The sequence below is a fragment of the Tachyglossus aculeatus genome, chromosome 21, assembly GCF_015852505.1.
Source record: "Tachyglossus aculeatus isolate mTacAcu1 chromosome 21, mTacAcu1.pri, whole genome shotgun sequence".
NCBI lineage: Eukaryota > Metazoa > Chordata > Mammalia > Monotremata > Tachyglossidae > Tachyglossus > Tachyglossus aculeatus.
The window spans coordinates 14,797,482-14,938,600 of NC_052086.1; the positions used below are offsets into that span (position 1 = coordinate 14,797,482).

General features: G+C 50.0%; 5 protein-coding genes and 1 non-coding gene across 7 annotated transcripts; 2 read left to right on the forward strand and 4 right to left on the reverse strand.

Annotated features, from left to right (window-relative positions):
* Positions 1-10,693: 10,693 nt before the first annotated feature.
* Positions 10,694-21,310, reverse strand: PRSS8 (serine protease 8). The gene is made up of 6 exons (XM_038763400.1): positions 21,095-21,310; positions 15,089-15,115; positions 13,942-14,104; positions 12,315-12,586; positions 12,063-12,229; positions 10,694-11,985 (listed from the first exon to the last, which is right to left on the reverse strand). The coding sequence occupies exons 1-6, from the start codon at positions 21,165-21,167 to the stop codon at positions 11,668-11,670; spliced, it is 1,020 nt and encodes a 339-aa protein (XP_038619328.1). The 5' UTR covers positions 21,168-21,310; the 3' UTR covers positions 10,694-11,667.
* Positions 21,311-29,789: 8,479 nt separating this feature from the next.
* Positions 29,790-53,656, reverse strand: PRSS36 (serine protease 36). Its single transcript, XM_038763386.1, has 14 exons — positions 53,626-53,656; positions 53,377-53,412; positions 50,654-50,816; positions 48,340-48,620; positions 45,605-45,771; positions 45,180-45,408; positions 44,861-44,993; positions 43,396-43,643; positions 39,899-40,041; positions 36,441-36,678; positions 32,461-32,602; positions 31,130-31,389; positions 30,879-30,997; positions 29,790-30,720 (listed from the first exon to the last, which is right to left on the reverse strand). The coding sequence occupies exons 1-14, from the start codon at positions 53,654-53,656 to the stop codon at positions 30,442-30,444; spliced, it is 2,469 nt and encodes an 822-aa protein (XP_038619314.1). The 3' UTR covers positions 29,790-30,441.
* Positions 53,657-60,768: 7,112 nt separating this feature from the next.
* On the reverse strand, positions 60,769-60,840 carry TRNAA-UGC. The gene has a single exon. It is a non-coding gene; the product is annotated as a tRNA-Ala (tRNA).
* Positions 60,841-65,379: 4,539 nt separating this feature from the next.
* FUS (FUS RNA binding protein) lies at positions 65,380-86,754 on the forward strand. Of its 2 annotated transcripts, none has more exons than XM_038763389.1 (15): positions 65,380-65,454; positions 76,500-76,524; positions 76,641-76,795; positions 79,304-79,445; positions 79,611-79,825; positions 80,049-80,274; positions 82,012-82,046; positions 83,569-83,601; positions 84,074-84,177; positions 84,358-84,487; positions 84,617-84,718; positions 84,830-84,953; positions 85,256-85,356; positions 85,448-85,592; positions 86,543-86,754. In XM_038763389.1, the coding sequence occupies exons 1-15, from the start codon at positions 65,442-65,444 to the stop codon at positions 86,580-86,582; spliced, it is 1,590 nt and encodes a 529-aa protein (XP_038619317.1). In that variant the 5' UTR covers positions 65,380-65,441; the 3' UTR covers positions 86,583-86,754. The 2 variants fall into 2 exon arrangements, with proteins under 2 accessions (XP_038619317.1, XP_038619318.1); XM_038763390.1 differs by having other exon boundaries at positions 80,052-80,274.
* A 9,453-nt stretch (positions 86,755-96,207) lies between these two features.
* On the reverse strand, positions 96,208-98,377 carry LOC119942572 (apoptosis-associated speck-like protein containing a CARD). The gene is made up of 3 exons (XM_038763413.1): positions 97,883-98,377; positions 96,673-96,717; positions 96,208-96,567 (listed from the first exon to the last, which is right to left on the reverse strand). The coding sequence occupies exons 1-3, from the start codon at positions 98,151-98,153 to the stop codon at positions 96,308-96,310; spliced, it is 576 nt and encodes a 191-aa protein (XP_038619341.1). The 5' UTR covers positions 98,154-98,377; the 3' UTR covers positions 96,208-96,307.
* A 12,266-nt stretch (positions 98,378-110,643) lies between these two features.
* On the forward strand, positions 110,644-124,882 carry TRIM72 (tripartite motif containing 72). The gene is given in 9 exon segments (XM_038763392.1): positions 110,644-110,661; positions 111,661-111,715; positions 115,893-116,296; positions 120,550-120,645; positions 121,953-122,183; positions 122,588-122,610; positions 123,217-123,335; positions 124,169-124,362; positions 124,364-124,882. Coding segments are annotated over 9 exon segments (1,494 nt in total). The 5' UTR covers positions 110,644-110,658; the 3' UTR covers positions 124,733-124,882.
* The last annotated feature ends 16,237 nt before the right edge of the window (positions 124,883-141,119 follow it).

The following is a 141,119-nucleotide window of genomic DNA, read 5'->3' on the forward strand; positions in this document are numbered from 1 at the left end:
TTTATACTTGGGGAGGGGATGGGGGGCTCTATGAGGGGCGGGGCAGGGGATGGGGGGGCTCTTTTAGAGGTGGGGCCAAGGGATGGGGGGCTCTGTGAGGGGAGTGGCCTGGGGTGGGGGATCACGCTGGGGGCAGGGATTGGGGGGCTGTGAGGGGCGGGACAGGGGATGGGGGGCTCTGTGAGGGGTGGGGCCGAGGGATGGGGGGCTCTGTGAGGGGAGGGGCCAGGAGTGGGGGATCACGCTGGGGGCAGGGGTGAGGGGGTGTCTCTGTGAGGGGCGGGGCAGGGGATTGGGGGCTCTGTGAAGGACGGTGTTGGGGATGGGGGGGGTCTCCCTCAGAGGTGGGGCCGAGGGATGGGGGGCTCTGTGAGGGGAGGGGCCAGGAGTGGGGGATCACGCTGGGGGCAGGGGTTAGGGGCGGGGCAGGGGATGGGGGGGCTCTCACAGGTGGGGCCGAGGGATGGGGGGGCTCTCTCAGAGGTGGGGCCGAGGGATGGGGGGCTCTGTGAGGGGAGTGGCCTGGGGTGGGGGATCACGCTGGGGGCAGGGATTGGGGGGCTGTGAGGGGCGGGGCAGGGGATGGGGGGGCTCTCTCGGAGGTGGGGCCGAGGAATGGGGGCTCTGTGAGGGGCGTGGTCTGGGGTGGGGGGATAACGCTGGGGGCAGGGATGGGGGGGTGTCTCTGTGAGGGGCGGGGCAGGGGATGGGGGCTCTGTGAGGGGTGGGGGCTGGCACTGGGGGCAGGGGATGGGGGGCATTTTTGAGGGGTGGGGGCTCACACTGGGGGCGGAGCCTGGGATGGGGGGCTCTGTGAAGGGAGTGGCCTGGGATGGGGAATCACACTGGGGGCAGGGATGAGGGGGCTCTGTGACGGGCGAGGCAGGGGATGGGGGGCTCTGAGGGGCGGTGCCCAGGATGGGGGGCTCTCAGAGGTGGGGCCGAGAAATGGGGGGGGCTCCGTGAGGGGTGTGGCCTGGGGTGGGGGCTCACGCTGGGGGCAGGGATTGGGGGGTGTCTCTGTGAGGGGCGGGACAGGGGATGGGGGGCTGTGTGAGGGGTGGGGGCTGGCGCTGGAGGCAGAGGATGGGGAGCATTTTTGAGGGGTGGGGGCTCACACTGGGGGCGGGGCCTGGGATGGGGGGGCTCTGTGACAATTGTAGTCAGGGTAGGGGGTGGGGGTGGGGGCTCTGGGGGGGATGATGGCGGGTGCTCTGCACACAGTAAGCGCTCAATAAATACGATTGATTGATGGGGGGGGTCTGTGAAGGGTGGGAGCTCGCACTGGGGGCGGGGCCTGGGATGGGGGGGGGCTCTGTGAGGGGTGAGGCCGGGGGTGGGGGCTCCGTGTAGAGTGTTGGCCTCAGGTTGGGGGACCACTGGGGACAAGAAGCTTTTGAGGGTTCCCCCTCCCCCCCACCAGCAGCCATGGGGGGGCTTTAGGTGTGGAGGGGCACGGCTGGACCGGGCAGGAAGGGCAGAAGGGGGAGGTGGCCCTTGATGAGAGGGAGCGCCAGCCCAGAAACTGTCCCCCCGTGGGGCTCAGCCCAGCAAGAAAGAGGCCTGTATCGCTCTGTTGCACTTTCCCAAGTGCTTAGTACGGTGCTCTGCACGTAGCAAATGCTCAGCAAATACCACTGATTGATTGGAAGTGGCCCTGGGGAAAATCGGAGGGGAAGGCTGCCGGCCCATTAGTTGGACACTGACAAGATGGAGGAGTGACTTGGAGAGGTGGGATGGGGCTTTAGGGCTGGCCAAAAAGCCACAGCTCAGGGGACCCATCAGACCCCGCCCCATTTTTGATTCCTGCTCCGTCCCCATCCCGTTCTCCCCATCCCGCAGACTCAGCCGAGGTGATCCAGTCTCGAGTGAACGACCAAGAGGGACGAGAGGAGTTCTACGTGCACTACGTGGGCTGTGAGTCCTTGGGAGAGCAGGGGCCGAGCTGCCGGCCCTGGGACGGGAGGGGAAACCTCCGGCGGCCCGGGGGTCTGGAGAGGGGGCCCGGTCGGGGGAGACCTGGGGAAAGGGAGGAAGAACGGACAGAACGGCGACACGCTGGGATCCCCTCCTTCTCGGGGTCCACCGCCATCATCATCAATCGTATTTATTGATGATGATGGTGGTGCCCCGGGACGGGAGGGGAAACCTCCAGCAGCCCAGGGGTCTGGAGAGGGGGCCCGGTCGGGGGAGACCTGGGGAAAGGGAGAAAGAACGGACAGAACGGCGACATGCTGGGATCCCCTCCTTCTCGGGGTCCACTGCCATCATCATCTGTCGTATTTATTGATGATGATGGTGGTGCCCCGGGACGGGAGGGGAAACCTCCAGCAGCCCGGGGGTCTGGAGAGGGGGCCCGGTCGGGGGAGACCTGGGGAAAGGGAGGAAGAACGGACAGAACGGCGACACGGTGGGATCCCCTCCTTCTCGGGGTCCACCGCCAGCATCATCAATCGTATTTATTGATGATGATGGTGGTGCCCCGGGACGGGAGGGGAAACCTCCAGCAGCCCAGGGGTCTGGAGAGGGGGCCCGGTCGGGGGAGACCTGGGGAAAGGGAGGAAGAACGGACAGAACGGCGACACGGTGGGATCCCCTCCTTCTCGGGGTCCACCGCCAGCATCATCAATCGTATTTATTGATGATGGTGGTGGTGCCCCGGGACGGGAGGGGAAACCTCCAGCAGCCCAGGGGTCTGGAGAGGGGGCCCGGTCGGGGGAGACCTGGGGAAAGGGAGGAAGAACGGACAGAACGGCGAGACGCTGGGATCCCCTCCTTCTCGGGCTCCACCACCACCACCTCTCCCCTCAGTTAACCGGCGGCTGGACGAATGGGTAGACAAGAACCGCCTGGCGCTAACCAAGACGGTGAAGGAGGCCGTGCAGAAGAACTCGGAGAAGTACCTGAGTGAGCTGGCCGAGCAGCCCGAGCGCAAAATCACCCGCAACCAGAAACGCAAGCATGATGAAATCAACCACGTCCAGAAGGTCTCGGCTCCTCTCTTGAGTCCTCTTTTCTCCCCAGAGCCAGCCGTAGGCCAAAACTGGGGGGAAAAAAAAATAACCCATCCCCAGGAAGTGCAAGTGTTCGCCCCAGGTTCCGGGACTCGGTACGAGTCCAGCCTCATTTTTACCCTTCTCTCCCTCAGACCTATGCGGAGATGGACCCCACCACAGCGGCCCTGGAGAAAGAACACGAGGCGGTAAGTGAGGGGCTGAGGCCAGACGGGCCGGGAAGGTGCCTGCTAACTCCATCGCGGTGTGCTTTCCCAAGCGCTTAGTACAGCAGTCTGCACGCAGTAAGTGCTCAGTACCTTTTTTAAAAGTGGTATTTGAGGGCTTTGTGCCAGGCACTTACTAAGCACTGGGGTAGATACAAGCTAATCAGCTTGTGCGTGGTCCCAGTCTTAATCCAGCGTGGCTCAGTGGAAAGAGCCCGGGCTTGGGAGTCAAGAGGTCATGGGTTCAAATCCCGGCTCTGCCGCTTGTCTGCTGTGTGACTTTGGGCAAGTCGCTTCACTTCTCTGAGCTTCAGTTTCAGCTTGTAGCTTCAGCTTTTAGACTGTGAGCCCACTGTTGGGTAGGGACTGTCTCTATATGTTGCCGGCTTGTACTTCCCAAGCGCTTAGTACAGTGCTCTGCACACAATAAGCGCTCACTAAATACAACTGATTGATTGTTACCTCATCTGTAAAATGGGGATTAAGACTGTGAGCCCCCCCGTGGGACAACCTGATCACCTTGTAACCTCCCCAGTGCTTAGAACGGTGCTTTGCACATAGTAAGCGCTTAAGAAATACTATTATTATTATTATTACAAATGAGGTAACTGAGGCACAGAGAAGTGAAGCGACTTGTCCAAGGCCACAGAGCGGACAGGAGCGGAGCTGGGATTAAAACCCAGGTCCTCGGACACCCAGACCTGTGCTCTTTCCACTAGGCCATGATACTTCACCAATTAATTAAGCACAGAGAAGCAGCATGGCTTAGTGGAAGGAGCCCGGGCTTGGGAGTCAGAAGTCATGGGTTCAAATCCCGGCTCCACCAAATATCAGCCGTGTGACTTTGGGCAAGTCACTTAACTTCTCTGTGCCTGTTACCTCATCTGTAAAATGGGGATGAAGACTGTGAGCATCCCGTGGGACAACCTGATCACCTGTAACCTCCCCAGCGCTTAGAGCAGTGCTTTGCACATAATAAGTGCATAATAAATGCCATTATTATTATTATTGTTATTATTATTATGGCTTATTGGAAAGAGCGCGGGCTTGGGAGTCAGAGCCCCCCAGCTCTGCCACTTACCAGCTGTGTGACTTGGGGCACTTGACTTTTCTGTGCCTCAGTTCCCTCACTTGTAAAATGGGGATTAAGACTGTGAACCCCATGTGGGACAACCTGATCACCTTGTATCAACCCCAGTGCTTAGAACAGTGCTTCACACGCAGTAAGCGCTTAACAGTCATCATCATCATCACAGAGAGAAGGCTTTTAGAAGTAGGAGAGGGTGCCAGAGCGGAAGGGGCAACGGAAGAGAGAATTCCCAGCATCCCAAGTCCTATAATCCCATCAGCCGTCTCTAGCTTTTACGCGCTTGCACCCAGCTTCAGCCCTTACATGTGTGTTTTTATTCAGTTGTACGGTCATTTATTGCTCTGTAAGTATCCATTCATTCAGTCAGTCGTATTTACTGAGCTCCTACTGTGTGCAGAGCACTGTACTAACCGCTTGGGAAGTACTGTTGTCTCTCTTCCCCTATTAGAGTGTAACGTGTGTTTTTATTCAGTTGTACGGTCATTTATTGCTCTGTAAGTATCCATTCATTCAGTCAGTCGTATTTATTGAGCTTCTGCTGTGTGCAGAGCACTGTACTAACCGCTTGGGAAGTACTGTTGTTGTCTCTCTTCCCCTATTAGAGTGTAACGGGGCCAGATAACGCTGCCTGTTCTGTACCACCCTGTGATTAGGACAGTTGGTTGTGCCCAGGGGGCACTCAATATATGGTATTGCTACTACTATCCACAGGAAAGACAGAGACCATAATAATTGTGGTATTTAAGCACTTACGATGTGCCAGGCATCCTACTGAGCACAGGGGTGGATACAAGAGAAGCAGCGTGGCTCAGTGGAAAGAGCCCGGGCTTTGGAGTCAGAGGTCATGGGTTCAAATCCCGGCTCCACCAATCGTCAGCTGTGTGACTTTGGGCAAGTCACTTCATTCATTCAGTCGTATTTACTGAGCGCTTACTGTGTGCAGAGCACTGTACTAAGCACTTGGGAAGTCCAAGTCGGCAACATATAGAGACGGTCCCTACCCAGCAGCGGGCTCACAGTCTAGAAGGGGGAGACAGACAACAAAACAAAACATATTAACAAAATAAAATATAATAGAATAGTAAATATGTACAAGACTTCACTTCTCTGTGCCTGTTACCTCATCTGTAAAATGGGGATTAAGACTCTGAGCCCCCCCCGTGGGACAACCTGATCACCTTGTAACCTCCCCAGTGCTTAGAACAGTGCTTTGCGCATAATAAGCACTTAATAAATGCCATTATTATTATACAAATAGATCAGGCTAGACACAGTCCCCGTCCTCTGTGAGGCTTAGTCTGAATCCCCATTTTAGAGATGGGGTAACTGAGGCCCAGAGAAGTGAAGTTCTTTCATTCAGTCATATTTATTGAGCGCTTACTGTGTGCAGAGCACTGTACTAAGTGCTTGGGAAGTACAAATCGGCAACATCTAGAGACGGTCCCTACCCAACAGTGGGCTCACAGTCTAGAAGAGGGAGACAGACAAGACAAAACATCTCTATATGTTGCCAACTTGTACTTCCCAAGCGCTTAGTACAGTGCTCTGCACACAGTAAGCGCTCAAATACGATTGATGATGATATTAACAAAATAAAATAGAATAAATATGTACAAATAAAATAAATAGAGTAATAAATATGTGCAAACACATATACATATATACAGGTGCTGTGGGGAGGAGGGGGAGATGACATGACCAAGGTCACACAGCACCCAGGTGTCAGAGCAGGGATTAGAACCCACGACCTTTTGACTCTCAGGCCCATAGTCTATCCACTACGCCACGCTGCTTCTTTCTCGTGTCAGTGGGAAGGGAGCAATGGTGGAGCCAGAGTTGGGCTACCCTACCCTGGGGGCAGAGGATGGTCCTTGAGATGTGATGCTATTAAGCGCTGACTATGTGCCAAACGCTGGGATAGATACAAGGCCATCGCTTGGACACTGCCACCCTGGCCCCAGCGCTCTCCATCTTGCTTGTCAACTCCGTTCACGCCCCCCCAACTCACCTCCCGGCTCTGCCTCGCTCCTTTGGCCTAGGGGACCCTCAGCCCGACCCATCTTCAAAGCCCTCCTCAAATCCCACTCCTCCAGGAAGGCTTCCCCCTCGATATTCCCGACATCCCAAGTCGAGTCCTTCCTCTCCCCCTCGTCCCCCTCTCCATCCCCCCCATCTTACCTCCTTCCCTTCCCCACAGCACCTGTATATATGTATATATGTTTGTACGTATTTATTACTCCATTTTACCTGTACATATCTATTTTATTTATTTTATTTTGTTAGTATGTTTGGTTCTGTTCTCTGTCTCCCCCTTTTAGACTGTGAGCCCACTGTTGGGTAGGGACTGTCTCTATATGTTGCCAACTTGTACTTCCCAAGCGCTTAGTCCAGTGCTCTGCACAAAGTAAGCACTCAATAAATACGATTGATTGATTGATTGAGTCAACCCAACAGCCTCCCTTAAGTCGTACCCATCTTCAGTACTTATGTAAACATGTATAGTCAGTATTTCTGCCACTCCATTCTATTGTCGGAACTTCCACTTATTTTCCCCTAGTTCCTCCTCCTCCTAACTGTGATTTGTTAGCCTGTCCCCCACCTTCTGCGGGACTCTCCCAAGGATTTAGGACAGAATTCCCCCAGGATTGCACTTCCTTGATAGACTCCGAAAGGCAAGCTAGTGCCTCAGAGCCTGGGCAGGGACTAAGCAAGACCCCCCCAACCACTGAGACCCTGAAATTGGTTCGGGGCGGGGGGGACAGGAGGGGAGGCCACCTCTAGGAGTGGGTGGGTTCCTACTTTTTAAGGTCACACCTCCCCCCAGCTAAGGGCCCCTTTCCCCAGCTCCCTCTTCCTTTTGCGTCATCCGTGTCCTTGGATCTGTGACCTTTGGGCATTTGATAGTCACCCCATCCGCAGCCCCATAGCACTGATTTACATAGCTATAAATGATAAACTGTAAATCAGTTACAGTCACGTCTGCCTCCCCCAGTGTAAGCTCACTGTGCACAAGGAAACATATATACCAACCTTTGTATTCTCCCAAGTGCCTGGTATAGTGGTCTGTAGATGGCACCCAATAAATACCATTGATGATGATGAAGAGGAGGAAGGAGATGGGGTGGGTAGGAGAGAGTCTAATGTGGCAGATGCTACAGAGAAGCAGCGGAAAGAGCACGGGCTTGGGAGTCAGAGGTCATGGGTTCAAATCCCTGCTCCGCCAGTTGTCAGCTGTGTAGCTTTGGGCAAGTCACTTAACGTCTCTGTGCCTCAGTTACCTCACCTGGAAAATGGGGATGAAGACTGGGAGCCCCACGTGGGACAACCTGATCACCTTGTAGCCTCCCCAGTGCTTAGAACAGTGCTTGGCACATAGTAAGCGCTTAAGAAATACCAACATTATTATTATTATGTGGCGTAGCCATGTTTGGGAATGGGAGAAGAACCTGGGTTTGTTGTGGCCTGACGGAAGGGTGGCGAACCAGAGTTGGAGCTGCTATCTTTGAATGTCGATTTTCTGGCTTGGCACGATCCGGCTCCAGGGCGCTGGACCTGATGACCTGCTCTGGGGTTCCAGTATGGAGCTGGGGAGAGGGCAGTGATGTCTCTCCTTCCTCCCCTCCCTCGTCGGAACCTGCGACTAAATCCTGCTGCCCTCGCCCGGGTCAGCTGCTCCTCCGCGTTTTATCGGTGGCCGTCGTCGACAAGTCCAGAAACCAGCGTCCTCTCTCCTCAGATCACCAAGGTGAAGTACGTGGACAAGATTCACATTGGGAACTACGAAATCGATGCCTGGTATTTCTCCCCGTTCCCGGAGGATTACGGGAAGCAACCCAAACTCTGGCTCTGCGAGTACTGTCTCAAGTACATGAAGTTCGAGAAGAGCTACCGGTTCCACCTGGTGAGGCTGAAGAGACGGGAGGGGAGAGGTCCGAGGCGGTGGCTGGGGAAGTCGGCGGGCAGAGCCCGGAGGCAGCCCAGGGACCGAGCTCGGCGATCCGACGTCAGAGCTCCACTCTTCTCCCTTCCCAAACAGGGGCAGTGCCAGTGGAGACAGCCCCCCGGCAAGGAAATCTACCGCAAAAACAACATCTCTGTGTATGAGGTCGACGGCAAAGACCATAAGGTGGGGCCCAGAGTCCACCGGAGCAAGGAGGGGCTGGGGTTGAAGGGAATACTCACTCAGCGTGGGACGCCTTGCCAAGCGTGAAGCACGAGGTTGCTGTTCAGTGAGCGGGGAGGGATGTTCCCAAGCATCCTCTCTGGGGGTGACCAGCAGTGAGACCTCTGAAGCAGCTCTTCCTTTCTCACGGGACTTTTTAATCCCGGTGAGGGGGCTGCCAGGGAGCCTGTTGTATGGGTGTAGAGGTTTGGATCGGTGCTTTTGGACCAAGTGACTTCTCCAGGGTTGCCATCTCCCCGATCTGTGGGATGGGGAGAGATTGCTGGCCCGTTAAGCCTGGCAGAGCCTTTGGGACACCTCGGTGAAGGTGGGAGGTTTCCAAGGGAGCATCCGAGCGGGGCACTGCCACGTCCGGAGGGGAGACAGCCACAGTGCTTCCGGGGCTGGCAGGCAGATGTCCGTGGAGACCCGTTCGCCATCCCTTACCCCGACCCTAACCACCCCCCTCCTCAGATTTACTGTCAGAATCTGTGCCTGCTGGCTAAACTCTTCCTGGACCACAAGACCCTCTACTTTGACGTGGAGCCCTTCGTCTTCTACATCCTGACGGAGGTCGATCGGCAAGGGGCGCACATAGTGGGCTACTTCTCCAAGGTGCCGAGAGGGATGCCCTGCCGGGCGGGAGGGGACGAAGGGGGCGGGGGGTGGCAGCAGCTCTGGCAGAGGAAAGGGGTGGATGCTGGGGGGGTCCGGCTGCCACCTTCCCGTTGTCGGAGCAGGAGAAAGAGTCCCCGGACGGGAACAACGTGGCCTGCATCCTGACTCTGCCCCCGTACCAGCGCCGTGGCTACGGCAAATTTCTCATCGCTTTCAGTGAGTGCCCGGGGTGGGGGCGGGCCCGGAGGGGGTGTGGTGGGGGCTGCTGGGTCCTGACCCCTTCCTTCCCCCCCGTCAGGCTACGAGTTGTCGAAGCTGGAGAGCACAGTGGGGTCCCCCGAGAAGCCACTGTCCGACCTGGGCAAGCTGAGCTACCGCAGCTATTGGTCCTGGGTGCTCCTGGAGATCCTGAGAGACTTCCGGGGCACGCTGTCCATCAAAGACCTCAGGTGACAGGGGGATAAAGAGCAGGCGTCTGGGTCCCGGAGGTCCGGCTGTCTCTCCCGTCGACCCTCCCCTCCTTCCCTTCTCCCCAGACCGTCCTGTCCCCTCCCCAGACTCTGCAGCGCTTGGCACCTCCCGTTCACCACTATCCCCGTCCCCCCCAGCCAGATGACCAGCATCACCCAGAATGACATCATCAGCACCCTGCAGTCCCTCAACATGGTCAAATACTGGAAGGGGCAGCATGTCATCTGTGTGACCCCCAAGCTAGTGGAAGAGCACCTCAAGAGCGCGCAATACAAGAAGCCTCCCATCACAGGTACATCCCTGTTACAGGCCCCCTCCCACCTAGAACGTCCCCCGGGGGGGATGAGGTAGGGGGGCCCGGACCGTCGACCTTCTAGACCTTCCCTTGGGCCCACCTACGTCCACTCCTCTGGGGCAGGAAGGAGGCGGGGGGCCTCCTGAGGGAAGGACTTGGCTGGCACCTTCCTACGTCACTGCAAACAGGTTGTTCCTGTTCCTGGCTGATGGCGGGGGGGAGGAGGAGGAGTCGTCCAGTTTCCCCCACCTCTCCCTCCAACCACCCCCCTCCATCCCAGACTCAATCTGACCCTTTGTTCTCACCTGTGGCAGGTGAAACTTGGCCCGGGGCCCGGGACAAACAAGGGCTCCTTTCCTCCCTGGCTGAGAGCCCTGACTGTGCTTTGGAAGTTGTGCCCACCCCATTGGGAGTCCAGCTAGGTGCCAGCCCTGGTTCCTTCCTCCCCCAACCCCCCGTCCACGCTCGGCTCCAATCTCCGCTCCAATCTCCCCTTCGGCGGGTGAGCCGGGTCGTGCCTCAGGGTCAGGCTGGTTTGTTCCCGAGCCCCACTTGAGCTCCCTCTGTTTTTTCCTACCCCCGCCCCGCAGTGGACTCTGTGTGCCTCAAATGGGCCCCGCCGAAGCACAAACAAGTGAAGCTGTCGAAGAAGTGAAGTGGGTAGAGGGGGAACACGGGCCACGACCCCTGGATCGGCCCAGGGATCGGAGCAACACCCCACCCCGCTCCACGCCTGCCGAGTTGCTCGGTCTTCCTTATAAATATGTACATAGATACTTGCCCCCCTCCCAGATTCTAGAATTATTTTTTTAAATAAAGAGACCTGAACCTGGCTTCAGCCCTGCTGGGGAAGGGGAGGGCCCTGGCCACTACCGCAGCAAGGGCCTGCTCCCCCCCTCCAACAACCTCCATCTGTTTATTGGGGCCGAAAGGGGAGACAAGTCCTCTCTCTCTCTCTCCCACCCACCCCCCAGAGGTGGCTCAGGCCGCCAGGGTCCGGTGGATGAGAGTCAAAGTCCTCCTCCAGCAAGTGGGCTGTAGTGCCGTGAAGGGGAGAAATCACGGGGGCTTTGGGGTCTGGCCCCAGGGCCAGCGGCTAATTCAGTTGCAGCTACCTGAGCAAGAAGCAGTTCTCCGGGGGTAGGGCAGAAAAGTCTGGGTCCTTCATTTGAAAAAATAAAAATTAAAAAAAAAGAGGGGGGGCTAAGCTGTAGCACGTAGTCCCAGTTTACTGCTGCCGGACAATCCATGAGACTTAGCTTGCTTCTGTCCTCCGGCAACACGGGGGCCAGGAAGGACTAGGTTGGCTTCAGGCACGTGTTTACGGGTGTGTATGTAGGAGGTAGGGCAGTGCCACATTCTGGAAGAGATGATTGAGTGGGAAACTGGGGCCAGGTCCTGCCCCAAGCCCACATCCTCCTGGAACAGGCCCTCGAAAAACAGTCCAGAGGCTCAGTCCTTCATCGGTAACAAAGGGTTGGGGCCGAAAACCCCAGCTTTGGCCAGGAACCGGCAGTGGATGGGGAGGGCCGGCTCCATCCTCCGGCACCGACGGCGAGGATGACCTGGTCTGTCGGTCTCACGCCCTAGGCTGGCGGGGTCCGGCATCAAGTCCTTCAGCAGCAGGGAGACAAAAAGGCTACGTGGCCACCCTGCGACAGGTGGGCGAGGAGCCCCCGGGAGCACAGTGGCTCAGTCCATTGGCAGCAGGAGGAACAGAGCTGACTGGGAGCAAGCAATGAGGCACGTCTCAGTGGGGTCCTCCAGCAGCAGGTGGGAACACGAGCCCCAGAAGGCCCGGGAAACCCAGTTCAGATGGCCGACGACAAGCCGCAGAGCACCCCTAAGCTCAGCAGCAGCAGCAGCCCGGAGCCCGGGGGGGCGGGAGAGGAGTTGGGCAGAGTCGTTCCGGGTTGGCAGAGGGTCCCATCGGGCTGGGACTCCCCGGGCACCGTCACGGCCCGGAGCCGGACCTCGGGGACGTACCGGTGGATCCAGGAGGCGTAGCTGGACGTCAGCGTGTATACCCCGGGCCGGTTGGGAGCCCCGCAGGCGTCCCCCCAGCTCACCACGCCGGCCAGGAACCAGGAGCCCTCCACGGGGCAGGACAGGGGTCCCCCGGAGTCACCCTGCGTGGAGAGAGGGTCAGTCTCCCACGGCCCCGAGCCCCTCCCTCAACCTGGTCCGCGGGCCCCGGCCTCCTCACCTGGCAAGCGTCCTTGCCCCCCTTCACGTAGCCGGCACAGACCATGTCCCGCTGGATGAAGTGTGGCTCTCGGGGGTCAGGGTGGATGTTGTACAGGCAGTTACAGGTCTCCCGGCTGATCAGGGGCACTTCCAGCTGCTGCAGGGTCCTGGGGGCCGGAAGGCTCACTGTGGAGGGGGGGAAGGAGTCAGGAGTGAGCCGGGAACCAGTCACCCGCCAGCTCCGTTCTCCCTTAGGCCACCGCCACCTCACCGGAGCTCATCACGTGGCCCCAGCCGGTCACGGTGCAGCGGAGGCCGTTGGGAAAGGACACGTTGGAGGCCGGGAGGCAGACGGGCCTGATGTAGCGCGTATAGGCCACGGGGTCCCGGAGCCGTATCAGGGCGATGTCCCCCGTGGAGCCCTCCTCGCGGTAGTCAGGGTGGGAGTGCACCTCCTTCACTCTTTTCACCACCAGGTCGGAACTGAAGGAGTCCAGCTGGTGGGCCCCCAGCCGGACGTCGTAGTCCTCAATCTTGTTTTCCCTGAGAGACGGAGAGCGCGAGAAGGCGGGAGGGAGAAGGTACAGGGATCCGGGGATCCTCTCCGACTCGTCCCCCACCCCCCAGCTCTCCGGGGGAAGCCCCTCTCCCGGCCCCCCATCTCTCCCTTCCCTCAACTTCGCAGCTCTGCCCTCCCCTTCCCCACCACAATTCTCCAGTCCCTTTCAGATTCAATCAATCGTATCGATTGAGCGCTTACTGTGTGCAGAGCACTGGACTAAGCGCTTGGGAAGTACAAGTTGGCAACATATCATCATCATCAATCGTATTGATTGAGCGCTTACTGTGTGCAGAGCACTGGACTAAGCGCTTGGGAAGTACAAGTTAGCAACATATCATCAATCGTATTTATTGAGTGCTTACTGTGTGCAGAGCACTGGACTAAGCGCTTGGGAAGTGCAAGTTGGCAACATATCATCCATCGTATTTATTGAGCGCTTACTGTGTGCAGAGCACTGGACTAAGCGCTTGGGAAGTGCAAGTTGGCAACATATCATCATCATCATCATCAATTGTATTGATTGAGCGCTTACTGTGTGCAGAGCACTGGACTAAGCGCTTGGGAAGTGCAAGTTGGCAACATATCCATTGTATTTATTGAGCGCTTACTGTGTGCAGAGCACTGGACTAAGCGCTTGGGAAGTGCAAGTTGGCAACATATCATCATCATCATCATCAATTGTATTGATTGAGTGCTTACTGTGTGCAGAGCACTGGACTAAGCGCTTGGGAAGTACAAGTTGGCAACATATCATCCATTGTATTTATTGAGCGCTTACTGTGTGCAGAGCACTGGACTAAGCGCTTGGGAAGTACAAGTTGTCAACATATCATCATCAATCGTATTTATTGAGCGCTTACTGTGTGCAGAGCACTGGACTAAGCGCTTGGGAAGTGCAAGTTGGCAACATATAGAGACAGTCCCTACCCAACAGCGGGCTCACAGTCTAAAAGATTCCCCTTCCTCTGGCACTCGGGCCCACTCCACCCCTGCTCTCCCCTTAATAATAATATTAATAATGGCATTTGTTAAGCGCTTACTATGTGCAAGGCACTGTTCTAAGCGCCGGGGGGGGGGATATACAAGGTGATCAGGTTGTCCCACGTGGGGCTCACAGTCTTAACCTCCATTTTACAGATGAGGGAACCGAGGCTCAGAGAAGTGACTTGGCCAAGGTCACACAACAGACGCGGCGGAGCCGGGATTCGAACCCGTGACCCCTGCCCCCAAAGCCCGTGCTCTTTCCACTGAGCCACGCTGCTTCTCTGAGCGGGTCCCCTCGCCCTCCGGCCCCCCGGGGGGCCGGGGTCCCGCGCCCCCCGCCGCCCGGCGCTACCTGGGGAAGCAGTGAGCGGCAGTCAGCACCCACTGACTGGCGACGAGGGAGCCCCCGCACACGTGGCCGCTGTTGTGCAGGATGCTGACCTGCCAGGGCCACTGGCCCGCCAGGGCGTTCTGCCCCCCGACAATGCGGGCCTGGGGGGCCACTCCGCAAGGGACTGTGGGGAGAGAAGAAGAATCATCATCATAACGCTATTTGTTAAGTGCTTACTACGTGCCAAGCACTCTTCTAAGCGCTGGGGGAGATACAAGGTCAAACCTCTCTGCACGCCCAATCCTATCCGCAGGGTCAACCTGCACACACCCTCAGGCCCTGGAAAAGGGGCCTGTCTTGGCCAAATTGTACTTTCCACGTGCTTAGTACAGTGCTCTGCACACAGTAAGCGCTCAGTAAATACAATTGAATGAATGAATCGGGTTGCCCCAGGTTGAGAGTGGGAGATTCAGGGACCCCCCAACTACACTGCTCCCACTCTCCCACTCTGAGTCCCTCCCCCTCTCTGTCTCCCCCTCCCTCCTTCTGTCTCCCCGCTTCCCCTCCTTACTCATTCATTCTTTCAGTCGTATTTATTGAGCGCTAGAGGACTGTACTAAGCACTTAGGAGAGTACAATATAGCAACAAGGGGTGACAATCCCTGGCCACAAGGAGCTTACAGTCTTGTGGGGTGGGCTTACCTGGGTCAGCTTCACTCACTCAATCAATCAATCGTATTTATTGAGCGCTTACTATGTGCAGAGCACTGTACTAAGCGCTTGGGAAGTACAAGTTGGCAACATATAGAGACGGTCCCTACCCAACAGTGGGCTCACTCCCATCAGCACCTGGAAAAGGGGCCTGTCTTGGCCGAACTGTACTTTCCAAGCGCTTAGTACAGTGCTCTGCACACAGTAAGCGCTCAATAAATACAACTGAATGAACGAATCGGGTTGTCCCAGGTTGAGAGTGGGAGATTCAGGGACCCCCCAACTGCACTGCTCCCATTCTCCAAATCTGAATCCCTTCCCCTCCTTACTCATTCATTCATCCAGTCATATTTATTGAGCGCTAGAGGACTGTACTAAGCGCCTAGGAGAGTACAATATAGCAACAAGGGGTGACAATCCCTGCCCACAAGGAGCTCACGGTCTGGGGGTGGCTTACCTGGGTCGGCTTCACTTCCATCAGCACCTGTGAGGGAAGAGGCCGAAGGGTCAGAGGGGAAGGGGCTCAGGTTTCCTGCATTCATTCACTCATTCCATCGTATTTATTGAGCGCCTACTGTGTGTAGAGCACTGTACTAAGCGCTTGGGAGAGGACAAATCGGCAACCGATAGAGATGGTCCCTACCGTCCCCTTGGCGGAGGACCCAGGCCCGGGGAGGGAAGGGGGCGATGCCCTGGGGGGGCACAGAGAGGGCAAGGTGGAAGTAGCATAGCTCAGTGGGAAGAGCCCGGGCTTTGGAGTCAGAGGTCATGGGTTCAAATCCCGCCTCTGCCAATTAATAAATAATAATGATGGCACTTATTAAGCCCTTATTATGTGCAGAGCCCTGTTCTAAGCGCTGGGGAGGTTACAATAATAATAATAATGATGGCATTTATTAAGCGCTTATTATGTGCAGAGCCCTGTTCTAAGCGCTGGGGAGGTTACAATAATAATAATAATGATGGCATTTATTAAGCGCTTACTGTGTGCAGAGCCCTGTTCTAAGCGCTGGGGAGGTTACAATAATAATAATAATGATGGCATTTATTAAGCGCTTACTATGCGCAGAGCCCTGTTCTAAGCGCTGGGGAGGTTACAATAATACAATAATAATAATAATAATGATGGCATTTATTAAGCGCTTACTGTGTGCAGAGCCCTGTTCTAAGCGCTGGGGAGGTTACAATAATAATAATAACGATGGCATTTATTCAGCGCTTACTGTGTGCAGCGCCCTGTTCTAAGCGCTGGGGAGGTTACAATAATAATAATAATGATGGCATTTATTAAGCGCTTACTATGCGCAGAGCCCTGTTCTAAGCGCTGGGGAGGTTACAATAATAATGATGGCATTTATTAAGCGCTTACTGTGTGCAGAGCCCTGTTCTAAGCGCTGGGGAGGTTACAATAATAATAATAACGATGGCATTTATTCAGCGCTTATTATGTGCAGAGCCCTGTTCTAAGCGCTGGGGAGGTTACAATAATAATAATAATGATGGCATTTATTAAGCGCTTATTATGCGCAGAGCCCTGTTCTTAGCGCTGGGGAGGTTACAATAATAATAACAATGATGGCATTTATTAAGCGCTTACTGTGTGCAGAGCCCTGTTATAAGCGCTGGGGAGGTTACAATAATAATAATAATGATGGCATTTATTAAGCGCTTACTGTGTGCAGAGCCCTGTTCTAAGCGCTGGAGAGGCTACAATAATAATAATAATAATGATGGCATTTATTAAGCGCTTACTGTGTGCAGAGCCCTGTTCTAAGCGCTGGGGAGGTTACAATAATAATAATAATGACGGCATTTATTAAGCGCTTACTGTGTGCAGAGCCCTGTTCTAAGCGCTGGGGAGGTTACAATAATAATAATAATGATGGCATTTATTCAGCGCTTACTGTGTGCAGAGCCCTGTTCTAAGCGCTGGGGAGGTTACAATAATAATGATGGCATTTATTAAGCGCTTACTGTGTGCAGAGCCCTGTTCTAAGCGCTGGGGAGGTTACAATAATAATAATAATGATGGCATTTATTAAGCGCTTACTATGCGCAGAGCCCTGTTCTAAGCGCTGGGGAGGTTACAATAATAATAATAATAATAACGATGGCATTTATTAAGCGCTTATTATGTGCAGAGCCCTGTTCTAAGCGCTGGGGAGGTTACAATAATAATAATAATGATGGCATTTATTAAGCGCTTACTATGCGCAGAGCCCTGTTCTAAGCGCTGGGGAGGTTACAATAATAATAATAATAATAACGATGGCATTTATTAAGCGCTTATTATGTGCAGAGCCCTGTTCTAAGCGCTGGGGAGGTTACAATAATAATAATAATGATGGCATTTAAGCGCTTACTGTGTGCAGAGCCCTGTTCTAAGCGCTGGGGAGGTTACAAGGTGATCAGGGTGTCCCACGGGGGGGCTCACAGTCTTAATCCCCATTTAACAGGTGAGGGAACTGAGGCCCAGAGAAGTGAAGTGACTTGCCCAAAGTCACACCGCTGACAATTGGTAGGGCCAGCATTTGAACCCATGACCTCTGACTCCGAAACCCGTGCTCTTTTCCACTGAGCCACGCTGCTTCTCCCGACATTTGTAAAATGGGGATTAAAACTGTGAGTCCCCTGTGGGACAGCCTGATCACCTTGTAACCTTCCCAGCGCTTAGAACAGTGCTTTGCACATAGTAAGTGCTTAATAAACACCATCACTATTAGTAGTAGTAGTAGTAAGCGCTTAATAAATGCCATTATTATTATTATCATTAGAGGGTCAACCTGATCACCTTGTAACCTCCCCAGCGCTTAGAACAGTGCTCTGCACATAGTAAGTGCTTAATAAATGCCATTATTATTATTATTATCATTAGTGGGACAACCTGATCACCTTGTAACCTCCCCAGTGCTTAGAACAGTGCTCTGCACATAGTAAGCGCTTAATAAATGCCATTATTATTATCATTAGTGGGACAACCTGATCACCTTGTAACCTCCCCAGTGCTTAGAACAGTGCTCTGCACATAGTAAGCGCTTAATAAATGCCATTATTATCATTAGTGGGACAACCTGATCACCTTGTAACCTCCCCAGCGCTTAGATGAGTGCTCTGCACGTAGTAAGCGCTTAATAAATGCCATTATTATTATTAGTGGGACAACCTGATCACCTTGTAACCTCCCCAGTGCTTAGAAGAGCGCTCTGCACGTAGTAAGCGCTTAATAAATGGCATTATTATCATTAGTGGGACAACCTGATCACCTTGTAACTGCCCCAGCGCTTAGAAGAGTGCTCTGCACGTAGTAAGCGCTTAATAAATGCCGTTATTATTATCATTAGTGGGACAACCTGATCACCTTGTTTGTAACCTCCCCAGCGCTTAGAACAGTGCTCTGCACATAGTAAGCGCTTAATAATAAATACCATTATTATTATTAGTGGGTCAACCTGATCACCTTGTAAACTCCCCAGCGCTTAGAACAGTGCTCTGCACGTAATAAGCGTTTAATAAAATGCCATTATTATTATCATTAGTGGGTCAACCTGATCACCTTGTGGGCTTTTAGACTGTGAGCCCACTGTTGGGTAGGGACTGTCTCTATGTGTTGCCAATTTGTACTTCCCAAGCGCTTAGTACAGTGCTCTGCACATAGTAAGCGCTCAATAAATACGACTGATTGATTGTAACCTCCCCAGTGCTTAGAAGAGTGCTCTGCACATAGTAAGTGCTTAATAAATGCCATTATATTATTATCATTAATGGGACAACCTGATCACCTTGTAACCGCCCCAGCGCTTGGAGGAGTGCTCTGCACGTAGTAAGCGCTTAATAAATGCCATTATTATTATTAGTGGGACAACCTGATCACCTTGTAACCTCCCCAGCGCTTAGAACAGTGCTCTGCACGTAGTAAGCGCTTAATAAATGCCATTATTATTATCATTAGTGGGACAACCTGATCACCTTGTAACCACCCCAGCGCTTGGAAGAGTGCTCTGCACATAGTAAGCGCTTAATAATAAATACCATTATTATTATTAGTGGGACAACATGATCACCTTGTAACCTCCCCAGCGCTTAGAAGAGTGCTCTGCACATAGTAAGCGCTTAACAAATCATCATCATCATCATCAATTGTATTTATTGAGCGCTCACTATGTGCAGAGCACTGTACTAAGCGCTTGGGAAGTACAAATTGGCAACATATAGAGACAGTCCCTACCCAACAGTGGGCTCACAGTCTAGAAGGGGGAGACAGAGAACAAAACCAAACATACTAACAAAATAAAATAAATAGAATAGATATGTACAAGTAAAATAAATAGAGTACTAAATATGTACAAACATATATACATATATACAGGTGCTGTGGGGAAGGGAAGGAGGTACAAATACCATCATTATTATTAGTGGGACAACCTGATCACCTTGTAACCTCCCCAGCGCTTAGAAGAGTGCTCTGCGCGTAGTAAGCGCTTAATAAATGCCATTATTATTAGTGGGACAACCTGATCACCTTGTAACCGCCCCAGCGCTTAGAAGAGTGCTCTGCATGTAGTAAGCGCTTAATAAATGCCATTCTATTATTATCATTAGCGCACATAGTAAGCGCTTAATAATAAATACCATTATTATTATTAGTGGGACAACCTGATCACCTTGTAACCTCCCCAGCGCTTAGAAGAGCGCTCTGCACATAGTAAGCGTTTAACAAATACCATCATTATTGTTAGTGGGACCACCTGGTCACCTTGTAACCTCCCCAGCGCTTAGAAGAGCGCTCTGCACATAGTAAGCGCTTAACAAATACCATCATTATTATTAGTGGGCCAACTTGATCACCTTGTAACCTCCCCAGCGCTTAGAAGAGCGCTCTGCACATAGTAAGCGCTTAACAAATACCATCATTATTATTGGTGGGACAACCTGATCACCTTGTAACCGCCCCAGCGCTTAGAAGAGTGCTCTGCACATAGTAAGCGCTTAATAATAAATACCATTATTATTATTAGTGGGACAACCCGATCACCTTGTAACCTCCCCAGCGCTTAGAAGAGCGCTCTGCACATAGTAAGCGCTTAACAAATACCATCATTATTATTAGTGGGACAACCTGATCACCTTGTAACCTCCCCAGCGCTTAGAAGAGTGCTCTGCGCGTAGTAAGTGCTTAATAAATGCCATTATTATTAGTGGGACAACCTGATCACCTTGTAACCGCCCCAGCGCTTAGAAGAGTGCTCTGCGCGTAGTAAGCGCTTAATAAATGCCATTCTATTATCATTAGCGCACATAGTAAGCGCTTAATAATAAATACCATTATTATTATTAGTGGGACAACCTGATCACCTTGTAACCTCCCCAGCGCTTAGAAGAGTTCTCTGCGCATAGTAAGCGCTTAACAAATACCATCATTATTATTAGTGGGACAACCTGATCACCTTGTAACCTCCCCAGCGCTTAGAAGAGTGCTCTGCACATAGTAAGCGCTTAACAAATACCATCATTATTATTAGTGGGCCAACCTGATCACCTTGTAACTGCCCCAGCGCTTAGAAGAGCGCTCTGCACATAGTAAGCGCTTAACAAATACCATCATTATTATTGGTGGGACAACCTGATCACCTTGTAACCGCCCCAGCGCTTAGAAGAGTGCTCTGCACATAGTAAGCGCTTAATAATAAATACCATTATTATTATTAGTGGGACAACCTGATCACCTTGCAACCTCCCCAGCGCTTAGAAGAGCGCTCTGTGCGTAGTAAGCGCTTAATAAATGCCATTATTATTAGTGGGACAACCTGATCACCTTGCAACCTCCCCAGCGCTTAGAAGAGTGCTCTGTGCGTAGTAAGCACTCAATAAATGCCATTATTATTAGTGGGCCAACCTGATCACCTTGTAACCTCCCCAGCGCTTAGAAGAGCGCTCTGCGTGTTGTAAGCGCTTAATAATAAATACCATTATTATTATTAGTGGGACAACCTGATCACCTTGTAACCGCCCCAGCACTTAGAAGAGCTCTCTGCGCGTAGTAAGCGCTTAATAAATGCCGTTATTATTATCATTAGTGGGACAACCTGATCACCTTGTAACCTCCCCAGCACTTAGAAGAGCGCTCTGCGAGTAGTAAGCGCTTAATAAATGCCATTATTATTAGTGGGCCAACCTGATCACCTTGCAACCTCCCCAGCGCTTAGAAGAGCGCTCTGCGCGTAGTAAGCGCTTAATAAATGCCATTATTATTAGTGGGCCAACCTGATCACCTTGTAACCTCCCCAGCGCTTAGAAGAGCGCTCTGCGTGTAGTAAGCGCTTAATAATAAATACCATTATTATTATTAGTGGGACAACCTGATCACCTTGTAACCTCCCCGGCGCTTAGTTATTATCATTAGGGCACATAGTAAGCGCTTAATAAATTCCATTATTATTATGATGATGATGTTGGGGGCCCTTACCTGTCCTGAGCAGCAGCAGCAGCAGCCCCAGTAGCCCAGGTAGGCTGGGGGTCAGGCCCCTGGTCCGGCTCATGGCCCCGGGGGAGGCGGCCCCTCGTCCTGTGTGTGTGTGTGTGTGTGTGTGACCTCTGACCTCTGACCCCCCGGCTTCCCTCCGGCCAAGGAGTTGGGGGTCCCCGGCGTCCGGAGGCCGGGAACGGAGGCAGGACGCGGGTGTCCTTGGCGCGGGACTCCCCGAGTGGCGGCGGCGGCGGCGGCTCGGGCTGCGGGGAACCGGTGCCACCTGTTCCCCAATTCCAGGCCTCGCCCCGCCCCCAGCCAGGCCGCTCCCTGCACTTTAAATCATTCCTGCCAGGCTATTGACTGAGCGCTCACCGTCTGCAGGGCACTGGACTAAGCGCTTGGGAAGGACAAGTCAATCAATCAATCAGTCGTATTGACTGAGCGCTTACCGTGTGCAGGGCACTGGACTAAGCGCTTGGGAAGGACAAGTCAATCAATCAATCAGTCGTATTGACTGAGCGCTTACCGTGTGCAGGGCACTGGACTAAGCGCTTGGGAAGGACAAGTCAATCAATCGTATTGGTTGAGCGCTTACCGTGTGCAGGGCACTGCAGTAAGCGCTTGGGAAGGACAAGCCAATCAATCAATCAGTCGTATTGACTGAGCGCTTACCGTGTGCAGGGCACTGCACTAAGCGCTTGGGAAGGACAAGCCAATCAATCAATCAGTCGTATTGACTGAGCGCTTACCGTGTGCAGGGCACTGCACTAAGCGCTTGGGAAGGACAAGTCAATCAATCAATCGTATTGATTGAGCGCTTACCGTGTGCAGGGCACTGCAGTAAGCGCTTGGGAAGGACAAGTCAATCAATCAATCAGTCGTATTGACTGAGCGCTTACCGTGTGCAGGGCACTGCACTAAGCGCTTGGGAAGGACAAGTCAATCAATCAATCAGTCGTATTGACTGAGCGCTTACCGTGTGCAGGGCACTGCACTAAGCGCTTGGGAAGGACAAGTCAATCAATCAATCAGTCGTATTGACTGAGCGCTTACCGTGTGCAGGGCACTGGACTAAGCGCTTGGGAAGGACAAGTCAATCAATCAATCAGTCGTATTGACTGAGCGCTTACCGTGTGCAGGGCACTGGACTAAGCGCTTGGGAAGGACAAGTCAATCAATCAATCGTATTGATTGAGCGCTTACCGTGTGCAGGGCACTGAACTAAGCGCTTGGGAAGGACAAATCAATCAATCCTATTGACTGAGCGCTTACCGTGTGCAGGGCACTGGACTAAGCGCTTGGGAAGGACAAGTCAATCAATCAATCGTATTGATTGAGCGCTTACTGTGTGCAGAGCACTGGACTAAGCGCTTAAGTCGGCAACATAGAGATCCTCCCCTGCCCGAGTCCGATGGGAAACCACCCCCTGTGTCCCCTCCTCGCGGCCCAGGTCGGGGGATGGGCTTTGTTCCCGCTTTTACCTCCGCCAGGAATGTTCCCCCTCTCCCCTCCCCCTGGGCCCCGGTAGGTCCTTTGTTACCGTAAAGTCGCCCTTCCTGGAGGCCTTCTGAGCTGGGCCCAAACCCCTACACATTGCCTCCCCCTTCCAGACTGTGAGCAGCCCACTATTGGGTAGGGACCGTCACCCTCCCTCTGCCCACCCGCCAAGCTCGCTCTCTTCCTCCCTTCAAGGCCCTACTGAGAGCTCACCTCCTCCAGGAGGCCTTCCCAGACTGAGCCCCTTCCTTCCTCTCCCCCTCGTCCCCCTCTCCATCCCCCCATCTTACCTCCTTCCCTTCCCCACAGCACCTGGATATGTGTATATATGTTTGTACATATTTTTTACTCTATTTATTTATTTATTTATTTTATTTGTACATATCTATTCTATTTATTTTATTTTGTTAGTATGTTTGGTTTTGTTCTCTGTCTCCCCCTTTTAGACTGTGAGCCCACTGTTGGGTAGGGACTTTCTCTAGATGTTGCCAATTTGTACTTCCCAAGCGCTTAGTACAGTGCTCTGCACATAGTAAGCGCTCAACAAATACGATTGATGATGATGATGATGTTGCCAACTTGGACTTCCCAAGCGCTTAGTACAGTGCTCTGCACACAGGAAGCGCTCAATAAATACGATTGATTGATTGATTTAGCGCTTAGAACAGTGCTTTGCACATAGTAAGCGCTTAATATTCATTCCCTCCCTCCGCACATCCAAGCTAGCTCCCTTCCTCCCTTCAAAGCCCTACTGAGAGCTCACCTCCTCCAGGAGGCCTTCCCACACTGAGCCCCCTCCTTCCTCTCCCCCTCCTTCCTCTCCCCCTCCTCCCCCTTCCCATCCCTCCCCACAGCACCTGTATATATGTATATATATGTTTGTACGGATTTATTACTCTATGTATTTATTTTATTTTATTTTGTTAACATGTTTTGTTTTGTTGTCTGTCTCCCCCTTCTAGACTGTGAGCCCGCTGTTGGGTAGGGACTGTCTCTGTTGCCGACTTGTACATATTTATTCTATTTATTTTATTTTGTTAACATGTTTTGTTTTGTTCTCTGTCTCCCCCTTCTAGACTGTGAGCCCGCCGTTGGGTAGGGACTGTGTCTGTTGCCGACTTGTACTTCCCAAGCGCCTAGTCCAGTGCTCTGCACACAGTAAGCGCTCAATAAATACGATTGAATGAATGAATTGAGCGATTGAATGAATGAATTGAGCAATTACTGTGTGCAAAGCACTGTACTAAGCGCTTGGGAAGTACAAGTCGGCAACATATAGAGACGGTTCCCTACCCAACAGTGGGCTCACAGGCTAGAAGGGGGAGACAGACGACAAAACAAAGCATATAAACCAAATAAAATAAATAGAATAAATATGTACAAGTAAAATAAATAGAGTAATAAATCTGTACAAGCATATATACATATATACAGGTGCTGTGGGGAGGGGAAGGAGATAAGGGGGGGGATGGGGAGGGGGAGTAGGGGGAGAGGAAGGAGGGGGCTCAGTCCAAGAATTTTCTCTCTCCCCCCTCCCCTCGGGCCCTGGTAGGTTCTTTGTCACGTTAAAGTCTCCCTTCCTGGAGGCCTTCTGAGCTGGGCCCAAACCCTTTTTCATTCATTCATCCATTCAATCGTATTTATTGAGCGCTTACTGTGTGCAGAGCACTGTACTGAGCGCTTGGGAAGTACAGGTTGGCAACATACAGAGACGGTCCCCACCCAATAGCGGGCTCACAGTCTAGAAGGGGGAGACAGACAACAAAACAAAACATATAAACCAAATAAAATAGAGTAAATATGTACAAATAAAATAAATACAGTAATAAATCTGTACAAACATATATACATATATACAGGTGCTGTAGGGAGGGGAAGGAGGTAAGGCGGGGGGGGGGAGGTGGGGGAGAGGAAGGAGGGGGCTCAGTCCAAGAATTTTCTCTCTCTCCCCTCCCCTCGGGCCCTGGTAGGTCCTTTGTTACCTTAAAGTTTCCCTTCCTGGAGGCCTTCTGAGCTGGGCCCAAACCCTTATTCACTCATTCATTCATTCAATCGTATTTATTGAGCGCTTACTGTGTGCAGAGCACTGTACTAAGCGCTTGGGAAGTACAAGTTAGCAACATCTAGAGACAGTCCCTACCCAACAGCGGGCTCACAGTGTAGAAGGGGGAGACAGAGAACAAAACAAAACATATAAAACAAATAAAATAAATAGAATAAATATGTACAAGTAAAATAAATACATAAATAGAGTAATAAATATGTACTAGGAACGCATCCGGAGGTCGGGAGAGTTGGCGAGGAAGGGGGTCTCGCCGGTCACTCCCGGGCTACGTTTTGGGGTCTCGCCGTCAGGGAACCGTGAACTGGGCCCCGGGTGGGAGAGGACTGTGTCCCAACGGGGTCTGGCGTATTGTGTCCTTTGCAAGGACCTCGAACAGAGGCTTCAGGAAGTTTGATTTTCCAAGAAGTAAAAAGATAAGAACAAAAATCAACAGCAGCGTTGCAAGGATTGGAAGGGTCAGCGATGGTCGATGTTTATTTGCGTGCTCTGTGATTGACTGCCCCTCAATCAATCTAGTTGTCAGGTGTGATTAAGGGCTCCTGCATTATCTGGAGGTCCAAAGCTGGTGTGGAAGGGGAATTTGGGGAGAAGCTGGGTGTCGGGATGGAGTTTCTGGGTCTCTGATACAGCACATGTCCAGGATATTATAACGTTCTACACCTTTAAACGCTGAAGGCTTTGAATCCAAAGGATCCAAATGAAAGCTTTATCTTTTATTTACCATGAACACATTCCTTGAAGGAACATGTGGTCAACAATCACTCAGTAGCAATTGGAGAATTTTAATGGAATGATTAGAGAAATCTGATCGAGCGCTAGGAGCCAGAAGGTGATAATTATCTTGAATTACGCTGTTTTTTAGACTGTTCGAATTATGCCTCCGTTTGCCAGTTGCAATTTGCCTCTATCTGATGTTCCTGTAAAATATTAAAGTGTAAGTTCACTCAGTCGTACTTACTGAGCTCTTAACTGTGTGCAGAGCACTGTACTAGACTGTGAGCCCACTGTAGGGTAGGGACCGTCTGTATATGTTGCCAACTTGTACTTCCCAAGCGCTTAGTACAGTGCTCTGCACACAGTAAGTGCTCAATAAATACGATTGATTGATTGATTGGGAAAGTACAACAATAAACTGTGACATTCCCTGTCCACAACGAGCTTACAGTTAGAGCAGGGGAGACAGACATCAATACAAATAAATAAAATTGCAGATATGTACATAAGTGCTGTGGGGCTGTCGTGGGAGGCAGGGAGAGAAAAGGGAGCAAATAAGGGCTATGTGGAAGGGAGTGGGGGATGAGAAAAAGTGGGAAAGTACAACAATAAACTGTGACATTCCCTGTCCACAATGAGCTTACAGTCTAGAGCGGGGGAGATAGACATCAATACAAATAAATAAAATTGCAGATATGTCATAAGTGCTATGGGGCTGCGGGGGTGGGGGGGGAGAGAAAAGGGAGCAAAAAAGGGCTATGCAGAAGGGAGTGGGGGATGAGAAAAAGTGGGCTTAGTCTGGGAAGGTCTCTTGGAGGAAATGGGCCTTCAATAAGGCTTTGAAGGGGGGAGAGAGTCATTGCTGGATTTGAGGAGGGAGGGTATTCCAGGCCAGAGGATGTGGGCTAGGTGATGGCAGTGAGACAGGTGAGATGGAGGTACAATGAGAAGGTTAGCACTAGAGGAGCAAAGTGTCTCCCTCACCTCTAGACTGTGAGCTTGTTGCAGACAGGGAATGTGTTTGTTTATTGTTGTATTATACTCTCCCAAATGCTTAGTACAGTGCTCTGCACACAGTAAACGCTCAACGAATTGTACTTTCCAAGCTCTTAGTACAGTGCTCTGCACACAGTAAGTGCTCAATAAATACGATTGAATGAATAAATATAATCGAGTGAGTGAATGAATGAATAAAAGAAGCGGGTGAGGAGGGTGCAAGGTGATGGAGTGCTTTGAAGCCAATGGTGAGGAATTTTTGTTTGATACACAGGTGGATGGGCAACCACTGGAGTTTTTTTGTGGAAGGGGGTGATGTGTCCTCAACGTTTTTGTAGAAAAGTGATCCGGGCAGTAGAGTGGAGTATGGACTGGAGTGGGGAGAGACAGGAGGCTGGGAGGTCAGCAACGAGGCTGATGCAGTAATCCAGAATGCATAGGATGAGTGATTGTATTAACATGGTAGTAGTATGGATGGAGAGTAAAGAGGGAATTTTAGCGATGTTGTGAAAGTGGGACCGACAGGATTTGATGATGGTTTGAATATGTGGGTTGAATGACAGAAGTCAAGGATAACGCCAAGGCCATGGGCTTGAGAGACAGGAAGGATGGTGGTGCCATTTACAGTGATGGGAAAGTCAGAGGACTGTGACCCCTTCTAGACTGTGAGCCCACTGTTGGGTAGGGACCGTCTCTATATGTTGCCAACTTGTACTTCCCAAGCGCTTAGTACAGTGCTCTGCACACAATAAGCGCTCAATAAATATGATTGAATGAATGAATGAATGAAAGAGGAAGGACAGGGTTTGGGTGGGAAGATAAGGAACTCTGTTTTGGACATGTTAAGTTTGAGGTGACAGGAAGACCTCCAAGTAGAGACCTCTTGAAGGCAGGAGGAGATGTGAGGCTGGAGAGAGGGAGAGAGATCGGGGCTGGAGATGTAGATTTGGGGATCATCCGCATAGAGGTGGGAGTTGAAGCCACGGGAGTGATTGAGTTCTCCCAGGCAGTGGGTGTAAATGGAGAATAGAAGGGGACCCAGAACTGAACCTTGAGGGGCCCCACAGGTAGGAGGTGGGAGGCAGAGGAGGAGCCCCTGAAGCAAACTGAAAATGAATGGCCAGAGAGATAGAGGAGAACCGGGAGAGGACAGTCAGTGAAGCCAAGGTTGGTTAACGTGGTCCAGTGTCGAAGGCAGCTGAGAGGTCAAGGAGGATCAGGATGGAGTAGAGGCCGTTGGTTTTGGCAAGAAGATCATTGGTGACCTTTGAGCGGGTGGTTTCTATGGAGTGAAGGGGATGGAAACCAGATTGGAGGGGGTCGAGGAGAGAATCGGAGAGGAATTTGAGTCAGCAGGTGTAGGCAACTCGCTCAAGGAGTTTGGATGGGGTGATAACTGGAGGGAGCCCCAGACTGAGCCCCCTCCTTCCTCCCTCTCCCCATCCCCCCCGCCTTACTTCCTTCCCCTCCCCACAGCACCTGTATATATGTTTGTACATATTTATTACTCTATTTTACTTGTACATATTTACTATTCTATTTTATTTTGTTAATATGTTTTGTTTTGTTGTCTGTCTCCCCCTTCTAGACTGTGAGCCCGCCGTTGGGTAGGGACCGTCTCTAGATGTTGCCAACTTGTACTTCCCAAGCGCTTAGTACAGTGCTCTGCAGACAGTAAGCACTCAATAAATACGATTGAATGAATGAATGAATGAGGGAGCCATGGGGTCAAGGGAAGGGTTTTTTTTTTTTGCATGGGGAGACATGGGCATGTTTGAAAGCCGTGGGGAAGAAGCCATTGGAGAGTCTTTAAGAGGTTGTTCAAAGACTTTTAGACTTTCTAGATTGTGAGCCTGTTGTTGGGTAGGGACCTTGTCTATATGTTGCCAATTCATACTTCCCAAGCGCTTAGTGCAGTGCTCTGCACACAGTAAGCGCTCAATAAGTACGATCGAATGAAAGGCTCATAAGCAGGCTTTCTCCAAACGATGGCTTCTTACTGTGCATGTGCTAAGAATTCTTCAACTCCTTCTCCATCTGATCCAACCCAAGTGTTTTAGAGCAGTAGATCTGAAAAGATCCTGAAACTGTTTCAGCCTCCTCCTCCCAAGCAAGTGAGTGGCTGAACCACCCGAGGCTGCCTTCCCTAAAGATCAGTGAGGATGAGGACTTCCCTTTGGTCAGCCTATCCCGATGTCTAATTACTCTAACCGTCCAGAAGTTCTTTTTTATTTCCTGGTGGTTAATTTTAGCTCACTTCCTCTTCTGTGGAATGTAGGCCTTGTGTTTATCCCTGGGAAAGGTCTAGGAGTTCTTTGTCAGTGGAACCGAGGTGACAAGATCCCACTAGATTTTAGGGCAAGAAGAAGTGGAATTCCTGGAACGCCCTGAACCATGAAGGAGACTGGGAAGAGAAGAGGCAAGGACACTTGCTTGAGTTGGATTTGGGGAAGGCGGTCTGACTGGAGGAAAGCAAGAAATTTGCTTCTTGGAAATTCAAGCTTCCTGAAGCCTCTGCTCAAGGAGAGGTCATTGAGAATAATAATAATAATAATAATGATGGTATTTGTTAAGCGCTTACTATGTGTGAAGCACTGTTCTAAGCGCTGGGGGGATACAAGTTGTCCCACGTGGGGCTCACAGTCAGCACGAAGTAGCACGAACTAGTGGACAGAGCACGGGCCTGGGAGTTGGAAGGTCATGAGTTTGAATCCCGGCTCTGCCACTTGTCTGCTGTGTGACCTTGGGCAAATCACTTCATTTCTCTGGGCCTCATCTGTAAAATGGGGATGAAAACTGTGAGCCCCACCTGGGACAGGGACTGTGTCCCACTTGATTACCTCGTATCTATCTTCTCTGTCTACCGAGAAGCAGCGTGGCTCAGTGGAAAGAGCACGGGCTTGGGAGGGAGAGGTCATGGGTTCAAATCCCGGCTCCGCCACTTGTCAGCTGTGTGACTTTGGGCAAGTCACTTCACTTCTCTGGGCCCTCATCTGTAAAATGGGGATTAAGATCGTGAGCCCCACGTGGGACAACCCGATCACCTTGTATCCTCCCCAGCGGTTAGAACAGTGCTTTGTACATCGTACGCGCTTAACAAATACCAAAATTATTATTACGCCAGTACTTAGAACAGTGCCTGGAACACAGTAAGCGCTTAAGAAACACCATTTAAAAAAAAAATAAGTGACACACTCCTGGAACAAATAACAACTGATACTTGGAATTGCAAGGATGCCTGGCCCAATTTGTGGGGAGATGAGGAGAGCCGGAGTTGATTGCAGGGAGGGGAGGCCGGATCTGGGTCTGATTCACGTTGGGGGATGCGTGACCCTGGTTTAGGGGAGGCTGGGACGGCTGGGTCCGCAGAGGCCGAGGATGCCTGGGAGCTGTTTCCCGCCGATGACAAACGTCCAGCTGACATCAGCCATGGTGAGCAGCTGGTGTCAGGAATGAGCAGCAGATGCCACGTTATCAGACATGAATTTCTCCGCGCACACTCTGCCTCTGACTCAGCGAGCCACCAACCCCTTTTGCTGACTCGGGATCTGGGCGGCAAGCCTTCCCAGAAAACTCCACCTCTCCCGGAGCCGTCCGTATTTGTTTTCCCGGTGGTTTCCTCGGCCTCCCCAGCCCAGTCTCTGTGGTTTTACTGGGTTCTCCCCAGAGCCGGCCTCGTCTCGCGGCCGCCGACACCCCCTTCCCCGGAGCCAGCCGCATTCTCGGCCATGAACCAGCCCCCAGCGATGTCAACCATGTTGTTTATTGTCCCAGCGCCCACGTCCCCTCGGAATTCCTGGGCCTGAAATAGCAGCCAGAACCAGGGTCCAATTAGCGGGGGCCCCAGGCGATGCAGTCACCCGGGAGGGAGGGGTGGCTTTCGAGGTTCCGGCCTGGGGATCCAGACGGGGCGCATTCCAGCTACGTCAGATGGGAAAATGGAGGGGGAAGGGACGAGAGAGGGGAATACAAACCTTCCTGCCCCCTCAGCCCCTGGATGCCTGGTCCTCAGAGCCCAGGCAACTGCTGCCTCTCTTCCTCCCACGAGCCTCGGGCTCTCTCCCAGAACCTCTCAGTTTTGAAGCAGATGAAGCAGGAGGAGGAGGAGAGTTGCCGGAGCGGTAGGGTTGGCTGCTCCATTCGTGTCTGGGAGACAAAGGTCACTGCTTCCCGGGAGGCCAGGGGGTGAGAGAGGCTGTCCCACGAAGGTGACTCCCCCCACAGTCTGGGAGATCCAAGCGGCCTGGGTCCCAACTAGGGCGAAGTGCCTCTGGCTGCCCCTCACGGCCACTCCGAGGAGGGTCCAGGTGCCCCCCTTGTCCAAGCATATGAGAGATGGAGCTGAGTCGATCTGGGGGAGAGAACCGAGGCAGGCTGGGACTCCAGCCTCCTACCTCCTCCAGCCCTCACCCGGCCCTCCGGGCATTCGGGAATCCAGCCTCTCAAGTCCCAGCTCTGTCCCCCCCAGATCCCTTTGGCCACCCACCCAGGGCCCTGATGCCCCCATACCTCCAACTTCTCCTGTCCCTCCAAGTACAGGACACAGACGAGTCCGCCGGGCTGCATCCCCCGCTGGAGGCAGGGACAGAATCTCGAAGGCAGAATGGAGACGGGAACGGCCAACGGGGCTGGGGAAGTAAGATCTGAGCCGAGCCTGCACCGTCCCCCCCACCTTCATTCGTCACCCCCTCTCCTCACCCTGCCAACCACCCTGACCACGGGCTTCCGGCTCCTTTCGTCGGCATGGGAGCCTCGCTCACCTCGGTCTCTTGGGTCCTTCCACCCCAACACTCGGCATCTGGCTCCTGCGGGGATGGTCCCAGAGTGGAGACACACAGGGAGGGCAGAGGGGGATGGCTCCACCGGGCCCCCCAACTCCAGGAGGGCGAAGGAGGGCTGGGAAGATGATCCAGTGGGCAGGTGGACCCTGGTGACTTTCCGGGATATCTCGTGGCCCAGTGAAGGCGGGGTTGCCCCAGTCCTGCCCAGGAACACGTGGAGAGATGCCCCGGAGCCTTGTCTGCGGAAATAAGCCGAAACAAAAAGTTCACCTCCTAGAACTGTCCACCCTCCGCTTTTTTTTTTTTAATGTATTTGTTAAGCGCTTACTACGTGCCAGGCCAGAACTAAGTGCTGGGATAGATACAAGCTAATCAGGTTGGACATAGTCCTTGTCCCAGGTGGGGCTCACAGTCTTAATCCCCATTTTACAGATGAAGTAACTGAGGCTCAGAGACGTTAAGTGACTCGCCTAAAGTCACACAACGGACAAGCGGCCAAGTCGGGATTAGAACCCAGGTCTTTCTGACTCCCGCTTCTGTGGTCTACCCACTGGACCACACTGCTTCTTTACTTGTCCCTCCCTTTCCAACCAAATCTTCTCCCATCATCCACTTTGGCTCATTCACTCCCTTTAGAATTTCCTCCTGGTGCCCTTGGTCTATTCCTTCAGTTTCAACAGCATTTACTGGGCTATTACCGAGAGGGTCTATTACCGTGAGAGATATTTGGGAAATAGGAAGAGAAACACGCCATCACTATCTCCGACAGTTGGGATAAACTCATGAATACACCAGGGCTACAAGTGAGAGACTAGATAGAAACAACTTTCCAACAAATAAACGCATATATCTTTTTTCATGATGCCTTTTTCCTGTGGTTATAATAATAATTATAGTACTTGTTAAGCTAGGCGCCAAGCACTCGTCTTAGCACTGGGGTAGATAAAAGTTAATCGGGTTGGACGCAGTCCCCGTCCCACATGGGGCTCACGGTCTTCACCCCCATTTTACAGATGTGATAACTGAGGTCCAGAGAAGTCCCAAGGTCACGCAGCAGACGTGCGGTGGAGCCGGGATTAGAACTCGGGTCCTTCTGACTCCCGAGATAGGGAGTGGTCTTCCACCCCCAGGGAGGGAAACCCCTATCTTGTGCTTTGCGATTTATTCCATGCCAACCTTCCCGCTCTCTAGTAATCCTCTCTGAGGCAGGAGGTCAAACTAGAGTTAGGAGAGGCTGCCCTCCCCGTTCTGCCCAACCCTGTCCCTTCCACCGAACACACCCATTTCATTTTTGCCAAGAGAGGACTCACCTGAGCCCACAGTGAGCGGCCGCCAGAACCCAGCCGGGGGCCACCAGGGTCCCACCGCAGAGCTGACCCCCAGCAACGTGTACTTCGGCTATCCACGGCCACGGTCCCTTGGCTCCCTCCGGCCCTGGGCGTAGCCCGCAGGCTGTGAGGAAGGAAAGTCCACTAAGTTTTCACCGTTGCAGAGCCGAACATGGACGAGTGGATCCGTCCCCTTTAAGAAAAAATACTCACCCCACCTTCAGCTCCACCGCACCTGTGTACATAGCCCTAATTTATTTGACTATCTTTCTCCCCTTCTAGACTGTAAGTTGATCAATCAATCAATCGTATTTATTGAGCCCTTACTGTGTGCACAGCACTGTACTAAGCGCTTGGGAAGTACAAGTTGGCAACATATAGAGACGGTCCCTACCCAACAGTGGGCTCACAGTCTAAAAGACTAAAAGTTCCTAATTAGCCGGAAACATTGTTTTATGGTCTTTGTTAAGCGCTTACAGTGTGCCGGGCACTGTTATGCGCTGGCGTAGATACAAGAAAATCTGGTTGGACACAGTCCATGTCTCACATTGGGCTCACACTCTTAATCCCCATTTTAGAAGTGAGGTAACTGAGGCACAGAGAAGTGAAATAATAATAATGATAGCATTTATTAAGCGCTTACTATGTGCCAAGCACTGTTCTAAGTGCTAGAGGGGATACAAGGTAATCAGGTTGTCCCACGGGCCGGCTCACCGTCTTAATCCCCATTTTCCAGATGAGGTAACTGAGGCCCAGAGAAGTGAAGTGACTTGCCCAAAGTCACACAGCTGACAAGTGGCAGAGCTGGGATTCGAACCCATGACCTCTGACTCCAAAGCCCATGCTCTTTCCCCTGAGCCACAGAATGACTTGCTCAAGGTCACGCAGCAGACAAGTGGCAGAGCTGGGATTAGAACCCAAGTCTTCTCACTCTCAGGCCCGGGCTCTTTCCACTAAGTCACACTGCTGCCAACTCTGTTGTACCCTACTCTCCCAAGTGCTTAGTACAGTGCTCTGCACATAGTAAGCGTTCAATAAATACCATTGATTGGGCGATTGAATCCCACTCCCCGGGTGGAGCCACCCACTCACCCACATCTCCTCCCCATCTCCATCCCCCCCGCCTTACCTCCTTCCCTTCCCCACAGCACCTGTATATATACATATATATGAATAGAGTAATAAATACGTACAAACATATATATATATATATATATGTTTGTACGTATTTATTACTCTATTTATTTTACTTGTACATATCTATTCTATTTATTTTATTTTGTTAATATGTTTTGTTTTGTTCTCTGTTTCCCCCTCCTAGACTGTGAGCCCACTGTTGGGTAAGGACCATCTCTATATGTTGCCAACTTGGACTTCCCAAGCACTTAGTACAGTGCTCTTGCATACAGTAAGCACTCAATAAATACAATTGATGATTGATTGATCTGGGTTGGCCCAAGCCACTGAGAATATCCCCCCCTTAACCCCCAACTTAAAATCGAGCAGGGATATGATACGTCCCCCTATTTATTTATTTATTTTACTTGTACATATCTATTCTATTTATTTTATTTTGTTAATATGTTTGGTTTCGTTCTCTGTCTCCCCCTTCTAGACTGCGAGCCCACTGTTGGGTAGGGACCGTCTCTATTTGTTGCCAACTTGGACTTCCCAAGCGCTTAGTACAGTGCTCTGTACACAGTAAGCGCTCAATAAATACGACATTGATTGATTGGTTGATCTGGGTTGGCCCAAGCCACAGAGAATATCCCCCCCTTATCCCCCAACTTAAAATCGAGCAGGGATATGACACGTCTCCCTTTCCTGTAGAGGGAAGGAGATGGCCTGAGGAGAATGGATGGGTCTTGAGCGGGCCAAAACCTCTGGTCAGCCCTGGGACTGCCCCGGTCCAAAGTGCGAGCCTGGACTGGAGCTGGGCCTTAATCAATCAATCAATCAATCGTATTTATTGAGCGCTTACTGTGTGCAGAGCACTGTACTAAGTGCTTGGGAAGTCCAAGCTGACAACATATAGAGACAGTCCCTACCCAACAGTGGGCTCACAGTCTAAAAGGGGGAGACAGAGAACAAAACCAAACATACTAACAAAATAAAATAAATAGAATAGATCTGTACAAGTAAAATAAATAAATAGAGTAATAAATATAATAATAATAATAACATTTATTAAGTGCTTACTATGTGCAAAGCACTGTTCTAAGCACTGGGGAGGTTACAAGGTGATCAGGTTGGCCCACGGGGGGCTCACAGTCTTAATCCTCATTTTACAGATGAGGTAACTGAGGCGCAGAGAAGTGAAGTGACTTGCCCAAAGTCACACAGCTGACAAGTGGGGGAGCCAGGATTTGAACCCATGACCTCTGACTCCAAAGCCCAGGCTCTTTCCACTGAGCTACGCTGCTACGTACAAACATATATACATATATACAGGTGCTGTGGGGAAGGGAAGGAGGTAAGATGGGGGGGATGGAGAGGGGGAAGAGGGGGAGAGGCAGGAAGGGGCTCGGGCCTTATCATCATCATCATCATCAATCGTATTTATTGAGCACTTACTATGTGCAGAGCACCGTACTAAGCGCTTGGGAAGCACAAATTGGCAACATATACATCCCCAAGCTCTCCCCTGGGCCACCCCACAGCCAACTGGTCTCCAGAGTGGAGAAGAGTCAGCCTTTTTACCCCAGTTCTCTTCAAGTCATCTTTCTTCTCCTCCCCCAGTGCTGGCCTGGATCACTAGACTCCTCTCGTGACCAAAACTGGAATTCACTGCTTCAACCGGCTCAACTGCCCAGATCCAGGCCAGCTGAATTGGGAATCTTTTCCTGGCCCCTGGGGGCCCCATTTCATTCATTCATTCAAACATATGTATTGAGAGTACTATTGCTCTGCACACAGTAAGCACTCAATAAATGACTGAATGAGTACTATAGAATAATAAATAGACATATTCTCTGCCCACAACGAGCTTAGGTCAAGAGGGGGAGACATACATTAATAATCATAATGATGGCATCTATTAAGCGCTTATTATGTGCAAAGCACTGTCCTAAGCACTGGGGAGGTTACAAGGTGATCAGGTTGTCCCTCAGGGGGCTCACAGTCTTAATCCCCATTTTACAGATGAGGGAACCAAGGCACAGAGAAGTAAAGTGACTTGCCTAAAGTCACACAGCTGACAATTGGCGGCGCCGGCATTTGAACCCATGACCTCTGACTCCAAAGCCCGTGCTCTTTCCACTGAGCCATGCTGCTTCTCTATAATAATGGCATTTATTAAGCGCTTACTATGTGCCAAGCAGTAGGGACTGTCTCTATATGTTGCCAACTTGTACTTCCCAAGCGCTTAGTCCAGTGCTCTGCACACAGTAAGCGCTCAATAAATACGATTGATTGATTGATTGACTGACTGTTCTAAGCGCTAGGGAGGTTACAAGGTGATCAGGTTGCCCCACGGGGGGCTCACAGTCTTCATCCCCATTTTACAGATGAGGGAACCGAGGCCCAGAGAAGCGAAGTGACTTGCCCAAAAAGTCACACAGCTGACAATTGGCAGAGCTGGGATTTGAACCCACGACCTCTGACTCCAAAGTCCCGGCTCTTTCCACTGAGCCACGCTGCTAATCAGGCTGTCCCACGTGGGGCTCACCTTCTAGACTGTGAGCCCACCGTTGGGTAGGGACCGTCTCTAGACGTTGCCAACTTGGACTTCCCAAGCGCTTAGTCCAGTGCTCTGCACACAGTAAGGGCTCAATAAATACGATTGAATGAATGAATGAATGAATGAACTGATCGGGGTCACTCACCCCCCTGGGCGGTGGTTGGGTAGGGACCGTCTCTAGATGTTGCCAACCTGGGCTTGCCAAGCGCTTAGTCCAGTGCTCTGCACACAGTAAGCGCTCAATAAATACGACTGAATGAATGAACTGATTGGGGTCACTCACCCCACTGGGCGGTGGAGTGAGGGCAGGTCTGATTCGTCATCTCTTCCTCTTTGAGATTCCAGTCCCAGGACAGCTGGTCCTCCAGGTAGGCCCCGTGGGTTACGCGGGTGATCCAGACCCCGTGGGACTGGAGTGCGGAGAAGACCTTGGGCCGGGCACAACCTTCAGGAGCCCTGCCCGCTCCTGCGAAGAACCACGTCCCAGCCTCTCGACACAGCAGGCTCCAGCGGGAAGCGTTCTAGGAAAAAGGAAAAGACTTGAGGGAGGCAAAAATGCCCCTGGAATTCTGCTCTCTTCGGCAACCCAACACCAATAATAATCCATCAATCAATCGTATTTATTGAGCGCTTACTGTGTGCAGAGCACCGGACTAAGCGCTTGGGAAGTCCAAGTCGGCAACATCTAGAGACAGTCCCTACCCAACAGCGGGCTCGCAGTCTAAAAGGGGGAGACGGAGAACAAAACCAAACATACTAACAAAATAAAATCAATAGAATAGATCTGTACAAGTAAAATAAATAATAATAATGTTGGTATTTGTTAAGCGCTTACTATGTGCAAAGCACTGTTCTAAGCGCTGGGGTAGATACAAGGTAATCAGGTTGTCCCACGTGGGGCTCACAGTTTTCGTCCCCGTTTTACAGATGAAGGAACTGAGGCCCAGAGAAGTTAAGTGACTTGCCCCAAGTCACACAGCTGACAAGTGGTGGAGCCGGGATTTGAACCCACGACCTCTGACTCCAAAGCCTGGGCTCTTTCCGCTGAGCCACGCTGCTTCTCTTAGAGTAATAGAGTAATAAATACGTACAAACATATACACATATATAGAGGTGCTGTGGGGAAGGGAAGGAGGTAAGATGGGGGGGATGGAGAGGGGGACGAGGGGGTCTGGGAAGGCCTCCTGGAGGAGGTGAGCTCTCAGTAGGGCCTTGAAGGGAGGAAGAGAGCTAGCTTGGCGGATGGGCAGAGGGAGGGCATTCCAGGCCCGGGGGATAATAATCAATCAATCAATCAATCAATCGTATTTATTGAGCGCTTACTATGTGCAGAGCACTGTACTAAGCGCTTGGGAAGTACAAATTGGCAACACAATAATAACAATAATTATGGTATTTGTGAAGCCCTTACTATGTGCCAGGCACTCTTCTAAGCACTGGGGTAGATACACGATAATTGGGTTAGACACAGTCCCTGTCCCACACGGAGCTCGCAGTCTTAGTCCCCATTTTACAGCTGAGGGGTCGGAGGGACAGAGAAGTAAAGCGACTCGCCCAAGGTCACACAGCAGACAAGTGGCAGAGCCGGGCTTAAAATCCATGGCCTTCTGACTCTTCCACCTCACCCTTCACACCCAGGCACTAGCTCACCCCCACCAATCAGTCAATCAATCAATCGTATTTATTGAGCGCTTACTGTGTGCAGAGCACTGGACTAAGCGCTTGGGAAGTCCAAGTTGGCAACATATAGAGACAGTCCCTACCCAACAGTGGGCTCACAGTCGGGTCTCACACCAGACCCGACCCAACCCGGCGGCTGGCCAGTTCTCGGCTGTTGGCAGGTCGAAGAGTCGGGACTGGCGGGGCCCGGGGAACGGCCAGGCCCCCACAGGAACCATCTCCATGGCCGATCCCCGGGTGAGCATGGAAGTGTCCGGTAAGATTATACATTTTCTTATCAATCAATCAATCAATCGTATTTAGTGAGCGCTTACTGTGTGCAGAGCACTGTACTCAGCACTTGGGAAGTACAAGTTGGCAACATATAGAGCCGGTCAATCAATCAATCGTATTTATTGAGCGCTTACTGTGTGCAGAGCACTGTACTCAGCGCTTGGGAAGTACAAGTTGGCAACATATAGAGACGGTCAATCAATCAATCGTATTTATTGAGCGCTTACTGTGTGCAGAGCACTGTACTAAGCGCTTGGGAAGTACAAGTTGGCAACATATAGAGACGGTCAATCAATCAATCAATCAATCGTATTTATTGAGCGCTTACTGTGTGCAGAGCACTGTACTAAGCGCTTGGGAAGTCCAAGTTGGCAACATACAGAGACAGTCCCTACCCAACAGTGGGTTCACAGTCTAGAAACGATATGGGGGCTACCTATTGAAGCCTCGGCTTCAAGGCTGTCCATTACGTCGCCCCTCCTCCCTCACCTCCCTTCTCTCCTTCTCCAGCCCAGCCCGCACCCTCCGCTCCCAAACTGAGCCCCCTCCTCCCCCTCCCCATATCCCCCCGCCTTACCTCCTTCCCCTCCCCACAGCACCTGTATATATGTATGTATGTTTGTATGGATTTATTACTCTATTTTATTTGCACATATGTATTCTATTTATTTTATTTTGTTAATATGTTTTGTTTTGTCGTCTGTCTCCCCCTTCTAGACTGTGAGCCCGCTGTTGGGTATCTATTTTGTTGGTATTGACGCCTGTCTACTTGTTTTGTTTTGTCGTCCGTCTCCCCCTTCTAGAGTGTGAGCCCGCTGTTGGGTAGGGACCGTCTCTAGATGTTGCCAACTTGGGCTTCCCAAGTGCTCAGTACAGTGCTCTGCACACAGCCAGCGCTCAAAAAATAATCTATGATATATATTCCAAGGATTAATCATTATCAATCACGTATTATAAAATATAGAATACTATAGAATATTATGCGACGATTATTAATTACAATGATAATCATTATTGATATAATGATCATTGGCTATGTAATTATGATTTATTATTATTCTTGATCATTCGACTGAATTATTAGAACGATTCTTATCGCGGCCAGGCTTCGGGTCCCTGAATGATGAGAACGATTCTTCCTGCGGCCAGGCTTTGGTGCTTGGCACATAGTAAGCGCTTAGAGAAGCAGCGTGGCTCAGCGGAAAGAGTACGGGCTTTGGAGTCAGAGGTCATGTGTTCAAATCCTGGCTCTGCCAATTGTCAGCTGTGTGACTTTGGGCAAGTCACTTCACTTCTCTGAGCCTCAGTTCCCTCATCTGTAAAATGGGGATTAAGACTGTGAGCCCCACGTGGGACAATGTGATCACCTTGTATCCGCCCCCAGCGCTTAGAACGGTGCTTTGCACATAGTAAGCGCTTAACAAATCATCAATTTTGTATTTATTGAGTGCTTACTATGTGCAGAGCACTGTACTAAGCGCTTGGGAAGTACAAATTGGCAACATATAGAGACAGTCCCTACCCAACAGTGGGCTTAACAAATGCCATCTTATTATTATTATTATTATTATTATTATTAACAAATACTACCATTATTATTATTATCTTCTAGACTGTGAGCCCACTGTTGGGTAGGGACTGTCTCTAGATGTTGCCAACTTGTAGTTCCCAAGCGCTTAGCCCAGTGCTCTGCACACAGTCAGCGCTCAATCAATACGATTGATTGATTGATTGATTGGTTGGTTGATTGGTTTGGGCGTCCCCCCCAGCCCCCCTGGGGGGTCTCACCCAGCATCCGTGGGAGTCCTCCCGGTAGAGCGGGCACAGGAGGCCGGGGGCCGCCGTCTCCACCTGCTGGCCGTGAAGGCAATGACACCACCATCTGCTCAGCAGCTCGGCCTCCAGCACAGAGTGGGGGCCCACGGGTGACCCTAAAGAGGACACACAGAAACACAGCTCACCTCCTCCAGGAGGCCTTCCCGAGCCCCCTTTGCCTTCTCCTCCTTCCCCTCCCCGCTGCACCTGTATATATGTTTGTAGAACATACAAACTGAGAGCCCTACTGAGAGCTCACCTCCTCCAGGAGGCCTTCCTGAGCCCCCTTTGTCCTCTCCTCCTTCCCCTCCCCGCTGCACCTGTATAGATGTTTGTAGGACATACGGACTGAGAGCCCTACTGAGAGCCTTCCCGAGCCCCTTTTGCCCTCTCCTCCTTCCCCTCCCCGCTGCGCCTGTACATATGTTTGTAGAACATACAACCTTAGAGCCCTACTGAGAGCTCACCTCCTCCAGGAGGCCTTCCCGAGGCGGAGCCCCCTTTGCCCTCTCCTCCTTCCCCTCCCTGCTGCGCCTGTACATATGTTTGTAGAACATACAACCTGAGAGCCCTACTGAGAGCTCACCTCCTCCCGGAGGCCTTCCCGAGCCCCCTTTGTCCTCTCCTCCTTCCCCTCCCCGCTGCGCCTGTATATATGTTTGTAGAACATACAAACTGAGAGCCCTACTGAGAGCTCACCTCCTCCAGGAGGCCTTCCCGAGGCGGAGCCCCCTTTGCCCTCTCCTCCTTCCCCTCCCCGCTGCACCTGTATATATGGTTGTAGAACATACAACCTGAGAGCCCTACTGAGAGCTCACCTCCTCCAGGAGGCCTTCCCAGACTGAGCCCCCTCCTTCCTCTCCCCCTCCTCCCCCTCTCCATCCCCCCCACCTTACCTCCTTCCCTTCCCCACAGCACCTGTATGCATGTGTATATGTTTGTACATATTTGTTACTCTATTTATTTTACTTGTACATATTTATTCTATTTTATTCTGTTAATATGTTTTGTTTTGTTCTCTGTCTCCCCCTTCTAGACTGTGAGCCCGCTGTTGGGTAGGGACCATCTCTATATGTTGCCAACTTGGACTTCCCAAGCGCTTAGTAAAGCGCTCTGCACACAGTAAGCGCTCAATAAATACAATTGAATGAATGAATGAATGAATGAATGAAAGAGAGGGTCTGGTGCGGGACATTCTCCACCAGGCCCATCTGGCTCTAGGACAGACGATTTCTCTCCCCCCATTCAAAGTCTTACTAAAGCAGCATGGCTTAGTAGAAAGAGCCCGGGCTTGGGAGTCAGAGGGCGTGGGTTCTAATCCCGGCTCTGCCACTTGTCAGCTGTGTGACTTTGGGCAAGTCACTTCACTTCTCTGGGCCTCAGTGACCTCATCTGGAAAATGGGGGTAAAAACTGTGAGCCCCACGTGGGACAACGTGATGAACTTGTATCTCCCCCAGCGCTTAGAACAGTGCTTAGCACTTTTTAAGTGCTTAACAAATACCAGCATTATTATTAATATTATTAAAGGCACAACTCCTCCAAGAGGTCTTTCCTGACTAAGCCCTATTTTCCTATTTTCCAGGAGGTTAAGCCGTCCTGACTTGCTCACTTTATTCATCCCCTCTCCCAGCCCCATGGCTTTTGTAATTTATTTATTTATAGCAATGTCTGTCTCCCCCTCTATTTTTTAATCGTGTTTATTGAGCGCTTACTGCGTGCAGAGCACTGTACTAGGCACTTGGGAAGTTCAAATTGGCAACATATAGAGACGGTCCCTACCCAACAGTGGGCTCACAGTCTAGAAGGGGGAGATAGACAACAGAACAAATTTAGACTGCAATCTTGTTGTGGATGGGGAATGGCTCTGTTTATTGTTATATTGTACTCTCCCAAGTGCTTAGTACAGTGCTCTGCTCACCAATAAGCACTCAATAAATATGATTGACTTACTGACTGGGGTGGGCGGCAGCAGCAGTAAAGTAGAAGATGGAAGTGAGGCATTTGGAGCCTTGACTCTTGGTCATTTGCTATTTGCCTCACTCCCAACCCCGCAGCACTGGTGTACATATCTTTAAATTATATATTATAAATTATTCATTTGTTTACATTGATGTCTGTCTCCCCCTCTGGACCCTAAGCTCATTATGGGCAGGGAAGGTGTCCACTAATTCTGTTGTATTCCCCCAAGCACTTAGTAGGGTGTTCTGCATGCAATAACAATTGTGGTATTTGTTAAGCGCTTACTGTTAAGCACTTAGAGAAGCAGCGTGGCTCAGTGGAAAGAGCCCAGGCTCTGGAGTCAGAGGTCATGGGTTCAAATCCCGGCTCTGCCACTTGTCAGCTGTGTGACTTTGGGCAAGTCACTTAATAATAATAATGGCATTTATTAAGTGCTTACTATGTGCCAAGCACTGTTCTAAGCACTGGGGGGTTACAAGGTGATCAGGTGGCCCCCCCACGGGGCTCACAGTCTTCATCCCCGTTTTACAGATGGAACTGAGGCCCAGAGAAGTGAAGTGACTTGCCCAAGGTCACACAGCTGACAAGCGGTGGAGTCGGGATTTGAACGCCTGACCTCTGACTCCAAAGCCCAGGCTCTTGCCACTGAACCACACTGCTTCTCCAGACTGTACTATACCATACTGTAATATACGATATACTATCCCATTCCCAAGCACTTAGCACAGTGCTCTACACACTGTAAGCACTCAATAAAAAAATACAATTGAATGAATGAACGATATAGTCCCCAAAGCTATATCTTACTCTGTGCCTCAGTTACCTCATCTGTAAAATGGGGATTAATAATAATAATAATGATAATGTTGATATTTGTTAAGCGCTTACTCTGTGCCAAGCACTGTTCTAAGCACTGGGGCAGATACAAGGCAATTAGGTTGTCCCACATGGGGCTCACAGTCTTAATCCCCATTTTACAGATGAGGTAACTGAGGCACAGAGAAGTGAAGTGACTTGCCCAAAGTCACACAGCTGACAAGTGGCGGAGCCGGGATTTGAACCCATGACCTCTGATTCCAAAGCCCGAGCTCTTTCCACTGAGCCACGCTGCTGATTATGACTGTGAGCCCCCCGTGGGACAACTTGATCACCGTGTAACCTCCCCAGTGCTTAGAACAGTGCTTTGCACATAGTAAGCGCTTAATAAATGCCATTATTATTATTATTATTACTGTGTTCCAAGCACCGTTCTAAGCACTGGGGTAGATACAAGCTCATCGGTTAGGACGCAGTCCCTGTCCCACATTGGGCTCTCAGTCTTAATCCCCATTTTACAGATGAGGGAACTGAGGCCCAGAGAAGTGAAGTGACTTGGTCACACAGCAGACCCGTGGCGGAGCTGGGATTAGAACCCATATCCTCTGATTTCCAGGCCCATGCTCTTTCCACAGTTCTACCGATTGATTGATCGGGGTGGTCTCTGGGGAGAGGAGGGGAAGGGCTCCTCACCCCCACGGCCCCAGGGGGCCAGGCGGCACCGGCTGCTGGGCAAGAAGTAGTGATCGGCGTGGGGCAGGCATAGAGGCTGGATATCCTCACTCAGATTCACTGGGGCCTCTAGCTTCAGCAGGGCCAGATCGTAGTCGGCATCTTGGGTGAAGTTCTCATTCGGGACGAAGTGGGTGATGGGGACGGAGCGGACCCCCGGGGGCAGGAGGACCCTCCAGCCGCTGATGTTGGGGGACAACGTGTCCGACCTGTGGAGCAGAGAAGGACACCTCGGGTCTGCTGCCTCCCAAATTAGGCCCTGCCTCCCCCCAAACGAGGTGGCTCTCCCACACCCCGGTTCCCCCCTAGGCTGAGCTCTAGCATCCCCCTACCCCTCTCTCAGATCAGGCCCAGAATCCCACCTGGATGCCCTGCTCTGGCCCTGCCCTCCTGAGGGGAGGCAGGGGCTGGGTCATCAATCGTATTTATTGAGCGCTTACTGTGTGCAGAGCACTGTACTAAGTGCTTGGGAAGTACAAGTTGGCAACATATAGAGACAGTCCCTACCCAACAGTGGGCTCCCAGTCTAAAAGGGGGAGACGGAGAACAAAACCAAACATACTAACAAAATAAAATAAATAGAATAGATATGTACAAGTAAAATAAATAAATAAATAAATAGAGTAACAAATATGTACAAACATATATACATATATACAGGTGCTGTGGGGAAGGGAAGGAGGTAAGATGGGGGGATGGAGAGGGGGACGAGGGGGAGAGGAAGGAAGGGGCTCAGTGTGGGAAGGCCTCCTGGAGGAGGTGAGCTCTCAGCAGGGCCTTGAAGGGAGGAAGAGAGCTAGTTTGGCGGATGGGCAGAGGGAGGGCATTCCAGGCCCGGGGGATGACGTGGACCGGGGGTCGATGGCGGGACAGGCGAGAACGAGGCCTAATGGTGAGGAGATTAGCGGCAGAGGAGCGGAGGGTGCGGGCTGGGCTGGAGAAGGACAGGAAGGAGGTGAGGTAGGAGGGGGCGAGGTGATGGACAGCCTTGAAGCCCAGGGTGAGGAGTTTCTGCCTGATGCACAGATTGATTGGTAGCCACTGGAGATTTTTGAGGAGGGGAGTAACATGCCCGGAGCGTTTCTGGACAAAGACAATCCGGGCAGCAGCATGAAGTATGGATTGAAGTGGGGAGAGACACGAGGATGGGAGATCAGAGAGAAGGCTGATGCAGTAGTCCAGACGGGATAGGATGAGAGCTTGAACGAGCAGGGTAGCGGTGTGGATGGAGAGGAAAGGGTGGATGTTGGCAATGTTGCGGAGCTGAGACCGGCAGGTTTTGGTGACGGCTTGGATGTGAGGGGTGAACGAGAGAGCGGAGTCGAGGATGACACCGAGGTTGCGGGCTTGTGAGACGGGTCCTGGTGATGACCTTGAGCGGAGACTCCGGAGCACAACGTTTCCCCCACCCGTGGCGGCCACTCACCCCAGGAAGCAGCTGGCGGGAGCAAGGACCCACTTGTCTGACACCAAAACTCCGTGGCAGGGCTTGCTGGCTCCTGGGACCACCACCTCTGACCTCCATGGCCAGGTGCCGGGATGAGGGGCTTGCCCACACACTGAGGGGAGGCGAGACGCTGGGTCGGTGGCTGGGGGGGAGACTGTCTTCCCCTAGACCGGACCCAGAGTTTCTGCCTCCCCTGGGTCAGATTCCGTTTCCTCCTCGTCCGGAACCCAGGCCCCTTGGCCTCCGCCTCTCCTCCTCCCACATCGAAGCATCCCTTCCTCACCCTGGACCAGCCTACCGGGGAGGGCGAGAGTGCAGTTCTTCTCCTCAGGGGGTTCCGATGGCGGGGGCTCGGGCTGGGAGAGGAAGGTGGCTCTCGTCTTCTCCCGGATCCAAGCTTCGTAGCGGGCCACGGCGGTAAAGACCCCGGGTCGGTTTCTCCGTCCGCAGCCAAAGCCGAAGCTGGTGATCCCGGCCTGGACCCAGTGGCCCCCTTCCTCACAGACTAGGGGCCCCCCAGAGTCTCCCTGAGGAAGGGGGCTCGGTGGGTTAAGTGTTTAGGAGGGGAGAGGGTGGTGGGAGGACAGGGGCCTGGGGTCAGGATTTGGTAAGTTGACAGAAGAAGGAGAGTGATAGCGGGGTGGGCAGTGGGCCAGGGGCCACGGGGCCTGGAAAGGGCGAACCTGGGGGCAAGAAGGCCCACAGGAGGCAGGGTGGGTATACCTGACAGGTATCCCGCCGACCTTCTCTGTAACCAGCGCACAGCATTCCCGGCAGTAGTTGGAAGGTGAGGTTGAAGGGCCCTGGCTGGCTGTAGAAGCACTGGCAGGCTGTCCCTCCAAGGAGACGTAGCTCCACCTGCTGAAGCCCCCATGATGGAGGCAGTGGGTCTGAGGGGAAAGGAGGGGAAGGTGAAGAGCTGGGAAAAGGAAGGAGCCAACAAGTGGAATAATAATAATAATAATAATAATGGCATTTGTTAAGCGCTTACTATGTGCAAAGCACTGTTCTAAGCGCTGGGGGGGATACAAGGTAATCAGGTTGTCCCACGTGGGGCTCACAGTCTTCACCCCCATTTTACAGGTGAGGGAAGTGAGGCTCGGAGCAGTTAAGTGGCTTGCCCAAGGTCACAAAGCTGACAAGTGCTTAGAAAGGTGCTTTTGCACAGAGTAAGCGCTTAATAAACGCCGTTATTATAAGTGGCAGAGCTAGGATTCGAACCCACGACCTCTGACGACTTGGAGAGGAGTCAGGCAGCAAGGTGAGAAGCGGTGTGGCCTAGTCAGTCAGTCGGCCAGTGAGTCACATTTAGCGAATGTTGACCGGGTGCAGAGCACTGTACTAAGCACTTGGGAGAGTACAATATAACCAACACATTCTCTGCCCACAACAAGCTTCTAGTCTGGAGGAAGAGATAGGCATTAATATAAATAAATAAAATTACAGATATGTGCATAAATTCCGTGGCCTAGTGGATACAGCATGGAGCTTGGAAGTCAGAAGGACCTGGGTTCTAATCCCAACTCTGCCACACGTCAGCTGTGCAGCCTTGGGCAAGTCACTTTGCTTCTCTGAGTCTCAGTTACCTCACCTGTAAAATGGGGATGAAGACTGCGAAGCCCACTTGGGACATGGACTGTGTCCAACCTGATTAACTTATATCTACCCCAGTGCTTAATGCAGTGCCTGAAACATAGTAAACACTTAATAAAAACCATTAGGAAGAAACGCTGGAGGTTTGGATAGGGATGAGAAAAGGGGTTGGCTGGAGAACGTAGAGCTCAGAGGAGATGGAAAATTGGGAAAGAGTGAAAATCTTGAACTGGGCCAAAGACCAGGAGAGATGGGAAGAGGATGAGAAGAAAAGGCAGATGCAGAAATGGATGAAGAGTGATGGTGGAAGAGGGAAGAAGAAATGGGGGAAAAGGGGCTGGAAAGGTGAGGCCGGGTGGAGAGAGGCAAAGAAGGATGGAGAGATGGATGAGTAAGGAGGGGTGGAAAAAAAGAACTGGGAGGAGATAATAGAAAGACATATGGCGATAGAGAGAAGGGAAAGGATGGAGAGATGGATCTGTGGGTAGGCGAAGAAAGCTGAAGGACAGAAGAGAGGGAGAAAGGTAAAGATGCAGAGAGGCGGCAAGATAATAATAATGGCATTTGTTAAGCGCTTACTATGTGCAAAGCACTGTTCTAAGCGCTGGGGAGATACAAGATGATCAAGTTGTCCCACGTAGGGCTCACAGTCTTAATCCCTGTTTTACAGATGAGGTAACTGAGGCTCAGAGAAGTTAAGTGACTTGCCCAAGGTCACACAGCAGATATGTGGCAGAGCTGGGATTTGAACCCATGACCTCTGACTCCAAAGCCCGTGCTTTTTCCATTGAGCCACGCTGCTTCTCTATGGGGGTATGTCATAGACATGGCAATGGATAAGGGGGAATGGAAGGAGAGAGGAGTTGTTTTTTTCAAGAAGTACTTGTTAAGCACTTCTTAACAAGTTAGTTAACTGGCTTCTTAGCTTCTTAACTGGCTAGTTAAGTACTAGCCAGGCACTGTTCTAAGTGCTAGGGGTAGATCCAAGCTAATCAGGTTGGACACAGTCTATGTCCCATGTGGGGCTCACACTCTTAATCCCCAGATCATCATCATCATCATCATCAATCGTATTTATTGAGTGCTTACTATGTGCAGAGCACTGTACTAAGCGCTTGGGAAGTACAAATTGGCAACATATAGAGACAGTCCCTACTCAACAGTGGGCTCACAGTCTAAAAGGGGGAGACAGGGAACAAAACCAAACATACTAACAAAATAAAATAAATAGAATAGATATGTACAAATAAAATCAATTAATAAATAGAGTAATAAATATGTACAAACATATATACATATATACAGGTGCTGTGGGGAAGGGAAGGAGGTAAGATGGGGGGGATGGAGGGGGGACGAGGGGGAGAGGAAGGAAGGGGCTCAGTCTGGGAAGGCCTCCTGGAGGAGGTGAGCTCTCAGCAGGGCCTTGAAGGGAGGAAGAGATGAGGTGACTGAGACATGGAGAAGTTAAGTGACTTGCCCAAGGTCAAAAGCAGGCAAGGGGTGGAGCTGGGACAAGAACCGGCTAGAATACTATAATAATAATAATAATGGCATTTATTAAGCACTTACTATGTGCAAAGCACTGTTCTAAGCACTGGGGAGGATACAAGGTGATCAGGTTGTCCCACGGGGGGCTCACAGTCTTCACCCCCATTTTACAGATGAGGGAACTGAGGCTCAGAGAAGCGAAGTGACTTGCCCAAGGTCACACAACAGGCATGTGGGGGAGCTGGGATTAGAACCCATGACCTCTGACTCCCAAGCCCGGGCTCTATCCATTAGGCCACGCTGTTTGGACGGCGTCGGAGACACCGCACGTCCCCTCAGAGACACACACCACTCCACGCCACCCAGGGTCCGCTCACCCTCCTCCTGAAGGTCTCCCCAGCCCGTGGCCCAACAGGTGGCCCCACTGGGGAAGCGATGGGTGGCTCGGGGCAGGCAGACGGTCCGGACAAAGTCCGTGATGTTAGCAGGGGTAGCCAGGCGGAGCAGGGCGATATCCTCTCCAAATTCCACGCTTGTATAGTTCTCTGGGATCAGGATGGTCACCACCGCTCGGTGCTGCTCATAACTCCGCCGCGTGTCCTGAGACCACAGGCCCAGGTGGGCTGACCAGCCCTCCGCCTCCGACATTGTCCCATTACTGGGGGAGAGAGATGAGGGAGGGGAGCTCGTGAACCAGGCAAACCAGCCTCAGTGTATACGGACTCCAGCGATCGATGGTATTTACTGAGTGCTTACTGTACGCAGAGCAGTGGACTGAGCGCTTGGGAAGGAATAATACTGTAGAATTGGTAGACAGGGTCATCATCATCATCAGTCGTATTTATTGAGCGCTTACTATGGGCAGAGCACTGTACTAAGCGCTTGGGAAGTACAAATTGGCAAATTGGCAGGGTCCCTGCCAACAAGGAGCTTACAGTCTACAGTCTATATGGGTTGGGGAAAACTGAATTGAACTCGTGAGGCGGAAGGCCCAGGCTGCTTATGTAGACGTTTCTGCGTGGAAAGGCAGCACCTGTACATATGTATCATCATCATCATCATCAATCGTATTTATTGAGCGCTTACTGTGTGCAGAGCACTGTACTAAGCGCTTGGGAAGTACAAATCGGCAATATAGAGACAGTCCCTACCCAACAGTGGGCTCACAATCTAAAAGGGGGAGACAAAACCAAACATACTAACAAAATAAAATAAATAGAATAGATATGTACAAGTAAAATAGAGTAATATGTACAAACATATATACATATGTACAATCGTATTTATTGAGCATATTTATTGATATGTATATATGTTTGTACGTATTTATTACTCTATTTATTTATTTTACTTGTACATATCTATTCTATTTATTTTATTTTGTTGGTATGTTTGGTTTTGTTCTCTGTCTCCCCCTTTTAGACTGTGAGCCCACTGGTGGGTAGGGACTGTCTCTATTTGTTGCCAATTTGTACTTCCCAAGCGCTTAGTACAGTGCTCTGCACATACTAAGCGCTCAATAAATACAATTGATGATGATGATGATGATTTATTTATTTATTTTACTTGTACATATCTATTCTATTTATTTTATTTTGTTAGTATGTTTGGTTTAGTTCTCTGTCTCCCCCTTTTAGACTGTGAGCCCACTGTTGGGTAGGGACTGTCTCTATTTGTTGCCAATTTGTACTTCCCAAGCGCTTAGTACAGTGCTCTGCACATAGTAAGCGCTCAATAAATACGATTGATGATGATGATGATGAGAAGCTGGAGCTGGAGGGGAGGAAACACCTCAAACCCCGGGGATATAAAAAGACTAGTTCCAGTTGGATATGAGCTGATCTCAACTCCGGCCTGAGATCTAAGGGAGAAAAGGAAATGCAGGGAGATAGACCGACATATTGACTGATCTGTAGTGCATTTAATCAATCAATCAATGGTATTTATTGAGCATTTACTGGGTGCAGAGTACTATACAAAGCACCTGGTAAAGTACAACTTAACAGTGGGTAAACACCTCCCCTGCCCACTAGGAGCTTACAGTCTAAAGGACTTAGTACAGTGTTTGACACATTGTAAGCACTTAACAAATGCCACAATAAATAAAAAGTAAAATGGATCGACGTGGGCTCAAACCGGCAGATGTATGGAATAATAATAATAATAATAATAATAATAATAATAATAATAATAAGGCATTTGTTAAGTGCTTACTATGTGCAAAGCACTGTTCTAAGCTCTGGGGGGATACAAGGTGATTGGGTTGTCCCACATGGGGCTCATTTTACAGATGAGGTAACTGAGGCTCAGAGAAGTTAAGTGACTTGCCCAAGGTCACACAGCAGACGAGTGGCGGAGCTGGGATTTGAACCCATGACCTCTGACTCCAAAGCCCAAACAAGGAAGACCTGTCTCAGGAACCGAAGGACCAAACTTAGGATGTTTATGGTCTGGGTCATGTACGAATTCATTCATTCAGTCGTATTTATTGAGTGTTTACTGTGTGTAAAGCACCGCACTAAGCACTTGGAATGCACGTATGAATGCAAATGTGTGATTATGGGCTGGGTTTGGAGACCAGGAATGGGCCTGGGGATTTGGTGGGTGGGTGGGGAGGGCTAGTCAGAACCTCAGTCAGAGTGTGAGATGAGCAAGCTGATCTGTGTGAGAAGATACAGGCCGGATACTCACTCCACCACGCAGTGAGCTGCAGAGAGGACCCAGGAGTCCGCGATGAGGCTGCCTCCACAGATGTGGCCCTCATCATGATGAAGACTCACCTGCCATGGCCAGGCCCCTGGCCGGGACTCGGAACCACCCACGATCCGAGCTGAGGGGTGGGGGATACCGCAATCTGGAAGAGGAACTCACGGTGGGTCAGAGTCCATTTTTCCCTTGAGCCCAAGAACTCTCCCTGTCAGACCCCATTCCTGGTCCACAAGCCGGGAGACCAGTCCAAGGCCGGATTAAAGTCAGGACAGACCTGGACCAGAGGATGTTCGAAGGGCCTCCCCACAGTGAGGATGCGCCCCTTCTCCTGGACCGTTCTTCCTTCCCCAGCCCTGCCGGCGCTGTTTGAACCCAGAGCAGGAGTGTGGCAGAGGGTAGGGTGGGGAGAGCTATTGAGACATGGGACAATGGACCTAATGCCCTTTGCTCAATCATTCAAGCAACCCTGATAGTGCCCCCGCCCTAAACTCTTGAATCGTCCTTCTAGACAGATTTTCCTTCACCCCCAAGACCCTCAGAACTCCTTTAGTGGTCTCTGTTGTAACTTTCAGAATCCAAATGTGAAGCCCTTCAGTCTCATTTCCATATTTGCAGTCCAGTATCCGACTCTTGGAATTCTCCTGGGATGGGTTTGTGGTAAATTGACCAGATTTCTGGTGGTATTAAGCAAGGCGGGGGAAGGATCTCAAGCGGTAGGGTTGGGGAACAGACAGATGGGGATGGACAGAAAGGGAAGTGGGAAGAGAAAGAGGGAGAGAAAGAAAGAAGGAAGCAGGGAGAAAGGGAATAGGAGGGAGGAAAGGGAGAGGGGAGAGAGGGAAGGTGGAGAGGAGAGAGAAGAAAGGGGAAGGGGGAAGCAGAGGAGAGGGGAGGAAGGAAAGGAGAGAAGGGAAGGAGAAAAACAGGAGAGGGGCGGGGAAAGGCAGAGGAGAGGGGAGGAAGGAAGGAAGAGGAGAAGGGAAGGAGAAAAACAGAGGAGAGGGGAGGGGGAAAGACAGAGGCGGAAAGGCAGAAGCGAGGGGAGGAAGGAAGGGAGAGGAGAAGGGAAGGAGAAAAACAGAGGAGAAGGGAAGAGGGAAGGCAGAGGAGGGGGAAGAGGGAAGACAGAGGAGGGGGAGGCAGAGGAGAGGGGAGGGGGAAAGGCAGAAGAAGGGAGAGTGGGGGAAAGGCAGAGGAGGGGGAGGAAGGAAGGAAGAGGAGAAGGGAAGGAGAAAAGCAGGATGGGGGGGGGAAATATAGAGGCAGAAAAGGCAGAAGTGAGGGGAGGAAGGAAGGGAGAGGAGAAAGGAAGGAGTAAAACAGAGGAGAGGGGAAGAGGGAAGGCAGAGGAGGGGGAGGCAGAAGAGAGGGGAAGGGGAAAGGCAGAGGAGAAGGGAGGGGGAAGGCAGAAGAAGGGAGAGGGGGGAAAGGCAGAGGAGAAGGGAGGGGGAAAGACATAAGAAGACGGGAGGAAGGCAGAGGAGAGGAGAGTGGGAAAAAGGGAGAAAGGACCAATTAACCCCAGTTGCTCCACTGTTGGTTCAGATCCAGTACCCAGGCGGCCGCAGCGATGGCCCCAGTGGCCTGGCTCAAGGCAGGCCAGGTTGTCTGGGGCCGCTGCCATCTTTGCTTTCACCCAGATGGCGGAGACAGTGATTGAGAGCTCAGTGTCCCCTTGTTGCCTGGCACATCCTGGGACGTTCCAGAAATGCATTCCAAAAGTCCCCACACGCAGCTCTAGGATGGACGTTTTTGTCTTGAATGATATTGCTAAGTGTCTACTACGTGCCGGGAACTATACTAAGTGCTGGGGGAGAGACAAGGTAATCAGGTTGGACACAGTCCATGTCCCACCTGGGGCTCACAGTCTTAATCCTCTTTTTACAGATGAGGTGACTGAGGCAAAGAGAAGTTCAGGGACTCTCCCAAGGTCACAGAAGCAGACATGAGGCAGAGCTAGGATTAGAACCCAGGTCCTCTGATTCCCAGACTAAGTCTCTTCCCACTAGTCTGAGCTGCTTCTCTTGTTCAGTAGGGATGACAACAGCAGTGAAAGAGACCGTGGTGGTAACAAGGAGAAAGAGAAGAGGAAGAAAAGGAAGAGCAGGAGAAAGGGGCTTCCAAACGTCTCCTCCCAAGATACAGCTGTCAGGGCCGCAGTTCTCCTTCCGCCACCTGAGTCTAAAACAGATCCCACCCCGGGCCTTTTGGCTCCTGAGGTAGAAGAGCCCCCAAACCGTGATGGTCTGGCCTATTGCTGTGTTTCTGGTCACCTTAGAGAGAGGGATGGAAAAACAACTGGGAAACAGTTAAATACATATCTGATTTTAAAGAAAATCAGCTGTAGTTCAGAGCTTCAGGATTAGAAGCTTATGAAATAGCCCCGCGATCCACCCTGAGATCAATAGAGAAGAGGAAGCCATATATTAAACCACCTACTTATTCCCTCTCTCAGCCTTCCAGCTCTGACCCCACCCTCCACCAGCCAGCCCCCAGGTGCCCTTTTTCCAAGCTCCCCCCTGCTCTTCTTTCCAACTTCTGCTTTCCTCTCTCTCTCACTGCTCCGGGCCCTCAGTTGTCCCTCCCAATCCTGGTTCTTCTCCCAGGAGTCATGCCTGCACATTCCCCGGCTTTCCCACCGCTTCCAGACCCCCTACTTGATCTTGAGAAAGCAGGCATCCCGTCGCTCAATCCGCTTGCTTTACCTGGAACTTGTGTGTCTCCTGGGTCACAGCTGAACACTGGAGAGATAAAGAGGAAGATCGGCTAAGGGGATGAGCACCAGAGTCTGGGAAGGGAGCGCGAGGGATGGAGGGGAAATCAAGAGGGTAGAGGGGCAGGATGCTGAGATTTCGCCCCTGTCCTTCCTCTCAGAACTAGAAATTCTGCCTCCCTCTCCTTACAAGGCTCTTCTCCCTGCTCAGAATTCAGGAATACTATCCCCCAGCACTTACCCAGGAGCAGAAGCAGGTGGATGGGGAACATGATGTTTCTGGGTACAGGGTGGCAGGACTCTGGGGACACCTAGGAGATCTTGCTCCTCAGCCAGCCGCTGCACTGCTCCAGGCTTCTCCAATTGGTCCCAGTTTCCAGCTCCACCCTTGTAGGGAATCCGAGAGGATCTGAGGCCAGAGGAGGGAAACAAGGAAGTTGGCACTTTCCAAAGGCTGCGAAGGCGGGGGCTCACACGGGTAGTGGTGGTCAAAGTTAGTGGCTTAATTCTGGGAAAGGGAAACTGGGGACAGGGCCAGAAGCATTCTGGGTGGTGTAGGGGTGTGGGTTAACATCTTATGAGAAAGATGTCTCGTTTTTGAGAGGGATGCAGGGAAGCAGCATGGCGTAATAATAATAATAATAATGATGGCATTTGTTAAGCTCGTACTATGTGCAAAGCACTTTCTTAGAAGATAGAACACAGTTCTAGCAGAAAAGCAGCGTGGCTCAGTGGAAAGAGTACGGGCTTTGGAGTCAGAGGTCATGGGTTCAAATCCCAGCTCCGCCACTTGTCGGCTGTGTGACTTTGGGCAAGTCACTTCACTTCTCTGGGCCTCAGTGACCTCATCTGTAAAATGGGGATTAAGACTGTGAGCCCCGCCCCGTGGGACAACCTGATCACCATGTAACCTCCCCAGCGCTTAGAACAGTGCTTTGCACATAGTAAGCGCTTAATAAATGCCATCATGATTTGAATCCTGGCTCCGTCAATTGTCAACTGTGTGACTTTGGGCAAGTCACTTAACTTCTCTGTGCCTCAGTGACCTCATCTGTAAAATGGAGATGAAGACTGTGAGCCCCACACGGGACAACCTGATCACCTTGTATCCCCCCAGTGCTTAGAACAGCGCTTTGCACATAGTAAGTGCTTAATAAATGCCATTACTATTGTTATTATTATTATTATTATCATTAGTGGTGTAGTGGATAGACCACCGGCCTGGGAATCAGAAGGTCATGGGTTCTAATCCCGGCTCTGCCACGTGTCTGCTGTGTGGCCTTGGACAAGTCTCTTCATTTCTCTGGGCCTCAGTTACCTCATTTGTAAAATGGGGATTAAGACTGTGAGCCCTATGGCAGACAGGGACCGTGTCTATCCACCCCAGCGCTTAGTACAGTGCCTGGCATATACTTAACAAATACCGTAATCATTATTAACAAATACTGTAATTATTAGGGTCTGTGAGGAACTATCAGGAGCTGAGAAGCAAGACACTAGAGTTGAGTTGCCGACTTTAACTTCCCAAGCTTAGTATAGTGCTCTGCACACTGTAAGTGCTCAATAAATACGACTGAATGAAGGAGTCAAAATTCAGGATTAGGGGAGGGGAGATGTGCCTCAATTCCTCATTCCAGAGTTACTTGTAGGATTAGGAATTTTTTTCTCACAGACCTCCAATTACTCACATCATGTGCAAGATTTGGAGAGATTTGGAGAGAGTAAATTCTATCTGACGCTGAGCAGATTCCATATCTCCAGGCTGGGCAGAAGGCCTGGGTTCTGCAAGGGGAGAATGAGGGCTGGGTGGTGGCCCAGAATGCTTGGGTTTGGTTCCTAGCCTTGATCCTGACTCATTCGACAACCCAAAGAGAGACTACCTTTTGTGCCTCAGTCTCCCCTCCCCTCTTAGGTTTTCCTCCTCCCTCAGGCCACTTCATGTCACTATTGAATTGAATCACTGAAGAAAATAGAATCGAACAAAAGTTTGGAAAGGAGACAGAGGAAGTGGAAGAATTAGGTCCAGGGGGTGGGGAAATGGGCAATGCTGCCAGGGAGGGGAGCGGAGGGAGAAACCTGAGGCCCAGAGAAGGTGGGTGTGGGTACACATCTCTCGTTGCCTGCTTTGTCTCTTCTCAAAGGGAATTCAAACCTCTATGGAATCCAGTGCCACTGTGAAGAAGTGGTGTGGCCTAATAGAAAGAGCAGAAGCCTAGGAGTCAGAGAATCTGGGTTCTAATCCTAGCTCCACCACCCATTTAACTTCCGCATCAGCCTCCTTGCTGACCTCCCTGCCTCCTTCCCCTCCCCACTCCAGTTCTTACTTTACTCTGCTGCCTGGATCATTTTTTTCTAAAAAAACCTTTCAGTCCACGTCTCCCCACCCCTTAAGAGCCTCCGGCAGTTGCCCATCCACCTCCACATGAGAGATTCCCGACCATCCGCTTTATCTATCCCAGTGCTTAATAATAATGATGGTATTTGTTAAGCGCCTACTACGTGCCAAACACTGTTCTAAACTCTGGGGTAGATACGAGGTAATCAGGTTGTCCCACATGGAGCTCACGGTCAATCCCCATTTTACAGATGAGGTAACTGAGGCCCAGAGAAGTGAAGTGACTTGCCCAAAGTCACACAGCTGACAAGTGGCGGAGCCGGAATTAGAACCCATGACCTCTGGGCGGGATTAGAACCCATGACTCCCAAACCCGTGCTCTTTCCACTGAGCCACGCTACAGACAGGTGTGGGATAAGCAAAGGGGCTACCGCAACTCAAATATTTCTGGGACGTGTCCTCCTGAGAAGTGAATAGTGTTTGTGAGATTATCTACTCTACTGAATTTCTTAAACTCGCAGGGAAGGAGAACTGATAGCCGCAGTGAAGCATTCAATGGTATTTTCATTCATTCATTCATCCATCCATCCATCCATCCATCCATCCATCCACCATTCATTCATTCATTCATCCAATTTTATTTATTGAGCCCATACTGTGTGCAGAACATTCACCCATTGATTCAGTCGTACTCCAGGAGGCCTTCCCAGACTGAGCCCCTTTTTCCTCCTGAGAAGTGAATAGTGTTTGTGAGATTATCTACTCTACTAAATTTCATAAACTCGCAGGGCAGGAGAACTGATAACCGCAGTGAAGCATTCAATGGTATTTTCATTCATTCATTCATTCATTCATTCATTCATTCATTCAGTTTTATTCACTGAGCCCGTACTGTGTGCAGAACATTCACCCATTGATTCAATCGTACTCCAGGAGGCCTTCCCAGACTGAGCCCCTTTTTCCTCCTTAGAAGTGAATAGTGTTTGTGAGATTATCTACTCTACTGAATTTCATAAACTCGCAGGGCAGGAGAACTGATAGCCGCAGTGATGCATTCGATGGTATTTTCATTCATTCATTCATTCATTCATTCATTCATTCATTCATCCATCCATTCATTCATTCATTCAATTTTATTTATTGAGCCCTTACTGTGTGCAGAACATTCACCCATTGATTCAGTCATACTCCAGGAGGCCTTCCCAGACTGAGCCCCTTTTTCCTCCTGAGAAGTGAATAGTGTTTGTGAGATTATCTACTCTACTGAATTTCATAAACTCGTGGGGCAGGAGAACTGATAGCCGCAGTGAAGCATTCAATGGTATTTTCATTCATTCATCCATCCATCCATCCATCCATCCATCCATCCATCCATTCATTCATTCAGTTTTATTCATTGAGCCCGTACTGTGTGCAGAACATTCACCCATTGATTCAGTCGTACTCCAGGAGGCCTTCCCAGACTGAGCCCCTTTTTCCTCCTGAGAAGTGAATAGTGTTTGTGAGATTATCTACTCTACTGAATTTTATAAACTATCAGGGCAGGAGAACTGAAAGCCGCAGTGAAGCATTCGATGGTATTTTCTTTCATTCATTCATTCATTCATTCATTCATTCATTCAATTTTATTCATTGAGCCCGTACTGTGTGCAGAACATTCACCCATTGATTCAATCGTACTCCAGGAGGCCTTCCCAGACTGAGCCCCTGTTTCCTCTCCTCCTCCCCATCCCCGCCCTCTGCCCTACCCTCTTCCCCTCCCCACAGCAGTTGTATACATTTGTACAGATTTATTACTTTATTTTTTTGCTTGTACCCATTTACTACTCTATTTATTTTGGTAATGATGTGCATATAGCTGTAATTCTATTTATTCTGACGGTTTTGACACCTGTCTCCATGTTTTGTTTTGTTGTCCGTCTCCCCCTTCTAGACTGTGAGCCCGTTGTTGGGTAGGGAGCGTCCCTATCTGTTGCTGACTTGTACTTCCCAAGTGCTTCACCCAGTGCTCTGCACACAAGTGCTCAATAAATACGATTGAATGAATGAATCAATGAATTTATTGAGTGCGTACTGTGTGCAAAGCACTGTTCTAAACACTGGGGAGGTTACAGGGTGATCAGGTTGTCCCACAGGGGGGCTCACAGTCTTCATCTCCATTTTACAGATGAGGTCACTGAGGCACAGAGAGGTGAAGTGTCTTGCCCAAAGTCACACAGCTGACAATTGGTGGAGTTGGGATTTGAACCCCTGACCTCTGACTCCAAAGCCCGGGCTCTTTCCACTGAACCACGCTGCTTCTCATTATTATTATCTCTCCCTGGAGGGCACAAAGTGCCAGCATGGCTTAGTGGAAAGAGCACGGGCTTGGAAGTCAGAGGTCATGGGTTCTAATCCTGCCTTTGCCCCTTGGCAGCAGTGTGACTTTGGGCAAGTCACTTAATTTCTCTGTGCCTCAGTTACCTCATCTGTAAAATGGGGATTAAGACTGAGCCCCACGTGGGACAACCTGATTACCTTGTATCTATCCTGGCGCTTTGAACAGTGCTTGGCACATAGTTAGCGCTTAACTATGATCATCATGATCATCTAAGCATTTCTAAGGGCAGGGTGTCCTAAGCAGCATGAAGCAGCATGGCTGAGTGGAAAGAGCCCGGGTTTGGGAGTCAGAGGTTGTGGGTTCTAATCCTGCCTCTGCCTCTTGTCAGCTGTGTGACTTTGGGCAAGTCACTTAACTTTTCTGTGCCTCAGTCACCTCATCTGTAAAATGGGGATTAAGACTGTGAGCCCCACGTGGGACAACCTGATTACCTTGTATCTACCCTAGTGCTTTGAACAGTGTTTGGCACATAGTTAGCGCTTAACTATGATCATCATGATCATCTAAGCATTTCTAAGGGCAGGGTGTCCTAAGCAGCATGAAGCAGCATGGCTTAATGGAAAGAGCCCGGGCTTGGGAGTCAGACGTTGTGGGTTCTAATCCTGCCTCTGCCTCTTGTCAACTGTGTGACTTTGGGCAAGTCACTTAACTTTTCTGTGCCTCAGTCACCTCATCTGTAAAAGGGGGATTAAGACTGTGAGCCCCAAGTGGGACAACCTGATTACCTTGTATCTACCTTAGCGCTTTGAACAGTGCTTGGCACTTAGTTAGCACTTAACAAATACCGTCAATCATCATCATAGAGCAGGGCCTGGGAATCAGAAGGTCATGGGTTCTAATCCCTGCTCGACCACTTGTCTGCTGTGTGACCTCTGTCTCTATATGTTGCCAACTTGTACTTCCCAAGTGCTTAGTACAGTGCTCTGCACACAGTAAGCGCTCAATAAATACGATTGATTGATTGATTGATTGATTCTCTGGGCCCTAGTTACTTCATCTGTAAAATGGGGACAGAGACCAGTAGCCCTATGTGGGAAAGGGACTGTGTCCAACCCAATTTGTTTGCACCCACCCCAGTGCTTAGTACAGTGCCTGCCACATAGTAAGTGCTTAGCAAAATACCATTAATAATAATATTAATAATGATGGCATTTATTATATATGTATATATGTTTGTACTTATTTATTACTCTATTTATTTTACTTGTACATATCTATTCTATTTATTTTATTTTGTTAAGATGTCTGTCTCCCCCTTCTAGACTGTGAGCCCACTGTTGGGTAGGGACTGTCTCTATATGTTGCCAACTTGGACTTCCCAAGCGCTTAGTACAGTGCCCTGCACACAGTAAGCGCTCAATAAATACGATTGATTGATTGATTATTAAGCGCTTACGCTGTGCAAAGCACTGTTCTAAGTGCTGGGGCGGTTACAAGGTGATCAGGTTGTCCCACGGGGGGCTCACACTCTTCATCCCCATTTTATAGATGAGGTCATTGAGGAACAGAGAAGTGAAGTGACTTGCCCAAAGTCACACAGCTGACAATTGGTGGAGCCGGGATTTGAACCCCTGACCTCTGACTCCAAAGCCCGGGCTCTTGCCACTGAGCCACGCTGCTTCTCATTATTATTATTTCTCCCTGGAGGGCACGAAGTGCCAGCATGGTTTAGTGGAAAGAGCACGAGCTTGGAAGTCAGAGGTCATGGGTTCTAATCCTGCCTTTGCCACTCGTCAGCTGTGTGACTTTGGGCAAGTCACTTAACTTCTCTGTGCCTCAGTTACCTCATCTGTAAAATGGGGATTAAGACTGTGAGCCCCACGTGGGACAACCTGATTACCTTGTATCTACCCTAGGGCTTTGAACAGTGCTTGGCACATAGTTAGCGCTTAACTATGATCATCATCATAGGGCAGGGCCTGGGAGTAGGAAAGTCATGGGTTCTAATCCCTGCTCCACCACTTGTCAGATGTGTGATTTTGGGCAAATCACTTAACTTCTCTGTGCCTCAGGTACCTCATCTGTAAAATGGGGATTTAAAGTGTGAGCCCCACGTGGTTCAACCTGATTACCCTGTATCTAACCCAATGTTTAGAACAGTGCTTAGCACATAGTAAGCGCTTAACAAATGCCATTATTATTATTATTATTGTTAATTTGTTTGCACCTACCCCAGTGCTTCGTACAGTGCCTGCCACAAAGGAAGAGCTTAACAAAATACCATTATTATTATTTCTCCCTGGAGGGCACGAGGCGCCAGTGTGGTTTAGTGGAAAGAGCCCTGGCTTGGAAGTCAGAGGTCATGGGTTCTAATCCCAGCTCTGCCACTTGTCAGCTCTGTGACTGTGGGCAAATCACTTAATTTCTCTGAACCTCAGTTACCTCATCTGTAAATTGGGATTAATGATGATGATGGTATTTGTTAAGCGCTTACTATGTGCCAAGCACTGTTCTAAGCACTGGGGTAGATACAAAGTAATCAGGTTGCCCCACGTGGGGCTCACAGTTTTAATCCCCATTTTACAGATGAGGGAACTGAGGCACAGAGAAGTTAAGTGACTTGCCCAAAGTCACACAGATGACAATTGGCAGAGCCAGGTTTGGAACCCATGACCTCTGACTCCAAAGCCCGGGCTCGATCCACTGAGCCACGCTGCTTCTTTAAAAACTGGAGATGCTGGGGATCGAACCCGAGCCCTCATACAAGCAAAGTATGCGCTCTACCACTGAGCTACATCCCCGATACAAGATAATCAGGTTGTCCCATGTGGGGCTCACAGTTTTCATCCCCATTTTACAGATGAGGTAACTGAGGCCCAGAGAAATTAAGTGACTTGCCCAAAGTCACACAGCTGACAAGTGGCAGAGCCGGGATTTGAACCCATGACTTCTGACTTCGAAGCCTGGGCTCTTTCCACTGAGCCACACTAATTAAGACTGTGAGCCCCACGTGGGACAACCGAATTACATTGTATCTCCCCCAGCGCTTAGAACAGTGCTTGGCACATAGTAAGCGCTTAACAAATACCATCATCATCAGAAGCAGCGTGGCTAGTGGAAAGAGCCCGGATTTGGGAGTCAGAGGTCGTGGGTCCTAATCCTGGCTCCGCCGCTTGTCAGCTGTGTGACCTTGGGCAAGTAATTTCACTTCTCCGGGCCTCAGTCACCTCATCTGTAAAATGGGGACTAAGACTGTGAGCCCCGCGTGGGACAACCTGATTACCTTGTTATCCCCCAGTGCTAGAACAGTGCTTGGCACATAGCACTTAACAAATATCTTCAATCATCATCATCTTCATAGATCAGGGCCTAGGAGTCAGAAGGTCATGAGTTCTAATCCCTGTTCCGCCACTTGTCTGCTATGTGACCTTGGGCAAGTCACTTGGCATGGCTCAGTGGAAAGAGCACAGGCTTGGGAGCCAGAGGTCATGGGTTCTAATCCCGGCTCCGCCACTTGTCAGCTGTGTGACCTTGGGCAAGTCATTTAACTTCTCCGTGCCTCAGTTACCTCATCTGTAAAATGGGGATTAAGACTGGGAGCCCCACGTGGGACAACCTGATTACCTTGTATCTACCCCAGCGCTTAGAACAGTGCCATCATTATTATTATTATTGTCCAATTGTACTCCTCCAAGCGCTTAGAGCAGTGCTTTGCACACAGTAAGCGCTCAATAAATACGATTGAATGAATGAAGTGCTTGGCATATAGTAAGTGCTTAACAAATACCATCATCATCAGAAGCACCGTGGCTTAGTGGAAAGAGCCCGGACTTGGGAGTCAGAAGTCATGGGTTCTAATCCCACTTCTGCCATTTGTCAGCTGTGTGACTGTGGGCAAGTCACTTAACTTCTCTGGGCCTCAGTTTCCTCATCTGTAAAAGGGGGGTGAAGACTGCGAGCCCCACGTGGAACAACCTGATTACTTTGTATCAACCCCAGCACTTAGAACAGTGGTTTGCACATAGTAAGTGCTTAACAAATACCATAATTATTATTATTATCATCATCATTCATATGACCGTGGGTCAACTCTGTACACAACCGAGTGAATGATACGGGTGAATACAATTGAATGAATTCCGATTTGTACTTCCTTGTAATAATAATAATAATAATGTTGGTATTTGTTAAGCACTTACTATGTGCCAAGCACTGTTCTAAGCACTGGGGTAGATACAAGGTGATCAGGTTGTCCCACGTGGGGCTCACAGTCTTCATCCCCTTTTACAGATGACGGAACTGAGGCCCAGAGAAGTGAAGTGAGTTGCCCAAGGTCACCCAGCTGACAAGTGGCAGAGCCGAGATTAGAACCCATGACCTCTGGCTCCCCAGTCCGGGCTCTTTCCACTGAGCCACGCTGCTTTTCACCCCAACAGTGCTTAGAACAGTGCTTGGCACATAGTAAGCACTCAACAAATACCATTATTATTATCATCATCAACCATTTGACTGTGGGTCAACTCTAGGCCCACGGAGTGAATGATACGGTTGAATACGATCGAATGAATGAATGTCGCTTTGTATGTTGGAATGAATGAATGCCGATTGGTACTTCCCGATTTGTACTTCCTTGCAACCCCCACAGCGCTTAGAACAGTGCTTGGCACATAGTGAGCGCTTAACAAATACCATTATTATTATCATCATCATCCATTTGACTGTGATGATGATGATGGTATTTGTTAAGCGCTTACTCTGTGCAAAGCACTGTTCTAAGCGCTGGGGAGGTTACAAGGTGATCAGGTTGTCCCGCAGGGGGCTCACAGTCTTAATCCCCATTTTACAGATGAGGTAACTGAGGCCAAGAGAAATGAAGTGACTTGCCCAAAGTCACACAGCTGCCAGTTATTAATAACAATAATAATGATGGCATTTGCTAAGCACTTACTATGTGCAAAGCATTGTTCTAAGTGCTGGGGAGGATACAAGGTGATCAGGTTGTCCCACGTGGGGCTCACAGTCTTCAACCCCATTTTCCAGATGAGGTCACTGAGGCCCAGAGAAGTGAAGTGACTTGCCCAAGGTCACACAGCTGACAATTGGAGGAGCCGGGATTTGAACCCGTGACCTCTGACTCCCAAGCTCGTGCTCTTTCCACTGAGCCATGGGATTTGAACTCATGACCTCTGACTCCAAAGCCCGGGCTCTTTCTACTGAGCCACGCTGCTTCTCCTGGGTTGACCATGGGTCAACTCTAGGCCCAACCGAGTGAATAATATGGTTGAATGCGATCGAATGAATGAATGCCAATTGGTACTTCCATAAATACTTCCATAAAGCCCTATTGAAAGCTCACCTCCTCCAGGAGGCCTTCCCAGACTGAGCCCCCTTTTTCCTCTCCTCCTCCCCATCCCTCCCTCCCTACCTCCTTCCCTTCTCCACAGCACCTGTATCTATGTTTGTATAGATTTATTACTCTATTTTACTTGTACATATTTACTATTCTATTTATTTTATTTTGTTAATGTGTGTTGTTTTGTTGTCTGTCTCCCCCTTCTAGACTGTGAGCCCGCTGTTGGGTAGGGACCGTCTCTATATGTTGCCAACTTGGACTTCCCAAGCGCTTAGTACAGTGCTCTGCACACAGTAAGCGCTCAATAAATACGATTGAATGAATGAAAGAATGAGTGAATGAATACTATTCTATTTATTTTATTTTGTTAATACATTTTGTTTTGATGTCTGTCTCCCCCCTTCAAGACTGTGAGCCCACTGTGGGGTAGGGACCATCTCTATATGTTGCCAACTTGGACTTCCCATATCTATTCTATTTATTTTATTTTGTTAACATGCTTTGTTTTGTTCTCTGTCTCCCCCTTCTAGACTGTGAGCCCACTGTTGTGTGGGGACAGTCTCTATATGTTGCCAACTTGGACTTCCCAAGCGCTTAGTACAGTGCTCTGCACACAGTAAGTGCTCAATAAATACGATTGAATGATTGATTGCTCAGCACACAGTAAGCGCTCAATAAATACGATTGAATGAATGAATGAATGAATACTAGTCTATTTATTTTATTTTGTTAATAAGTTTTGTTTTGTTGTTTGTCTCCCCCTTCTAGACTGTGAGCCTGCTGTTGGGTAGGGACCATCTCTCTATGTTGCCAACTTGAACTCCCCAAGTGCTTAGTAGAGTGCTCTGCACAAAGTAAGTGCTCAATAAATACAATTGAATGAATGAATGAATACTATTCCATTTATTTTATTTTGTTAATACATTTTGTTTTGTTATCTGTCTCCCCCTTCTAGACTGTGAGCCCGCTTTTGGGTAGGGACTGTCTATAGATGTTGCCAACTTGGACTTCCCAAGCACTTAGTCCGGTGCTCTGCACACAGTAAGCGCTCAATAAATACGATTGATTGATTGATTGATTGATTGCTCTGCACACAGTAAGCGCTCAATAAATACGATTGAATGAGTGAATACTAGTCTATTTATTTTATTTTGTTAATACGTTTTGTTTTGTTGTCTGCTTCCCCCTTCTAGACTGTGAGCCCACTGTTGGGTAGGGACCGTCTCTATCTGTGACCCAGTTGGACTTCCCAAGCGCTTAGTACAGTGCTCTGCACACAGTAAGTGCTCAATAAATACAATTGAATGAATGAATGAATACTAGTCTATTTATTTTATTTTGTTAATACGTTTTGTTTTGTTGTCTGCCTCCCCTTTCTAGACTGTGAGCCCACTGTTGGGTAGGGACCGTCTCTATCTGTTGCCCAGTTGGACTTCCCAAGCGCTTAGTACAGTGCTCTGCACACAGTAAGCGCTCAATAAATACAATAGAATGAATGAATGAATACTATTCCATTTATTTTATTTTGTTAATACGTTTTGTTTTGTTGTCTGTCTCCCCCCTTCCAGACTGTGAGCCCGTCTCTATATGCTGCCAACTTGGGCTTCCCAAGCGCTTAGTACAGTGCTCAGCACACTGTCAGCGCTCAATAAATACAACTGAATTAATGATTGAATGAAGAAATACGGTTGAATGAATGAAACACGATGGAAGGAATGACTGAATGAATGAGCCGAGCCGTGGGAAGCCTCTCCCTTGGAACGGGCGGCAATGGCTTCGTCCCCTCACGGCCGCACCCCCCCCCTCTTCCGAGTTGGTACATTCCGGCGCGAGGTCGAAGCCGGGGGGCCGGGCGGCAATGGTCTCGTCCCCTCGGCTCACCCCCCCCTCTTCCGAGTTGGTACATTCCGGCGCGAGGCCGAAGGGGGCGGGGCGTTCGGCAGGTATAAATAGGGGTGGAGGGGGCGGGGCCGCTCAGTCGCTGAGGTGTCGGCGGGGTGAGTTGTGTCGCTCCGTTCTGCTCGTCGGCCTCACTGCGCCTGCGCGGCCATGGCCTCCAACGGTAAGAGCGCGCGCACGCGGAAGCCCAGCGCGGGAAGCCGGGTCGCCCCAGCCCCCTTAATGGGCCCATTAAAGGGTGGCCTGGCGGGTGGAGATTTTTCCTTTTTTTTAAGCTTTTAAAATAGGCTCGAAGGGGGGAGACAGACAACAATGCAAAACGTATTAACAAAATAAATAGAATAGTAAATATGTACAAGTAAAATAAATAGAATAATCTGTACAAACATAGAGGTGCTGTGGGGAGGGGAAGGGGGTTGGGTGGGGGAGTGGATGGGGAGGAGGAGAGGAAAAAGGGTCAGTCTGGGAAGGCCTCATGGAGGAGGTGAGCTCCCAATAGGGCTTCATGGACGTATTTATGGAAGTACCAATCGACATTCATTCATTCCATCGCATATTTTTACGCTTTTAAAATAGGCTAGAAAGGGGGAGACAGACAACAAAGCAAAACGTATTAACAAAATAAATAGAATGGTAAATATGTACAAGTGAAATAAATAGAGTAATAAATCTGTACAAACATACAGTGGGGAGGGGAAGGGGGTAGGGTGGGGAAGTGGATGGGGAGGTGGAGAGGAAAAAGGGTCAGTCTAGGAAGGCCTCATGGAAGAGGTGAGCTCCCAGTAGGGCTTTATGGACGTATTTATGAAAGTACCAATCGACATTCATTCATTCCATCGCATTTTTTTACGCTTTTAAAATAGGCTAGAAGGGCGGAGACAGACAACAAAGCAAAACGTATTAACAAAATAAATAGAATGCTAAATATGTACAAGTGAAATAGAGTAATAAATCCGTACAAACATACAGTGGGGAGGGGAAGGGGGTAGGGTGGGGGAGTGGATGGGGAGGTGGAGAGGAAAAAGGGTCAGCTTGGGAAGGCCTCCTGGAGGAGGTGAGCTCTCAATAGGGCTTTATGGGGGTACCAATCGGCATTCATTCATTCGATCGCATTTTTCTTTTTTTACGCTTTTAAAATAGGCTAGAAAGGGGGAGGCAGACAATAAAGCAAAACGTATTAACAAAATAAATAGAATGGTAAATATGTGCAAACATACACGTGCTGTGGGGAGGGGAAGGGGGTATGGTGGGGGAGTGGATTGGGATGGAGGAGAGGAAAAAGGGTCAGTCTGGGAAGGCCTCCTGGAGGAGGTGAGCTCTCAATAGGGCTTTATGGGAGTACCAATCGGCATTCATTCATTCGATCGCATTTTTCTTTTTTTACGCTTTTAAAATAGCCTAGAAAGGGGAGACAGACAAAAGCAAAACGTATTAACAAAATAAGTAGAATAGTAAATACGTACAAGTGAAATAGAGTAATTTGTACAAACATTCACGTGCTGTGGGGAGGGGAAGGGGGTAGGGTGGGGGAGTGGATGGGGAGAAGAGAAAAAGGGTCAGTCTGGGAAGGCCTCCTGGAGGAGGTGAGCTCTCAATAGGGCTTTACGGGAGTACCAATCGGCATTCATTCATTCGATCGCATTTTTCTTTTTTTACGCTTTTAAAATAGGCTAGAAGGGGGGAGACAGACAACAAAGCAAAACGTATTAACAAAATAAATAGAATAGTGAATACGTACAAGTGAAATAGAGTAATAAATCTGTATAAACATACACGTGCTGTGGGGAGGGGAAGGGAGTAGGGTGGGGGAGCGGATAGGGAGGAGGAGAGGAAAAAGGAGGCTCAGGCTGGGAAGGCCTCCTGGAGGAGGTGAGCTCTCAGTAGGGCTTTATGGAAGTACCAATCGGCATTCCTTCATTCGATCGCATTTTTCTTTTTTTACGCTTTTAAAATAGGCTAGAAGGGGAGACACAACAAAAGAAAACGTATTAACAAAATAAAATAAATAGAATACTAAACGTGTACAAGTGAAGTAAATAGAGTAATAAATCTGTACAAACATACAGGTGCTGTGGGGAGGGGAAGGAGGTATGGCGGGGATGGGGAGGAGGAGAGGAAAAAGGGGGCTCAGTCTGGGAAGGCCTCCTGGAGGAGGTGAGGTCTCAGTAGGGCTTTATGGACGTATTTATGGAAGAACCAGTTGGCATTCATTCATTCGGTCGCATTCGACCGCATTTTTCTGTTTTTACGCTTTTAAAATAGGCTAGAAGGGGGAAACAGAAAACAAAGCAAAACGTATTAACAAAATAAAACGAATAGTAAATATGTACAAGTAAAATAGAGTAATAAATCTGTATAAACATACAGGTGCTGTGTGGAGGGGAAGGAGGTAGGGTGGGGGAGTGGATGGGGAGGGGGAGAGGAAAAAGGGGGCTTAGTCTGGGAAGGCCTCCTGGAGGAGGTGAGCTCTCAGTAGGGCTTTATGGAAGTACCAGTCGGCTTTCGATCGCATTTTTCTTTTTTTACGCTTTTAAAATACAGGCGTTGGGCCTATATCCATTAAATCGTATTTATTGAGCGCTTACTGTGTACAGAGCCCTGGACTAAGCGCTTGCAGACCGTCCTTCATGCATTCATTCATTCAGTCGTATTTATTGAGCGCTGACTGTGTGCAGAGCACTGTACTAAGCGCTTGGGAAGTCCAAGTTGGCAACATATAGAGACGGGCCCTACCCAACAGCGGACTCCCACTCTAGAAGGCCGTCTTGTCTGGTAGACTTGGACTTGTAACCCCCACAGCGCTTGAAGACGGCCTATAGACCGTCTCTCTATGTTGCTTGGACTTGGACTTCCTAAGCGCTTAGTCCAGTGCTCTGCACACAGTAAGCGCTCAATAAATACGATTGAGTGAATGAGTGAATAGTAATAATATATGTATATATGTTCGTACATATTTATTACTCTATTTTACTTGCGCGTAGTCCAGTGCTCAGCATACAGTAAGTGCCCAATAAATACGATTGAGTGAATGAATGAATAATCATATATATGTATATATGTTCGAACTATTGATTACTGTATTTTGTATATATTCTATTTATTTTATTTTGTTAATATGTTTTGTTGTCTGTCTCCCCCTTCTAGATTGTGAGCCCGCTGTTGGGTAGGGACCGTCTCTGTATGTTGCCAACTTGGACTTCCCAAGCGCTTAGTACAGTGCTCTGCACACAGTAAGCATGCAATAAATACGATTGAATGAATGAATAATAACTAGCATCTGTTAAGCGCTTAGAACAGTACTTGGCACATAGCTAATCGGATTGGACACGGACCACATCCCACATTCATTCATTCATTCAGTCGTATTAATAACAATAATGATGGCATCTATTAAGCACCTACTATGTACGAAGCAGTGTTCTAAGCGCCGGGGATGTTACAATAATAATAATGGCATTTATTAAGCGCTTACTATGTGCAAAGCACTGTTTTAAACGCTGGGGAGGTTACAAGGGGATCAGGTTGTCCCACGGGGGCCTCACAGTCTTCATCCCCATTTTACAGATGCGGTAAGTGAGGCCCAGAGAAGTGAAGTGATTTGCCCAAAGTCACACTGCAGACAATTGGTGGAGCGGGATTTGAACCCATGACCTGACTCCAAAGCCCGGGCTCTTTCCACTGAGCCACGCTGCTTCTCTGAGCGCTTATTGGGTGCGGAGCATTGTACTAAGCGCTTGGGCAGTCCAAGTCGGCAATATATAGAGACGGTCCCTACCCACCTGGAGCTCACCGCTGTAATGCCCATTTTACAGATGAGGCAACTAAGTCACAGAGAAGTGATTTGCTGAAGGTCATTATTTTGTTAATGATGGGCCTATCGCTATAATTCTATTTTGTTCTGACGGTTTTGTTGTCTGTCCCCTTTTTCATTCATTCAGTCGTATTTATTGAGTGCCTGCTGTGTGCAGAGCACTGGACTAAGCGCTTGGAAAGTCCAGTTGGGCAACAGATAGAGACGGTCCCTCGGGCTCACAGGCTAGGAGGGGGAGACAGACAACAAAACAAAGCATGTGGATTCATTCATTCATTCAATCGTATTTATTGAGCGCTTGCTGTGTGCAGAGCAGTGGACTAAGCGCTTGGGAAGTCCAAGTTGGCAACATATAGAGACGGTCCCTACCCAACAGCGGGCTCACAGTCTAGAAAGGGGAGACAGGGAACAAAACAAAACATATTAACAAAATAAAATAGAGTAGTATTCATTCAATCGTATTTATTGAGCGCTTACTGTGTTCAGAGCACTCTACTAAGTGCTGGGGAGTTCAAGTTGGCAACATATAGAGATGGTCCCTACCCATCAGCGGGCTCACAGTCTAGAAGGGGGACAGACAGCAGGACAGAACATATTAACAAAATAAAATAAATAGAATAAATATGTAAAAATAAAATAGAGTAATAAATATGTACGTATTATTCATTCAATAAATACGATTGAATGAATGAATTATCCTGCCCCCTCCTTCCTCTCCCCCTCCTCCCCCATCGCCCCACTCCTTCCTTCCTTCCTTCCTTCCTTCATTCATTCAATCGTATTGATTGAGCTCTTACTGTGTGTAGAGCACTGTACTAAGCGCTTGGAAAGTACAAGTTCATTCATTCATTCAATCGTATTGATTGAGCGCTTACTGTGTGCAGAGCACTGTACTAAACGCTTGGGAAGTACAAGTTCATTCATTCATTTAATCGTATTGAGTGCTTAGTGTGTGCAGAGCACTGTACTAAGCGCTTGGGAAGTCCAAGTTGGCAACATAGAGACGGTCCCTACCCAACAGCGGGCTCACAGTCTAGAATGGGAAGACAGAACAAAACCTATTAATAAAATAAAATAATTAGAATAAATATGTACAAATAAAATAGATAAATTCATTCATTCTGTCGTATTTATTGAGCGCTTACTGTGTGCAGAGCACTGAACTAAGCGCTTGGGAAGTCCAAGTTGGCAACATATAGAGATGGTCCCTACCCAACAGTGGGCTCATAGTCTAGAGACAACAAAACAAAACGTATTAACAAAATAAAATAATTAGAATGAATATGTACAAATAAAAAAAAATCAATCGTATTTATTGAGCCCTTACTGTATGCAGAGCACTGTACTGAGCGCTTGGGAAGTACAAGTTGGCAACATATAGAGATAGTCCCTACCCAACAGTGGGTTCCCAGTCTAAAAGATAAATAAAAAAATAAATAGATAAAGATAAGGTGTCAAGTCGTCAGAACAAATAAAATTAAGACTGCGGGTACAAGTTGGCAACATATAGAGACAGTCCCTACCCAACAGTGGGCTCCCAGTCTAAAAGATAAATAAAAAAATAAATAAATAGATAAGGATAAGGTGTCAAGTCGTCAGAACAAATAGAATTAAGACTGCGAGTACAAGTTGGCAGCATATAAAGACAGTCCCTACCCAACAGTGGGCTCCCAGTCTAAAAGATAAATAAAAAAATAAATAAATAGATAAGGATAAGGTGTCAAGTCGTCAGAACAAATAGAATTAAGACTGCGAGTACAAGTTGGCAACATATAGAGACAGTCCCTACCCAACAGTGGGCTCCCAGTCTAAAAGATAAATAAAAAAAAAATAGATAAGGATAAGGTGTCATGTCGTCCGAACAAATAGAATTAAGACTGCGAGTCCAAGTTGGCAACATATAGAGACAGTCCCTACCCAACAGTGGGCTCACAGTCTAAAAGATAAACGAAAAAATAAGTAGATAAGGATAAGGTGTCAAGTCGTCAGAACAAATAGAATTGACTGCGAGTACAAGTTGGCAACTTATAGAGACAGTCCCTACCCAACAGTGGGCTCCCAGTCTAAAAGATAAATAAAAAAAAAATAGATAAGGATAAGGTGTCATGTCGTCCGAACAAATAGAATTAAGACTGCGAGTCCAAGTTGGCAACATATAGAGACAGTCCCTACCCAACAGTGGGCTCCCAGTCTAAAAGATAAATAGAAAAATAAATAGATAAGGTGTCATGTCGTCTGAACAAATAGAATTAAGACTGCTAGTACAAGTTGGCAACATATAGAGACAGTCCCTACCCAACAGTGGGCTCCCAGATAAATAAAAAAATAGATAGATAAGGATAAGGTGTCATGTCGTCCGAACAAATCGAATTAAGACTGCGAGGCCGTTGTGGGGGTAGGGACCGTCTCTACCTGTCGCCCAGTTGGATTTAGACTGTAAGCCCCCTGTTGGGTAGGGACTGTCTCTATATGTTGCCAACTTGTTCTTCCCAAGCGCTTAGTACATCATCAATCGTATTTATGGAGCGCTTACTGTGTGCAGAGCACTGTACTTAGTACAGTGCTCTGCACACAGTAAGCGCTCCATAAATACGATTGATTGATTGATTGATTTCTAGTCCAGCGCTCAGCACACAGGCAGCGCCCAGTCAGTACGGTGTTTTGCTGAGGGGCAGAGTCAGAATGTACATAAAGAGATGAATTTTAAAAAAGGCCACGTGGAAGGATGCATTCCTGGTGGACTGTGTTTGTACTATGTTTGTACATATTTATTACTCTATTTTACTTGTACATATCTATTCTATTTATTTTATTTTGTTAGTATGTTTGGTTTTGTTCTCCGTCTCCCCCTTTTAGACTGGGAGCCCACTGTTGGGTAGGGGCTGTCTCTAGATGTTGCCAATTTGGACTTCCCAAGCGCTTAGTCCAGTGCTCTGCACATAGTAAGCGCTCAATAAATATGATTGATTGATACGGTGGGATGAATGAATGAATGAGAAGAGGGCAGGGTGGGGGGGGGAGGGAGGGAGGCCGCCCGCCGCCGCCATTTTGTCTCGTGTTCCCTCACGGATGGTCCGTGAGGGCCCGAGCGCCTCTGCCATTTTGGGCGGGATCCGCGGGCGCTGAGGCGGTCGGGGGGGGGTGTGTGTGTGTGGGTGTGTGTGTGTGTGTGTGTGTGTGTGTGTGTGTGTGTGTGTCTGAGGGAGGGCCAGCGCTGCCCACTTGCCCTCCCTGCCCCTCGGCCCGCTTTGTCGCAGTGCCGCATCCGGGCACCGGCCAGCGCGCACGCGCACTCCGCCCCTTGAGGCGAAGCCTCGCGCCACCCCCCCCCCCCCTTTCCCTCCCTCAGCGGGGCCCAGGGGAGAGAGCCCGCCTTGGGGAGTCAGAGCTCATGGGTTCTAGTAGTAGTGATAATAGTGACGGGATTTGTTAATAATAGAATAATAATGATGGCATTTATTAAGCGCTTACTATGTGCAAAGCACTGTTCTGAGCACTGGGGAGGTTACAAGGTGATCAGGTGGGCCCACGGGCGGCCGACAGTCTTCATCCCCATTTTACAGATGAGGGGACTGAGGCCCAGAGAAGCGACTTGCCCTAAGTCACACAGCTGACAATGGGCGAACCTGTGATCTCTGACTCTTTCCCCTGAGCCACGCTGAGGTTCTAATAGTAGTAATGATAATGACGGGATTTGTTAATAATAGAATAGTAATGTTCATTCACCACCCCCCCCCCCCCCCCCCCCCCCCCGGTCCCGTTTCCCTCCCTCAGCGGGGCCCAGGGAAGAGAGCCCGCCTTGGGGAGTCAGAGCTCATAGGTTCTAATAGTAGTAATGATAATGATGGGATTTGTTAATAATATAATAGTAATGTTCATTCGCACCCCCCACCCCCGTCCCGTCCCATTTCCCTCCCTCAGTGGGGCCCAGGGAAGAGAGCCCGCCTTGGGGAGTCAGAGCTCATGGGTTCTAATAGTAGTAATGATAATGAGGGGATTTGTTAATAATAGAATAATAGTAATGTTCATTCGCGGCCCCCTCCCCCTTGCCCCGTTTCCCTCCCTCAGCTTGGCCCGGGGAAAGAGCCCGCCTTGGGGAGTCAGAGCTCATGGGTTCCAATAGTAGTAATGATAATGACGGGATTTGTTAATAATATAATAGTAGTGTTCATTTGCGCCCCCCCCCACTTGCCCCCTTTCCCTCCCTCAGCGGGGCCCAGGGGAGAGAGCCCACCTTGGGGAGTCAGAGGTCATGGGTTCTAATAGTAGTAATGATAATGACGGGATTTAATAATATAATAGTAATGTTCTAATGACGGGATTTGTTAATAATATAATAGTAATGTTCATTCGCACCCCCCCACTTGCCCCCTTTCCCGCCCTCAGCGGGGCCCAGGGGAGAGAGCCCACCTTGGGGAGTCAGAGGTCATGGGTTCTAATAGTAGTTGTAATAATAATGACAGGATTTGTTAATAATAGAATAATAGTAATGTTCATTCACGCCCCCCCCCCCCCCCCCCCCCCCCTTTGCCCCGTTTCCCTCCCTCAGCGGGGCCCAGGGGAGAGCCCGCCTTGGGAGTCAGAGGTCATGGGTTCTAATAGTAATAATAATGACGGGATTTATTAACAATATAATAGTAATATTCAATCGTATTTATTGAGTGAATGAATGAATGAGCATTACTGTTACTATATTAACAAATCCCGTTTATTGATTCAGTCATATTTATTGAGTGAATGAATGAATGAACATTACTATTATTATATTATTAACAAATCGCATTCATTCAATCGTATTTATTGAGTGAATGAATAAATGAACATTACTATTATATTATTAACAAATTCTGTCATTATTATTACTACTATTAGAACCCATGACCTGACTCCCCAAGGTGGGCTCTCTCCCCTGGAAACAGGAAGGGGGTGGGGGGGATAAATGTCGGCATTTATCAAGTGCTTAGTACAGTGCTCTGCACACAGTAAGTGCTCAATAAATACGATTGAATGAATGAAGCGCTTACTATGTGCAAATCACTGTTTTAAGTGCAGGGGGGATACAAGGTGATTAGGTTGTCCCATGTGGGGCTCACAGACTTAATCCCTATTTTACAGATGAGGTAACTGAGGTGTTGAGAAGTTAAACGACTTGCCCAAGTCACACAGTAGACAATTGGCAGAGCCCGGATTTGAATCCATGACCTCTGACTCCAAAGCCCGTGCCCTTTCTACTGAGCCACGCTGAAGGGCTTGCTATGTGCAGAGCACTGTTCTAAGGGCAGGGGAGGTTACAAGGTGATACAGGGGGCTCACAGTTTTCATCCCCCTTTTACAGATGAGGTGACTGAGGCCCAGTGAAGTGACTTGCCCAAAGTCACACAGCTGACGAGTGGCGGAGCCGGGATTAGAACCTCTGACTCAAAAGCCCGTGCTCTTTCCACTGAGCCACGCTGCTTCCCCCATAATGGGAAAACATAATGGGCTCCACATGGGACAGCTTGATCACCTTGTACCTTCCCCAGTGCTTAGAACAGTGCTTTGCACATAGTAAGTGCTTAAAAAATGCTGTTATTATTATAATGATGGCATTTATTAAGTGCTTACTATGTGCAAAGCACTGTTCTAAGCGCTGGGGAGGTTACAGGGTGATCACGTGGTCCCATGGGGGGCTCAAAGTCTTCATCCCCATTTTACAGATGAGGGAACGGAGGCCCAGAGAAAGTGAAGTGACTTGCCCAAGGTCACACAGCTGACAGTTGGTGGAGCTGGGATTTGAACCCATGACCTCTGACTCCAAAACCCGTGCTCTTTCCACTGAGCCACGTTGCTTCCCCCATAATGATGGCATTTATTAAGTGCTTACTATGTGCCAAGCACTGTTCTAAGTGCTGGGGAGGTTACAAGGTGATCAGGTGGTCCCACAGGGGGCTCAGTTTTAATCCCCATTTCACAGATGAGGTAACTGAGGCAAAGAGAAGTTGTGATTTCCCCAAAGTTACACGGCTGACAATTGGCGGAGCTGGGATTTGAACCCATGACCTCTGACTCCAAAGTCCAGGCTCTTTACACTGAGCCACGCTGCACCAACTGTCAGCTGTGTGACTTTGGGCAAGTCACTTCACTTCTCTGGGCCTCAGTGACCTCATCTGGAAAATGGGGATTAAGATTGGGAGCCCCGCGTGGGACAGTCTAATCACTTTGTATCCACCCCAGCGCTTAGAACAGTGCTTTGCACATAGTGCTTAACAGATGCCATCATAATAATAGTGAATGAACTCATTCAATCATATTTATTGAGCGCTTGCTGTGTGCAGAGCTTAGGCCCACCTCAATGGCCTTTCCAAGCACATAGGACAGTGCTCTGCACACAGTAAGCTCTCAATAAATATGACTAATTAATAATGATGGCATTTATTAAGCTCTGACTATGTGCCAAGCACTGTTCTAAGATGCTGGGGAGGTTACAAGGTGATTGGGTTGTCCCACGGGGGGCTCACAGTCTTCCCCATTTTCCAGATGAGGTAACTGAGGCCCAGTGAAATGACTTGCCCGAAGTCACACAGCTGACAAGTGGCAGAGCTGGTATTAGATCCATGTGGTGTGTATGTTTAGGTTGGGCAGCAGTGTTTTCCCGCGCTGCCGTGCAGAGGAAAGGGGTCCCATGGGCGCGGCCTCCCCGTGTCACTGGGCAAAGGCCCATGGTTCCTTTTATTTTCTCAATAATTCTCCTGGGAGACCCCAATTCATTCCCCTGTGAACCCAACTAAGACCCTTATTTTATGGGAAAAGGAGATGGACCCGCACCCCATCTCTCATCCGGTGGATTCTTTTCCTTGAGGAAAAGCCTCACATCGAACTAAGTACATTTTCCTCCCTTCCTTATTCTTTGAGAGTTCCTGTCTCAGGTAGGAGTGGCTGGGTTAAGTAACACCTAATTGGGAGGTTCATTCCTGTGGTGCGGTATTGAGGGCAGATGTCCCTGCCCCTGTCTCCTCAAGGATGGCTGAGGGCATCAGTGAGAAGACCCTTCATATCCCTTTTACTCCGACAAAGCCACCCTCATCGCGCTGCTAGTGTTAAGAATAGAACTGGCTCAATGCAGAACTGAGGGTCTGTATTCTAATAATGGTAGGGAGGGAAGTAAGAGTTGGGCCTGTGTTCTCCCGGTGTCCCCGTGCCACCTCCATTCTTCTTGGACGGGCAAGATGGGTGTTATCCGCTCCTCACCTCCGAAAACCATCTCCCGAGGGCTCTACGGGCAGACAGTGGGCGTCCCCCTTCCAGTCCTGGAGGGCCCAACATCTGGTTCCGTAGATGTGTTCCGCCTTCAGCTTTGGACTTCCTTATCCCTTGACTGGGGGTGCGGAGAATTTGACTTTGCCTTTATTCTCTTGCAGAGTACACCCAGTCAGCCACACAGAGGTAAGTGTGAAATTGGGATGCCTGGGTTCAGCGGGATTCGGAGCTTAGGGGAAGGGTGGGAGGGCAACCAGTACGTTTCTTCTGACGGCACCATTTTCCCTCCTCCCCTCCTCCAGCTATGGATCTTATTCCACCCAGCCTGGGCAGGGCTACTCGCAGCAGAGCAGTCAGCCTTATGGCCAGCAGAGTTACAGTGGCTACGGCCAATCGACTGACACTTCGGGCTATGGCCAGAGCAGCTACAGTTCCTCCTACGGACAGACGCAGAACAGTACGTATCTTAACCCTTTTTCCTGAGCTTAGTTTTTTTCCAGTGAGCTCTTTTCAAGTCTTCCTTTTTCTCTCCAAATGCTCCTTCTGTTTTTCTTAATTCACTTCCCCCCCCACAAATTCAAGAAGCGTCACCTCTTTTTTTAACTCCACAAACTCAATCTTTGTAGAATGCTATGTCCCCCTTCTCAGACTAGTCTAAAACAGCTGCACAGGTCAGCTCCGCACTCTTTTTTATTTTTTCTTAATCCCCTTTCAAGATTCCAGGATGTTCCTGCTTGGGCAATCTCTTATTCTGTACAGACCCTTGTTTCCCTCTCTCAGACCCTTTATTCCAAGGATTCGCGTCCCAAAATTTTTGTAGAGCTCATTGGTTTTTGACCGGTGACTTTCCCTTTCCCTTTTTTTTTCTCCCACCCTATTATCACCCTTCAAAATAAAGCAGAAGATAAATGGGGTGGAAACGAGGAAGTGAAGACTTTTGAATCCTTTTAAAATCCATCTAGTTAGCTGTGTTTTGTTCTGGGGTAAGAGAGAGTGCTTGACAGAGGAAGACCTCTCCTGCCAACTTCAAAGCCCTCCTGACATCCCATTTCTTCCTCGATTACTTACCTCCCCAGTTACATAAGGGTGCTGGGAATAGAGAGCTTTGTAACTGCTGCTATCCTCGTATTTAGGCCCGAGGCCAGTTGACTGGCTGGGTTTTTGCCTACCGCCAGTGCTCCCCCAACCAGTGCTCCCCCAACCAGCTGGCACTTCCACACCCCCTAAGCAGCATGGCTTGGAGTCAGAAGGACCTGGATTCTAATCCGGGCTCTGCCTCACTTCTGCTGGGTGACTTTGGGTAAGTCACTTCTCTCGGCCTCAATTGCCTCATCTGTAAAATGGGGATTAAGAGCGAGAGCCCCAGGTGGGGCAGGGACCGTGTCCAACCTGATTAACTTGTATCTGTCGCAGTGGTTAGAACAGTGCTTGGAGTATAGTAAATGCCTAACAAGTACTAGACTGTGAGCCCACTGTTGGGTAGGGACCGTCTCTATATGTTGCCAACTTGTACTTCCCAAGCGCTTAGTACAGTGCTCTGCACACAGCGCTCAATAACTACGATTGAATGAATTTAATTTTTTTTAAAGTATTGGATACTCTCACCCCCTGTAGCCCTTCCATACATGTCTTGATTTTCTGTAGCTGTGATTTGTTTTGATGCCCGCCTCCCCCACTAGATTGTAAACTCCTGGAGGGTAGGGATCACATCTAATTCCCAAGCACCTAGGTGCTCAATAAATGCTCTCGATTGCGGGCAGGGCAGACCCTTTCCTGTGGTAACTACTGCGTTGGAAGGGTGCCTGTTTTACTTACCATGTAAGGTGACTTCCACTTCAGTTGCTGTGCCTGAGGGGAGAGAGGGCAAGGGGTTGGCACAGAGCTATTTATTGTGGTTTTTGTGGCGGGCAGTCGCTGAGATTAGCCTGTGACCATACCAACTAACTTGTGGAAACCACCTTGGGCTTGAGGCATAAGCGTACCCAGCTTCCTGGAGCAGCGCTGGCGTCAGTCGACATGGAAAGGGGTTGGGGCACTCGGTGCAACTTGCAGTCACGCCGAGTACTGCCCCTCGGCCAATTTTAAGGTAGGATAGGGTCACCCAGGGGGTAATAGCTGTTCTTGTATAGGGTGCCATCCTGCCTGGTGGAGATATAAAAGCTCCTGGCAGGTGTATGTCTCTTGTTTTAGCACTAGTCATTGTTGCAGCTACGACATAAATGAGTCCTTTGGTGGTACACCAAAAATGGACCTGAAAGATGCTAAGCTGTGAAAGAGACATCACTGTGTGTGCAGAAGATTATATGTGAAGTGTCGTTAACCCTTTGTAAAGTAAAATATCTGGAGTCCCCCGAATAGCCTTCTTGTTAGGAGATGCTGCTGATTAGGAGGGAGTAGGGACCGCTGGAGAAAATTTTGGAGAGGGGAATGCTGAGGAGAGTATTTTTGTAGAGGTGTTTGTTGGGGGGGCGTGTGTGGCAGAACATGGATAATGGGGATTTGTAGTTACTCCTGAGTGAGGGCCAGGAGAAAAGACAGAAAGATTCCTGGAAGAACGTTTTGGGGCATTTCCAGATGGTTTCAAAATATAACTCGGTTGTCTTCTCATACCTCACTTTTCCCACGTCTTTCTTTTTATAAACATGGTAATTAAGCACATACTAAGTGCCAGGCACTATACTAACCACTGGGGAAGACACAAGCTCATCATGTTGGATGTAGTCCATGTCCCACAGGGGCCCCAACGTCTTAGTCCCCATTTTACAACTAAGGTAACTGAGGCCCAGGGAAGGTGAGTAACAGCAAACAAGGGGCGGAGTCAGGATTGGAACCCAGGTCCTTCTGACTCCCAGGACTCTGCTCTATCCACTAGGCCACGCTGCTTCTCATCGGAACTTTTTCCTGAAAGCTCTCCCTCCCTTTCTTTAGTGTGATACGTAACTGTTTTTCCTGTCCCTGGACTTAGGTTACAGCACTCCGTCGACTCCCCAGGGATACGGTTCATCCGGCGGCTACGGCAGCAGCCAGAGTTCCCAGTCCTCCTATGGCCAGCAGTCCTCCTACCCTGGGTATGGCCAGCCGTCTGCCTCCAGCAGCTCTTCAGGCGGGTAAGGTGCCACCCTGAGGACTGGGGGAGGGCAAGGAGGAGAGTGGGGATGGGGTGGGTTGGTTTGGAGGTGGGGGAAGGGTCATCAGAAATGGGGAACGCTTGGAAACGAAAAAGAACTGAAGGTGGAAGACCCACGCTCATTTTTTTTCCTTCCCTCCTTTAGTTATGGCAGCAGTTCTCAAAGCAGCAGCAGCAGTTACGGGCAGCCCCAAAGTGGAGGCTACGGGCAGCAGTCTGGGTACGGCGGGCAGCAACAGCAGCAGCAGAGCTCCTACGGGCAGCAGCAGAGCTCCTACAACCCCCCTCAGGGCTACGGCCAGCAGAGCCAATATAACAGCAGCAGCGGAGGGGGCAGTAGCAGCGGAGGGAGTGGTGGAGGTGAGGACCTACTGACCCTCCCTCAAGTTCTCCCGTGCCTCCGAATCCGGGCTGTTCCGGTGCCCTCCTCGTGCCCTCCTCGTGCCCTCCGTTTCCAGGGCTGGTTGTCCATTTCTCTAGCTCCACACTCGCCTCTCTCCCTTTTCTCTTGGCGTCCTGCTCACGGCACCCGCCTCGAACCTCCCGGAAGTCAGACCCCTCTCCTTAGCCTCCCTCCTCCCAGCAGGTAACTACGGCCAAGACCAGTCGTCCATGAGTGGCGGAGGTGGTGGCGGTGGCTACGGCAGTCAGGACCAGAGCGGAGGGGGCGGTGGCTACGGAGGAGGCCAGCAGGACCGGGGGGGAAGAGGCAGAGGCGGCAGTGGCGGCGGCGGCGGCTATAATCGCAGCAGTGGTGGCTACGAGCCCAGAGGCCGTGGAGGTGGCCGTGGAGGCCGAGGCGGCATGGGGTAGGTGTTCTTCGAGGGGCCGGGGAATGTACCTCGAACCAGAGGGATGGGGGAGGGAGGGAGAGAGGAGACGTTGCATGGATTTCCCTTTTTCTGCTCAGCCCCCGATGCATGGGTTCTCCCGTTCTTCAGTTTGATTTTTTTAAGGGAGGGGCTCGGTCTGTCCCTCCCTTCAAGGCCACGGGACTGAGGCTGAGGGGATTCCTTGGCAGCCGCGTCTCAAGGGAAGAGTCCGGATGGAGAGGAAGGCTGATTTGTGCCTCTTCTGCCTTAGAGGGACGTTAACCCAGTTCTCGTGTGGAACCTCAGAGGGCAGTTCTCTCTCGGTCTGTTAGGGGAATGGGGTCAGTTCACCCCTGGGCTGGGCACGGGTGGAGAAACCAGTTAACCGGCTCCCTGAGGAGAGGACCCACAGAAGCCGAGGTCACGTGGGAGCAAGGTTATCGGACTTGAATGGTGGCCTCAGTGGCCCTGGTTACTTTGCCCGCATGTCTACTCATTCTGCCTCTCCAGTTCTGGCTCGCTTTCTCCCTGCCCGCTCCCCTGCTGGGCCTGACCTAGTCACAGGGAGCTTGTGCCGACTGGTTTTTGGTCTGCTTCCCTTTCTTCCCCCGCCCTCCCCTTGTCACACACTTCCTCAATTGCCGCTCTCACCTCGGATCCGATCAATGGCCCCCAAAGTCCTCTCCCTCCTCAACTCCCCTGAAGCGGCTTTAAACCTGAGGCCCGGCACCAAAAAGCATCGTTCGAACCTTGTGATGAATGCGATTTCAGGGACCCCACTTTCAGCATCTGTCTCTTCGAAGTGGAGACAGTGCTCAGTGTGCAGTGCTTAGTGGCTTTTTGCGGGTTTTTTTTTTTAAATGAGGTGTGTTTACCCCAGGTGAGTATTTTTTATGGTGGGTGGGGGTGATTCCAGACCGTCCATAAAATGAGACATTTCCGTGTGTGTGCGTGTGTTTGATGCAAATCTTAAAAAAAAAAAAAAGCAACTGTTAATGTGACTGTTAACTTGCTCTGCATTTTATGTGCCACAGGTATGAAAGGTGACATTGCAAAATACTCCGCTCTCCTCACAGTGTAGAAGGGGTGACCCCGGGGGGTTGGAAAAGATCAAAAACAGCTCAGTAGTTAGGCCAGGGCTTAGCTGAGAGTTTTGTCTTGTTTTAAGGGGACATCGCCTTTGGTTTTGACTCTATGGATGGGGGTTGGGGTCTGCTTGCCGCTTTCAAAGCAAAACTACCAAAAAATAATCTCAAAAAACAAAACGACAAAAAAAAAACAACCAAACTGTGTTCAGAGGGCTGGCTACCCTATAGCCCGGTGTGAAGTGTCTTCTGGGGAAATCGGGGGTAGGGTTTGCAAACCAACATCTGGGTGTTGTCAGCTACTCACAGCAAGAGGAAAAAACCAGCAGCAACTTCGGAAGGACGACAAAGGAAAACGGGTCATTTTCCCAGAGGAAATGGAGCTAAAACACTCTGAAACACTCTTTTAACTCTTGTGTCTGAGAAACTGCGCACGTGTGCGTGACATGCTCAAGCTTCAGATGAGGGGTGGTTAGGAAGGGAGTGTATCTTAGTAGCCACTTGTCTCTTTCCCTAAAGCACCTTTGTTAGGGTGTGTGAAACCAAAAACCAAACAAAACCAAAAAACCAAAAGCCCCCAAACAAAAAAAAAACACCCCGTGTAGCCGTTGGAAGCTTCATGTCCTTTCTTCTAACTTGTCTTCTCCAGCGGAAGTGACCGTGGTGGCTTCAATAAATTTGGTGGTAAGTGAACAGAGTTTACCAAATTCCCACCTCCCCGGCAATGCATTGTCTGATTGTTCATTTGCAGATTTCTTTGCGGGCTTTAAGAGTAAAAGGAATTGGAGGTGCGTAGTGCCACCTCCCAAAGGGTGGGATAGGATACCACCTGGTGCCAGATCGAGTGTCTCTGTCTTCTGGAGAGGGGTAAGAGCGGTCACTCGGCACCAGATTGGTGTTGTGGCTCTGGCTGATTTTTCTCAGGAGGGGCCTCCGACCAAAATCTGAATGAAAGTGATGTCAGAATGCCACCCGGGGCCAAGCATCATAAGGACCTCTGGAGAGTGTGACAAAAAGGCCTTGGTGCCAAATTGGCCTTAGGATCCTTGGAGCTGTGTCTCTGATAGAGGAGGGGTCCGGAACCTCCAAATGTCTGTGATTTCTCAGGGTTTGGGGGGGCGGGGAGTTTGTGGACAAACTTTGCCTAGCCCATTAATGGTAGACTGTGTACTGAACGGAGTAAACTGATTTGCACAGAATGTATCCTAGCCTCATCCACAAAGGGATCTCGTTTAGCAAACTAGCCTTGCGGGATGAAAAGTGTGAACCATTTCACAAGTTGAGTGCTATGTGTGGCTTGTGGGAAATGACCAGGTCTCTTAAAAAAAAAAAAAAAGTAATCGCATTTGAGAAACATGGAAAATTTGAGGGAAACCTCCCATTAAGATGGAAACGTCTGGTTTGGTTAACGTGGTTGTCTTCTTGATTCGTCTTCTCTGATACTTTTCAACCAAAGGCTAATAGTGTTCGTGGATTACGTGTGCTTACGTAGGGTGTTGTATATGGTATCGTACATTGTGACCAAAGACAAAACGTTGATGAAGGTGTGGTGTCTTGGGAATTTTGGGGGAAGCCAAGAGTCTGGAACGTGAAATTTGAAATCTGTTCCTTGGAAAGTGTTTTGGAAAGATCCACGTAGATCCTCTAATATATTGTACCAAATCATATGGTTTGAAGGAAACGGTTTCTCAAAGCAAAACTTCATAGACCATGGTTTCAAGGGAGGAAAAAAAATGCCGTGGCTTAAACTGTTGGACGAAGCTGGAAGCGCATCACAGCGCCGGTCATGGGCACTCATGTCTCTCTGGGCTGAGAGAATGGGGCCGAGGTCCAGGATTTGGTGTGGTAAATCCAGTGGGTTTCCCCTCCCCCAGTCTGTGCTGAGGAGATTTCCCTGCCTGCACTGAGGGGGGCAAATGTTTTTCAGAGTGTGGAGTTTGCCCCAGTGGGGCTTGGGTTACAGAGCTTAAAGACAGGCCTGTCTCCCCACCAGCCCCATATAGGGTTTTCTCCTCCGGGCAGGTAACCCGGAACGGGTGTAGGACTGAGGCTGTGAGCACATACCCTGGTTTTACACTGTGTGTGAGAGAGTGCTTGGACATTGTGATTGTCTGATGTCTTGGTTTTTTTTTTTATTTTCTGCCACCCGTCCCTCCCCTCTGGCTAATGGGCTCCTCCTTCCTTGTTTTCTTTCATGTCCCTCAAGGGCCCCGGGACCAAGGATCACGCCACGACTCCGGTGAGTCTCCGGGAGGGGTCCGGAAGCGGGTTCCCGTGTAGGGGCCGAGTGTTCGGAAATTTCGATCGGGCCCGTTGACCCTTCAGGTTAAGCCATTTCCTGGGGAAGGGAAGAGACTGCACTTGGATCTGATCTCCTCTTTCAAGCACTTTATATTCACCCCACCCTCACAATAGGTCTGGTTATAGGTCTATGCTTTATTGTGTCTCCCTCTCTAGGCTATAAGGTCCTTGTGGGCAGGGAATGTGTCTGCCCACTTTGTTGTATTATGCTCTCCTAAGCACATAGTACAGTGCTCTGCGCACACAATGAGCTGAGCGCTCAATAACTACAGTTAACCGGAGAGGATGTACCGAGAGGAAAGGATCAACACCGTGGGGTTGGTAGCGATTCAAAGGCGCTTGTGTTTTTTCCTCCCTCACCTTCTCCAACCCTTCTCTGTCTCCCCCCCGCCCCCTAATTCTGCTAACAGAACAGGATAACTCTGATAACAACACCATCTTCGTCCAAGGCTTGGGTGAGAATGTCACTATCGAGTCTGTAGCTGACTACTTCAAGCAGATTGGCATAATCAAGGTAGGTGGAAAGGCTGGGGAGTGTGTGTGAGGGAGGGAATGGGACTCAGCGGGGCGAAACCTTGCCAAATAGAGAGAGGGAGAGAGAAACTGTGTGTGTGTGGGGGGGGAGGGATGGATAGACAAGAGGGGTGTCTGGGTGAAGGGTCCAGGAAGAGCTAAAAATCCTTTCTTGCTTTAGACCAACAAGAAAACAGGCCAGCCCATGATCAACCTGTACACCGACCGAGAGACAGGCAAGCTGAAGGGAGAGGCAACCGTTTCGTTTGACGATCCCCCATCGGCCAAGGCCGCCATCGACTGGTTTGATGGTGAGTTTGAGCTGGGGCTCCAGGACCGGGTGCCTGAGTCTTAGGAAAGGAGCGAGCCCGCCGGGACAGAGAGAGGGGGGTAGTGATCAGGACTCGGGGCTTAGGACTTTCCCTGTTATCTTCCATCAGGTAAAGAGTTCTCCGGGAATCACATCAAAGTCTCCTTTGCCACTCGCCGAGCCGACTTCAACCGGGGTGGCGGAAATGGGCGAGGGGGACGAGGACGTGGAGGTGAGCGACCCCTCGGGCACCTGGAGGACTGGGGGGAAAATGACCCTCGGGAGGAAAGTCGGCGGAGAAGGCGGAGGCCAGATGGCCAGTTTCTCCCTCTGCTGTCTGCAGGGCCCATGGGCCGGGGCGGCTACGGAGGCGGGGGTGGCGGCGGCGGCAGCCGAGGGGGCTTCCCCAGCGGAGGTGGAGGTGGTGGAGGGCAGCAGCGGGCCGGAGATTGGAAGTGCCCAAATCCGTGAGTAAATTCCTTCTCACTGTGACGGTGTTTATGTAACTCTTGATGTGGGCAGAGCGCTTTACTAAGCCCCTGAGGGAGTACAATTCAGGTGGTAGGCATGCTCCCTGCCCTCGAGGAACGTACATTTCCCGGAGCACAGGCGCTCTCCCTGTACCGCCTTCCGTTACACCATCAACCAACCCCGCTTTTCTCAACGCAGCCATTGAGTTTGCCGGCCCAAGTCTGTCGCTTTCCCCTAGCACTTGCGTCCATCTCCTGTCTCCTTCCCCCTGCTGATTGTCCCCCTCCTGTGTCCTCAGCACATGCGAGAACATGAACTTCTCCTGGAGGAATGAGTGTAACCAGTGTAAGGCACCGAAACCAGATGGACCAGGAGGCGGGCCTGGAGGTTCCCATATGGGTAAGATGGGGAGGTTGGGTCGGGGTGTGGGGGGAAACGGGAACCGTGGGAAAAGCGACGGACTCGGGCGTTCACGGGGGTCTGTTGCCAGGGGGCAATTTTGGAGAGGAGCGCCGAGGTGGCAGAGGCGGTTACGACCGAGGCGGGTATCGGGGCCGTGGCGGGGACCGAGGAGGCTTCCGAGGACGGGGCGGCGGAGACCGAGGTGGCTTTGGGCCTGGCAAAATGGACTCCAGGTGAGTGCCAGATTGGGCCCCCCGGTTACTGAAGGTGGGACATTGGACGGAAGCCTAAAGAAGGCTTAGGGTGGAGGAAGGGGCCTTCAGTTGTGAGCGGGCGGGGAGAAGGAAAGGGAGAAAACATTTCTGAAAGCCCATTTTGGTGAGGGCCGGGCGTGGCTTCGGCCCAGAGGTAGCACAAGCGGCAGAGGAGTCAATCAGTGGTGCTTATTGAGCGCTTCTGGTGTGCAGAGCAGTATTATACTAAAACACTTGAGTGCAGTACAAAGTTCATCATCGTCATCTAGACTATGAGCCCGCTGTTGGGTAGGGACCGTCTCTGTATGTTGCCAACTTGTACTTCCCATGTGCTTAGTACAGTGCTCTGCACATAGTAAGCACTCAGTAAATACAATTGAATGAATGGTGTTTCAGTGCCTACTGTATACAGGGTGGTATACCAAGCGCTTGGGGAAGTTAAAGTAGAAAAAAGTTGGATCCAGCACTTAGTACAGTGCCTGGCACAGAGTAAGCACTTTAACACCACTATTATTAATATTAATAAATTCTGCTTACAAGGGGGAGACAGTAGAAATATAGTTGCTGTGGGGCTGAGGATGGGGTGAATAAAAGGTGCAAATCCAAGTTCAGGTGGCACTAGAGAGGGAGTAGGGGAAATGAGAGTTTAGTTGGGGATGGCCTTTTGACGGAGGGGTGGTTTTACTAAGGCTTTGAAGTTGGGGAGAGGGATGATCTGTTGGATATAAGGTGGGAGGGTAACAGGTTAGAGGAAGGACAGCAAGATAGGGTTGTGGGGGTGAGGAGCTTTAGGAAAGAACTTCGGCCTGGGGTCGCTGCCTCTAGAACAAATAAGGGAGGCAGTGGAATTTAAGGAAGCTTGGGGAGGGCTGGGATTGTCTGTAGGACCCAGTGGGCAGGAATTCACCCCCTTTCCCTTCCTTTTGCAGGGGTGATCACAGACAAGATCGTCGTGAAAGACCTTATTAGACTGGCTGTGACTCATTGGACCATCTTTATCCTGCCCCTGACTGTTCTCATTATTTTGTAACCCCCTCCCTTCTCATCCCAACCCCTCTCTTGTTTTTGTGTCGGACTTCGTTATTGTAACTTGCCGCTCCCTCCCCCGCCGATCCCCATTAAACACCTTTGTTTTAGTTACTCTTGCTCACTGCTCCCTTCCCTCCCCTTCAAACCTGCTCTTTTCCTTCCTCTAGAAGCAGAGCTCCAGGTAGGGAGGCTCGTGAACCCTAAAACTGGAATTAGGAAGGGGCTGGAGGAGCCCGTCAACTTGTTTCCTTTCTTTAGTAATTGCCTTAGTCTCCCTGAGGTGTCTGCTTTTGGGTTAATTTTGCTTAGAAGAAAGAGTCTGAGAGGAGGAGGCACCTCCCCCCATCACATTTGCTCTGGAGAAGAGGTTAGGTTAAATTTGCTAGTTTGAACTTTGCGCTTTTTCTTAAAACTAGCAAAATAGAATGAGGTGGTACTAGGTATTACTGAGCTTAGCCATGTTTTTGTTGTAGAAGCTGGGGCATTGAGGTGAGGAACAGGAGCACCCCACCTGATCAAATCTTGTTTCCTTCTCTCCCCCCCCACCCCATCCTTCTCCTTGTATTTCCTTATTCCCATACTGTTGCCAAGAAATCACTGATGAGGCGAAAGGCAAAAGTGGCTGCCTCTGTTGGGTTGGCTTCTACCATCTACCATTCCAGTATTTGACCGTTTCTGTGAGTCGGGGAGTGGAGGGAATATTCCTACTCTTAAACTTACATATCACATAATGCTAATTAGTTGGGTTGTATGGGCTTGCCACCAGGGGAAGCCTGTGCTAATCCAGTGCAATAAAAGAGAATAAACCCTGTTGGTGTAACAAGATGGAAAATCTCATCTTAAGGCTTCCTCTGAGCAATGGTGGAGGATAGTTAGTGGGACGGGAAGCATACCTGGTGTCAGCATTCTGTTGCCGATTTGGGGGTGATAGGTCTTAATAATGATGGCGTTTATTAAGCGCTTACTATGTGCAAAGCACTGTTCTAAGCGCTCGGGAGGTTACAAGGTGATCAGGTTGTCCCACGGGGGGCTCACAGTTTTAATCCCCACTTTACAGATGAGGGTACTGAGGCCCAGAGAAGTGAAGTGACTTGTCCAAAGTCACACAGCTGACAATTGGAGCTGGGAATTGAACCCGTGACCTCAGACTCCAGAGCCCGTGCTCTTTCCACTGAGCCATGCTGCTTCTCCATGCTGCTTAGCTGTTTTTCCCCATAATGTATTTATTTGCTTTTTGAAGTAAGTGTAGGTTTAAGAAGACTGGCTAGACAGATTAGGAAGTCCTGCCCAAGCTTTCCCTTTGGGACAGTGCCCCAGCCTTGAAGAGAAGGGCTGGGGGGGATTGAGATCCAGTCTGAGGGAGAATGGTCAGAGTAAGGTTAGCCTCGGGGCTGTAAGGGGGAGGGAGGAGAGAGGTCAAGCTATTTAAGTCCGGGCCCTTTGTCAATGCTGCTAGATTCTGCCAGACTCCCTCTCATGAGGGTTGATTCCTCTGCATTCATTCATTCCATCAACTGTATTTAATAATAGTAATAATAATGATGGCATTTATTAAGCACTATGTGCAAAGCACAGTTCTAAGTCCTGGGGAGGTTACAAGGTGATCAGGGTGTCCCATGTGGGGTTCACAGTCTTCATCCCCATTTTTTTTTTTTACAGATGAGGTAATTGAGGCCCAGTGAAGTGACTTGCCCAAAGTCACACAGCTGACGAGTGGTGGAGCTGGGATTTGAACCCATAATAATGATAATAATAATAATAATGATATTTGTTAAGTGCTTTCTATGTGCAAAGCACTGTTCTAAGCGCTGGGGAGGTAACAAGGTGATCAGGTTGTCCCACGGGGGCTCACAGTTTTAATCCCCATTTTACAGATGAAGTAACTGAGGCACAGAGAAGTGAAGTGACTTGCCCCAAATCACACAGCTGACAAGTGGCGGAGCTGGGTTTTGAACCCAAGTCCCTCTGACTCAAAAGCCTGGGCTCTTTCCACTGAGCCATGCTGCTTCTCACAGTATTTGAGCATACTGTGTGCAGAGCACTGTACTAAGCACCTGGGAAAGTCCAATGCAACAGAATTGGTAGACTTGTTCTCTGTCCACAAAGAGCTTACTGTCTAGAGGGGGAGACGGTATCCATAAATACATTATGGATATGGAAATAAATGCTGTGGGGCTGAGGTTGGAGTGAATAGAGGGTACAGATCCAAGTACAAGGGTGATGCAGAATGAATAGGGGAAATGAAAATTTAGTTGGAGAGATGTGATTTTAATAAAATTTTGGAGGTGAGGAGAGTGATATGGGGAGGGAGGGAGTTACATGTAAGAGGCAGGGCATGGTTGAGGATTCAGTGTCAAGATAGACATGGTATAGTGAGGAGCGAAATGTACGGTTTGGGTTGAAGGGCAGGGAAATAAGGGAAGAGGGAGCATTTAAAGCCTGCGGTAAGGAGTTCCTGTTTAATGTAAGGTAGGTGGGCAACCACTAGAAATTCTTGAATGGGGAAATATGGGCTGAATGGTTTTGTAGAAATGATCTGGACAGCAGGAAGTGGACTGAATGGTTTTGTAGAAATGATCTGGACAGCAGGAAATGCGGACTGAATGGTTTGTAGAAATGATCCGGACAGCAGGATGTGGAGTATGAACTGGAGTGGAGGGAGAGAGATGAGGCAAGGAGGTTGTTGCAATATGGTGAGAAGTGCTTGGTTTAGTGTGGTAGTGTGGGTGGAGAGCGAGGGTGGATTTTAGTGATGTGAGGTAAAACCAACAGAATTTGGTTACAGATTGAATAGGTTGAATGAGAGATGAGAGGAGGAAAATGCCAAGGTTATGGGCTTGCGAGATGTGGGGGGTGATGGAGCTGTCTACAGAGATGGAAGAGTCGAGAGGCCGGGGTTTGGGTGGGAAGATGTTCTGTTTTGCACGTATTAAGTTTGGAACATCCAAGTAGAGATGTCCTGAAGGCAAGAGGAAGTATGAGACTGCAGAGAGACCTCAGGGCTGGAGATGTAGATTTGGGAATCATGAGCAAATGAGTTCTCCAAGGGAGTGGGGGGTAGATGCAGAACAGCAGGAAACCCAGAACTGAGCCTTGAGGGACTCCCACATATAGCGGGTGGGAGACAGAAGAGGGGCCCACGAAAGACACTGTGAATGAGTAGCCAGAGAGGAGGGGAACCAGGAGAGGACAGTGTTAGTGAAGCCAAAGTTGGGTAATATCTCCTGGAGGAGGTGGTCAATAGTGTTGAAGGCAGCTGGGAAGTCTAGGAGGATTAAGATGGAGTTGAGGCCACTCGTGACCTATGGGAGGGCAATTTCTGTGAAGATGGGAAGCCAGATTGGAGGGGGTCATGGAGAGAATTGGAAGAGAGTGGAGGCAGAAGGGATAAGGCAGTAACTGGAAGGAACCATATATTTATTTATTTATTTTACTTGTGCATAGCTATTCTATTTATTTTATTTTGTGAGTATGTTTGGTTTTGTTCTGTCTCCCCCTTTTAGACTGTGAGCCCACTGTTGGGTAGGGACTGTCTCTATATGTTGCCAATTTGTACTTCCCAAGCGCTTAGTACAGTGCTCTGCACATAGTAAGCGCTCAATAAATACGATTGATGATGATGATGATGAACCATGGGGATAGGAGAGGGCCCTTTTTTTTTTTTAGGATTGTTGAGCCATGAGCATGTTTGAAAGCCTCGGGGAAGAAGCCACTGGAGAGTGAACCGTTGAAGGTAGTGGTCAGGAAGGGAAGGTGGGAGGGGATAAGCGTTTTGATAAAGTGTGAAGGAGTGGGGTCATAAGTACCGGTGGGAGAGGGTGGATTTCATGAGGAGGCGGGAGATCTCTAGAAATACTCCTGGGAAAGATGGGAGGGTCGAAGAAAGGGCAGTTGGGAGGGACTGGAGAAGAGCAGGGGAGGTTTAGGGAGCTCATTTTTGATGGCTTCAGTTTTCTCAAAAGTATGTGGCCAGGTCTATGGGGACAAGAGATGGGATTAGAGTAGAGGGGGTTCAAGGAGGGAGTTAAACGTCTTAACTGGAGGGCGGTGGGCTTGGGAGTCAATAAGGATGTCATAAGTCAATAAGGAGTAGAAGTTGTTGCCAACTTGTACTTCCCAAGTGCTTAGTACAGTGCTCTGCACGCAGTAAGCGCTCAATAAATATGATTGAATGAATGCATGAGTAAGGATGGAGAAATAATGGTGCCAGGAAGAGTTAAGCAAGCAGGGTTTAATTTAAGATGAGGTCAGCCTGATATTTGTATTTTTACCAGCAGCACCCTGTGGCTCCTTTACAGAAGTGAAGGAAGTGGGCTGTCAGTTGTATTTATTGAGCATTTACTGTGTGAAGAGCACTGTACTAAGCACTTGGGAGAGTACAATATAGCAACAGGCAGACGTTCCCTGTCCACGAAGAGCTAAAGTCAGGGGGAGGCAGATGTTGATATAAATTAATAAATTTCAGATATGTACATAAGTGCTGTGGGACGGGGAGGGGATGAAAGGAGCAAGTCAGGGTGATGCGGAAGGGAATGGGAGAAGAGGAAAGGAGGGCTTAGGGAAGGCTTCTTGGAGGAGGTGTGCCTTCAATAAGGCTTTGAAGCGTGGGAGAGGAATTGTCGGATATTGGAGGGGAGAAGGGCGTTCCAGGCCAGAGGGGTTGGCGGCGCGACTTAGACGAGATCGAGGTACAGTGAGAAGGTTAGCATCGGAGGAGCAAAGTGTGAAGACTGGTTTGTAGTCGGAGAGTAACGGGGTAAGGGAGGAGGGGGCAAAGTGAGTGAGTACATTAAAGCCAATGGTGAGGAATTTGCGGAGATGATAATAAATTATAATGGCATTTATTAAGCACTTACTATGTGCAAGGCACTGTTCTAAGCGCTGGGGAGGTAACAAGAAGCAGCGTGGCTCAGTGGAAAGAGCCGGGGATTGGGAGTCAGATGTCATGGGTTCTAATCCCAGCTCTGCCACGTGTCTGCTGTGTGACCTTGGGCAAGTCACTTCACTTCTCTGAGCCTCAGGTACCTCATCTGTAAAATGGGGATTAAGATTGCGAGCCCCACATGGGACAACCTGATCAGCTTGTATCCCCCCAGCGCTTAGAACAGTGCTTTCCGCATCATAAGCGCTTAACAAATGCCATCATCATTATTATTATTATTACAAGGTGATCAGGTTGTCCCTGGTCAGGTTGGAGATGGATGGGCAACTAGAGCAGTGCTTGGTACAAAGTAAGCGCTTAACGAATACCATAATTATCATTATTATTATTATTAACAATTACTGGAGTTTCTTGAGTGGGGAGGACTGTGGAGGTGGTTTCAGTCGTGATCCAGGGCTGTGGGTTAGTGATATGAGATCAGTAGGGAGGGTCCTGTTGAAGCTGTCAATTTAGTTGTCAAAGGAAGGTCGTTTGAGTATGGAGAAGCATTAAAATAAATTCCAGATATGGATATGTGCTTGAGGCTGAGAGTGGGATGAATAGGGTAAAGTACCAGGGTGATGCAGAAAGGAATGGGAGTAGGGGAAATAAGGGTTTAGTTAGGGAAGGTCTCTTAGAGGAGATGTGGTTTCAGCTTTGAAGGCGGAGGAAGTAATAATAATAATAATGATGGCATTTGTTAAGCGCTTACTATGTGCCAAGCACTGTTCTGAGCGTGGGGGGGATACAAGGTGAATAATAATGATGGTATTTGTTAAGCGCTTACTATGTGCAAAGCACTGTTCTAAGCGCTGGGGAGGTTACAAGGTGATCAGGTTGTCCCACAGGGGGCTCACAGTTTTAATCCCCACTTTACAGATGAGGTAACTGAGGCCCAGAGAAGTTAAGTGACTTGCCCAAAGTCACACAGCTGACAGTGAGCGGAGCCAGGAGTTGAACCCATGACCTCTGACTCCAAAACCCGTGCTCTTTCCACTGAGCCACGCTGCTTCTCACAGTAGTGGTCTGTCGGACTTTAAGTGGGGAAGGGACTAGAGGCAGGACACGAGCAAAGAGTCATTCAATCGTATTTATTGAGCACTTACTGTGTGCAGAGCACTGTACTAAGCGTCAAAGGCAAGATAGGTGAGATTGAGGTATAGAAAGTAGGTTGGAGGAGCTGGGTGGTAATAAATCAGCGAGGTGAAAGGAGTGATCACTTTAAAGCCAAGGGTAAGGAGTTTGATGCGGAGGTGGATGGGCCACTGTTGGACGTTCCTGAAGCGTGGGGAAATGTGGATTTAATGGCTTAGTTGGGGAATGTCTCTTGGAGAAAATGGGATTTTAGGAGGGCTCTGAAGTTGGGAGAGAGTTCCAGGTCTGAGGGAGGATGTGTACAAGGGGTTGGCAGAGGGATAGATAAGGTGGAGGTACAGAGCGGAGGTTGGTTTGGGGTGTACGGGCTGTGGGGTCACTGAGGTGGGGGAGAGCGGATGGTGGGATTGCCTTCAAAGCTTTCCTCTTCCCTTTCTCTTAGTTGCCATGGTGACAGATTGTGGCACTATACCAACAATAACTTGTTTTAAAAATCCTAGGGCATTGGTGTGGGTGTGGAGGGAGGGGTTGTATGCAGGAAAAATAGCTTCACTCCCCACCTGGGGCCGGTTTCTTCTACATTGGATCTACAAGCACCTTAGAGATGCCCACACCTCCCCTGTTCATTCATCCAATCGTATTTATTGAGCGCTTACTGTATGCAGGGCACCGTACCCTCTTCGCCAGACCCCTCTCGGCTCGCCCACCCACCCACTGAGCCATGCTGCTTCTCATAGTAGTGGTCTGTTGGACATTAATAATAATAATAATAATAATAATGATTATAATGACTTTGTCCAAGAAGCAGCGTGGCTTAGTGGAAAGAACACGGGTTTGGGAGTCCAGGGGTCATGGGTTCTAATCCCGGCTCCACCACTTACCGACTGTGTGACTTTGGGAAAGTCACTTAACTTCTCTGTGCCTGTTATCTGTAAAATGGGGATTAAGACTGTGAGCCCCACATAGGACAACCTGATAACCTTGTATCTAACCTAGTGCGTAGAACAGCGCTTGGCACATAGTAAGCATTGTACAAATATCATTATTATTATTATTGTAGCTACTCCAGTGCTTAATACATTCCCTGGCACATAGTAAGCGCTTCACAAATACCATTTAAAAAAAAAGTGACCTAAAATGACGGGCTGTGGTCCTCACTCCATCCCACAGGCCCACCTCCCCCTTTTGGACGGGGGGTTTGCCTTCCAGGGGTTTCTGCTCTGGCCCTCAGTCCAAGAAAGCTGTCTGTGGGAAGAGGTTGGAGTGAGAAGGCCAGAGGGCTCCGGGCTTCCTCTGCCCGGGGATGGTGGCGAAGATTGGGATGCAGGGCCTGGGCATTTTGCAGGAAAATATCTTTGCAAATGAGCAGGGGCGGATTGACACAGGGGCCTCGGGCTCTGAAGACTAGGGCTCCGGGTTCCGTTCGGGGTAGGGGGAAATAATAATAATGATGATGGCATTTGTTAAGCACTTACTATGTGCAAAGCACTCTTCTAAGTACTGGGGAGGATACAAGGTGGTCAGGTGGGGCTCACACATGGGGCTCACAGTCTTAATCCCCATTTTACAGATGAGGGAACTGAGGCCCAGAGAAGTGAAGTGACTTGCCCGAAGTCACACAGCTGACAATTGGCGGAGCTGGGATTTGAACCCGTGACCTCTGACTCCAAAGCCCGGGCTCTTTCCACTGAGCCACGCTGTGCAATGAACTGAACCCTGTTCATATTCTATTTATTTTATTTTGTTAGTACATTTGGTTTTGTTCTCTGTCTCCCCCTTTAAGACTGTGAGCCCACTGTTGGGTAGGGACTGTCTCTATATGTTGCCAACTTGTACTTCCCAAGCGCTTAGTACAGTGCTCTGCATACAGTAAGCGCTCAATAAATACGATTGATTGAATTGTCCCAGATCGGTGGAGACGGGGTGGGGGGCTGGGGACCCCTTCCTGCTCTAGACTAATTTGCTTTTTCCAGCCTTCCCATTTGATCCATTAAGGAGACTCAGGCTCAGCTGGTGGCAAAGACTCCCTAGCTGGGAACAGAGTCCCCTTTTGCAGGGGCAATCAATCGTATTTACTGAGCACTTACTATATGCAGAGCACTGTATACTAAGCTCTTGGGTGAGTACAATATAACAGATTTGGTAGACACTGTCCCTGCCCACAGGAGATTATGAATAAATAAATTACAGATAAGGACATAAATACTGTGGCGCTGGGTGAGAGGGTGGGGTGGGAATAAAGGGAGCAAATCAGGGTGACCCAGAGGTAATTCATTCAATTGTATTTATTGAGTGCTTACTGTGTGCAGAGCACTGTACTAAGCACTTAATGAAGCCTTAATCAGGGAAGGCCTCGTGGAGGAGATGTGCCTTCAGTAAGGCTTCGAAGGTGGGGAGAGCAATTGTCTGTTAGATATGAAGAGAAAGGGCTTTTCAGGCTGGAAGACATGATGTGGGCCAGGGGTCTACAGTGAGCTAGACAAGATAGAGGCAGAAATTGAAAGTGAAAGGAGTGTGATAGGAGCAGAGGCAGGAGCGGGGATTGGGCGGAAGGGCCCTTGGATGTGGAAAACCCTGATTGGAGACTGGAATGAGCTCCCAGGCTCCAAGCCCCCGCACCACTGAGACGAAGGAAAAAGGAGTAAGAGGGGTGGGATGGCCAGGAGCAGGAGGAAGAGAAGAAGTAGCAGCTGGCCTAGTGGGAGTCAGAGGACCTGGGTTCTAATCCCAGCTTGGTCACTTACCTGCTATATGACCTTGGACGAGTCACTTAACTTCTCTGTGCCTCAATTTCTTCATCTGTAAAATAGGGATTCAGTGCCTGTTCTCCCTCCTACTTTTATTCATTCATTCATTCTATCATATTTATTGAGCGTTTACTGTGTGCAGAGCACTGTATTAAGCATTTGGAAAATGCAATTCAGCAACAGAGACAATCCCTGCCCACAGAGACAATCCCTGCCCACAACAGGCTCCCAGTTTAGAATGGGGGGATTAAGACTGAGCCCCATTTGGGACAGAGCCTGTGTCTGACCTGATTTAACTTGTATTCATTCATTCATTCAATCGTATTTATTGAGCGCTTACTGTGTGCAGAGCACTGTACTAAGCGCTTGGGAAGTACAAGTTGGCAAAATATAGAGATGGTCCCTACCCACCAGCAGGCTCACAGTCTAGAAGGGGGAGACAGACAACAAAACAAAACATATTAACAAAATAAAATAAATAGAATAGTAAATATGTACAAGAAACCATTTCAGTGAAACCATTGGTGCTCTGCTAAGGATTCCCAATCCTTCCATTTCTAATTTCCATTCCAACCCAACTTCACCTTTGACCCTCTCTCTTTTGGGAACCTGGTAAGACCCACCTGAGCCCTTAATCTTTTGGAAAGAAATGGGAGCAGGGGGTTTCTGGGCAGGAGACTGGGATGGATGGTGGGATCAGTGACGGGCCAGGCGGGGTCCCTCATCTTCCCCTTTCTCCCCGGACCCCAGAATTCAGGCATCCAGCCCCCCTCCCGCTGAAGAGGAAAATACTCCGAAGCTCTGAGATCTTTGTTTCTTTTATTTAAACTTGAAAAATTTCAAATCTATTGCTGAACGGTTTGATTGGAGATCTGAGTGGGGAGAATGTGAAGGCTTGTCCTTCAGCTGTTTTCCAGATCTTTCACCAGGAAGGGGTGGATCACCTTCAGGGCCTGGAAGAGCTGGTCTTTGCAGGAGCGATCCCAGGATAGAGAAAATTCGAACAATTGCCTCATCTGCTTAGTGCTGGGCTTCTCTGCCCGGATGGCTTGGTACTGTTCTTCACTCAGCACTTTCCCATACAAGGCGTCCAGGATAGCGTCCACCGAGGTGACCCGATTAATGAGAGCTTGTCGGTGTTTATCCACGAAGTGTTGTTGCCCTGGGGGGAGAGGGGGGAGAGAGGGTGAGAAGGCAGCTGGCTCTTGGAAGGAGGAAGCGACAGTTGAGGACCATACGGAGAGATGGGAGATGCCCAAGGCCTCACCTGCTTCACCAAAGGCAGGTCCAGATAGAACAGGTCCTGGAGTAGCTGTGAGAAACAGAGACAGAGAGGGAAGGTGAGAAGTGGAGTGGACCTGAGAGTCGGAAGGATCTGGGTTCTAATCCACACTGTGCCTCTTGTCTGCTGTGTGACCTTGGGTAAGTCACTTCACTTCTCTGGGCCACAGTTCCCTCATCTGTAAAATGAGGATTCAGACTGTGGGACATGGACTGTGTCCCACCTGATTAGCTTGTGCTTAATACAGTGCCTGGCACACAAGTGCTTAACAAATAGCATAAAAAAAAGTGACCTGAGCTGCTGTGGCCTGGGTCTCACCCCCTCCGAAAAGCCCAATTCCCCTCTTGCCTGGGGAATTGCCTTCTCGGGGTTCCTGTTCTGGCCCTCAGTCCAGGGAAATGGGAAGGGATTGGGGTGAGAAGGCCAGAGGCTGGGCTTCCTCTGCTGGGGGTGGTGGCAAAGGTTGGGATGCAGGGCCCGGGCTTTTGGCAGGAAAATATCTTTGCAAATCTTGGCACATAGTAAGCACTTAACAAATACCACCATTATTATAAATGAGCAGGGCCGGATTGACACCGGGGCCTCGGGCTCTGAAGACAAGGGCTCCGGGTTCCGTTCGGGGTAGGGGGAAACAAGCGCGGTGAACCGAACCTGTCCGTAATTGTCCCAGATCGGTGGAGATGGGGCGGGGGGCTGGGGACCCCTTCCTGGCCCTGCTCTAGACTAATTTGCTTTGTCCGGCCTTGCCATTCGATCCATTAAGAAGATGCAGGCTCAGTAGTTAGCAACAACTCTCTTACTGGGAACCGAGTCCCCTTGGGCTGTAATTGAAAGTGAAAGGAGCAGAGGCGGTTGGGGTGAATGGGTCAGGAGGCCTTCCGATGGGGAAAATCCGGGTTCTGAGATGGGATCAGGCCTTTGGAGGAGAGCTGGGGCAGTGGGGCTCTGGGAGAGGCGCAGCAGGGGACTGCGGGGCAGGATGCCTGAAGTTATGTCAAGAAGTGGTGCTAGCAGAAGTCAAAGTGTAGCACAGGATGGCTACGAGGAAGCAGAGGAGGCGGGGGCCATAAGCTCTCTATCCGGGAAGGGTGGAAGTCCATGTCCGGCCTGCATGGGCTGTTTTAAAAATCAGTAGGGGTGGGGCCCGGGTTGGGAAATACCTAGGCTTGCTGTTAGCGGGAAGCAGGGGGCTCACCGGGACCTGCGGCCATTTGCAGGGCAGTAGCCTCAGCCTGGTTGACGTCCCTCAGGACGGCAGTGGTCAGCTCCAGTCCATAAGCCTCCATGTAAGTTGTCACGATCTTGTCTGTGAGATCTATCACATCCATGTTCAGCAGGGGCCCCCGGGGGATCCGGCCAAAGCCTTCCCTCAAGGGGCAGCTGAGCAGCTTGGTCTTGAACTTCTTGAATTCATCCGAAGTGAGGTTTTCCAGAGCTGCCAGGATGTGGTCCCGGGCGCTTCCCATGGCTCCGCCGACTGAGTTTCCTGGCTGCCTGCTTGCCGGCCTTCCTCCTCGGGGTGGAGGCGGAGAAGTGGGAGGAGAGAGAGGAGCAGGAAGTCAGCGCTACTCACTGCCCCACGCTGAAGACAGCTCTCTGCTCTCCCCCACTTTACCCACAGAACTGGAGGTAGGTGGCCCAGCCTCTCAGGCTCCCAGCCCCCAACCCTCAGGTCCTCAGGCCTCCTTCTCCCCTCCTTTTCCCCAAACCCAGGCATCCTTGTCTCCAGCACCCAAGTTTTCTTCCCCAATCCCTCCAGCTCCAGACAGCCCTGATACAATGCCTCCCACTAGGTGCCGCTCCGGTTTTCCTCCAGTTTTCCCAACCGCTGACTGTCCTCTTCCACGAGGCCGAAGCCTCCTGCTGGAAAACCAGAAGGACCAGCACAGAGGGAGACAGAGAAGAGATGGAGAGAGATGATGCACCTCCCTTTCCTCCCTTCAAAGCCCTACTGAGAGCTCACCTCCTCCAGGAGGCCTTCCCAGACTGAGCCCCCTCCTTCCTCTCCCCCGGCCCTACCTCCTTCCCCTCCCCACAGCACCTGTATATATGTTTGTACAGATTTATTACTCTATTTTACTTGTACATATTTACTATTCTATCTATTTTATTTTGTTAATATGTTTTGTTGTCTGTCTTCCCCTTCTAGACTGTGAGCCCGCTGTTGGGTAGGGGCCGTCTCTATATGTTGCCAACTTGTACTTCCCAAGCGCTTACTATGGTGCTCTGCACACAGTAGGTGCTCAATAAATACGAGTGAATGAATGATGCACAGAGTCCGGACCAGGGCAGCTGCGTGGGAACTAAACAGATATGAGTGATGTCACGCATGGGACCCTGGGCAGCAGCAAATTGTAATGATGCCATATACCCTCTCTTGCACAATAATAATAATTTTGGTGTTTAAGTGCTTACTATGTGCAAAGCACTGTTCTAAGAGCTAGGGAGGATACAAGGTGATCAAGTTGTCCCGCGTGGGGCTCACAGTCTTCATCCCCATTTTACAGATGAGGTCACTGAGGCCCAGAGAAGTCAAGACTTGCCCAAAGTCACACAGCTGACAAGCGGCGGAGCTGGGATTTGAACCCATGACTTCTGACTCCCAAGCCCGGGCTTTTTCCACCAAGTCATGCTGCTTCTCAGTCTTTCTGAGACCACCCGAACCTAAGACATTTCCCCAGGGGACCCCCGACCCCCGCAACTTGCTCCCCAGCCTTTCCCTTTCCCCTACCAAGCTCTTGTGAAGCCGCATGCTGCTTCCAAGCCTTGCAGTAAGGGCTAAGGAAGCTGAGGGCTTTTTTATGGTATTTTTTAAGCGCTTACAATGTGCCAGGCACTGTTCTAAGCACTGAGGTAATAATAATGATTATTATTATTAATGATAACATTTATTAAGCGCTTACTATGTGCAAAGCACTGTTCTAAGCTCTGGGGAGGTTAACAAGGTGATCAGGTTGTCCCACGGTGGTGGGGGGGGCTCACAGTCTTCATTCCCATTTTACAGATGAGGTAACAGAGGCCCAGAGAAGTTCATTCAATCATATTTATTGAGCGCTTACTGCGTGCAGAGCACTGTACTAAGCACTTGGGAAGTACAAGTTGGCAACATATAGAGACGGTCCCTACCCAACAGTGGGGCTCACAGTCTAGAAGTTAAGTGACTTGCCCAAAGTCACACAGCTGGTAAGTGGTGGAGCCACATTTGAACCCATAATAATAATAATAATGATTGCATTTGTTAAGCGCTTACTATGTGCAAAGCACTGTTCTAAGCACTGGGCGGGGGGGGGGGGGGGGATACAGGGTGATCAGGTTGTCCCATGTGGGGCCCACAGTCTTAATCCCCATTTTACAGATGAGGGAACTGCAGCACAGAGAAGTGAAGTGACTTGCCCAAAGTCACCCAGCTGACAATTGGCGGAGCCGGGATTTGAACCCATGACCTCTGACTCCAAAGCCCGGGCTCTTTCCACTGAGCCAGGTAGATACGAGGCAGTCACTTGAACACAGTCCATGTCTCACATGGGGCTCAGTATTAATCCCCGTTTTACGGGTGAGGGAACTGAGGCACAGAGAAGCGAAATGACTTGTCCAGGGTCCCACAACAGACACGTGGGAGAGCCGGGACTAGAACCCAGGTCCTTCTGACTCCCACGCCTGTGCTCTATCCACTAGGCCGTGCTGCTTCCGTGAATGTGCCCCGGATAGCGGGAACCATCCAGCCACAAACTGGGCTGTCTGGGGAAGAAAAGGGATGAATGGAGATCCTAGAGAGAGTTGGAGATGGGATCAGGCACTGAGACACGGGCATGCATGCGTACACACACACACAAGCTGTGGAGCATTGGTCACGGGTTCAAATCCCGGCTCTGCCCATTGTCAGCTATGTGACCTTGGGCAAGTCACTTAATAATAATAATAATAATAATGATGGCATTTATTAAGCGCTTACTACATGCAAAGCACTGTTCTAAGCACTGGGGAGGTTACAAGGTGATCAGGTTGTCCCATGGGGGGGGCTCACAGTCTTCATCCCCATTTTACAGATGAGGTAACTGAGGCCCAGTGAAGTGACTTGCCCAAAGTCACACAGCTGACAATTGGTGGAGTCGGGATTCAAACTCGTGCCCTTTGACTCCAAAGCCCGTGCTCTTTCCACTGAGCCACGCTGCTTCTCTGTGCCTCAGTTACCTCATCTGTAAAATGGGGATTAAGACTGTGAGCCCCCCCCCCCCCCCCGTGGGACAACCTGATGACCTTTGTTACCTCCCCAGTGCTTAGAACAGTGCTTTGCACATAGTAAGCGCTTAATAAATGCCACTATTATTATTATTATTATTATTATTATTATTATTATTATTATTAGTCAGTGAAAGTCTCAGGAGCCTCTCCAGCCCTCCCTACCCCCCTGAAAGTCGCACTCTCCTGCTTCCCAGACACCATGTGAGCTATTTTTAGTCCAGTCTTGGCCAAGGTGAGGGAGCAGAGGCTCGGGATCTGATGGGACTAGCCTGTTGGCCTGCTTCCCCTTTGGTTCCTAGACTGTGAGCCCACTGTTGGGTCAGGACCGTCTCTATATGTTGCCAACTTGGACTTCCCAAGCGCTTAGTCCAGTGCTCTGCACACAGTAAGCGCTCAATAAATACGATTGAATGAATGAATGAATGGTTTCATTCACTCCCTCATTCGTTACGCGCCCACTGTGTGCAGAGCACTAAACAGGACTAAGCCCCTGGTAAGATCAGAGAAGCAGCGTGGCTCAATGGAAAGAGCCCGGGCTCTGGAGTCAGAGGTCATGGGTTCGAATCCCGGCTCCTCCGCATGTCTGCTGTGTGACCTTGGGCAAGTCACTTAACTTCTCTGAGCCTCAGTTACCTCATCTGTAAAATGGGGATTAAGACTGTGAGCCCACCGGGGGCAACCTGATCACCTTGTAACCTCCCTAGCGCTTAGAACAGTGCTTTGCATATAGTAAGCGCTTAATAAATGCCATCATTATTATTATTATTATTCTCTGAGCCTCAGTTACCTCATCTGTAAAATGGGGATTAAGACTGTGAGCCCCACGTTAATATGTCTTGTTGTCTGTCTCCCCCTTCTGTTGGGTAGGGATTGTCTCTATATGTTGCCAACTTGTACTTCCCAAGCGCTTAGTACAGTGCTCTGCACACAGTAAGCACTCAATAAATACGATTGAATGAATGAATGAGCAACCTGATCACCTTGTATTCCCCCCAGTGCTTAGAACAGTGCTTTGCACATAGTAAACGCTTAACAAATGCCATTATTATTATTATTATTATTATTATTATTATTATTACAATGCAGAATAAGCAAGACTCCGTTTCCTGCCCTCAGGGGACTCCTTATCTAATAATAATAATAATGGCATTTATTAAGCACTTACTATGTGCAAAGCACTGTTCTAAGTGCTGGGGGGATACAAGGTAATCAGGTTGTCCCACGGGGGGCTCACAGGCTTCATCCCCATTTTACAGATGAGGGAACTGAGGCCCGGAGAAGTGAAGTGACTTGACCAAAGTCACACAGCTGACAACTGGCGGAGCTGGGATTTGAACCCGTGACCTCTGACTCCAAAGCCCGGGCTCTTTCCACTGAGCCACGCTGCTTCTCGTGGCCAGCTGGCTGGCAAAGGGTGCATGAAGAGAAGCAGCATAGCCTAGTGCGTAGAGCACGGGCCTCGGAGTCAGAGGACATGAGTTCCAATCCTGCTTGGCACATAGTAAGCACTTAACAAATACCATTGTTATTATTATCTGTTGTGTGTCCTTGGGCAAGTTTTTTTTTTATGGTATTTGTTAAGCCTTTACAATGTGCCAGGCACTAAGTGCTGCAGTAGTTACAAGTTAATTAGGTTGGCCACAGTCTCTGTCCCACGTGGGGCTCACAATCTTAATCCCCATTTTACAGATAAGGTAACTGAGGCCGAGAGAAATGAAGTGACTTGCCCAGGGTCCCACAGCAGACAAGTGTCAGAGTTGGGATTAGAACCCAAGTCCTTCTGACTCCCAGGATCGGGCTCTATCCAGTAGGCCATGGTGCTTCTCTTCACGCATCCACTTGTACTTCCCAAGCGCTTAGTACAGTGCTCTGCACACAGTAAGCGCTCAAAAAATACAATTGAATGAATGAATGAATCCACTGCTAGCTGCTCGGACATCTTTTAGAGGGGGAATGACTTCCAGTCAAGTCGCTTAACTTCTCTGTGACTCAGTTGCTTCACTTGGAAAATGGAGATTAAGACCGTGAGCCCCAAGTGGGATGAGGACTGTGTCCAACCCGATTTGCTCGTACTGTAGTACAGCGCCTGGCATGTAGTACAGAGAAGCAGCGTGGCTCGGTGGAAAGAGCCCGGGCTTTGGAGTCAGGGGTCATGGGTTCAAATCCCGGCTCCGCCAACTGTCAGCTGGGTGACTTTGGGCGAGTCACTTCTCTGTGCCTCAGTTACCTCATCTGTAAAGTGGGGATTTCAACTGTGAGCCCCCCACAGGACAACCTGATCAGCTTGTAACCTGCCATCTTACCTCCTTCCCTTCCCCACAGCACCTGTATATATGTATATATGTTTGTACATATTTATTACTCTATTTATTTATTTATTTATTTATTTATTTTACTTGTACATATCTATTCTATTTATTTTATTTTGTTAGTATGTTTGGTTTTGTTCTCTGTCTCCCCCTTTTAGACTGTGAGCCCACTGTTGGGTAGGGACTGTCTCTAGATGTTGCCAATTTGTGCTTCCCAAGCGCTTAGTACAGTGTTCTACACATAGTAAGCGCTCAATAAATACGATTGATGATGATGATGAACAGTGCTTTGCACATTAAGCGCTTAACAGATACCATTATTATTATTATTATTATTAACAAATATCACAATTATTACTATTACTATAAAGAAGCATTTTATTCCTAGAGACACCACGTTAGGAACGGCTTCTACTTCTAACCGCCCAGGCTGCCCAGAGTCCAATAGTCCACTAAAGAGGCCCACAGATTAAACAGATTCAGGCCCAGAGATAGCCCCTGCCTTTATCTCCCCTGGGGGCAGGGAGGGAAGAGGCATGGCTTTGGGCAAAGCACAGACCTGGGACCCAGAGGACCTGGGTTCGAATCCCGGCTTTGACACTTGCCTGCTGTGTGACCTTGGACAAGTCACTTACCTGGTTTTCTCAGCGGCAAAATGGTGATTCAGTTCCTGTTCGTCCTCCTACTTTGACTGTTCACCACATGTGGGCCAGAGACTATATCTGGCCTGGTTTACTTGTATCTACCCCGCGTCCGGAACAGTGCTAGATCCATAGTAAGTGCTTAACAAATATTGTACAAAAAAAGGAGAGACAGGCTCTGTGGGCTTCTTTGTCTTTCCTACACCCCCTTGCCTTTCTGAACAACTTTGTTGTGGATTCCGGAGCAGAACCTGGAGGCGGTGGTCCCTCAGAGGCGGGGCCACTCAGAGCCCAGGGATCCCTCAGAGGCAGTGGTTCCTCACAGTCTAGGGGCCCCTCCAGCTGCTCATTTACCTTAATATTCCCCTTCATCATCATCAATCGTATTTATTGAGCGCTTACTGTGTGCAGAGCACTGTACTAAGCGCTTGGGAAGTACAAGTTGGCAACGTATAGAGACAGTCCCTACCCAATAGTGGGCTCACAGTCTAAAAGGGGGAGACAGAGAACAAAACCAAACATACCAAGAAAATAAAATAAATAGAATAGATAGGTACAAGTAAAATAAATAAATAGAGAAATAAATATGTACAAACATATATACATATGTATATATATATGTGTGTATATATATATATATATATATATTTTGCTATTCATTCTGGTTTTCTAAGTGGTCCTACTGTAGGGACCACTATAGTCAATTTCTCTTTTCTAAATGGCCTTCCTCCCCCACTGAGGCAATGAGCCCCTTGTGGGGCAGGGATTATTTCTGAATTCACTTATTTTGGACCCATGTTGGCAATTATGGAGGCCTTCCCAGACTGAGCCCCCTCCTTTCTCTCTCCTTCCTCCCCCTCCCCATCCCCCCGCCTTACCTCCTTCCCCTCCCCACAGCACCTGTATATATGTTTGTACGTATTTATTACTCTATTTTATTTGTACATGTTTATTCTATTTATTTTATTTTGTTAATAGGTTTTGTTTTGTTCTCTGCCTCCCCCTTCTAGACTGTGAGCCCACTGTTGGGTAGGGACTGTCTCTATATGTTGCCAACTTGGACTTCCCAAGCGCTTAGTACAGTGCTCTGCACACAGTAAGGGCTCAATAAATACGATTGAATGAATGAATGAATACCTCAGAGGCAGTGGTTCCTCACAGTCTAGGGGCCCCTCCAGCTGCTCATTTACCTTAATATTCCCCTTGCTTTTCATTCTGGTTTTCTAAGTGGTCATACTGTAGGGACCACTATCTATAATTAATTTTTCTTTTCTAAATGTCCTTTCTCCCCCACTGAGACAATGAGCCCCTTGTGGGACAGGGATTGTTTCTGAATTCATTTAATTTGGACCCATGTTGGCAATTATGGAGGCCTTCCCAGACTGAGCCCCCTCCTTCCTCTCCCCCTCCTTCTTCTTCCCCTCCTCCCCCTCCCCATCCCCCCTGCCTTACCTCCTTCCCCTCCCCACAGCACCTGTATATATGTATATATGTTTGTACGGATTTATTACTCTATTTTATCTGTACATATTTATTCTATTTATTTTATTTTGTTAATATGTTTTGTTGTCTGTCTCCCCCTTCTAAACTGTGAGCCCGCTGTTGGGTAGGGACCGTCTCTATATGTTGCCAACTTGGACTTCCCAAGCGCTTAGTACAGTGCTCTGCACTCAGTAAGCGCTCAATAAATACGATTGAATGAATGAATGAATTAATAATTGTGGTATTTGTTAAGCACCAGGCACTGGCACTATGTGCCAGGCACTGTACTAAGCGCTGGGATGTATACAAGCAAATCGGGTTGCACACAGTCCCTGCCCCACGTGGGGCTCACAGTTTCAATCCTCATTTTACAGATGAGGTAACTGAGGCCCAGAGAAGCAAAGTGACTTGCCCAAGGTCACACAGCAGACAAGTGGTGGAGCCAGGATTTGAACCCATGACCCTCTGATTCCCAGGCCCATGCTCTAGCCACTACGCCATGCTAGGGCACGTAGCACACAGCACACAAGTCACAGGACACACCACAGGGTATGCAGCACACAGAGTACACAGCACACAATACTTTGCACACAGGAGGTGCTCAATAAATATGAATGAATGAATAAATGAATGAAAGTCAGGACCCAGCACAGAGCACACAGGACACAGGACAGGGTGCAGCGCTTAGTACAGTGCTCTGCACACAGCATGTGCTCAATAAATACGATTGAATGAGTGAGCAACCATCATTCATTCATTCAATTGTATTTATTGAGCACTTCATTAATTCATTCATTAAATCGTATTTATTGAGCGCTTACTGTGTGTAGAGCACTGTACTAAGCGCTTGGGAAGTACAAGTTGGCAACATATAGAGACAGTCCCTACCCAACAGTGGGCTCACAGTCTAGAAGGGCATAATAATAATAACAATGATGGCATTTGTTCATTCATTCAATCATATTTATTGAGCGTTTACTGTGTGCAGAGCACTGTACTAAGCACCTGGGAAGTACAAGTTGGCAACATATAGAGATGGTCTCTACCCAGCAGTGGGCTCACAGTCTAGAAGAGGGAGACAGAGAACAAAACAAAGCATATTAACAAAATAAAATGAATAGAATAAATATGTAAAATATATGGAACGCTTCACGAATTTGCGTGTCATCCTTGCACAGGGGCCATAAGTGCTTACTATGTGCAAAGCACTGTTCTAAGCACTGGGGGGGGATACAAGGTGATCAGGTTGTCCCACGGGGGGCTTACAGTCTTAATCCCCATTTGACAGATGAGGGAACTGAGGCTCAGAGAAGTGAAGTGACTTGCCCGAGGTCACACAGCAGACAGGTGGCGGAGCTGGGATTAGAACCCATGACTTCTGGCTCCCAAGCCCGGGCTCTTTCCACTGAGCCACGCTGTACCATATGCAGAGCACCGTACTAGGCTTGGGAGAGTACAACAGAACAATAAACAGACACATTCCCTGGCCGCAGCGATCAGCACAGGGCACAGAGCGCTCAGCACATAGGACGTAGCACAGAGCACCGATCACTAAGTACCCAGCTCAGAAGGCCCAGCACCCACAACACACAACAAGCACCCAATGTGGCCTACACACCTCGGAAGGGAAATATGTGTCTGGGACTGGAGCTGCACTGGGGCTGAGACTGTTGTTAGAGAAGCAGCGTGGCTCAGTGGAAAGAGCCCGAGCTTTGGAGTCAGAGGTCACGGGTTCAAATCCCAGCTCCGCCACTTGTCAGCTGGGTGACTTTGGGCAAGTCACTTCACTTCTCTGGGCCACAGTTACCTCATCTGTGAAATGGGGATTAAGACTGTGAGCCCCACGTGGGACAACCTGATCACCTTGTAGCCTCCCCGGCGCTTAGAACAGTGCTTTGCACATCATCATCATCAATCGTATTTATTGAGCGCTTACTGTGTGCAGAGCACTGTACTAAGCGCTACAAGTTGGTAACATATAGGGACAGTCCCTACCCAGCAGTGGGCTCATCATCATCATCAATCGTATTTATTGAGCGCTTACTATGTGCAGAGCACTGTACTAAGCGCTTGGGAAGTACAAATTGGCAACGCATAGAGACAGTCCCTACCCAACAGTGGGCTTACGGTCTAAAAGGGGGAGACAGAGAACAAAACCAAACATACCAACAAAATAAAATAAATAGGATAGATATGTACAAGTAAAATAAATAAATAAACAGAGTAATAAATATGGCTCACAGTCTAAAAGGGGGAGACAGAGAACAAAACCAAACATACTAACAAAATAAAATAAATAGAATAGATATGTACAAGTAAAATAAATAAATAAATAGAGTAATAAATATGTACAAACATATATACATATATACAGGTGCTGTGGGGAAGGGTAGGCGGTAAGATGGGGGGGATGGAAAGGGGGACGAGAGGGAGAGGAAGGAAGGGGCTCAGTGTGGGAAGGCCTCCTGGAGGAGGTGAGCTCTCAGCAGGGCCTTGAAGGGAGGAAGAGAGCGAGCTTGGCTGATGGGCGGAGGGAGGCCATTCCGGGCCCGGGGGATGACGTGGGCCGGGGGTCGATGGCGGGACAGGCGAGAACGAGGTACGGTGAGGAGATTAGCGGCAGAGGAGCGGAGGGTGCGGGCTGGGCTGGAGAAGGACAGAAGGGAGGTGAGGTAGGAGGGGGCCAGGTGATGGACAGCCTTGAAGCCCAGGGGGAGGAGTTAGTAAGCGCTTAATAAATGCCATCATTATAATTATTATTATTATTGTAACCGTTTGGACTCTGGACAGTCCCGCCCAGATGAGGGGCCTGAGGCCTCTGCTTCTTTAACCACGTCCTTCTGCTCCGATTATATTTATTGTTGTCTTCCCACCTACTTTTCCTTTGTTTAGTCTTTCCTTCCGAGTCCGTTACCAACCACTTCTTTCCTGATCCTTTGACTGCAAGCCCCTTGAGGGCTCGGGACATAGGAAGGTTGTGGAAAGACAAGCAGCCAGGGAGATTTGGGTTCTAGTCCCAGCTCTGCCACTTGCCTTCTGTGTGACTTTGGGCAAGTCACTTCACTCCTCTGTGCCTCAGGTACCTCTTCTGTAAAATGAGGATGAAGACTGTGAGCCCCTCATGGGACAGGTGTCCAACCTGATTATCTCGTATCTACCCCAGCATTTAGTAGAGTGCGTGGCCTACAGTGATATAATAATAATGATGGCATTTATTAAACGCTTACTATGTGCAAAGCACTGTTCTAAGCACTGGGGAGGTTACAAGGTGATCCGGTTGTCCCACGGAGGGCTCACAGTCTTAATCCCCATTTTACAGATGAGGTAACTGAGGCCCAGAGGAATGAAGTGACTTGCCCAAAGTCACACAGCTGACAGTTGGCAGAGCAGGGATTTGAACCCACGACCTCTGACTCCAAAGCCGGGGCTCTTTCCAGTGAGCCAAGCTGCTTCCCCGAGCCACGTAGCAAGTACCATAAAGAAAATAAATATCCAGGTGGGAATTAGGCATGTTCCCTGTCTCTCAGGGGGCTCAAAATTAAAGAGTTAAAGTGGAGTAAGGGATTAGAGACAGAAACGTCAGGAGTAATGAAACAACAAAACACAACAGAGGCAAATACGGCCTGGCCTAGTTCATCCATTCATTCATTCGTATTTATTGAGCGCTTACTGTGTGCAGAGCACTGTACTAAGTGCTTGGGAAGTACAAGCTGGCAACATATAGAGACGGTCCCTACCCAACATTCATTCATTCATTCAATCGTACTTATTGAGTGCTTACTGTGTGCAGAGCACTGTACTAAGTGCTTGGGAAGTACAAGCTGGCAACATATAGAGACGGTCCCTACCCAACATTCATTCATTCATTCAATCGTACTTATTGAGTGCTTACTGTGTGCAGAGCACTGTACTAAGTGCTTGGGAAGTACAAGCTGGCAACATATAGAGGCGGTCCCTACCCAACATTCATTCATTCATTCAATCGTACTTATTGAGCGCTTACTGTGTGCAGAGCGCTGTACTAAGCGCTTGGGAAGTACAAGTTGGCAACATATAGAGGCGGTCCCGACCCAACAGTAGGCTCACAGTCTAGAACTGTCTAGTGGCTAGAGCAAGAGCCTGGGAGCCAGGAAGATCTAATCCTAGCTCTGCCACTTGTCTGCTGTGTGATCATGGGTGAGTCACTTCACTCCTCTGTGCCTCAGTTACCTCATCTGTAAAATGGGGATGAAGACTGTGAGCCCTACCTGGGACTGGCACTGTGTCCAATCTGATTACCTTGTAATAATAATGATGGCATTTATTAAGCGCTTACTATGTGAAAAGCACTATTCTAAGCATTGGATCTAACCTTGTATCTACCCCAGCACTTAGTGCAGCGCCTGGCACATGGTAAGCGCTTAATAGGTACCACAGTCATTATTATTATTATTATTGTTAATAATAATAATAAAATACGCTCAAAGTCTCGGAGTTTGAGATTTATCCCTGGCCTGTGGCACACCGAGCCTGCCAGAAGCGGGGATGCTCAGTGGTGGGAGAGAAGGCGGCGGCCCCCACTGTGTCCTTCTCGGTGGTGATGCCCTCTTGTACATTGGCTTTGGCGGCACTGTGTCCAATCTGATTACCTTGTAATAATAATGATGGCATTTATAAAGCGCTTACTATGTAAAAAGCACTGTTCTAAGCATTGGATCTAACCTTGTATCTACCCCAGCACTTAGTACAGTGCTGTTAGGTTAATGAAATATTTCTTCAGTTAACCAACGAATAAGGTTCAGACCCGCGACTACAAGTCCCCGTTTTTCAGAGAAAGGAGCGCAGACACATAGCAATATAGGTGTATCGTTGCAATTTTAATAGAAGGAAGGGAATACGAAAGAAGAAAACAAATACAAAAAAAGGGGGTTAAAACAAACACACAAAAAAGGGGTTACATCACCAATTCGGGGGAACACCAACTCCTGAAGTTTCATGCTGGGGAATCCCGGATTCAGCTTTCATGGTCCCGAATGGGAAGGTCCCAGGCAGAGCGTCCTCTCCGTGGGTGAGATTCCGAGTTAGCTCCAACGTAGGAGCCTTAATAAACCCTTTGCAAACCAAGAAGGCATTTATGTTTCTGTACTGTGGGAAATGGCCCATTTCCAGAGTACAGAGATAAGTTGTTTTTCTTCTCCTTTGTTTAGCAATTGGTTATCTGTCAAGCCCGGTCCAGGTCGCCCAGCAGACGGGTCGTCTAGCCGTTGCCAAATCGAATGTGCAAGAGTTTCTAAATTTACCCATCAAGTGCCTGGCGCATGGTAAGCACTTAACAGGTACCGCAGTCATTATTATTATTATTATTGCTAATAATAATAATAAAATACACTCAAAGTCTCAGAGTTCGAGATTTATCCCCGGCCTGTGGCCCACCGAGCCTGCCAGAAGTGGGAATGCTCAATGGTGGGAGAGAAGGCGGCGGCCCCCACTGTGTCCTTCTCGGCGGCGATGCCCTCTTGTACATTGGCTTTGGTGGCACTGTGTCCAATCTGATTACCTTGTAATAATAATGATGGCATTTATTAAGCACTTACTATGTGAAAAGCACTATTCTAAGCATTGGCTCTAACCTTGTATCTACCCCAGCACTTAGTACAGAGCCCGGCATATGGTAAGCGCTTAATGGGTACCACAGTCATTATTATTATTATTACTGTTAACAATAATAATAAAATATGCTCAAAGTCTCAGAGTTTGAGATTTATCCCTGGCCTGTGGCACACTGAGCCTGCCAGAAGTGGGGATGCTCAGTGGTGGGACAGAAGGCGGCGGTCCCCACTGTGTCCTTCTCAGCGGCGATGCCCTCTTGTACATTGGCTTTGGCGGCACTGTGTCCAATCTGATTACCTTGTAATAATAATGATGGCATTTATTAAGTGCTTACTATGTGAAAAGCACTCTTCTAAGCATTGGCTCTAACCTTGTATCTACCCCCGATGCCCTCTTGTACATTGGCTTTGGTGGCGATGCCCTGGGTCAATCATAATGTCTGCAGAGGCTGTCTGGGAGATGGCAGAGCCGAGGGGCAGGAGGCCTGGGTTGGCTAAGGGGGCAGGGCCGGGCTCCGTCTTGGATCCGCCGTCCTGACAGCTGCCTCGGTCATCTGATCCCCCTTCCTGTCAGCCCCGATCACCTCCTGCATTTAGATCCCCTTTCCAGAAGTGACATATAAGGCTGGCACTAAATATAAACCCCAGATTGGGACTGGGGGCAGGCAGGACCGGAGCAGGGCTGCTTACTCTCTTTGTCTTTGCCCCGAGCTGTGGGATTCTCTCTGCGCATTTCCAGTTCTCTTGCTCGGACCCACTAATCCAGGTGAGTGTTTCTTCGTGCTTGCCCAAGGTATGTGGGTTGGGGGCTGGGGGCGTGACCCCTGGGGTCAGGAAGGTGGTTCTCACCAATGAGAACTGGGCAGAAATGCCAGTCTGCCAGTGTACTTACTCTCTTATTTCCCCTGTCTGTAATCTATTCTAATAGCTGTCTTTTCTAATAGCTGGGTAGGGAACCTGTCTACATGCTCTGTGTAACCTTGGGCGGGTCACTTCACTTCTCTGTGCCTCGGTTACCTCATCTGTAAAATGGGGATTAAGAATGTGAGCCCCTGGTGGGACAGGGACCGTATCCAACCCGATGAGGCTGTATCGGTGCTCAGTACAGAGTAAACATTTTACGAAAACCATTCCAACTCTGTTCTGCCCTCTCCCAGGGGGATAGTACAGGACTGTGCACATAGTAAGCGTTCAATAAATACCATTCACAGCGTGGTGACCATCTCTGAGGCCCATCAAAGGATGAAAGTAGCAGGGCTGGTGTGGCTCGGGCGTGGGGCAGGAACAGGGCGGGTGGCAAGCTCAGAAGTCAGAGGACCTGGGTTCTAATCCAAATTCTTGCCACCTGCCTACTGGGTGACCTTGGACAAGTCACTTAATTTCTCTGGGCCTCAGTTTCCTCATCTGCACATAGTAAGCACTCGATAAATATTATTGATTGATTGATTCTTGGGAGAGAAAATCTCCGAGGGGCGGCTAGGGGCTGGAAAGGGTAGGACCCGTGACAGAGGGCAGGAAAGAGTGAAGCTTTTATTTCTCTGCATCCTTCCCCAGCACTGGGCTGTTGATTCTGAACCTGGGATAGGACATTTTGTTGTTGTGGGGGAACAGACTTTTAGACTGTGAGGCCACTGTTGGGTAGGGACTGTCTCTATATGTTGCCAACTTGTACTTCCCAAGCACTTAGTACAGTGCTCTGCACACAGTAAGCGCTCAATAAATACGATTGATGATGATGATGATGGATGGGAAGAGCCCTTATTCCCCTTCTACCTCACCTCGTTACTCTCCCACTTTGCCCAGCTGGCACACTTTGCTCCTCTGATGTATCTCAATCTCGTTTATCTCCCCACTGACATCTCACCACTGAACTCTCGCCCGAGTCCTGCCTCTGGCCCGGAATGCCCTCCTTCCTCATATCTGACAGACAATGACTCTCCCCAACTTCAAAGCCTTTCTGAAGGCACATCTCCTCCAAGAGACCTTCCCTAAATCCTCCTTTTCCTCTTCTCCCACTCCCTTCTGCGTCACCCTGACATCCCCTTTATTCATCCCCGCTCCCAACTCCGCAGCACTTATAATAATGATGGCATTCATTAAGCACTTACTATGTGCAAAGCACTGTTCTATGCACTGGGGAGGTTACAAGGTGATCAGGTTGTCCCATGGGGGGCTCACAGTCTTAATCCCCATTTTACAGATGAGGTAACTGAGGCACAGAGAAGTGACTTGCCCAAAGTCACACAGCTGACAACTGACTGCGACTTCTAGACTGTGAGCCCACTGTTGGGTAGGGACCGTCTCTAAATGTTGCCAACTTGTACTTCCCAAGCGCTTAGTACAGTGCTCTGCACACAGTAAGCGCTCAATAAATACGATTGAATTGGCAGAGCCGGGATATGAACCCATGACCTCTGACTCCGAAGCCCGTGCTCTTTCCACTGAACCACACTGCTTCCCTTTCAATCAATCAATCATATTTATTGAGCGCTTACTGTGTGCAGAGCACTGCACTAAGTGCTTGGGAAGTACAAGCCGGCAACACATGGAGACAGTCCCTACCCAACAGCGGGCTCACAGTCTCGAAGTCCCTATGTCCCTATCATCATCATCATCATCAATCGTACTTATTGAGCACTTACTGTGTGCAGAGCACTGTACTAAGCGCTTGGGAAGTCCAAATTGGCAACACATAGAGACAGTCCCTACCCAACAGTGAGCCCACAGTCCAAAAGGGGGAGACAGAGAAGAAAACTTGTAATTTATTTCTTTATATTAATGTCTGTCTCCTCCCTCTAGACTGCAAGCTGATTGTGGGCAGAGAATGGGTCAGTTTATTGTTGTATTGTACTCTCCCCAGCGCTTAGTACAGTGCTCTGCACACAGAAAGTGCTTCATAAATACAACTGACTGACGGCCAGCGTATTCTCCTTTCATCCCGGCTCCCCAGCGAAGCGGGTCTCCGCTACCACCTGTTTGGCCTCTCCCATTACAGCCTCCTCGGGACTATTTATAGGGTGCCATTCTGTTTTGGACCTTGTCCGCTCGCTGCCTCACAAGGGCTGAGGCTGGGAAGCCGCGTTTAAGGATCTGGGGCGGCCAGCATCTGTTACAAAAAGTTGGAATACGTTGGGAAGGAAGAGAGGAGTGAGGGATGCCTGGGTTCAATCTTGCCTGCTCCTTTGATTCGATCTTCCCCTGTCCTTATGTACGTATAATAATAATAATATTGGTATTTATTAAGCGCTTATTATGTGCCAACCACTGTTCTAAGCGCTGGGGAGTTTACAAGGTGATCAGGTCGTCCCACAGGGGGCTCACGCAATTTTAATCCCCCTTTTACAGATGAGGTAACTGAGGCCCAGAGAAGTTAAATAATAATAATAATAATAATAATGACATTTATTAAGCGCTTACTACGTGCAAAGCACTGTTCTAAGCGCTGGGGAGGTTACAAGGTGATTAGGTTGTCCCACGAGGGGCTCACAGGCTTCAACCCCATTTTACAGATGAGTGAACTGAGGCCCAGAGAAGTGAAGTGACTTGCCCAATGGTCTGTACTCAGTAGCTGTGAATTAAATACTACTGATTGAATGACTTCCCAAACGCCATAAGAAACAACAGAAGGGAAGGAGAAGCAGGGCGAGGCCGAGGGCCGCAGCCAGACAAACGGCAGAGCCAGGATTAGAACCCATGACCTCTGACTCCCAAACCCGCGTGCTTTCCACTGAGCCACACCATTCATTCATTCATTCATATTTATTGAGCACTTAATTGTGGCAGAGCACTGTTCTAAGCATTTAAGGGAGCACAATATAGCAGTTGGAATGACATCTGTCATTTATCTGTCATTTATTAATTTACTTATAGTAATAATAATAATGGCATTTATTAAGTGCTTACTATGTGCAAAGCACTGTTCTAAGTGCTGGGGAGGTTACAAGGTGATCAGGTTGCCCTACGGGGGGCTCACAGTCTTCACCCCCATTTTACAGATGAGGGAACTGAGGCCCAGAGAATAATAATAATGATAATAATAATGGCATTTATTAAGCGCTTACTATGTGCAAAGCACTGTTCTAAGCGCTGGGGAGGTTACAAGGTGATCAGGTTGCCCCACGGGGGGCTCACAGGCTTCACCCCCATTTTACAGATGAGGGAACTGAGGCCCAGAGAATAATAATAATAATAATAATGGCATTTATTAAGCGCTTACTATGTGCAAAGCACTGTTCTAAGCGCTGGGGAGGTTACAAGGTGATCAGGTTGCCCCATGGGGAGCTCACGGGCTTCACCCCCATTTTCCAGATGAGGGAACTGAGGCCCAGAGACGTGAAGTGACTTGCCCAAAGTCACACAGCTGAGAAGTGGCCGAGCCGGGATTTGAACCCAGGACCTCTGACTCCAAAGCCCGCGCTCTTTCCACTGAGCCACGCTGCTTCTCTATCACCGTCATCATCAATTGTATTTATTGAGCGCTTACTATGTGCAGAGCACTGTACTAAGCGCTTGGGAAGTACAAATTGGCAACATATAGAGACAGTCCCTACCCAACAGTGGGCTCACGGTCTAAAAGGGGGAGACAGAGAACAAAACCAAACATACTAACAAAAGAAAATAAATAGGATAGATATGTACAAGTAAAATAAATAAATAGAGTAATAAATATGTACAAACATATATACAGGTGCTGTGGGGAAGGGAAGGAGGTAAGATGTGGGGGACGGAGAGGGGGACGAGGGGGAGAGGAAGGAAGGGGCTCAGCCTCCCGACAGTAAGCTCTAGACAGTAAGCTCATTGTGGGCAGAGGATGTATCTTTTTATTGTTATGTTGTACTCTGCCAGGCGCTTAGTACCGCGCTTTGCCCACAGTAAGCCCTCAATCCGTACGATCGAATGAGTGAATGTTCTCTTCTCTCTTCTCCTGTCCCTGCCCCTGCCAGGCTCGGCCATGTCAGCTGCCCCGGCCCTGATGCAGGGCATGTACCAGGAGCTGTCTTGCCCCCTCTGCCTCAAGCTCTTTGAGTGCCCGGTCACGGCCGAATGCGGGCACAGCTTCTGCCGGAGCTGTCTGGCTCGCTTGCCCCAGGACCCCCAGGCCGGGGGCACCCCCTGCCCCTCCTGCCAGGCGCCCACCCGGCCTGAGGGGCTCAGCACCAACCAGCAGCTGGCACGACTGGTGGAGAGCCTGGCCCAGGTGCCCCAGGGGCACTGTGAAGAGCACCTGGACCCGCTGAGCGTCTACTGCGAGCAGGACAGGGTGCTGATTTGCGGGGTCTGTGCCTCGCTGGGGAAGCACCGGGGTCACAGCGTGGTGACCGCCTCCGAGGCCCATCAGAGGATGAAGGTAGCGGGACCGGCACGGGACGGGTGGTGAACCCCCTCCTTCCTCCCCCATCCCCCCTGCCTTACCTCCTTCCCCTCCCCACAGCACCTGTATAGATGTTTGTACGGATTTATTACTCTATTTTATTTGTACAGATTTATTCCATTTATTTTAGTTTGTTAATTTGTTTTGTTGTCTGTCTCCCCCTTCTAGGCCGTGAGCCCGCTGTTGGGTAGGGACCGTCTCTAGATGTTGCCAACTTGGACTTCCCAAGCGCTTAGTACAGTGCTCTGCACACAGTAAGCGCTCAATAAATACGATTGAATGAATGAATGAATGAGCCCAGGAGTCAGAAGGCTTGGGATCGAATCCTGGCTCTGTCACCTGTCTACTGGGTGACCTTGGACAATTCATTTAATTTCTCTGGGCCTCGATTTCCTCATCTGTAAAATGGGGTTTAAATATTTTTTTCCCCTTCCCCTTAAGACTGTAAACCCCATGTGGGATAGCGAGTCATTCATTCAATCGTATTTATTGAGCACTTACTGTGTGCAGAGCACTGTACTAAGTGCTTGGGAAGTACAAGTTGGCAACATATAGAGATGGTCCCTACCCAACAGTGGGCTCACAGTCTAGTATCCAATCTGATGGTCTTGTACCTTCCAAAGTGCTTAGTCCAGCACTTAGCCAATAATAATAATAATAATAATAATGATAATGATGGCATTTATTAAGCACTTACTATGTGCAAAGCACTGTTCTAAGCACTGGGGAGGTTACAAGGTGATCAGGTTGTCCCATGGCAGGGCTCACAGTTTTAATCCCCATTTTACAAATGAGGTAACTAAGGCCCAGAGAAGTGAAGTAACTTGCCCAAAGTCACACAGCTAGCATTTGGCGGAGCCACGATTTGAACCCATGACCTCTGACTCCAAAGCCCGTGCTCTTTCCACTGAGCCATGCTGCTTCATGATACACATTTAGCAAATGCCACCATTATTAGCAGAACCTCAGCTTAACAAATTCCACAATTGTTATTCTACTTCTTACTATTATTATTAGTAGTAATTAGTAATTAGTAGTGGGAATTGAGACTGTGAGCCCCCTGTGGGACAGCCTGATCACCCTGTAGCCTCCCCAATACTTAGAACAGTGGTTTGCACATAGTAAGCACTTAATAAATGCCATTATTATTATTAGTAGTAGGAGTAGTAGGAGTATTACAGCCTGGCTTGTAGAGGGATTCATTCATTCATTCGTTCATTCAATCGTATTTATTGAGCGCTTACTGTGTGCAGAGCACTGTACTAAGCCCTTGGGAAGTCCAAGTTGGCAACATAGAGAGATGGTCCCTACCCAACAGTGGGCTCACAGTCTAGAAGGGGGAGACAGGGAACAAAGAAAAACATATTAACAAAATAAAATAAATAGAATAAAAATGTACAAATAAAATAAATAGAGTAATAAATCCGTACAAACATATATGCATATATACAGGTGCTGTGGGGAGGGGAAGGCGGTAAGGTGGGGGGGATGGGGAGGGGGAGAGGAAGGAGGGGGCTCAGTCTGGGAAGGCCTAATCGTTGATGAGTTGGGAGGGGGGTAAGGTAGGCCAGTGGTCAGGGCCTGGGGTGGTAGACAAAGTTTTGGAATCAACTGCAAGGTGGCCAGGGTGCCAAGCTGCTTCTGAGCATTCCCCACAGGCCGGTCCCAAATCCGGAGGCCCCTTCTCTATCCTCTGGTACTCTATTTATTTATTTATTTATTTATTTATTTTACTTGTACATGTCTATGCTATTTATTTTATTTTGTTATTATGTTTGGTTTTGTTCTCTGTCTCCCCCTTCTAGACTGTGAGCCCACTGTTGGGTAGGGAACCGTCTCTATATGTTGCCAACTTGTATTTCCCAAGTGCTTAGTAAAGTGCTCTGCACACAGTAAGTGCTCAATAAATACGATTGATTGATTGATTGATTGGCATATGTTTAGGAACAGGTGACCCAGGTCACATATTCTGTATCCACAAACTGCAACCATTTGCTCTAAGACCAGGGTGGCCTGGGGGAAAGAGCCAGGGCCTGGGAATCAGGGGACTTGGGTTCTAATCCCTGCTCCGCCCTTGCCTGCTCTCTAACCTCTGGCAAGGCACTTAACTTCTCTGTGTTATCAATCGATTGATTGATATCAATCAATAAATATGATTGATGGATGATGATGTCTCAGTTTCCTCATATGGCAAATGAGGTTGAAATGGTTGTTAAAATAATAATAGTAATTGTTCTCTTTCCTACTCAGACTGTGAGCCCCGCGGGGACAGGGACTCTGTCTGAACTATAATAATATCTGGACTTTTAAGTCCACACTTCACTCTGCTGCCCTGATCATTTTTCTACAAAACCGCAAGAAGCAGCGTGGCTCAGTGGAAAGAGCACGGGCTTGGGAGTCAGAGGTCCAATATGTCCAAGACTGAACTCCTTATCTTCCCTCCCAAACCTTGCCCTCTCCCTGGCTTTCCCATCACTGTTGACGGCACTACCATCCTTCCCGTCTCACAAGCCCGCAACCTTGGTGTCATCCTAGACTCTGCTCTCTCGTTCACCCCTCACATCCAATCTGTCACCAAAACCTGCTGGTCTCACCTCCACAACATCACCAAGATCCGCCCTTTGCTCTCCATCAAAACCGCTACCCTGCTGGTTCAATCTCTCATCCTCTCCCGACTGGATTACTGAATCAGCCTCCTCTCCTATCTCCCACCCTCCTGTCTCTCCCCGCTTCAGTCTATACTTCACGCTGCTGCCCGGATCATCTTTGTGCAGAAACGCTCTGGGCATGTTACTCCCCTCCTCAAAAATCTCCAGTGGCTACCAATCAACCCACACATCAGGCAAAAACTCCTCACTCTCGGCTTCAAGGCTGTCCATCACCTCGCCCCCTCCTACCTCACCTCCCTTCTTTCCTTCTCCAGCCCAGCCTGCACCCTCCGCTCCTCTGCCACCGCTGATCAATCAATCGTATTTATTGAGCGCTTACTATGTGCAGAGCACTGTAGCTGATCTCCTCACTGTGCTTCGTTCTCGCCTGTCCCGCCGTCGACCCCCGGCCCACATCCTCCCCCTGGCCCAGAATGCCCTCCCTCCGCACATCCGCCAAGCTAGCTCTCTTCCTCCCTTCAAAGCCCTACTGAGAGCTCACCTCCTCCAAGAGGCCTTTCCAGACTGAGCCCCCTCCTTCCTCGCCCCCTTCTCCTCCTCCCCATCCCCCCCGCCTTACCTCCTTCCCCTCCCCGCAGCACCTGTATATATGTTTGTACATATTTATTACTCTATTGATTTTACTTGTACATATTTACTATTCTATTTATTTTATTTGGTTAATATGTTTTGTTTTGTTGTCTGTCTCCCCCTTCTAGACTGTGAGCCCACTGTTGGGTAGGGACCGTCTCTAGATGTTGCCAACTTGGACTTCCCAAGCGCTTAGTCCAGTGCTCTGCACACAGTAAGCGCTCAATAAATACAATTGAATGAATGAATAATAATAATGATGGCATTTATTAAGTGCCTACTATGTGCAAAGCACTGTTTTAAGCTCTGGGGAGGTTACAAGGTGATCAGGTTGTCCCACGGGGGGCTCACAGTCTTCATCCCCATTTTGCAGATGAGGGAACTGAGGCACAGAGAAGTGAAGTGGCTTGCCCAAAGACACATGGCTGACAAGTGGCGGAACCGGGATTTGAACCCACGACCTCCGACTCCAAAGCCCGTGCTCTTTCCACTGAGCCACACTGCTTCTCTGAACTGATTATCTTTTATATTCCCCCAAACATGTTGCATAGTAAATGATTACACAAGACCACAATAATTATTATTAGTCTCGTGGTTCGTTGTAAATCCATTCATTCATTCATTCAATCGTATTTATTGAGCGCTTACTGTGTGCAGAGCACTGTACTAAGCGCTTGGGAAGTCCAAGTTGGCAACATCTAGAGACGGTCCCTACCCAACAGTGGGCTCACAGTCTAGAATGGTGATCAAGGGCCCCCTTAGCCTTTCCTTCATCCCTTGGGGGCTGCCTGAACCTTTTCCACTCACTCTATTGTATTTATTAAGTGCTTACTGTGTGCAGAGCACTGTTCTAAGCACTTGGGAGAGTACAATATAGCCCAAAATGGACACATTCCCTGCCCACAATGAGCTTACGGTCTAGAGGGTGTAGAGTGAAGGCCCTCCACCCTGAGCCCTCTGTGGTTCCCATCTCCCCTCCTCCCCCTGCAGAAGCAGCTCCCCCAACAGAGGCTGCAGCTTCAGGAGGCTTGTATGCGCAAAGAGAAGAGCGTGGCCCTTCTGGACCGCCAGCTGACTGAGGTGGAGGTGAGCCGGGACTGACCTCCTGGGCCAAGCTGGGGGTGGGCTGGGGGCCGGGTGGGGGGACAGCTGGTCCCAAACCAGGCTGCGAGAGAGAGGCTGGGCTCAGAGGGGAGCCTGGGTGCTGAGACGGGAGCTGTTCTGAGGGGAGCTGGGCGTATTGTACTCTCCCAAGTCGGTGAAGTGCTCGCCGTGGACTGATGGACTGTTTAAAGCACTTGATCACCTTGCAAAGCCCTCAATAGCTTTGCCCTCTCCTACCTCAACTCGCTACTCTCCTACTACAACTCAGCCCCCACACTACACTCCTCTTTTAGACTGTGAGCCCACTGTTGGGTAGGGACTGTCTCTATATGTTGCCAACTTGTACTTCCCAAGCGCTTAGTCCAGTGCTCTGCACACAGTGAGCGCTCAATAAATACGATTGATTGATTGATTGATTAATGCCATCCTTTTCACTGTACCTCAATCTCATCTGTGTATTCGCCGACCTTTCGCCTATGTCTTCCCCTGGCCTGGAATGCCCTACCTCCTCATATCTGCCAATGACTCTCCCCCGCATTCAAAGCCTTACTGAAGGCACATCTCCTCCAAGAAGCCTTCCCTAACTAAACCCTCCTTTCCTCTTCTCCCACTCTCTTCTGTGTCGCCCTGACTTGCTCACTTCATTCATCCTCCAACTCAGCCCCACAGCACTTACGTACATATCTGTAATTTATTTATTTATTTATAAATATGTTAATGTCTGTTTCACACTCTAGACTGTGAGCCCGTTGTTGGGTAGGGACCGTCTCTATATGTTGCCAACTTGTACTTCCCAAGCGCTTAGTACAGTGCTCTGCACACAGTAAACACTCAATAAATATGATTGAATGAATGAATGAATGCTCTGCACACAGTAAGCGCTCAATAAATACGATTGAATGAATGAATGAATGTTTCCCCCCTAGACTGTAAGCTCATTATGGACAGGGAATGTTTCTGTTTATTGTTCTATTTTACTTCCCCAAGTGCTTAGTACAGTGCTCTGCATACAATAAGCGCTCAATAAATACAATTGAAGGAATGAATGCATGCATGTTGGATGCCTCGCCCTCCACTCCCGGCTCCGCCACTTGTCAGCTGTGTGACTCTGGGCAAGTCACTTAACTTCTCTGTGCCTCAGTTCCCTCATCTGTAAAATGGGGATGAAGACTGTGAGCCCCCTGTGGGACAACCTGATCACCTTGTAACCTCCCCAGCGCTTAGAACAGTGCTTTGCACATAGTCAGCACTTAATAAATGCCATTATTATTGTTATTATTGTCCCCCAGGAGACAGTGAGGCAGTTCCAGAAGGCGGTGGGGGAGCAGCTGGGAGTGATGCGGACCTTCCTGTCGGTGCTGGAGAAAAACCTGGGGCAGGAGGCATCTCGGGTGACCGGAGAGGCTGGGGCTGCCTTGCAGGGGGAACGCCGGGGCCTGGCCTCCTACCTGGAACAACTGCGCCAGATGGAGAAAGTGCTGGACGAGGTCACGGACCAGCCCCAGACGGAGTTTCTTCGGGTACGCACCGCCCCCGGACCCTCGGAGTCCTCATCTACCCGCCACGCTGTCCCCTCTTTCCTCTTGAACCGTGTCCCTCTGGACCGCCAACCCACTTCCCTTGGGAGCATTTCCTGACAGCTCCGGCCCTGTCCCATTCTCTCCTCATCCCTCCCTATCTCCTCTGGCCTTTCGGGTCCTGGATCTCCTCACAGGCCTCCCTGATTTCCTCACATTTTCCCTTCCTCTCTCTTCCTGAGCCTCTCCTCTCCCTTTTCCCCCGCCACTTGCACCCCCTCCATCCCGAATAACTCCCACCCTGCTTCCAACTCCCAACACCTTTCCTCTACTCAGCTCCACCTGACTCTCACTCCTGCCTCTCTTCTCTCTGTCTCTGTCTGTCTCTCTCATCTCTGTCTCTCCAGAAATACTGCCTGGTGACCAGCAGGTGAGAGTCTCCCGCTGCTTGCTTCCTCAGCATCGTCTTGGAGCCCCATTTTCATCCTCACGGCCTACTCATGGCCCCCTCCCCCTCATCCTCCACAGAGCCCTGGCCAGGCCGGGCTTTGGCATGGCTAGGCCCTGGGCTCATGTTTCAGGCCACAACATTTTTGGCTGGGGATGGCAGGGTCCCACCCTCCTAGCAAAGCTGCCATCCCAGGCAAGGATATCTATCCCTGTACAGCCCCTGCCATGGGTTGGCAAGGCTGGGTTGGGTTGGGGGTTCCCGACAGAGTAGGGGTCTCCACTCTTGGGGCTCAGCCTGGGCCGGGCCAGACCCAAGATTTTGGCCCAGCCTCCCCCTCGCCCACTCCCAGGCTTGTCCCCCACATAGCTCACTGCCCTTCTCTATGCCACTCCCCCTTTCCCTTGTATACCTCTGCCCTGGCTTGTTGCGGCCCTCACCCTATTCCACTCCTGCCCTCCTGTGACCCCGGGCACCCTCATTCCCCAGCCCTGCACCCTCACTAACCATTGTCCACACAAGTCACAAGTTCCTGGGCCCCACCCCCAGCTCAAACCGCTTTCACACTCACCTGGGCTTCCCCTCCAGGCTGCAGAAGATCCTGGCTGAATCACCTCCTGCCGCCCGCCTGGATATTCAGTTGCCCATCATCTCTGATGACTTCAAATTCCAGGTCTGGAGGAAGATGTTCCGGGCCCTGATGCCAGGTACGGGGAAGGTCTGGGGCAGATCTGGGGGAGGGTCAAAGGAAGTCCGAAAAAGGTTTGGGGGAAGCCCGGGGGGGGGGGGGGGAGGGGGGGGACCTGGGGAGGGGTCAGAGGAGGCATGAGGAAGACTCATGTACAGTGCTCTGCACACAGTAAGCACTCAATAAATGCGATTGATTGATTGAAGACCGGGGGTGGTCTTTGGGAAGTCCTGGGGTGGGAGGCAGGGGAAGTCCAGGGGTGGGCCAGGGGAGATTTTGGGGGAAAGCCTATGGAGGGCTGGAGAAGGTATGGAAGGGAATCTGGAGGAGGTTCAGGGGAGCCTGGGGGAAGTCCGGGGAGGGGTCTGAGGGAGGTATTGGGGAGTCTTGGGGGACCTGGGAGAGGTCCAGGAGAGGTGTGGGGATATCTGGGGAAGGTCTGGCAGGGGCAGTGGGGTCCAGGAGAAGTCCAGGGAGAGGTCTGGGGGAGGTATTGGGGGAGGTCTGGGTGAGTTCTGTGGGTGGGAGGTCTGGAGACCAGGAGAGGTCTAGGGAAGGTTCAGGGGACTGGAGGAGGTATGGAGGGGTCTGGGGGAAGCTCAGGGGGCTTTCAGGAGATTTATAGGCAGGGGCCTGGAGGAACCCAGAGAGTATGGGAAAGGTGTGGAGGGAGGTCTGGGGGAGAACTGGAGTTGCCCCTTCCCTAGAGTGAGCTGCATCTTGGGGTACCTGTTAGCACCACTTCCTGGCCTGCAGTGTCAGGCTCTTGCCTGGGCTTCCCTGGTGACTAGTCATCCTCCTGACCCCCACAGCCCACCGTGCTTACCTTTTTCTCCCTCCCTCCCTCCACAGCCCTGGAGGAGCTCACCTTCGACCCCGCCACAGCCCACCCCAGCCTGGTGGTCTCGCCCTCGGGCCTTCGGGTGGAGTGCATGGAGCAGAAGGCCCCCCCGCCAGGGGACGACCCCCAGCAGTTTGACAAGGTCATGGGGGTCGTGTCTCACCAGCTGCTGTCCGAGGGCGAACACTACTGGGAGGTGGATGTGGGGGGAGAAGCCCCGCTGGGGGCTGGGGCTGATCTCCGCGGAGGCCGGGCGCCGGGGCAAGCTCCTCCCCATCCCCTCCCAGGGTTTCTGGCTGCTCGGCTTCCGGGACGGTAAGGTGTTCGAGGCTCACGTGGAGAGCAAGGAGCCCAAGCTTCTCAAGGTGGAGGGAAGGCCCACTCGGATTGGGATCTACCTGAGCTTCCAGGACGGGGTGCTGAGCTTCCACGACGCCAGCGATCCGGACAACCTGACTCCCCTTTTCTCCTTCCGTGAGCGGCTGCCCGGCCCCGTCTACCCCTTCTTTGACGTCTGCTGGCACGACAAGGGCAAGAACGCGCAGCCCCTGGTGCTAGTGCGACAGGAAGAGTGATGGGCCCCGGTGGGCAGTGTGAAGGGTATTGCGGGGCATGGGGTGTAATGCCCGCAGGCCAGAAGGGAGGGCATAATACCCCTTCTCCCTTCTCATTAGACTGGGAGCCCCATGTGGGACAGGGTCTAGATCTAATTTGTTCATTTGTATCTACCCAGTGCTGAGTACAGTGCTTAGCACATAGTCCTGGACAGAGGCCATCATTATCATTATGATTATTAGGGTGGGGGGTGGCTTCCAGGGGGCAATTCTGGAAAGCAGGCAGGATGCCTGGTCTGGCTGAGAGCTTGTGGGGAAAGGAGGAGAGATCTCTGAGCCTTGAAGGCAGGGACTCTGTCTCCTAACTCGATTGTACTCTCCCAAGCATTCAGTACAGTGCTCTGCACTGAGTGACATTCAATAAATGTGATTGATTGATTGACTGAGCCATTTGGGAGGGCACAGGAGGATACCACTATCACTTTTTAAACCCTTCTTGGGACCCTAGGGTCCTATTTGCTGTTAGGGTGCTCCTCCAGGCCCCCAGCTCCCTCAACCCTGGATCCCTCAGCCCCAGCTCTTTGAGCCTTTTTAGCCCCCTGCTCCCTCAGCCTTCAGCCCTCTCAGCCCCCAGCTCCCTTAGCCACCTTCTCCCTCAGACTCCTCCTTCAGCCTCCAGCTCCTTCAGCCTTCAGCTTTCTCATCCCCAGCTCCATCAGCCCAGTCTTCTCAGCCCCCAGCTCCCTCAGGACCCAGCTCCCTCAGCCCCCTGCTCCCTCAGCTCCAGCTCCTTCAGCCCTCTCAGCCCCCAGCTCCCTCAGCCTCCAGCTCCCCCAGCCTCCAGCTCCCTCAGCGTCCAGCTCCTTCAGCCCAGCCCTTTCAGCCCCCAGCTCCATCAGGACCCAGCCATCTCAGCCCCCAGCTCTCTCATCCCCTGCTCCTTCAGCCCCCAGCTCCATCAGGACCCAGCCCTCTCAGCCCCCTGCTCCCTCAGCCCCCAGCTCCCTCAGCCCCAGCTCCTTCAGCCCTCTCAGTTGCCAGCTCCCTCAGCCCCCTGATCCCTCAACCTCCTGCTCCCTCAACCTCCTGCTCCCTCAGCCTCCGGCTCCTTCAGCCTCCTGCTCTCATTCCCAGTTCCTTCAGCCCAGCCTTCTCAGGCCCAGCTCCATCAGGACCCAGCTCCCTCAGTCCCCTGCTCCCTCAGCCCCCTGATCCCTCAGCCTTCAGCTCCCTCAGCCCCCAGCTCCCTCAGCCCCTGCTCCCTCAGCCCCCAGCTCCATCAAGATCCAGCTCCCTCAGCCCCCTGCTCCCTCAGCCCCCTGATCCCTTAGTCTCCAGCTCCCTCAGCCTTCATCTCCTTCAGCCCAGCCCTCTCAGCCCCCAGCTCCCTCAGGACCCAGCTCCCTCAGCCCCCTGATCCCTCAGCCTCCTGCTGTCTCATCCCCAGCTCCTTCAGTCCAGCCCTCTCAGCCCCCCACCTCCCTCAGCCTCCAGCTTCCTCAGCCCCCTGCTTCCTCAGCCCCCTGCTTCCTCAGCCCCTGCTCCCTCAGCCTCCTGCTCCCTCAGCCTCCTGCTCCCTCAGCCCCCTGCTTCCTCAGTCCCCAGCTTCTTCAGCCCTCTCACCCGCCAGACCCCTCGTTCCCTACCTTCTCTTCCATCTCAAACTGCCCTGGAAAGCCATAGAGGTTGGGATTGGGGTTGGGGTTGACGGGAAACTCTTCTCTCCCAGCCCCCTCCAAGGAGGCAGGCCACACTCTTTGAGATAGAAATTCTGAAATACTATGCTGTGCATCCTGCATCTCTGCCCTGAAGAAGACTGGAGACAGAGGAAGATTTTCATTGTCCACAAGCTTCCCAAAAAGATGGAAGGGGCCAAGGGGAGAGAGAGTGACTTTATTTTCGGAGCTTCAGAGTTCTTCCCCTATCACAGTGGGAGAGAAGATCCTGACGAATCTTCTTAAGACGTTGACAGTCATGAGGCCGACACTAACTGAGAAGCAGCATGGTGTAGCGGATAGATCCCAGGCTTGGAAGTCAGAAGGACCTGGGTTCTAATCCTGACTCTGCCACTTGTCTGCTGGCATGACCTTGGGCAAGTCACTTCACTTCTCTGGGCCTCAGTTCCCTCATCTATAAAATGGAGATTGAGATTGTGAGCCCCACGTGAGACAGGGACTGTGTCCAACCTGACTAGCTTGTATCTACCACAGCACTAACAACAGTGCTTGGCACATAGTAAGCACTTAAAAAATGACACAGTTATTATTATTATTATTATTAAGTGGGAGAGGCAGCTGGCCCAGGGCAAGGGAGGGACAGAAGTCTAGTGAGCCTCTGATAGGCAACACCTAAGAGAAGCAGCGTGCCTCAGTGGAAAGAGCAAGGGCTTTGGAGTCAGAGGTCATGGGTTCAAATCCCGGCTCTGCCAATTGTCAGCTTTGTGACTTTGGGTAAGTCACTTAACTTCTCTGAGCCTTAGTTCCCTTATCTGTAAAATGGGGATTAAGGCTGTGAGCCCACGTGGGACAATCTGATCACCTTGTAACCGCCCCCCCCCCCGTGCTTAGAACAGTGCTTTGCACATAGTAAGCGTTTAATAAATGCCACCATTATTATTATTATTATTAACACCCAGGGTTCATTCCTCAGAGAGAGATGAGGAAACCCCCTCGGAGGGGGGGTTTCACCTCCCGGACCCACTGGCTGGGGGTGGGGGAGTGGGGGCCCTTAGAAGACAGGCGGCAGTGAGGATGTGGCAAGGATGGGGTGCGGAGAAAGCAGGCATTGAAGGTGGTAGAGGTGAATAATAATAATAATGATGGCATTTGTTAACCGCTTACTATGTGCAAAGCACTGTTCTAAGCGCTGGGGTGGATACAAGGTGATCAGGTTGTCCCACGTGGAGCTCACAGTCTTAATCCCCATTTTACAGATGAGGTAACTGAGGCACAGAGAAGTTAGGTGACTTGCCCAAGGTCACACAGCTGACAACTGACAGAGCCACCATATGAGCCGGGCTCTTTCCTTTGAGCCATGCTGCTTCATTGAGCCATGCTGCTTCGAGTGTGTTGGAGGGGGCGGGCGTGGAAGGGGGACAGCCAAAAAGGGGTGTGTGTGAGTATGTGTGGATAATAAATAATAAATAAATAATTATGATATTCGTTAAGCACTTACTATGTGCCAGGCACTGTACTAAGCACTGAGGTTGATACAAGCAAATTGGGTTGCACACAGTCCCTGGTCCCACATGGGCCTCCCAGTCTCAATCCTCATTTTCCAGATGAGGGAACTGAGGCCCAGAGAAGTGAAGTGATTTGCCCAAGGTCGCACGGCAGACAAGTGGCGGAGTCAGGATTAGAACCCATGACTTTCTAACTCCCAGGCCGGTGCTCTGTCCACTATGCCATACTGTGGGGGTTGTAAGCCCGTTGTTGGGTAGGGACCGTCTCTATCTGTTGCCGACTTGTACTTCCCAAGCGCTTAGTACAGTAAATACAATTGAATGAATGAATGTGTGTTGGGGCCTGTAGAAGTTGGGCGGTGGGGGGTGGGGGGGGTGGGGGGAAGGGGAAGGGGAGAGGAGGGACCCAGAGAACTGGATCTGTTGGGAAGCAGAGGTGGGACTGGTTTTCCAAGGACTGGGCCCGACTGGACCGACGCTGGGGACACAGGGGCCGGGGTTCTACTGTACTGTCACCTGTCTAATAATAATAATGGTATTTGTTAAGCGCTTACTATGTGCAAAGCACTGTTCTAAGCTCTGTGGGGGGGGGGGGGGGGCTACAAGGTGATCAGGTTATCCCACGTGGGGCTCACACTCTTAATCCTCGTTTTACAGATGAGGTCACTGAGGCACAGAGAAGTTCAGTGGCTTGCCCAAGGTCACACAGCTGACAAGTGGCAGAGTCGAGATTCGAACCCATGACCTCTGACTCCCAAGCCCGGGCTCTTTCCACTGAGCCATGCTGCTTGTCTACTTGCTTACTGTCTATTTGTTTTGTTTTGTTGTCTGTCTCCCCCCTTCTAACCTGTGAGCCCGTTGTTGTTGGGCAGGGACTGTCTCTATCTGTGACCGAATTGTACTTTCCAAGCGCTTAGTCCAGGGCTCTGCACACAGTGAGCGCTCAATAAATACGGTGGAATGAGAGAGAGAGAGAGAGATCTATAATCCTATCGATCTATTTTGATGGTTTTGACACCTGTCTCCATGTTTTGTTTTGTTGTCTGTCTCCCCCCTCCAGACTGAGAGCCCGTTGTTGGGTAGGGACCGTCTCTATCTGTTGCCGACTTGTACTTCCCAAGCGCTTAGTCCAGTGCTCTGCACACAGTGAGCGCTCAATAAATACGATGGAATGAATGAATGAATGAGGGTGGGGGCCTGGGGCCGAGGCAAGGGAAGGGAAGGGAAGGGAAGGGAAGGGAAGGGGAGGGGAGGGGAGGGAAGGGAAGGGAAGGAAGAGGGGCCGGAGGGGGCAGCTAATGGGCAGCAACCCGGGGCTTTCGGAGTAGGGCAAGGGGCGGGACCAGAGCCCGGGGCCAGGACCACGGGCTTCGGCCTTCCTTCCTCTCCCCCCTCATCTTACCTCCTTCCCCACAGCACCTGTATATGTGTATATATGTTTGTACATATTTATTATTCTATTTATTTATTTATTTTATTTGTACATATCTATTCTATTTATTTTATTTTGTTGGTATGTTTGGTTTGGTTCTCTGTCTCCCCCTTTTAGACTGTGAGCCCACTGTTGGGTAGGGACTGTCTCTGTGTGTTGCCAATTTGTACGTCCCAAGCGCTTGGTACAGTGCTCTGCACATAGTAAGCGCTCAATAAATACGATTGATGATGATGATGATGATGATGATGATGATGGAGGGGAGGGGGCAGGACATCTGGGTTTGGATGGGCAGGATGCCTGGGTTCAGGGAGGGGAGGGGAGGGGGCAGGACGCCTGGGTTTGGGGAGGGCAGGATGTCTGGGTTCGGGGGGGGGGGGGGAGGCAGGACGTCTGCGTTTGGGGAGGGGAGGGGGCAGGACGTCTGGGTTTGGGGAGGGGAGGGGACAGGACGCCTGGGTTCAGGGAGGGGAGGGGGCAGGACGCCTGGGTTTGGATGGGCAGGATGCCTGGGTTCAGGGAGGGGAGGGGGCAGGACGCCTGGGTTTGGATGGGCAGGATGCCTGGGTTCAGGGAGGGGCTTGGGGAGGGGCGGGGCCAGGACGCTTGGGTTTGGAGAGGGGAAGGGGCAGGACGCCTGGGTTTGGAGAAGGGAAGGGGCAGGACGCCTGGGCTTGGGGAGGGGCGGGGGCAGGACGTCTGGGTTTGGGGAGGGGAGGGGGCAGGACGCCTGGGCTTGGGGAGGGGAGGGGGCAGGGCGCCTGGGTTTGGGGAGGGGAGGGGACAGGATGCCTGGGTTCAGGGAGGGGGCAGGAATCCTGGCCACTGAGTGGGGAGTGAGCTTGGGAAAGGAGGTTTTGTGGGGGCAAGAGCCCCTTCCTCCTGAGCTTGAGGGGAAAGGGGGATGGTCCATGAATAGAGCTGGAAGCTGGGACACACAACTCCCATTTTCAGGCCCTCACTCTCCATATTCTCTTTTTTTTCCCTAGTAAAATTTCTTCTTGCCTATCGTCCAGAGTTTTCCTCTGGGATGAAGCGAGGGGCAGAAGGGTGGGGTCGGAGTCTCCGGGGCTCTGGGAAGGAGAAACACCTGGGAGGAGGCCATGCAGGTGAGAGGAGTGCAGGGGGGGCTGAGCTCCCATCCTTCCCAATGGGATCTTTTCCTGAAGCTGGTAACCATGGTGCCGGGATCAGCAAGAAGCTGCTGTCATGAATCCCTCCCCTTGGGGGTCAGTCGGGTAATAATTGATGGTATTTCTCGAGCACTTGGGAAGGTACAATGTAATAGAGTTGGAAGATTCAAACCCTGCCCAAAAGGCAGAGCAGTGTGGCCTAGTGGGTACAGCCCGGGCCTAAAAGTCAGAAGGACCTGAGTTCTAATCCTGTAAGGTACAATGTAATAGAGTTGGAAGATTCAAACCCTGCCCAAAAGGCAGAGCAGTGTGGCCCAGTGGGTAGAGCCCGGGCCTAAAAGTCAGAAGGACCTGAGTTCTAATCCTGGCTCTGCCACTTGTCCACTGTGTGACCTTGGGCAACTCACTTCACTTCTCTGTGCCTCAGTTACCTCATCTGTAAAATAAGGATTAAGATTGTGAGCCATATGTGGGACAGGGACTGTGTCCAACCTGATTAACTTGTGTATACCCCAGCACTTAGTACAGTGCCCGGCACATAGTAAGCGCTTAATAAAAAAAGGAGTTGTAAGTAAACCATTATAAAAAGGAGCTACTACTAAGAATAATTTTTTAAAAATGGTATTGGTTAAAGGGCTTATTTTGTGCCACATATTAAGCAAAGTGCTGGGGTTGATAGAGGATAAGTAGATTGGACCCAATCCCTGTCCCACATGGAGTTCCCTATTTTAGGCTCCCTATTTTATGCCTATTTTAGGCCTGAGAGGAAGGATCAATGGCCTCTGTTTGGCTCTCCCAGCCACCTGGGTGGCACATAGCACTGAGCAGGGTTTTGAACAGGGCAGGAGCTCAATGAGCTCTGTTACTGGCCATCTGACTCCACATCTCTGGCCCTTGAGGCCAGCGTTAGGATGTGTACCATCACCGGGTGGGAACTCGGTTCCCTGGTCTCTTTCTCCCTCCCAGTGACAACGAAGGGTGGGCGTCTGGATCCTCTCCTTCTCCCCACAGGAGCCGTAAGTGAAAGTGAAGAGAGTCAGCAGCCGGGGCCCTCAGAGGGGAAAGCCGGAGAGGAGAGCTGGAGAAGGGCCCTTGGAAGGCTTGCTTTGGCATCCAGAAGCCAAGGATCATCTGGACCTGGAAGCCAGAGAGACACTTTGTCTAGGCCCTAGGTTTGGGGGGTCCCGGGACCCGGACGCAGAAGACATCCTCAGGGGGAAGAGGTGGCAGAGATGGCCTCAAGGGACCTCCTGCCTAGCCCCAAGTTGAAAGGGGTGTGGGAGGAGCCCCCAGGGCCAGGCTGTTATCGAAAAGTAGGGTGCAAAATAGGTTAACCGAAGTAAATCGGCCGCAGGGTTCGAGAACCCAAGGTGGTGATGCAGATAGGAAAAATGACTCGGAGACATGAGTTTAGATAGAGCAGGAAAGGGAGGAAGGTTGACTACTGGCCCGTTCACCTCCTGAGAGAGATACGAGTGGCAAGCAGCCCCGATCCCAGCTTCTTCATTCTCTTTTATTTGGTTCCCGATCTGAGCTACACATAGGATTCCCGCGTATGTGCTGCACGTGAAACCTTGGCATTCCTAGATCCAAGTTCGCTGATAGACAACACAGGTGAAAGAGGCAGGGCCTTCCAGAATGCGTCGGGGATCCTGCCCCGGGATCCCAGGCTGGAGATGGCACCCCCCAACCAAGGCTGCCCCAAGCCAACCCCCAGCATCTGCCCTGAGTGCGGGAAGGGCTTCCGACAGCTTGCTGCCGACACAGCATCTGAGGTCCCACATGGGCGAGCGACTCTTCACCTGCGCTGAGTGTGGCAAGAGCTTAGGCCAGGCCTCCACGCTGGCCCACCAATGCCACTCCCACACGGGCGAGTGCCCGGCCCCTGCCCCGAGTGCGGCCTCTGCTTCGACCCGGTCAAGCACTAGCACACGCAAACTAGTGAGCAGCCCTACCACTGCCAGCTTCTCCCGCAGCTCAGACCTCTTCCAGCATGCCCAGGCCTGGCGGGGAGATTGGCCCTACCCGTGCCCGAACTGCTGTCACCGCTTCGGCCAGAGCTCTCGCTGCCTGGACCGCCAGCGACTCCGCCGGAGCGAGAGGCCCTTTTCCTGCAGCCGCGGAGGTCAGGCTCCTTCTTGGGAGGCCCTGCTTCTCTGGGAGCGCATAAGGGTCATCATCATCAATGGTATTTATTGAGCACTTACTGTGTGCAGAGCACATGGGAGAGTACAACACAAAAGTATTGACTTGACACCTGTCTACTTGTTCTGTTGTCTGTCTCCCCCTACTAGACTGCGAGCTTGTTGTTGCGTAGGGACCGTCTCTATATGTTACCAACTTGGACTTCCCAAGCACTTAGTACAGTGCTCTGCACACAGTAAGTGCTCAATAAATATTATTGAATAAATGGAGTTGGCAGACATACACCCTGCCCACAACAAGTTTACGGTCTAGAAGGAACTAATCCCTTCCCTCTCTCTACTACCATCATACCCCAGCTCCTTCTTGAGTGGGTCCTCCCCCAACGTTGGGGAAGCTGGACTCCCCCTCTGGGAGGGGCATGCTCGCTTTCTCAGGGGGTAATGGGATGCTGCCCCTCATTTGTCAAGCCTCACCCCCATGCCCCTCTCCTCAGATGTTGTGCTGCCTCATTTGGCCCTATGACTCCACTCCCCTCCTTTCTGGGAGTGTCCACCGGCTCCTAGAATACCCTTTCTCCCCCTTTTGGGAAGCCCCCATCCTGGGAGAGAGGGCAGATGTGTCACCCGTTCCAGAGAGCCACACTTTCTCACAGAGAACAGGTCTCTTCCGAGGTTGGCTGTCTCTCCTGGGCTCTCCCATCCAGGAAGCGGAGTTGGGGAGAAGTGACCTGAGAACCACCGGAAAGGTGACAGCTGGTATCGACATCCTCTGTTTTTTGGGTGTTTTTTTAATGGCATTTATTAAGCACTTACTATGTGCAAAGCGCTGTTCTAAGCACTAGGGAGGATACAAGGTGATCAGGTTGTCCCACGTGGGGCTCACAGTCTTAATCCTCATTTTACAGATGAGGTCACTGAGGCACAGAGAAGTGAAGTGACTTTCCCAAAGTCACACAGCTGACAAGTGTGGCCTGTGGGTTGCGGAACTGGGCCCCCGCTGTGTGGTATTGTTGAAGCTGAGAAAGAAAACCCAATAAATGTTCTGAAAAACTAGCAGTTGGTGTCCGAGGGTGGACGGGCAGATGAACCTCTTTGGTGGATTGGCTTTCCTCTGTGGGAACCCTGGGGCTTGTGACTTTCACGAGGGACTTGAGAGATCTGGGAGACCCAGGGCCCTGACTGCCGTCTGGTGTGGAAATACTACTACTACTGCTAATAACAACAATGGTATCTGTTGAGCACTAACTATGGATCAGGCACTATTCTAAGTACTGGGAAAATGCAAGTTAATCGGGTCAGACCCAGCCCCTGTCCCACATGGGGCTCATAGTCTAAGTAGGGGAGAGAAAACATATTGAATCCCCATTTTACAAAGGGGGAAACTGAGGCACAGAGAAGTTAAGTGGCTTGCCAAAGGTCACGCAGCAGGCATATGACAGAACCGGAACTAGAACCCAGGTCCTCTGACTCCCAGCGGTGCTGGGAGAGTAGCCAATTCTCTGTAGTAGATTGCACCAACCCTGCTTCGGGTTTATTTTTGCTGACGCTCACGCCGGAATGAGCGGAACCCTAATCGGGCTCAGCGCAAATAGGAAATGTGTACCCCAAGTCCTCCTCCCTCCAAATAAAACCCTCCTGACAGGATTACCTGGTAGAGAAGCAGTGTAGCTCAGTGGAAAGAGCACAGGGTTGGGAGTCAGGGGTCATGGGTTCTAATCCCTGCTCTGCCGCTTGTCAGCTGTGTGACTTTGGGCAAATCACTTCACTTTTCTGTGCCTCAGTTACCTCATCTGTAAAATGGGGATTAAGACTGGGAGCCCCACGTGGGACAACCTGATCACCTTGTATTTACCCCAGCGCTTAGAACAGTGCTTTGCACATAGTGCTTAACAAATACCATCGTTATTATTATTAAACTGGAACCTCATCTGCTGAATCTAACCCTTGTCTGGGCCCCCTCGAGTTTCTCATCCTATAATAACAATAATAATAATTTGGCATTTGTTAAGTGTTTACTATGTGCCAAGCTCTGTTCTAAGCACTGGGGGAGATACAAGGTCATCAGGTTGTCCCGCATGGGGCTCACAGTCTTCATCTTCCAGATGAGGTAACTGAGGAACAGAGAAGTGAAGTGACTTGCCCAAAGTCACACAGCTGATAAGTGGTGGAGCAGGAATTAGAACCCATGACCTCTGGCTCCCAAGCCCACACTCTTTCCACAAAGCCATGTTGCTTTTTGTCTTCCTATCTGGAGGTAGCATGATAACTGACAGTCAGATTCTCCCAATCAATCCCTCCATAGCATTTTTCCGGGTGTCTACTGCGTAAAGAGAAGCAGCGTGGCTCAGTGGAAAGAGCCCGGGCTTGGGAGTCAGAGATCATAGGTTCGAATCCCAGCTCCGCCACTTTTAGCTGTGTGTCTTTGGGCAAGTCACTTCACTTCTCTGGGCCTCAGTTCCCTCATCTGTAAAAAGGGGATTAAGACTGTGAGCCCCACGTGGGACAACCTGATAATAATAATAATAATAATGATGGCATTTGTTAAGCGCTTACTATGTGCAAAGCACTGTTCTAAGTGCTGGGGAGATACAAGGTGATTAAGTTGTCCCACGTGGGGCTCACAGTCTTCATCCCCATTTTACAGATGAGGTAACTGGGGCTCAGAGAAGTGAAGTGACTTGCCCAAGGTCACACAGCAGACATGTGGCGGAGCTGGGATTCGAACCCATGACCTCTGACTCCAAAGCCCGGGCTCTTTCCACTGAGCCACGCTGCTTCTCTGATCACCTTGTACCCTCTGTGCTTAGAACAGTGCTTTGCACATAGTAAGCGCTTAACAAATACATTATTATTATTATTATTATTATTAAAGAGCAGGCTGAAGGTGAGGCGGTAGAAGATGGTGCTGACGATCAAGAGTTGACATTCAATCAGCAGTTTGCGGCTTTCTGCTGGGTCAGTAATAATCGCTATTTTTTAAACGCTTACTTAGAACTTACTTAACTCTTTCTCAGAATCAGCATGGCCTAGTGGGAAGAGCATGGGCTTGGGAGTCAGAGAACGTGGGTTCTAATCTTTTCAAGTCACTTAACTTTGCTGTGCCTCAGTTACCTCAGCTGTAAAATGGGGATTAACACTGTGAGCCCCACGTGGGACAATCTGATTACCTTGTAATTACCCCAGGACTTAGAACAGTGCTTGGCACATAGTAAGTGCTTAACAAACACTATAACTTGTTTTGTTTGGGTTTTTTTTTTTTTGTCTGACTCCACCTTCTAGACTGTGAGTCCTTTGTAGGGTAGGGACCACCTCTATATGTACTCCCCAAACGCTTAGTACAGTGCTCTGCATACAGTAAGTGCTCAATAAATATGATTGAATGAATGAATAACATAATAATAATAATAATTATTATTATATAACATGTGCCAGGTAAATGCTGGGGTGGGTACAAGCAAATCAGGTTGGACACAGTCCCTGTCCCACATGGGCTCATGGTCTCAATCCTTATTTCACAGATGAGGTAACTGAGGCACAGAGAAGTGAAGTGACTTGCTCAAGGTCACACAGTAGACAAGGGACAGAGTTGGGATTAGAACCCAGGTCCTTTTGACTCCTAAACCCACGCTCTACTCACTAGGCTATGCTGCTCTTCGTCTTCCCTGCTTAACCTGACTAAAGGGCTCCTCTCTCGCCCTTCCTCGCCACAGTGAGGTTGCCCCATTTAGAAAACTGGTCGGCTCAGGGGCTGGGAAGCTCAGGGAAGAAGAGGGAGAAAATCGAGGTTTTATCTAAGCTCTGAAAAGAGGAAATGGGCTGCCATTTCGGCAGAAGAGATTGAAGTTAGCTCTAAAAACGAACTTCCCAGCTGCGAAAGTAGAGAGGGTTTCGAGGGGACGTTGTGAAATCATGTCCGGAGATCGCTAAAAATAGGCCAGTTTCTGGTGTGGCTCGACAGGGGTGCAGAGGGAGGGACTGGATGATTTCAGTCAAGTGTTACTAGTTACCTTATCTGTAAAATGGAGATTAAAACTGTTAGCCCCCGGTGGGACAACCTTGTAACCTCCCCAGTGCTTAGAACAGTGCTTTGCACATAGTAAGCGCTTAACAAATACCATCACTATTATTTATTATTATTACTATTTTCTTTCGGGTTTAATCTTTGGGGCAGGCTAGGTTACCCCACCAGAGGGGGATAATAATAATAATTATAATTATAATAATGGTATTTGTTAAGCACTTACTATGTGTCAAGCACTGTTCTACGTGCTAGGGTAGATATAAGCTAATCAGGTTGGACACAGTCCCTGTTCGACGTGGGGCTCCCAGTCTTAATGCCCATTTTGCAGAAGAGGTAACAGGCACAGAGAAGCAAAGTGACTTGCCCAAGGTCACACAGCAGACAAGTGGCCGAGGTGGAATTTGAACCGAGGTCCTTTTGACTCCCAGGCCTGTGCTCTATACACTAGAACTTTCGGGGAGCCCCCCCAGGGACTCCCTAGGGTACTTAGGTTTGCCTCACTTCTTTGAGAGACAAATAATTCTCAACTGGGTCATCCAGTTGGGGCCCACATGGGGCTTTCTTTTTACCAAGGGGGAACAGATTCCCCCAGCTCTCCCACGAATCCTCCAGCCTGGGGGTCACTCTTTTCGGAAAAAATACCCAACTGCCACACGTACCTTCGGAAAGGTGAGTGAGGTAGGGGGCTGGAGACCAAAAATCTGGCCGCGGCCCCTTCCCCATGTACTCCCTCTGCCCTGGAACTCTCTCCCCCTTCATATATGCCAGACCACCACTCTCTTTACCCTCAAAGCCTTAGTAAAGTCAGATCTCCTCCAAAAGGCCCCCTTTCCCTGCCTCCCTCTTTCTTCCGGATCATTTACACATTTGAAGCATACCATACTTCATGCTGCTGTCCGGATTATCTTTGTCCAGAAATGCTCTGGGCATATTCCTCCCCTCCTCAAAAACCTCCAGTGGCTACCAATCAATCTGCGCATCAGGCAGAAACTCCTCACCCTGGGCTTCAAGGCTGTCCATCCATCACCTCGCCCCCTCCTACCTCACCTCCCTTCTCTCCTTCTCCAGCCCAGCCCGCACCCTCCGCTCCTCCGCCGCTAATCTCCTCACCGTACCTCGTTCTCGCCTGTCCCGCCATCAACCCCCGGCCCACGTCATCCCCCGGGCCTGGAATGGCCTCTCTCTGCCCATCCGCCAAGCTAGCTCTCTTCCTCCCTTCAAGGCCCTGCTGAGAGCTCACCTCCTCCAGGAGGCCTTCCCAGACTGAGTCCCTTCCTTCCTCTCCCCCTCCTCCCCCTCTCCATTCCCCCATCTTACCTCCTTCCCTTCCCCACAGCACCTATATATATGTATATATGGTTGTACATATTTATTACTCTATTTATTTTACTTGTACGTATCTATCCTATTTATTTTATTTTGTTCGTATGTTTGGTTTTGTTCTCTGTCTCCCCTTTTTAGACTGTGAGCCCACTGTTGGGTAGGGACTGTCTCTATATGTTGCCAATTTGTACTTCCCAAGCGCTTAGTACAGTGCTCTGCACATAGTAAGCGCTCAATAAATACGATTGATGATGATGATGATTTGGATCTGTGACCTTTGGGCAGTTGGTATTCACTCCACCCTCAGCTCCCAGCACTTATGTTCATATCTGTAAATTATTTACATTAATGCCTGCCTCCCCCTCTAGACTGGAAGTTTATTTTGGGCAGGGAACATATCTGCCAACTCTGTTGTGCTTACAGGGCTCTGCACACAGTAAGCGCTCAATATATAGCACTGATTGATTGATTTGGCTCGGGGAGGGGAGGATTGCCTTGGGAAGGAACCTAGCAATAGAGCAGCCTTGGTCCGGAGAGAAGGGGAAAGAAATGGGGAGGGTGCTGTGAGAAACAAACCCACTGAGCCCACTGTTGGGTAGGGACCGTCTCTATATGTTGCCAACTTGTACTTCCCAAGCTCTTAGTACAGTGCTCTGCACACAGTAAGCGCTCAATAAATACGATTGAATGAATTGAGTTTGATGAAAAAATAGTATTTATATGATTTAAATTATAATTATGGTATTTGTTAAGCGCTTACTATGTGCAAAGCACTGTTCTAAGCACTGGGGCAAATACAAGGTAATCAGATTGTCCCATATTGGGCTCACAGTCTCAATCCCCATTGGACAGATGAGGTGACTGGGGCACAGAGAAGTTAAGTGACTTGCCCAAGGTCACACAGCAGCCAAGTGGCAAAACCGGGATTAGAACCCACCACCTGTGACTCCCAAGCCTGTGTTCTTGCCATGAGGACACGCTGTTTCCGTGTCGTTTGATCTGTTGCTTTATCCCCAGTGCTCTGCTCTCTGCTCCAGTGTGTTCTGTGTTCCGTGAAAATAGCCTTGCTCCTAAGGGGATACTAGCCCAACAGTGAGGACCACGGGATGCTTCCAGAAATCCAGGTGTTTTCCATCCCAGCTTTCATCTATACCTGACAGCGCTTAGAACAGTGCTTTGCACATACTAAGCGCTTAATAAATGCCATTATTATTATTATTGTTGCTTTATTTTCTGTCTCCCCCTTCTGGACTGTGAGCCTGTTGTTGGGTAGGGACTGTCTCTATCCGTTGCCAAATTGCTTTCCAAGCGCTTAGTCCAGTGCTCTGCACACAGTAAGCGCTCAGTAAATACAATTGAATGAATGAATGAATGACAGCAGCACAGTAACTTTTGCCACACTCTCAGGTGAAATAAATTGCTTTAAATGTTTCTCTGTTGCGGTAATCCCCACTTCCTCCTTGCTCCCCTCACCTCGTCCTGCTCATTGTCATTCCTGGACAACCACTTTCTTAACTCCTTTCCCTTCCCTTTTCTGTGGTCTCCCTCGACATCCTCCCCTACGCCAGTCTTTTTTTTTTTCCTCTCCTTTTTCATTTATTTATTTTTCGCTGAGCGTGGTGGTCGCCACCATCACCAGACTTGGCAGTCCCCTGCCTCCTGGGGCTACCAAGTCAGGGGGTTGAGACTAGACTGGGCAGAGGCGGGGGGAGGGTGGGTAGCAGGGGTGGGAGAGGAGGTGGCCAAAATCCCCCCCTGTCCCCATCCCCTCCCTCTCCCACCCCCAAGTTTTGAAGTCCTGGAAGGCAGCAGTGACTGCAGGCCAGGGAAAGGGTCACTGGTAGTGATGGAAGCAATGACAGCAGTTCAGTATTAAGAATGAAAAAAAATACACTACCATAGGCACAGCCCTAGTGGATAGAGCATGGGCCTGGCATGGGTTCCAATCCCAGCTCCACCGCTTGTCTGCTGTGAGACCTTGGGCCTGTCACTTTCCTTCTCTATGCCTTGGTTTCCTTTCCTTCTCTATGCCTCAGTTTACCCTATCTGTAAAATGGGGATTGAGACTGTGAGTCTCCCATGTGGGACAGGGACTGTGTCCAACCCAATTTGCTTGTAATAATAATGCCATTTATTTAGCACTTACTATGTGCAAAGCACTGGTCTAAGCACTGGGGAGGTTACAAAGTGATCAGGTTGTCCCACGGGGGGGCTCACAGTCTTAATCCCCATTTTACCCACCCCGACGCTTAGTACAGTGCCTGGTACATAGTAAGCCCTTAACAAATGCCACAATTATTATTCCTCTAATAATAATAATGATGATGGCATTTATTAAGCACTTACTATGTGCAAAGCACTGTTCTAAGCGCTGGGGAGGGCACAAGGTGATCAGGTCGTCCCACGTGAGGCTCCCAGTCTTAATCCCCATTTTACAGATGAGATAACTGAGGCCCAGAGAAGTGAAGTGACTTGCCCAAAGTCACACAGCTGACAAGTGGAGGAGCCGGGATTTGAACCCATGACCTCTGACTCCCAAGCCCGGGCTCTTTCCACTGAGCCACGCTGCTTCTCTAGGCTGTAAACTCGTTGTGGTCAGGGAATGCTTCTCTTTATTGTTATATTGTACTCTCCCAAGTGCTTCGTAGAGTGCTCTGCACACAGGAAGCTCTCAATAAATATGAATGATGACATTTATTAAGCGCTTACTATGTGCAGAGCACTGTTCTAAGCACTGGGGAGGTTACAAGATGATCAGGTTGTCCCACGGGGGGCTCACAGTCTTAATCCCCATTTTCCAGATGAGGTAACTGAGGCCCAGAGAAGTGAAGTGACTTGCCCAAAGTCACACAGCTGACAATTGGCAGAGCTGGGATTTGAACCCATGACCTCTGACTCCAAAGCCCGGGCTCTTTTCCACTGAGCCACGCTGCTTCTCTAAATGTGATCGAATGAATGAAGTGTGTGTGTGAGAGAAGAGAGAGAGTATGTGCTGGGGGGTGGGACTGACTGCCAAGGCATAGGTGGGGCAAATCTCTGCAGAGTGAGAGGGGAAAGACCGGGATTGGTGAGGGATCATGATCATGGAAGGAGTAGGAATAGGAGCGTGGTGAGTGGGAAGGACCAGGCTGTACCTATCTGGTAGGTGAATCCTGTACCGTGAAAGCACCGTGG

What these genes read in the sequence shown, in the direction of transcription:
- PRSS8 (XM_038763400.1), bottom strand. Translation starts at nt 21,167, where the DNA reads ATGAGCCGGACCAGGGGCCTGACCCCCAGCCTACCTGGGCTACTGGGG. An exon ending in TGGAAGTGAAGCCGACCCAG is followed by an intron (nt 14,105 to 15,088) that starts GTAAGCCACCCC and finishes CTCTCCCCACAG; the next exon opens with TCCCTTGCGGAGTGGCCCCC. An exon ending in GGGCCACGTGATGAGCTCCG is followed by an intron (nt 12,230 to 12,314) that starts GTGAGGTGGCGG and finishes CCCCCTCCACAG; the next exon opens with TGAGCCTTCCGGCCCCCAGG.
- PRSS36 (XM_038763386.1), bottom strand. Translation starts at nt 53,656, where the DNA reads ATGTTCCCCATCCACCTGCTTCTGCTCCTGG. An exon ending in GGCCCCCTGGGGCCGTGGGG is followed by an intron (nt 40,042 to 43,395) that starts GTGAGGAGCCCT and finishes TGTCCTCTTTAG; the next exon opens with GGTCACCCGTGGGCCCCCAC. An exon ending in AGGACTCCCACGGATGCTGG is followed by an intron (nt 36,679 to 39,898) that starts GTGAGACCCCCC and finishes CCTTTTTCCTAG; the next exon opens with AACGCTTCCCGCTGGAGCCT.
- FUS (XM_038763389.1), top strand. An exon ending in CTACGGACAGACGCAGAACA is followed by an intron (nt 76,796 to 79,303) that starts GTACGTATCTTA and finishes CCCTGGACTTAG; the next exon opens with GTTACAGCACTCCGTCGACT. An exon ending in AGCAGATTGGCATAATCAAG is followed by an intron (nt 84,178 to 84,357) that starts GTAGGTGGAAAG and finishes TTCTTGCTTTAG; the next exon opens with ACCAACAAGAAAACAGGCCA.
- LOC119942572 (XM_038763413.1), bottom strand. Translation starts at nt 98,153, where the DNA reads ATGGGAAGCGCCCGGGACCACATCCTGGCAGCTCTGGAAAACCTCACT. An exon ending in GCAAATGGCCGCAGGTCCCG is followed by an intron (nt 96,718 to 97,882) that starts GTGAGCCCCCTG and finishes TGTTTCTCACAG; the next exon opens with CTACTCCAGGACCTGTTCTA. An exon ending in ACCTGCCTTTGGTGAAGCAG is followed by an intron (nt 96,568 to 96,672) that starts GTGAGGCCTTGG and finishes CTCTCCCCCCAG; the next exon opens with GGCAACAACACTTCGTGGAT.